The sequence below is a fragment of the Panthera pardus genome, unplaced genomic scaffold (assembly GCF_024362965.1).
Source record: "Panthera pardus isolate Hobbes unplaced genomic scaffold, ASM2436296v1 HiC_scaffold_3, whole genome shotgun sequence".
Lineage (NCBI taxonomy): Eukaryota > Metazoa > Chordata > Mammalia > Carnivora > Felidae > Panthera > Panthera pardus.
The window spans coordinates 51,571,564-51,713,328 of NW_026526876.1; the positions used below are offsets into that span (position 1 = coordinate 51,571,564).

At 53.6% G+C, this 141,765-nt stretch overlaps 1 protein-coding gene and 1 pseudogene across 1 annotated transcript; both read right to left on the reverse strand.

Moving 5' to 3' along the window:
• Positions 1–14,463: 14,463 nt before the first annotated feature.
• LOC128774352 (small nucleolar RNA SNORA70) lies at positions 14,464–14,572 on the reverse strand (annotated as a pseudogene).
• Positions 14,573–60,244: 45,672 nt separating this feature from the next.
• TMEM132E (transmembrane protein 132E) lies at positions 60,245–114,960 on the reverse strand. Its single transcript, XM_053892238.1, is given in 18 exon segments — positions 60,245–60,636; positions 60,638–60,667; positions 60,669–60,877; positions 60,880–60,964; positions 60,967–61,062; positions 61,064–61,093; positions 61,095–61,340; positions 62,327–62,492; positions 63,384–63,487; positions 63,490–63,705; positions 64,057–64,162; positions 65,185–65,354; positions 65,356–65,457; positions 67,771–67,914; positions 68,704–68,908; positions 69,185–69,331; positions 70,766–71,696; positions 113,343–114,960. Coding segments are annotated over 18 exon segments (3,414 nt in total). The 5' UTR covers positions 113,410–114,960; the 3' UTR covers positions 60,245–60,276.
• Between the last annotated feature and the right edge of the window lie 26,805 nt (positions 114,961–141,765).

Genomic DNA, 141,765 nt, shown 5'->3' on the forward strand with positions numbered 1-141,765 from the left:
AGGCAGTGCGGATCAACACCCGGGGCAGGATGCATAATGCGCCTCCAAGCAGGCATGGAAGACTGTGGATGTGGTCAGTGACGGGATTTTTTTTTTTTTTTTTTTTTTTAGCATTTATTTATTATTGAGAGACAGAGAGACACAGAGCACGAGCGGGGGAGGGGCAGAGAGAGGGGGAGACACAGAATCCGAAGCAGGTTCCAAGCTATGAGCTGTTAGCGCAGAGCCCGATGCGGGGCTCGAATTCACAAACCATGAGATTGTGACCTGAGTCGAAGTCAGATGCTTAACTGACCGAGTCACCCAGGCGTCCCCTCAGGGACGGGATCTTAAAAAGTCTCCCTCTGCATTCCTCAGGGGACTCCTCTCTGCTCTTCCAGATCCAGTCCTCTTCTGGCTCTGCAAATGGGCATCATTTCACCCCGGCCTGTGCTGGCCACGGCACAGGCACAGAGCTGGGTGTCCCCTCCACGGCCTGGTGGCGTTCGAGGAGAGTGGCAGATGCAGAAATGTAGCACATCCTACTTCTCTCTGTCCACGTCTAAAGTTCTCACTCTCAGGGCTGGGACGTGGTTCAGCAGAAGCTGAATCTCTCATCTTGTTGTGGGAACCTGGGCCTGAGGGACCCTGTAGGCCACTCTGGGAACGTCTTGTCTGTTTCTGGTCGTCAGTTCCCTCTAGAAGACATTCAGCACTGGCTCTGAGTCTCACCCTGGATATTCTTGGATATTCTTGCTCCCCCGGCCATGTTTGGGGAGGAAATGGAGAAAAGAAAAGTGGCCAGGCTTCGTGAATGGGTGAGGGAGGGAAATCATGCATATTAAGCACCTACTGTATTCTGGCCACTGTGTGCAGCACTTTGCCTATGCTGACCCATTTAATTCTTTAACCGCCCCAGGGATGCCATCGGTATCACCTTTTTGCAGATGGGAACCCTGAGGTTACGTCATTTTCCTAAGGTCACCTAGCTAGTGAGCTGTCATTCGAATCTAGGTCCCTCTAGTTTTAGTCTTTCCTTTGTAGATAAGCACGTAGGCTAGTGGCAGAGCCCTGGGAGTGTCAGACTGTCCCACAGGCTCTGTGTGACGGGGCGCCGGTGGCTCTGAGGTGGTAGGGCTCTGAGCGGCTGTGTGCCTTCAGATGAGGCCCTTCCCCTCTCTGGGCCTCCATCACCCTCTGGCAGCTTCTCCTGAGACCAGGTCTGGAGGACCCCCATGGAGGAGAGAAATAACGCAGAGTGTTGAGGGGCTGGTGAGGGGAGGCTGGTATGGCTGAACTGAAGTGTCACTTTCCCTGGCTCATGGGCCCTAAGTTCATCTTTGGGGCACGAGGTATAAGTGGAGGGCAGAGCCATTGCTGGACCATTACTCACCAAGGCAACACCTCGCTGCTGCTGGCTCGCCGGACCCAGCTTCCTGCAGAAAAGAATGGCAATTGTGCTCATTTTCCAGGAACAAAGAGGCCAGCTCACTGACCCTGCCTGCTTCCTCCCACCTTTGCTCTGTTCCCTGCCTCTGTGCTCGGAGCAGAGAGCTCACGAGGGCCTCCAAGTCCTCTCATCAATCCCTCCTTCCCCAGCTCACTCTGGTGGGGAGGGGGTCAGGAGCACTTAGATGATGGCAGGAAAAGTAAGGGGGGAGGCCCTATAGGGAGAGCAAATTTGCTGATGGGGTTGAGAAGGTGCTGGGGGTGGACTGCAGGTGAAGGGGAAATCCACACTAGGGAGAGAGAATTCACTTTTTGGGTCATCTGTTGTGTATGAAGCTCTTCCATGCATGCTGCCTCATTAAATCCCCACAATACCCGTCACCAGCCCATTCTAAACACTGAAACAGACTCAGAGAGGTTAAGCGATTTGCCCAAGAACACAGATCATCTCAGAGGACAGTGTAAAGATTCAAATTCCAGGCTGGTCTGAATCTGGTCCAGATTCAAACTCAGACACCAGAGCCATTTCCACTCTCCCATGATGCCTCTCTCTTGCTTGAGAGGTGGGAGTTTTGAGTTTTAGAGATGGAATGAATGTTCTATCACTATGAAAGTCTCTCTGGGACTATATTTACCCATCTGTAAAATGAAAGATTAGACCAAATGATTTCTAAAGTCTCTGAGTGCTGTCTTTGTGTGCTTAAGAGGTGAGAGTTTTCGAGTTCCCCCAAATCAGAGTTGAGAACCATAAATGGCTTGGAGTGACATCAGGCCATCAGGGCTGACCTTTGTCATCAGTGAACTAGAATGGGGTCTTTCTGCCTCTCAGGACTTGGTCATTACCACCACAGACACATAGTACTTTGGCTACAGCTTCTAGCTTTATAGACATATGGCTGCCCACAGGAAGGGGGGGGGGCGTCAAGAAACAGCCCCATTTCAGGGCTCCAGTGGGCAAGGACACATGAACACTTTCTCTGTGGCACAAGAACCCACCTCTCCAAGCCACAAATCCCAATTTGCAGCTTAGCACCAAAGTTCCCAAGATGCTTTCCTGCCTTTGTATACACTGAATAATCGAGATGTTTCTGGGGCTGGGATGGGGAAGATGGGAGTAGGATGTGAACCCATAAAAATGTAGCAAGAGAGATTGCAGACTCCTGGGTGTTACACTTCCTTCACACTTTTAAGAAGGTGTCTGGTTTCTAGAAGGACTCCTGGCCCAAGTATAATTTTCTTGTAATTACTCCATTCCTCTGAGCTCACACTATCATCGTAAGTTTTGAGGAGTGAGAGAAAGAGAGAGGGCTCTACCTCCTCCTGGGAAAGACCAGTCCTTGTCCCTTGGGAATATGAATCCAGTGAGGGAGGCATAGCTCCCAATGAGGAGGGGTGTCCAACTAACCAGGTATGGTGGCTGCCTCCCTTAGGGCATGTTTGGGTTGGTGGGGAAGACAGTGTCTTTGCCTAGCGGGGGGCGGGTCTGAAGGAGCTAAGGGGACTGAAAGGGGAAAATATAAATTTCAAATGCAAAGAGAGGAAATGATGGAAAAAGCATTCAGCTTGATGCTGGAGGGAAGAGGGAGAGAGGTAAATCAACCTCAGGAAGCCCAGTGATAAAGTTGAGGTGTGTGTGTGCATGTGCACGCATGTGTGTCCACTTGTGCGCATGCACACATGCAATCACATGTCCAGGACAGGCACACCTTCTTTCTAATTTTGTTTGACAGAAACTGTGACAAGGAAACCTCAAGAAAAAGATTCTCTTGTCCTGTCCTCCTCATCCGGAGCAGAAAAGCTCAAATTGGAAACACGCATGTAAGTATCATGCCTCCTTCTACCAAGTTGAAGTTGTTGCACTGTGTCCTCTTTGTTGAGTTGTGAGAAAAAGGTCTGGAAGTCATAGGAGCACACCTGGTTACCGAATGACTTCAGAAGACTCCTTCCCCCACTCTAGGTCTCACTCTGGTGGACTGAATTTAGAAAATCTCTCAGCAGAAGAGAACCTGCCATTCCTTGGGTCTTCCTCAAGCTTTGAGTGTTTTACATTTGTTATTTCATCCAGTCCTCAGGAGCATCCTGTGAGGAGGGATTGTTATTATCATACTAGTTTTACAGATGCAGAAGCAGAAGTCCAGAGAGATGAAACATTTCATCCAAACTGACCAGCTAGCAAGAGGTAGGTCTTAGTCTCCAGTACAGAACCCATACTTCTTCTACTCCAAAATGAATGGCAGGCCAAGGGTAGGAACAGAATGGGCCTATAAGAATCTCTTAATGAGTCCTTTCAAATTGCTCATCTCTTTCCATCTGCACCCCTGCCTTGGTTGTGGCAGGTAAGATACCAGATTTCTTCTCAGAGTGAGTCCTCCTTCTCCCTTCTCTGGAGAGTGAAGCTGCGTGGGGTTTCTCCCTCTTTGTCCTTGCCCTCCGGGTCTCAAATATACCCATTGGGAGAGTTTTTGTCACACTAAGTGGCTTTGCAAGATTGGAAATGTTCAAACAGCCCGCTCTCCTCCACAAGGGTCGTTTGGTGGCTCCCTAGAGTAATAAATCTGCAGGTGGGATGTGTCCTGCTGGGACCAACTTTACTCATCAAATACGTCCTGCTGATGCCATTCTCTCTCCACTTCTCACCTCTACATTGTGTGTGGGGAATACGTGAGTAGCAACAGTGCATTAAGGGAGAGGAGCCCCCCAAATACCCAAAGGAAAACACTTGTAAATATTGGAAATGTGATAGAATTGTCAACATTACGCGAAACCAATTGCATCAGTTGTGGAATGCAAGTCCTGATTCTGTTTGTTTTGCATCAGTGTAAAACAATTGGTAATGTCATCAAGAAGGGAAGTAAAAGCAAAGGAATCTGGACCAAAGTCACCAGAATCCTGGGTTTTGGAGAAAACATTCAGGATCAAGTTTACAAGCATGAGTCAGAACCACGGACAGAGACAGAGTTTGTTACCCACACTCCTCTCTTCTCTCTGCTTAATGATGCTGTGCCTACGGCTAGGGTCAGGTCCTCCAACTGGCAGGCCTCCTTCTCCTGACCCCTGCCTTCCCTTTGCCCTAGCTGGGGCATCTCCAGAGGGCTCTGAACAGCTGGCACTGTCCTGGCACATTTACAGGATGAACTTGCTACTTTTCAAAGCTCAGGCCTCCGACACGGAGGGCATCTGGGCTGCTCAGGCCTCCTCCCCACAGGGTAGGTGACCTTCTTCTTTGATGAAGGAGCAGGTGGGTTGGTTTGGCTCTAGTGAGGATTTTTGCTGTGACAGGTGGCCTAGAGCGATTGGACAGGAACTCTCTCCCTTCCCCCACATCCAGGAGACTCTGGCTGCAGGGTAGAAGGAGAAAAATTAAAACTACGGTTGATTATGAAATTAGGGCCATAAAACCACAGGCTACAGCAATGCAACAGCTACAACCATAAATATAGAGCCCATTCGTTCCTACACATTAAGTAGGAACACTTATGTACAGGTAATAGAGAACAACTCCTGTGCTTCTGTTTGTGGCAATGACTGGCCCATTACGGAGTTCTTGTGGCTGCTTACTGGTGAATGGACAATGAAGTCTGGGATGGGCTAGGTCAGTGTATATAAAAGTGTGGCCAGTATTGACTTTCATGACCAAAGAAGCCCCCAAGAAGCACGAGCCCAGTGTTCAGGTCAGATTGGTAATGCTCACTCTGGGATATAGGAAGCAGGATGTTGTTTGGTGTTTTTTTCCTAATCATCACTTGTATTAAGTTTTGCTCTGTGGTATGCAATGCAACCATCTCTTCCATCTTTTGATTAAATCTTCAGTAAAATTGGCTTCATTTGCTAATGTTTTATGATATACTTGGATCATTTGTTGGGGTCTTGGCTAAAGTGTTAGGCCCTCCTTAAGGGTGGATGCAAATTGCCAACAGAGGATATTCCTGGGACTCTCAAACTGGTTTCCATTTCTAGGTAATTTAAAAATTGTTCAGTGTAAAGCAGAAAAAGAAAGATCTTTTGTCTTGAAACACAATGAATAATGAAAGTCCTGTTGTGTTTTGTGAACTCTCATCAAATGTGATACTGCTTTTCCGTAGGACTGGAGGCAGGTTATTTTTCCTCCTAGTCCTTCTGTTTTTCCTGGCTCCAGCCTCATCACTAGAGTACCTCTCTCTGCTAGCTCCAAAGACAATGCCAGCCTGGGCTCTTCCAATTGCCCAGGCTCAGCTTGCCACATGGAAGCAGAATGTTTTGAAGTATTCCTTGGATTTTCTTCCCCCAGCCACCCAATTTTTCTTCAGTGAGTCACAGCCACTGTCAACACTCAGAACTCAGCTCTGGGTCTGGTCTTTGAGCTTAGACTCCTCTCTTTCCATCTACTAAGGGTTTCTATGGCCTCCCCTTATCTGTCAGGGTCACAAGGCAAAAGGTGGATTTGTAGAGTAAAGATCTTTTTGTTCCCAAAGGTCTAGAAGAGGCAAAGAGGTGCAGCTGACAGCTATCCAGAAATGTCTCTAACGACAAGTGACACGTTCTAATCTCTAAATTTAACAAACAGTTGTTGGACAAAATTTTGTTGAGCATCTGGTATGCCAGGCTCTGGACACAAGGGGTGTAAAGTGAATTAGACACAATCTTTTCCTTCAAAGAGTTCCCAGGATGGTAGGGGAGTTGTGAAGGTAACAAATAAATGATAATATAGTAAGGGAAGTGAAAAATAAAATTATTGTCATGTCATTATCTGGGGGCTAATTAATGCATTGCCTGTGGATAAAATACTTTAGAAACTGGGATGTGATTCATTCCCCCAAGGGGACACATAAGAGGTGATTAGTGTATATTGAGATCTCTTTTGAGAAGGGAGAATGTCTGTGATTCCATGTTAGAGGATCATATGTGAGCCTCTACCTGTGCCCCAACTGGAACAGCCCACCTCAACTTCTTCATCCCTACTCCAAGCTTTCTGATCCTAAGGTTAACTCCTTTCTGCATATACATGCATTACCCCCTGCTCAAATTCCAAGTCCCTTTGGAGAAGTGAGTACCTCTGGGTCCAGTGCCCTTTACCCACAGTGATCTGATAACATGTGATGGACAGTTGATGACACTTTTGTTTTATTTGTGACTCAGGTATGTCTGTGGCTTCTTTCCATGCCCCTGGGTCCCATTACTCTATTTAACTGAAATTTAGCTATTTATGCAAGCAGCAAAAGAATCCTGAGGAAGTAGTGAGCATCTTTTGCTGGAAGACTTCAGGCAGTCTTTCTGAAGGAAGGGAGATGTCTGATATGGGACTTTGAAAGATGTAGAGATATATAATTATCTTGGTTTCACCTGTATGAGTGTTGAGGGTGTAGAGGCTAGTGTGGAGTAGGTAGCTGACTTACTCTGTTCCATTTCCCTATGTCTACTCTGGGGAGGCCCTTGGCCAAGCTTATGCCATAAAGGACCCTGAACATCCTTCAACTGTCAGAAAGGACTGCAACCCAAAATTCTGTAAGTTGGCTCTTGTTTGCATTTTTTCAGAATCAGGAAATGTCATACCCTTCCCAGTTCTGCTCTTTCCTGCAAAAGTCATTTCAGTGATCTATACTTCCAGGAATAATCTTAATACATTCACAGAACTTTATAGTTTATGAGGCTTTCCACTTGGGTGTAATCAAAGCCTTGTAGTACGGACAAGTTGGGAAAGATTGTCAGTTTCATTTTATAGACAAAGAGCTTGGGCCTCAGAGAGATTGAATTAGGTGGCAGAGCTGGGTCCAGAACGCAGGTTTCCTGACTCCTAGGCAGGACCTTTTAGTTCTACCAGACTTGGAGCTCTACCTCAGCCTAACCTGAATTCCTATTGCTGAACATGACTCTCATTTCTTCATTCTTGGTCTTTGAAAGGTTCCACAAGGGGGATCCCCACCTGATTTGAAATCTCCTGGGCTTAGTCCATATTTCCTGAATAATAGTGATAGCTAGCATTTATTAAATGCCATTTGCAGGCATTGTTCTAAATTCTTGGATATGTTATAGTCACACAACTCTATGAGGTATGTACTATTATTATCCCCAGTTGACAGATGGGGGAAATTGAAGCACAGAGACATTAACTAACTTACCCAAAGTCTCACAGGTGGCAAATGGCAGACCAGGCAGCCTGCTCCAAAGTCTGTACTGTTAACCACTGCACTATGCTGTCTTTGTGGTGTGGTGTGGTGACTTTGGATGAGTCACTTGACCCCTGTGGGACTCAGTTTCCTTCATTGACAAATAACAATAATAACTCACACTCATATGGTAATTTTCAGTTTACAAAGTGCTTTGTCAGGTGCCATCTCATTTGATCCTCACAAATGACAGTGAAGATGATCATCTTGACTTTGCGGAGGAGAAAACCCATGGCTCCAGGGTCTGGCCAAGGTTACATAGCTAGTATGCACTGAAGTAAGACCTGGAACCCAAGACTTGGTGGTTTTGTTATGCGTGTCTTGGACTAAATGTTATACAAGAGTCCTGCCAGCCCATATCTTTTCTGTGCTGGGAAATTAAGAATCTGGGGTGGTCTAGTCAATTTGGGTTGCTACAGTAAATTTCCAAAGATCAGGATGACTTATAAACAACAGAAATTTATTTCTCACAGTTTTGGAGGCTGGATGTCTGAGCTCAGAATGCCAGCTTGGTTGGGTTCTGGTGAGACCCCCCCTTGGGGTTGTAGACACAACCCCTATGTGTTGTGTCCTCACATAGTGGAAAGAGGGTGAGGGAGATCTCTTGCACCTCCTTTATAAGAGCAGTAATCTCATTCATGAGGGTTCGACCCTCATGGCTTAATCACATCCCAAAGACCCCACCTCCTAATACCATTAGGCTGGAGTTTAGGATTTCAACATAGGAATTTATTTATCTATTTATTTATTTACTTACTTAATTTTTAAAAAATGTTAACTTATTTTTGAGAGTGGAGGAGGGGCAGAGAGAGGGGGAGACACAGAATCCGAAGCAGGCTCCAGGCTCTGAGCTGTCAGCACAGAGCCTGACACGGGGCTTAAACTCAAGAACCGAGAGATCATGACCTGAGCCGAAGTCAGATGCTTAACTGACTGAGCCACCCAGGTGCCCCTCAACATATGAATTTAGGGGGGGGACACAAATACTCAGTCCATAACAGGGGTAATAGTGAGCTCTTTGCTTGGGGCCAGCCCAAGCTGGTGGTACAGATAACAGCTCCTTTGTACACAGCACTCAGACATCTGAAGCTACCCTTTGCAATCCCTCACCAATCACAAGGTTTAATAGGGGCCTCCCACAGACCATCCTCCCAGTAGAAGCTAGCTTTAGAAAACTGCCATGAAACCACCTCTCGACCTTCTCTTCCTCAGCCTGAGAAGCCTCCTTTTCCTTGCCCTTTCATTTTTTTTTCAGACATCAACCCTGGGGATGGCCAGGAATCATCTCTGAGCTGAGGCTTTGTCCCCAGAGAGGCAAAGGGAAAAAGGGCAAAAATATAAAATAAAGATTATACAGAAGAATTACCCTGCATGTTTCTCCCATCTCCCTCATCTCCCCGTGTAAATTACCCTATTATTCTGCTCCCTTAGGACTCCTGATCGTCCTTATTTCTTCTTTTGAGCTAAAGTCATTCATGCAGTAAATTAGTTCTTTGCTTCGAAACAGCTCTGATTGTAGTAGTTGCCACCACCAGTAGCAGCACCACGTCCCCCGGACAGTTTCCAAAAAAAAAAAAAAAAAAAAAGGGAGAAAAAAGAAATAAAGAAAAAACCCTCAACAACCCTCCCTTCCTCCCACTCTATTCATATGTAGGGAAAGATACGGAGTGCCCATTTCCTGGGAAATGTTTTCTTCGAAAGGCAAGTAGGTGTTGAGAAGGAATCCAGATGGAGTCCTGAGAAATAACTCAGATTGGACATGGCCTGAAAACTTCCACTCTGCTGTCTCCTCTTGAAAACCAAACCTTGGTTTACCTTGGGTTACTGGGGAAGCAGTATAATAATATAAAGGTTAAAGACCCAGGTGTTGACGTCAGATACTCTTGGATTGAGTCCTGGATCCTGCCACTTTCTAGCTGTGTGACTTTGGGTAAGTGTCCTAAAAGACCTTCAAATATGCAAGTTTTCTCTAAACATTTTCTACGTATTCATTTTATTTTTTATATCTGACTATCCATCAGGTATTTATTTAGTGCCCACTATGTGCCAGTTTCTAGTGTAGAAGCTGGGGATTCAGCAGTAAACAAAACACATAAAAATACCTGCTTTCATGCAGCTGAGACTCTAGTGGGTTAATTCCAATGTCTGAGGTCAAATGATTTGCAAGTAATTTCTCTCATTCTGTGGGTTGTCTTTTCAATTGTTTGATAATTCCTTTTGATGCCAGTACCACACTCTTGATTACTATGGCTTTGTAGTAAGTTTTGATATTGGGGAAAAGTGACTCTGACTTTGTTATTGTTTATCAAGATTGTTTGGGCTATTTAGGGTCCCCTTATAACTCCACATGAATTTGATGTTTGGCTTCTCCATTTCAGAAATAAAAGGCTATTGGAATTTTGATAAGGATTGCATTGAATCTGTGGATCACTTTGGGTAGTATAGGCATCTTAACAATATGGACTTCCTACCTATGAATGTGAGCTGTGCTTTGTTGGGGAGAAAAATTTTTCTCTACCCTTTGAGGTTCTTTTGACTGGTCTAAGACTTATATTGACATAGATTACAGGGGGAAATCAAGTTTAATCATGCACCTATGGGAGCCTCATAAAAATATGAGACCTCTAGGCAGTCAGACAGTTGAGGCTTATATACCATCTAGAGCTAAGGAGAAGGGGGTAGGGGTCTGGGACTTCAAAGGGAAGGAAGACAATTCACAGGAGGTTGAAAAAGAGTAAAGGTTTGGTAAACAAATATTTGCTGGGCCATGCAGAAACAATGGGACACAGAGGAATTTTAACATTACTCTGTTGGGTTCCTTTCTGTCTATGACACCTAGTTCATATTATACTGTAGTCATCTATGGTGATCGTTCCCTTCCAGGAACAGGTCCTCTGTCTAAATTCTTTTAGATAGGCAGTTAGTAGGGAGACCATAAAGAAAAACTTCTGAGTCTTCTATTTCTTAAAAATAATCAGCCTAAAATAATCCACATGCCAAAGAGATGCATTTTGGGGTGGTAAATTTTGCTCCCCGAAGTTTCCGTTTCATTAGGTTTTCTTTGATTTCTTTTGGCAATTTTGTGGTCTTCAGTATATGAGTCTTTCGTGCCCCTGGTTAAGTTTATTCCTAAATATTTTAACCTTTTAGATGCTATAATGAATGATTTTGTTCCCTTAACTTCCCTTTCTGTATTGCAGGTGTATAGAAACACAACTGATCTTATACCCTACAACTCTGCTGAACTGAATGCTCTAGCAGTTTCTTGTGAATTATTTGGGGTTTTGTACATATGGGATCATGTCATCTATGAGCAAAGGTAGTTTTACCTCATGCTTTCCAACGTAGAAGCCTTTTATTTCTTTTTCTTTTCTAATTGTTCTAGTAACACAATGTTAAATAGCAGTGGTGAATGTAAGTATCTTTATCTGCTCCAACATTTGTCTTTTGCGTTTCCTTGCTGCTTATTACTTGTTGCCCTAGTTTCAGTAAATTTGGGGGATGGATGGGATTATACATATTTCTCTTACTTATGTTGACCCCAGAAATGCACTTAAGTCTGTTTTTGCAGGAGCTAGTTATTTTGTAGCGAAAGACCTTTCAGGTTATTTTGTTTACTATCACTGGAAGAAGCACAGGGTGACACTTTGAAAACCTTTGGCATAGAAAATGGGAGATTAGTTCTCATGGCCTGGCTCAATGTCTCTCTCTCCATGTCACCCAGAATAATAAAAACAAACTGTATTATCATGTTAGAAGCCGAGTCCCAAAGAAAATCTGGAAAGTAATCAAACTTATAGGGGTCAGAGGTTGGGGGAAGCTCTAGGGAAACTGGCATGAAGGATGGGAGATGAGTAGATCTTGTATCCCATAGAATAACCAAGTTTGTTCCATTTCTCAGCCAGGTGTCTAGCGTCCTATCATGCAACCCCTTGAAAAAGTGTCATGAGTTGCTAGGGAACCTACCCTTGAGAACATGAATCATACTTTAAGCTGTGCATCTGTGTACTCATGAGGGCGGGAGAGAGAGAGGGAGGGAGAGAGAGAGAGAGGGAGAGAATGAGATAAGGGGGAGATATACTACTTGTCTCATAGGGTTCTCTAAAGAAGAGAAGCAGAGAAAACACTTCTGCTCTTCCCCCTCTCTCTTTTCCTGTCTGTTCTTCCTGGAGCCTCAGCACCCTCCCCCTTTCTCTGGATATCTGGGTACACCCCACCCTTAGTTCCTGTGAGCCCAGGTGTGTGAAGGCGGATGTGCTTCCACCTGCCCAATGAGCTGTTGAGCATTGTGACCTGCTGCCAATGCCTGGGGGTGACGTTGCCCAGCTACAGTTGCTGAGGGAACCTCAAGTTAGAATTTCTTCACTTTAGGGCGTGTAAAGTCTCAATCACTACAGTGAATTCATGTTGCTTTTCCCTAGCTAAATGTAAAAGAGTGTCAGCTTCTGGGATGATTGAAGTTGGAGCATTCCTGCTTGGAAACTGTCAGTAACTCCTCTCTCACTCTCTGCTGAGTGCACTCAACCTGCACAGCTCAAGTGGGAATCATGGGAGAAACACAGGAAACAATTGACAGCTCTCTGAAAGGCCCCTGTCAAATGGCAGATACATCCAGGGCAGCCTTCTGATGGTGGAGTTAGTCTCCATCCTAACAGAGTTCCCAAACTGATGGAAGAGCTAACTTCTAGCCTGAGGAAGCTCACGGTGTGATGGGGAAGACCCAGGTCTTATTTAAAGTAAGTACTTAGGGGGGGGCGCCTGGGTGGCTCAGTCGGTTGAGCGTCTGACTTCAGCTCAGGTCATGATCTCGTGGTCCGTGAGTTCGAGCCCCATGGCGGGCTCTGTGCTGACAGCTCAGAGCCTGGAGCTTGCTTAGGATTCTCTCTCTCCCTCTCTCTCTCTGCCCCTCCCCCACTCATGCTCTGTCTCTCTCTCTCTCTCTGTCAAAAATAAATAAACATTTAAAAAATTAAAGTAAGTGCTTAGGGGCACCTGTGTGGCTCAGTTGGTTAAGCGTCTGACTCTTGGTTTCGGCTCAGGTCATGATTTGGTGGTTGTGAGATCAAGCCCCGCGTCATGCTCTGTACTAACGATGCAGAGCCTGCTTGGGATTTTCTCTCTCCCTCTTTCTCTGCCACTCTCTCTGTCTCTCTCTCAAAATAAACTTAAAAAAATAAAGTAAGCATTTAGTCTGTTGGGGGATACCTAGTTCCTGTCCTGGGATAATCTCCGGTCTCCTGTGGGGAGGACACTCTCTCATGGGGAGATGGAAAATGTAATGTCACCATGCTGTCTCTCAGATGTCCTATTGGATAGGTGTGATCAGGCAGACTGGGTGTGACTGTTGAAAAAGAACGGCTGGGACACAGGCTGACTGACTTTCTGACACACAAGGGCTATAGAAACCTAGCTGAACCCTTCTTTCACCCAGGAAATTCTGACCACTCCTTCCTGGTTCACCTCAAGGCTATTGTGAGATTTTTCCATTCTTGACCAGCTTTGCATCCCATCTTTTGACTCCCCTTTCCCCAAAGGTTTATTGCGAAATTTTAAACATGAAAAGAATTGTGAGTACTCACAATTGGCTACTCAGCAGGTAGACTCTTCAAATGTGAACATTTTGCTCTATCTCCCTTCTTCAAACATCTATCCATATATCTATCCTTCAATACATCTTATTTTTGGTATATTTTTAAATAAGATGTAGATCATCAGCATACCTCACTTCAAATACTTCAGCATGCATATCATTAAGCAGAATTCAATATTTGCTTGTGGTTTGCGTGTGTGTGTGTGTGTTGGGGTGTTAAATTTATATCAGTGAAATGGTAAAATGCACAGAGTATAAGTATATTCTTCCAGGAGATTTGACAAATGCTTACACATGTGTAACCCAAATCCCTATCAAGATATGGAACATTTCTATCATGTAGGAAGTCTGTTCATGCCCATTTCCAGTCAATCACTGTTCTCATCTTGCAGAAGCAATCAGTTTTCATTTTTAGACAGACCTTTTTAGAATTTCATGTGAATGGAACCGACTAGTATCATCATGTTTTGGGGATCCATCCATTTTGTTGCATGTGTTAGTGCTGTGTTCCTTTTGTATCACCCATTAACGGTTAGAATTTGTTTATCCATTTTTCCCATTACATGGAGTTGTTTCTAGTTAGGGGCTACCGTGAATAAAACTGCTAGGGATGTTCTTGTACAAGTATTTTTGTGGATGTATGTTTTCTTCTCTTTTAGGTGAATACCTAGAAGTGGAGTTACTGGGCCATAGGGTAGGCATACATTTAGTTCATCCACCTTATTTTGAAATGTCTGCTCAATTCTCTTGCCCTTCTCTTTATCGGGTTGTTTGTGCTTTTATTCTTGTGTTTTAGTTCCTTGTATATATTTGATACAATTCCTTTAATGGAAATGTTTTACAAATATTTCCTCGTTGTCTGTGACTTGTCATCATTTTCTTTCTTGGGTAGCAATTAGGATTTATTGGTGGGCCTAAGGAGGGGCAGTGCAGAAGCTCTCAGGAGTACAGAGCTCATCATTTGCCCTGGGGAGCCTCAGTTAGGGATGTATCTGACCCCACAGCCATCCAGGATAAACTGTTTTTCAGCCATCGTGTCTTCAAATTCATCTGTATTAAACTTGGTAAAGCCCCACTTCTTGGAGATGTGGACCACCTGGCCACCAGGGAACTTGAACTTGGCACTATGGAGGGGTTCAATCACATGCTTCTTGTTCTGCAACTTGGCGTGGAAGGACATGACAACTTGGCCAATGTGGACCATGACCACTGTGCCCTGGGACTTTCCAAAGACACTCTGAATACTGTCTGGAGCCTAGACTGGGGACAGCATGAGTTCAGACATGCATGTTCACTGGCAAGTGTGGTCTCTAAGGTCCCTTAGGACAACCCACACAAGCAACAGACTGCATATATTACTGAGGAAGCCACTGTTTGCAGCCATTGCACACCATTATTTTCTTAACTGTAGTTTTGATGGGCAGAAGTTTTTAATTTTTATAAAATCTGGATGACAATTATTTTTTCTTCTATTGTTTGCCTCCTACCTAAGAAACCTTTGCCCATCTGCAGATCATGAAGATATTCTCTTAAGTTTTATTCTAGAAACTTGATAATTTTAGCTTTTAGATTTAGATCTATAATTCATCTCAAATTAAATTTTGTGTATTTGCTAGATAAGAATCAGTGTTCACGTTTCTCCATATTGAGAGCCAGTTTTGCCAACCATACCTGTTAAAAGATTGCTTTATTCATAAGATTGCTTGGTTCCTCATTGTTTCTGGGCTCTCTATTCTGTTCCATTGAACTATATGTGTCTCTTTATACTTCCATACTGTTTGGAAGATAGCATACCAGCTTTGTTGCAAGCCTTGAAATTAGGTAATGTTAAGTTCTCTAACTTTGTTTTCCTTTGTCAAGATTGCTTTGGATATTCTAGGTCCTTTGCATTTCCACATGAATTTTAGAATAAGCCCATCATTTTCTACAAATAAAGTCTGCTGGGGGTGTCTGGGTGGCTCAGTCACTTGAACATTGACTCTTGATCTCAGGGGTTGTGAATTCAAGCCCTACATTGGGCCCTGGGCTGAGTGTGAAGCTTACTTAGAAACAAACAAATAAACAAAAACAAACAAACAAAAACAAAGCCTGCTGGAAACTGGGATTGGGATTGTGTTGTATCTGTAGATCAAATTGGAAAGAATTGACATTTGAACAATATTGAGTCTTTGCCTACAAAAACAAAAATGTCTTCCTTAACTTATCTCAGTGTCTTTTAAGCCATCTCCAGGGTATAGTTCTTGTACATCTTTTGTTAAATCCATTCTTAAGTATTTTTTATGTTTTTTGGCCTTATTGTAAATGAGGTTTTTTTAAATTTCTTTTTCCAATGGTTTGCTGCTAGTATATGGGAATGTGGTTGATCTGTGAGTGTTATTCTTTTATCTTGTGACTTTGCGACGTTCATTTACTTGTTCTAGTTGCTATTTTGTAGGTTACTTAGGATTTTTTACATAAAAAGTCATGTCATCTGTGCATAAAGTTTTAGTTCTTTCTTTCTGATCTCTGTGCCTTTTATTCCTTTATTTTGCCTAATTAAGCAATTTGGCCTCTGGCCAAAACCTCCAACAAAATATTAAATAAATGTAGTGAGACTGGACATCCTTGTTTTGTTCCAAATCTTAGGGAGAATGTGTATTAAAAATCATACTAAATATGACGTTAGCTGTAGGTTTTTCATAGATGTACTTTATCAGGTTAAAGAAATTCCTTCTTTTCCTAATTTGCTCAGATTAAAAAAAATGATGAACAGGTGTTGGAATTGATAAAAACAGTCATGTTTTTTCTTCTTTATTCTGTTAATGTAGTGAATTACATTAATGAGTTGGAGTGTTCAAATAATCTTGCATTCCTAGGATAAACCTCTTTGGTCATGATGTATATTTTTGTGTCTTGCTGGTTTTATTTGCTAACAATTTGTTAAGGATCTATGTTCATGAGGGATATTTGTTGTCTTTTCTTCTTTTTTGTAATGTTTTTGTCAGGATTTAGTATCAGGGTTAATCTGGCATTGTAAAACAAGTTGGGAATGTTCATCTTCCTCTATTTTCTGAGTTTATAGAGGGTTGATACTATTTCTTTCTTAAATGTTTGATCAAATTCATAGTGAAACCATCATTATGGAGTTTTCCTTGTGGGCAAGTTTTTGATAACAAATTAGCTTTATTTAATAGATATAAGGCTATTTAGATTTTTCTATTTTATCTCCTGTCATTATAGTAACTTTCATTTTTCAAGGAACGTGTTTGAACTAATGCTCTTGCCTCTGACTTTTCTGGAAGGTCAAGGGTGGACCTCCTAGGCCAGTCAGTTCCCCCTCCCTATTTCAACATGCCTCTACCTTCTCTTTCTTCCTTCCCTCCTACCTTAAAGGAAGAATTGTCCTTGATTCTTCCCATTTGAACTCTCCTCTGACATCAAACCCATGGGTCCTGAACTCCCATTAGGGTTCTAACACCCCCCAACACAACATTCGTCTTGATCCTTCCCTCTTTCTGTATTATGGCCCACACTACTGTCCATGCCATGGTATCTTTAGGCATCTCTAGCCTCAGCTCTGGATCTGATAGTCCCAAGTATCAGACCAACTTATAAGTCTAGAATATGTCATGTTTCACTCACTGGTATTTTTCTCATGCTGTCTCTCCATATGGAGTATGTTTTCCCTCAAAGTCTTCCTGGAGAACATTTACACAGTTCTTGAGTAACTTCCTCCTTGAAATCTAGTGAAATCAATCACCTCCTTGTTCTGCGGTCTAATTGGACTGACATTGTGGATAAAAGCATCTGTTATACTTCACTGCATGCATTGGTTGATGTCTTTGCTTCCCCTACTGATACCATAAAGTCCCTGGGGGCAGGAACCATGTCTGTTCATATTTATATTCTTAGTGCCTGACACCATTTAGGCTCAACATATGTTTGTTGACTGAATATAGAACCATTTTGTGAAGATCAGGGTTTCCATGTGGAACCACTCACCCTTTTCTCCATCAATCCCTTCTTCTCCTGTTCTCTCGGTTCTCCTCCCTTTCCTAAAAGTGTGAAGTCACCAGTGAGTCCTTGCTATTCTCCATTATTTACCAACATCTGCTCTGCTGGGTCCTTTTCTTTTTCTTCCTTTCAGTCTCTGTTGTCTCCACTAAATTTTGAAGCAGAATTTACATTACTCCTGAATGACACATCTCTAAATCTATCTCTTGGCCTTTCCCCTTGCCCCACTCCAATCCATCTTTCCTACCATGCAATGATTAATTTCATTAAAACATAGCAGGAAAAATGGGACTACATCAAAATAAAAAGCTTCTGCATAGCAAAGGAAACCATCAACAAAACAAAAAGACAACCTACTGAATGGGAGAAGATATTTGCAAATGACATATCTGATAAAGTGTTAGTATTCAGAATATTTACAGAACTTCCTACTCTCAACACTGAAAAAAAAACCAAATAAGTCAATAAAAATGGACAGAAGACATGGACAGACGTTTCTCCAAAGAAGAAATTAGAGGTGGCCAATAGACACATGAAAAGATGCTCAACATCACTTGTCATCAGGGAAATACAAATCAAAACCACAGTGGGATACCACCTCACACCTGTCAGAATGGCTAAACTAAAAAACACAAGAAACAACAAGTGTTGGTGAGGATGTGGAGAAAAAGGAACCCTCGTGCACGGCTGGTGGGAATGCAAACTGGTGCAGCCGCTGTGGAAAACAGTATGGAGGTTCCTCAAAAAATTAAAAATAGAATTACCATATGACCCAGTAATTCCACTACTGGGTATTTAACTGAAGGATATGAAAACACCAGTTTGAAAGGATATATGCACCCTTGTTTATTGAAGCATTATTTACAATAGTCAAATTATGGAAGCAGCCCAAATGCCCACTGGTAGATGAATGGACACACACACACACACACACACACAATGGAATATTTCTCAGCTGTAAAAAAAAGAATGAAATCTTGCCATTTGCAACAACATAGACAGATCTAGAAGGTATAACACTAAAACAAGTCAGTCACAGAAAGACAAGTACCAGATGATTTCACTCATATGTGGAATTTAAGAAACAAAACAAATGAACAAAGAAAAAAGGAGACAAACCAAGAAACAGCCTCTCAACTACAGAGAAAAAATTGATGGTTACCAGAGTGGGGGCGGGGGGGGGGGCAATGGGTAAAACGGGTGGACGGGATTAAGAGCACACTTATTGTGATGAGCGCTGAGCAATGTATGAAATTGTTGAATCACTCTATTGTACACCTGAAACTGATATAACACTGTGTGTTGACTGTACTGGAATTTAAAAGAATATATCTATCTATCAGGAAAGATGATAGATACATGATAGATAGATGATAGATAGATAGATAGATAGATGATAGATAGATAGATAGATGATAGATAGATGATAGATAGATAGATAAATAGATAGATAGATAGATGATAGATAGATATCAGGAAAAAGCTTCCCTTGTTCTTTACCACTCCCAGGACAAACCATAGCTACTATTGATTGAGTACCACTGCTTTCCAGGTGCTTCATAAATGTTAGCTTAGCGTTACTTTTTAGGGGCGCGTATTAGTGTCCTGGTAAGGATAGGAAAACTGAGGCTTTAGAACCGTAACTTGCTCAAGGTCACTCAAGTACTAGGAGGAAACGGACCTGGGTCTCTGCCTTCCCCGGGGAAGCTGGAATCTTGTTTCCTAATTCTCTTCTCCCTCATCTTCAGGCAAAGATGCCTAGAGCGTAAGCCCCGACAGTTTTTCTTTTTTTGTGACGCAAGGGCTGGCTTACGCTTTGCCAAGAGATCTACTCCAAAGACTGTGATCTCACTATCTGGAATAAGCACTTAGTCGGCCACAGACTGGGTAAAGACCCAGGCCACTTCCTCTAGCTGAGGCTCCTTTGTTTTAGAGATCCTAGCTCATTTTGATAACTCACCATTTGGGCCACTTGTCTTTTCTCTTTCTTGTGCTTTTTTTTTCTTAATTTTTAATGTTTACTTATTTTTGAGAGAAAGACAGAGCATGAGTGGGGGAGGGGCAGAGAGAGAGAGAGAGAGGGAGACACAGAATCCGAAGCAGGCTCCAGGCTCTGAGCTGTCAGCACAGAGCCCGACGAGGGGCTTGAATGCACAAACCAGAGATCATGACCTGAGCCAAAGTTGGACACTTAATTGAGCCACCCAGGCACCCCCCTTCCCTGTGCTTTACATTCCTATCTGTATATTTTATTGATTTAGTTTTAAAATTTTTTTAATGTTTTATTTAATTTTGAGAGAGTGAGAGAGTGCGAGTGGGGAGGGGCAGGGTGAGAGAGAGGGAGACAGAATCTGAAGCAGGCTCCAGGCTCTGGGCTGTCAGCACAGAGCCTGACGCAGGGCTTGAACTCACAAACCATTAGATCATGACCTGAGTCAAAGTTGGACATCTAACTGACTGAGCCACCCAGGTGCCCCATGTTTATTTATTTTATTATTATTTTTTTTAATGTTAATTTACTTTTGAGAGAGTGCAAGCATGGATGGGGGCAGAGAGGGGGACAGAAGATCCGAAGCAACCTCTGTGCTGACAGGTAGACAGCAGCAAGCCTGATATGGGGCTCCAACTTACTAACGGCGAGATCATGACCTGAGCTGAAGTTAGACGCTTAACCGACGGTGCCACCCAGGTGCCCCCACCTTTATATTTTAAATTTACCAATAAAGAGTGAGCCTGAGACACCCGTGGCCTCCAACCTTGACCCCAATAAAAACAGGAGCCCCATCCAGATGGGCTCTGTCTCCACCGGTGACCTCGCTGTGTGGCCCCAGGTGTGCTGTGTAATTTCCAGGTCTTGTAAGTAATAAAACCTTTATTTTTAAAAAGGTTCCTGACAATTCTTGCTGAAGGGTGGTTGTTGAAATCGTAACAAGAACCACAAGGGCCAATCCAGTCATAACGTTGGTTTGGAAAGGGGAGATATCTGTGGGAAGTTCACCAGGGCCCAGGTGAGTTGCTCCTGGGCATTTCTAGCCCATTCCATTGCCACTTCTAGGTTGAGACCTCACACACACACACAAACTAAATTAAATAAAAAGGCCCTGTAGAGAATGTAGAGAAACTCTGGGGCCTATCCTTGTTTATCCTTCACTGTCTTCCAGAAAGGCCATGTGCTGCCACCCTGGGTCTTTGCCTTCACTGGCCCCCTTTCCAGAATGCTTCCATCCCAGCCCCCACCCCCATGTCTGGATACTTGCCAGATTCCTGCCCCTCCTTCCAGCCTCATGCAACTCTCACTTCTTCCAGGAAGCATGACTGGTTTTACCATCTGGGATATCATGACCCTTTGATCGTTTCTTCCTGAAGGTGCTGGTTGTCTAAACTCAGTGTAAGCTCTGCAAGGGCAGGTCCTCTGCATCCTTCCAGCTAGCCTAGGGCAGCAAATACTGCAAGTTCTCACAAATGCTTCTTGTTGATGTGGGTTTCCCATTCACCTCATGTCTGGCTCATTCACTCCTTTGATCTTTGTCCCCCCCCCCCCCCCCCCCCCCCCCGTCAGCTTTACTGAGATTTAAACAACATAGAATATTGTGCACGTTTAAGGTGTATAATGTGAAGATTTGATACATGTATATATTCCGAAGAGGTCACCACAGTAGAGTTAGTAAACACCTGGATAACCTCACATAGTTACCATTTCCTTTTCATGGTGAGAGCATTTAAGATCCACTCTTGGGGCACCTGAGTGGCTCAGTTAGTAAAGTGTCCAACTCTTGGTTTTGGCTCAGTTCATAATCTCATGGTTCGTGGGATCGAGCCCTGAGTCGGGCTCTGTGCTGACAGCACAGAGTCTGCTTAGATTCTCTCTCTCTCTCTCTCTCTCTCTCTCTGCCCCTCTCCCACTTATGCTCCTGCTCTCTCTCTTAAAACTAAATAAATAAACATCAAAAAAAAAGATCTACCCTTTTTGCAACTTTCAAGTATATAGTACAGTATCATTAATTATAGTCACCATGTTGTACATTATGACCCCAGAACTTAGTCTCCTTGTAATGGGAAGTTTGTGCCCTTGACTGGCATGTCCCCATTTCCCCACCTCCCAGCCCCTGGCAATCATCATTCCACAATCTGTTTCTACAAATTTGGGCTTTTAAAAATTCCACACGTAAGTGATATCATAGTCTGTCTTTCTCTGACTCATTTAACTTAGGATAATGTCCTCAAATGCCATCCGTGTTTCCACAAGATTTCCTTCTTTTTTATGGCTGAGTAATATTCCATTGTGTACATATACTACATCTCCTTTATCCATTCACCCATTGGTGGACACTTACGTCATTTCCACGTCTTGGCTTACTGTGAATAATGCTTCAGTGACCATGGGAGTACAAATATCTCTTCAAGATTCTGACTTCATTTTCTTTGGCTATATACCCAGAAGTGGGATTGCTGGATCGTAGGGTGGTCTTACTCTTAATTTTGTGAGAAACCTCCCTACTGTTTTCCATAATGGCCGCACCGATTCATATTCCCACCAACAGTGTACAAATGTTCCCTTTTCTACACATCCTTGCCAGCATTTGTTTTGTCTTGTCTTTCCCCACCACCCCAGCTTTATTGATGTGTAAATGACAAAATTATAAGATATTTAAAGTGTACGCGTGATGACTTGATATACATATTCATTGTGAAGGGATTTCCCCCATCAAGTTAAGTAACACATCCATCACCTCACCTAGACACTATGCTAAGTGAAGTAAGTCCAAATACTGTATGCTCTCATTCATGTGTGGAATCTAAAATAAAAAGTCAGACTCCTAGAAATAAAGAGTAAAAAGGTGGTTGGCAGAGACTGACGGGGGGGGGGGGGTGCAGAAATAGAAAGAGGCTGGTAGAAGTTATAAGATCCATAAGGTCTGAGGATCTAATGTATAACATGGTGACTACAGTTGATAATACTGTGTTGTGTAATTGAAACTTGCTAACAGTAGAATTTAAATGTTTTCTCCCTCCCAACAACAAAAAAATAAAATCTCCAACAACAACAAAAAAATCCCACTTTGATCTTGGATAAGTCCTAACAAGAACCAGTCACTGGGGAGGTAAACTAGAGCTGAGGCTGAGGCTGGTGATGGTCATGACAGTGACAGTGACGTTAGCACACGGCTACTGGACCCTTGCTTTGTGCTACGTTCTGTTCCAAACACTTTACATGGATTATAGAATTCAACCCTCACAATATGCCCATGAGGTAAGAGCTATTATTAGCCTCATTTTACAAGACGAAGAAACTGAGGCGCAGAGATTATTTATTTATTTATTTATTTTTTAATGTGTATTTTTGAGAGGGCACAAGTGGGGGAGGGGTAGATAGAGGGGGAGACAGAGGATCCTTGCAAGGCAGGCTCTGTGCTGACAGCAGTGAGCCCGATGTGGGGAGCTCACAACTCACGAACCTCGAGATGGTGACCTGAGCCGAAGTCAGGCACTCAACTTACTGAGCCACCCCAGGGGCCCCCAGAGATTTTTTTTTTTGTAAGGAAATTCTCTCCATGTAGCTACATGTGTAGTGAACACCACTTAATGTATAGTGACCTTGAATCACAATGTCCTACAGAGATGTTGAATCACTATGTCATACATTTGAAACTAATGTAACATTGTGTGTCAACTATACAAAAAAAAAAAAAAAAAAAAAGGAATCTGCCTACGCTCACACAGTGAATGGCAGATGAGGAGCCAGGCGTCCAATCCAAACAGCTGGGGAACTTTCCATTCCTGTGTAGGTTTACTCATTATAAACTAATAATGATACCTGCCACTTACTGGGTACTTAACATGTGCAAGATATTATACTAAGCACTTCAGATGCTGTGTTTCGCTTTAATCCTTTCCCAAAAAATCCTGTAAGGCTGGTATTATGACTCACTTTTCACAGGTGAGGAAATAGATGTTCAGAGAAAATTAACTTGCTCAAGGTCACACAGCAAGTTGGATGCAGAGCTGGGACCTGAGCCCAGGTCTGTCTGACTCCAAAGTGCATGTTCAGAACCATCACATCTCACTGCCTCTGCTATCACAAGATCTCAGAATTGGAAGAGCTGCCTTTAGAATCTCCTTACTTGATGGGGGAAGTTGTTCTGATAATCTCGGACCGAGGATCTTCCCAGCCCAGTCTGAATGCTCCCAGGGGTGGGGAGCTCACTGCCTCCTGGGGCAGCCCATCCGTGGTTGCACAGTGCTGATTGCCAGAGAACTCCTTTTTCCAACAAGCCCAGGAAGTCAGTCTTCCTGAGTCCGCAGAATGTCCCTTCCAGAACTGCCTGTATCTCCCCTCTTCACAACAGACTGTGTGTTCCTCTAGATTCGGGGTCAAATCTCCTGTGCCAGAGAGGGGCTGAATGGCCTAAGATTATACAGTGGGGGTGGGGAGCCAGGAAGTAGCTGGCACCCTGGGAAGAGATGCTCTGGGTCTTTCATCTTGAGTGGTTTCTGATCTGTCTGGCTGAGTGATTGCCTAGAGCCACTCCTTTTTAACATTCATGTAGATTCCAGGCTGGGCTATTGCAGGAGTAAATCACCCGTGCCTGACTTAGCCCCCCACCCAGTCCCAGCCCCGCAAGACAAGTAGCCCCCTGGTCTCCATGGCAACAGGGCCATCTGTTTCACACAGCATCCCGGGCCAGTAGAAGTTCATTTTGTCCCGACTTTGCTAAGTTATGGGTAATGCAGGAAAAAGTGGGAGAAAGAGGAGTCTTAGGGGATGGGGAGGGGGGCGCAGGTGGGCTATTGCACTTCCTTGTGATTCCATTTAGAACAAGGCAGCCTATCAGAGCTGGCTCTAGACCTTAGAGTTCCACTGGCCCAACACCCTCACTTTATGTATGGGAAACGGACTCTAGAGAGGAAACTGGTAGTCACACAGCACACGAGCCACAGAGCTGGGTCTAGCGGGTAGCCAATAAACATTTGCTAAATGAATGAGTCATAGAATCATAAAGAGTTGGAGGCAGCCAGCAGATTATGCCAAAATTCTCATCCAGTGCATCAAAGTGTCCAGAAATTATACTCTACAACAGACGGTCATCCAAACTGCTTGGATGCTTGAATTGTGCTCAATCACTATCTTAACCGTTTCCATTACTGGACACTTTGAATATAGAAAGGTTCTTCTACACACCAAGGGAAAGCCTGACCGCCTGTAAATTTACCCATCGGATGCGATTCTGTCCGTTTGGAGCCACGGAGATTCCAGCCCTTCATGGGTGTTGTCTTGTTCTACCAGCTTTGGGAGAAGTCTGAGAAGAGGTGATTCCCCATCTTATAAGGGCCTCCGGGGTGAAGTAATTGACCAGAGGTCCAGAACTAGTTAAGAGCCCAGGTGTCCTGGCCCTTGAGTGGGGGCAGTCGTCTTTTATCCCTTCTGGGTGCTGCCCATTCTCTTCCCAGCTAGAGAGACTCTGTTCTACAATTTGCGGGGAGCTTGCTCCTCCAAATAGTTCCCTTGTCCTTTCTCAACGCCCCGTAGTTACCTTGTAACTAGGGTTACTTGGGGAAGGGTTTGGGGGAGGGGTGGGCTGCCAGGTACAGTTCCAAAAAGGTGGTCACCTTGGCAGACAAGGACAGAGGAATGAGTGTGTGGGACAGGAGGCTGAGTCAGAGCTGGAAAGGGGACAGCGGAAGGTGATTTGGGGACACCATCTTATTTTCTTCCTTCCCACCCATCTTAAATTCTGCCCTTACCACAATCAGGCTAAGAAGCTCAGATGGGTAAGGGACCATCTTTCCTGGGTCTCAGAGTGAGCTGAATGCCTGGGGGGAGTGGCGGGGCGGGGGGATTGACTCCTGGATTCCCTCTGCCTGGACTGGGAACTTGCTTTCCACCACTGGGGGCAGTGGTTCAGCCAATCAGCACAGGCATGCAAATGAGCGAATCCTGAGTAGCCTTTTCCCTGGCCATTCATCAGCCGAGTCACACCCCCAGCTCTGTGATTGGTCCATCAGAAGACTGAGCTTGGGTGGTCAGGCTCAGTTATTTCCTTTAATACCTGGGCCAGTGGGTAGGGGAGGGAACCCAAGAGTAGATCATTAGAACACGCAAGTACACACACACACACACACACACAATTTCGTTTTACTTTGGAATGCATTATATCAAAATTTTATATCACGTTTGACTTCAAATAATGTAATATTAGTTGACTTTTGTTAGATGGTGTGGGGGATTGGGAGAGGGTTCAGAAGAGCAGACAGGAACAAACATGGGATGGCTATGGTAGCTCTCTCTCGCCCTCCCCACCTCCCCCTCCCCCCCGCCCCCCCAGTTACACTTCCCCTCATTATACGCTGACTCCTGTTTGATCGGTGTCAGACCCCTCTCCGTTGCCCCCTCCCTCAGATGTGTTCACGGAGACCGTTCCAACATTTAGCACCAAGGCCTCGGGTGTGCCCTGAGTGGGGCTCTGTGTGCACAGACCAGACATGAAGATGGATTGTTCCCCGCAATAAATATCGACTGATTCATAAATCTGGTTGCCAGATTCAATCAAAATCTCTGCCTGCATAATCCAGGAGCCGTAAGACGCCAGCTAATTTTGTGCTGGGCCGGGCCGATTCCCAGTGGAAGATGTTGTATAAAAGGCAGTGTCTCTTAGCTCCATGCAACCTGGCGGGGGTTGGGGAGAACAAATTTTCTGGTGAGGACAGAGTGAGCCAAGGGGCAGAAGGTTCCACAGGGCAGAACTGCCACCTCTCCTCCCTCACGATCCCCTGGCCTCCTCAATTTGAATCTGTCTCTACAGCAACCACCGTCAGGCTGAACCTAGGGAACGCTGAACATCTGGACAAAAAGCAGAACCAGCCAGCCCATCACCCAGATGTTTCTAAATACCTAGAGCTTTGTACAGGGAAAAAAAAAAAAAGAAAAGAAAAAAGAAAAGAAAGAAAGACAGAAACCTTGACAATGATGATTTTTCACGTTTCATCCAGATGTTGGGTGTCAGATAAAGACAGTCGTGGGGGCCCTTAATCGCACTTTCTTAGAACCCCCTCTTGTTGACTTGGGGTCCCACAACCCCGTGAGGAATTTAATAGGAGAATGCAGCTGCTCTTGCTGGCACATTCCTTTTGGGGGCTTTGGGGAGGTTTCTTCTAATACCATGGCCAGCCATGTGGCTGTCATGGCTGGGGTTGTTTGAGGGGGAGTTAGAGGGGACCCGCCCCATCTGCCGTCCCTAATCCTTCCAGCTCTTACAGCCAGTCGCCACTGACCTCCGCTCACACTCATCTCCTCATCCCCTCTGCTCTCCTTCTCTTCTGGGCTCAGGGTCAATAATCCACACTGCTCTCCCCTCCACTGCCTATTACAGGAGGGACTCCAAGAAACCAGCCCTGCCTTGCCCAACCCCAGACAAGGCCGGGTTTCCTATGCTCCTGACAGAGGAGGGGCAGGGCTGCGAGGGCACAGGAGCTGGGCTCCATCGGGCCAGGGGCTTGGGGGAGGGCCTGAGGTAGGGACAGCTGCTAAGAATGTGGGCTAGGCTGCCTGCCGGACCATCTGGGCTCTAATCTCAGCTTGCCACCAGCTCTGCGGCCTCGGGCTCAGTTCCCTGAGCCTCAGCGGCCTCACCTGTAAGACAGGGCTAGTAACAGTACCTGCCTCACAGGACTGTTGTGGGGTGAAATCAGTCCATGCACGTAGGAGCTGGAGCGGTGGCTGGAACAGAACGTGCGCTCCAGTGCTGGTGGAGATTTCCACCCTGGGCTGGATCCCTGGCATCCCACCACCAAGTATATGGAGCACCCAGAGTGTGCAAGCCACCGGTTGGTGCACAAAGGCTGCAAAGATCAGTCAGAGATAGTCCCTGTCATGCTCCTCCATGATGTCCACAACAAATACAGACAAGGCACAGTGGGCAAATGTTCCAACTGTTTGGAGAATCAGGAAAGGTCTAATGGACAGAGAGAGAGGATGGCCTTTGGCTGGGTCACCAGAGGATGAGTAGTTATCACTGGGATGGGAGGGCACTCTGGGAGGGGACACTAGGGTGAGCAAAGGTGCAGAGGTGGGAAAGCACAGTATTTAGAGAACAGAGGACGAGAAAGGGACGGGAAAGGGAGTCGAAGCTGGGAAAGGGAAGGTGGTGCTAAATCATGGAGGGCCTTGATTATTCCGTGAGGGATTGTGCCTGATCCCGTAGGCAGTGGGGAGCCATTGAAGGATCGGTAGGAGGGGTAATCCAAGCTGTGTTGTGATGTGGTCTCCCTGGTGGAGGTGTGACAGTGGGAGGGGAGGGGGTGACGCTGCAGAGGTGGTGGGGTCTCCTCGGCCTGCGCGAGGCCACATGGAATAGAGTGGACAGTGATGCCACGTAAAGCCAAGTGCGGGTTCCAGAGAGCTGGCACACATCATCAGGAGGAGGGTCTGGGCAATGGGGCGGGACGCACCCTGTCTCTCTTGGCACTTACTCATTTTCCCTCTTAGGAAGGGGAGCAGCGGCCTCCCTCAGGAAGTAGATGGCGGAATTTGCAACAAAATCCTCACGAATCCACAGAATGCTAGAGCTGGAGACCGTTGGAGAGATCACCTGGTCTCTTTATGTCTTTATGACCTCCTGCCTTTATGTCACAGGTGCCAGAATGAGGTCTGCAGGGGGTGGAGAGCCATCCCATTGCCACCTTGCTGGTCAGGGGCAAAGAGGGAGGAGACCCCCGCCCCCCACTGCTCCCGCCCCAGCCCAGCCACTTCAATCCACTTAAAACTGAGTCAGTCCCTCACAGGTGTGTGGGCCCCCCAGGCACCAGTTAGGCACACGGGAGGGCAAGGTGAGAGGCACGCGGGCTCCCCTCAAAGAGCCCGCGCTGCAGCGGGAGAAAGAGAGCTCAGTGCATCCAAGTCCACACATGTGATCCGTGTGGCAAGAATCCCAACAGCATGAGGTGTCGCGTTCCAGCAACTGCGAGATATTCTAAGCGACTCTAGCTCTCCGGCTCACCCCCTCTGGTTTCCCGTCAGTCTGTGGCTGCCTGTTGACTCTGAATATCTTTTTCTAAATTTTCCCCTCTCATTCCCTCCCTCTTCCCCGCCCCTTCGGTGCCGGTCTGGACCCTCCTGATTGAACAGAAGCACGGAAGCCTATGCTGTCATGGGGAGAAAAGTGTGGCTATAATTACCGTGATAATTGGGACCACCCAGTGGAAATTTCCTGCCTGGCCTGGCCTGGCTCCCACTGCCCTCGCTCATGCACACTTGTTTTCACAGTTGGGTGGTTCTTCCAGGTGCCTGGATGTGACATCTTGTCACTTCCAAACACCAACCCAGACTGTGGCCCAGGTGGTGCTGGTTCCCACCTTCAGAAGGTTAAAGACCTCATTCAGGGATGGTGCTCATGTGTGCCAGGAGGCATTAGACACTCTGGAGATAAAGCAAGATGGACCAAAGTCCCTGTGCTCACAGAGCTGCTGTGGGACAGAGGGACAAACATGCATACATTAGGATGAAACACATTACACTAGATGGCCGGAGGTATTAAGGAGAAAGGGCAAGAAAGTGGGTTTGGGCCACAGTGGGGTTGACTTGCAACTTTAGATGGTGTTGCCGGGGGCGGGGCTCTCTGAGACGATGATATTCCAGTCAAGACCAGAAGAAAGTGAGCCAACCATGTGATGTCTGAAGGTCGTGCGGGCAGAGGGACCCACAATTGCAAAGCGTCAGAGGCAGGAATGAGCCTGTGGTGTTTGAGGAACGGAGAGGGGGCCCATGCGGCTGGGGAGGGGTAAGCAGCAGGGACAGAAGTAGGACGTGAGGTCAGCAAGGTTACAGGGTCTGGGTCATCCAGGTCCCTGGTGGCCAGGGCAGGACTGCAGGCTTTTACTCTGGCTGAGCTCCAGTCCCATGGGGAGTGCTCCTAAGACCCAAGCTCTGAAGGAGAGCAGCGTTATTGCTCTACCATCAAGAGTCTTCTCCTCCTCCTCCTCCCCCTCCTCCTCTACTCATCCAGGACTTTATGGGATGGGGGTGGGTCCTTCCACGGTCCTGGCACAGAGCGTTTCCATCCAGTCTACACGGGTGCCACTTAACCCCATGGCCCAGGGCTCTGGGGGTGTCCAGGTGCCTCAGTCTCGGAACGGCCAGGCTGTCCACACAGGCAGGGCAGGCCTCTGCAAGGAAAGAAGAAAGACCAGATCCCAGGCGAGCGCATGATCTGCCTGTGCTACTGGCTGGGGTCCCCCCCGCCCCCCCCCCCCCTCCCGGGCTGGTCCAAGTCTGCTGACTTGCTGTGACCTAGCACTTGTGACCGACAGCGTTGTTTTTTTAGTGGATGAAATGATCCCCCAGCCCTACCTCGACCCTCTCCACCTGGCTCCCTCCCAGCTTGTGGGATTTTCAAACACTGAATCTGAGGGTAGTATTAGGAAGAGCGTGGGCTCTGGGGCCAGACGGCTTGCAATCCTAGATCCACCATATGCCTGGCTGCATGATCTAGAGCAAGTTGCTGAGTTCCTCTGAGCCTCAGCTTCCTCATCTGTAGAGTGGGCATAGTGGAATGGAGCCCGTCTCCCGGGGTTGTGGGAGGGCTGGATGTGATGATGCGTGCAAAGGGCCTGGCACATAGCAAGCCCTCAGTAAACCGTGGCTTCTGTTACGGCAGCAGCCAGAACAAGGGCAGATGCTGGGATCCTGACTTCACTGGGGGTGCCAGGGAGACAGAGGCACCTGAGCCACTATTTGTCAGTGCCCATGGCCCTGCTTGGGGCCCAAGGGGCTCTGGAGGTGGCTGTGGTTCTAGCACTATGGGTCACTTAGGGACACACCCTGTGTGTGGCTTCTGCCTTCTCTCATGTGACACTAGCTGGTCCAGTTACCCCCTGTTTTTCTCTTCAAGTGCATAGTTTCTGCAAGTTATAAAAAAATGGCCATCTGCAGCAGAGAGAGGAGAGAGAAATCCAGACGAGGGGCCTCTGGAAACCTGGGTTCTCACCCTACCTGTGCTATGTGGCCTTGGACGGGTCACCTCTCTTCCCTGGGTCTGAGCAATCATTTCTGTAAAAGCTCCAGGTTAGCCCAGAGGATCAGGGGTCCCTCTAGCTGGGAAAAATCTATTCTGAGGATCAAACAAACAAAAAAAAATCAAACCCAAGTTCTGGTGCCAAAGTTGAAAGCCTCTCATCTGTGAAACGAGGGTTTAAATTACCCTGTGTTTAAAAAAGAAGAAAGAAGGAAAAAATTAACGGGGCTTAGAATGGAAAGTCCAAGTGCAAAACCTGCTCTGCAGGCAAAGAGGGTGGGTGGGGGCGGGGCAGGATTATTATCTTCAGCATCTGAGCTTTTGGAGCAGGGGCTCCTGGGTGGCTCAGTCTGTTAAGTGTCTGACTTCGGCTCCAGTCATGATCTTGTGGTTTGTGGGTTCGAGCCCTGCATCGGGCTCTGTGCCGACAGCACGGAGCCTGCTTTGGATTCTGTGTCTCCCTCTCTCTCTGCCCCTCCCCTGCTCATGCTCTGTCTTTCTCTCTCAAAAATAAATACATATTTAAAAAAAGTTTTTCAGGGGTGGGGAGGGGTGGAGAAGTTCCAGATGAGGCCTTAGAAGGGCAGACGGTGTGCCCCAGAATGGGAAACTGGGGAAGGTGTGGGGGACAGCTGGGGGAATCTGACCACAGAGGTCTGGTCAGAGGGCAGAGGTGACCTGGAGGCTGGGCTGGTGAGAAATGTGTTCAGTGTAGAGAATGGGTGAGTTTTGCTGAAGAAAACCCTGGCAAATGGCCTCTCCCAGTGAGCTAGTCTCACAGGCCTGATGGGGTCTTCAGAACTTGCATTTGCTTCCCCCTATTCAGTTTGCTTGAACATCAGCGCTGGGTCCTGGGGTCCGGGTGAGGGCTGGCATGAAGGATGTTGTGCCCCGTGCAAACTGGGGCCAGGCAGGACCCATTCAGTGTGTGGGGGGAGGGCCTGGGCAGGCCACGGTGCAAGGATGGTGTATGGGGCCATCTCAAGGTGTTTGGGGGCCAAGGGCTGTTAACAGATTGGAACACTGGAGAATTCACAGAAGTTGGTGTGGACCACGAAGGACGAGATTTGTGGGCAGTGCTCCAGGTGGAGGTGTGGCATGAGTGAAGGCTCAGAGGCGGGCGAGTATAGTCTGTTTGAGGAACAGGAAGCGGCCCAATGTCAACCACTGCTTCCAGGCCCGTTGCTCAGTCTAGAGACCGGGGACCCCCAGACAGGACAGTCTTATGTGCAAGGAACTCCCGCACTTGCCAGCACAGCTGATTGGATCAGGTGGACTCCTGGCCTATGCTGAGCCAATCAGAGCTCTGCTCCTGGGAACTGGGAACTTGGACTCTGAGAACTAGTCAGATGGATGGCGGGAAAGCTCATCATGGGAGCGGGAATTGGAGGCAAAGTAAAGCCACCTGCCAGCATGGGGTTATAGGGCCGTGAGTAAGCAGAGAAAGCAGGCCCACAACGGAGGGCAGGAGAAGGGGGCAGAGAGCAGAGAGAAGCCGGATAGATACCCTGGAGACCCCGTAGGAGGTATCCTGTTGCGTTTCCATGGAACTCCCTGAGGTAGTACCAGTGGGTTTATGTTCCTGGCCACCAGCGACCCCTGGGCCAGGACCCCTGGCTTGTTACAGGATGGAACAGGTGTGCTGGGGAGGGACCGGTGCCTGAGGCATTTGGAGCCAGTTTGGGCAGGCTTCCAGATCCCTTGTAACTTTGTAGGTAGTATGTGGAGGGGTGGGGGGTGGGGGTGGGCTCACTGATGTTTTCAAGTGCCCTGGAAGCCCAAATGTAGTAGAAGGGAAGGGGATGGATCCCGAAGTTAAGGCCCTGAGTGTCCCCAGACAGGGAGCCTCAAGGGCAGGAGGCAGCTCAGAGAGCCTTGCTGGGTGCTCCTTGCAAGGCCTGGGCCCAGATCCCCAGTGGATGAAGGAGGCACCTTCTGCCAGATTCCCTGGCATGCTCCCCCTCCCCAGTAATGGCAGTCTTGAGTAACCTGCCCCCAAACCCACACACCCAGCATCTACCGGCCATCCATAGGTTCACCCCTGCCCGGCCCAGCCCACATAAACAAGACCTTTTTAAATACATGGCTTACAATCCTTCTGTAGCATTCCATTAACATCAAATCCACACTCCACATCACAGCTCACAAAACCTTTTCCGATCTGGCCTCTGCTTTCCTTTCTGGCCTCCCCCTCCCGCCCCCCCCCCCACCCCAACCACTCACACACCAGGCTTTTGTCTGGCTTTCAAACACAGTAAGCTCATTCCTGCCTCAGGGCCTTTGCACAGGCTGTACTTTCTGCCTGGAACAATCTTGCCCTTAGTGTCACATGACCAGCTCCTCATAAAGTTGCCACAAAACACTACCTTCTTGGAAAAGTCTTCCCTAGTGATGCTCTCTCTCCTCTCTCTCTTTTCTTTTTTTTACAGTGTGTATTATTATTTAAAATTACCAATTGCTGATTTAGTCACTTATGAACCACCTCTCCCTCTGGAACGTAGGTTCCTCGAGGGAGGGGCCTTACTTTGTTTGCCAGCCTGCATTCCCTAGTAGCTACATGAGAAACAGCACACAAGGCCTTAGTGAACATCTGTCGAAGGAATGAATCTTTCCACGTATATGTGTATACATAGGTGTTCATTTAACTAAAGTGGGAACATACTGGAGGGATTTTTTTTTTTTTCACCCAGCCCCATGATAGGGCCATTTTCTACCTTCAGTGCTCACTGTTGGTTTACTTGTCTGTCACCCGCCAGGGGGAGGGGTCTGCCTTTTGTGTCTCACCGATGGCTCTCCTCCTGCCACAGGCTGGCTCTGTGGCCCCAGGCAAGTTCTCTAGGAGCTTCTGTTGTCTCAGCTGGGATTTGAATGGCTCCTGCTTTCAGGCCGAGGAGAGTGAGTGATGTGTGTGTTCCAGGCCCAGCCCAGCTGGCTCAGGATACGCTCCACAAACGAGGGGTTTAGCTGGATCCCTGGCACCAGATTCTGGCTATAAACACAGAGGGTGGCCTTGCCCCTCTGCCCCCTTGCAGCCTTGGTCTGAGGCTTCAAGATGTGGTGGCCTCTGGCCTCCCACCTCGGTCCCCTGTAGGGTGACAGGAAGGGAAACTGAGGCCCCAGGTGGAAGAGAAAGGCTGCTCCAGAGGAGACCACACAGCCCTCAGCAGTCAGCCTGGCCCACTCTCCAGCATCTGCCCCTCCTCTGGGAAAGCAAAGAACAAAAACAAACCTTGCTGTCATCAAGCAATTAAGTGGAAATCAAATAATCCCAAGAACAGAAAAGCCAATTAATAAAGGAGCAGTGAAAACTAACAGAACCGCGGGGGCTGTGGAGGAAACACTACGCAAACACCCACGGAGCGGAAGCCGGAGACTGTCAGGAGAGGGCTGGGTGCTGGGCTGTTGGCCCTGTGGAGGGGGGTGGGAGGGTCTGGTCTGAACCTGATCCATGAGGGATCCCCTTGGGCCCAGCCCAGCTCAAGGGAGCTGCCAGACTCACTTGAGGAGACACGGTTCCTTGCACTGGAGGTTAGAGATTTAAGTTTATTAAACCTCTGTTATATGTCAGACCCTGTGCAAGGTGTTTTTACACATTAATTCCCAAAAAGTTACTACCCTCCACTTGGCCATCGCCCATGGCTCACCAGGCCCTACCTACTGTGGCCCCCATGGCCTCTCCAAAGTCCCCACCTACAATTTGCTTCCTTTTACTATCCTAGCCTCTCTGATGCTCCTCAAGCACTATAGGCACACTCCTGCCTCAGGGCCTTTGTACTTACTGTTTCTGCCCGCCTGGAACACGCTTCCCCTAGACATTCACAGGCCTTGATCAACTCACTCCATTTTGCTCAAATGTCACCTCATCCAAGAGGGCTTTCTTGACCACTTTTCCTAATGGAGCACCCGACCCCACCCTTCAGTCCTCATTCCCTTTCCCTGCTAATTTTCCTCCATAACAATTATTCCCACCACCTGACATCTTGTATGCTGATTTGGTTCTTTTCCATCTCCGTCCTACTAGAACATATGTCCATGAGAGGATGAGCCCTTGCTTTATCCCAAGCACTTAGACCAGCATATAGTCAGGCATTCCATGCATAGTTGTTGAATGAATGACACAGGGAAGCACAGAGAGGTTAAGTTACTTGCCTGGGGTCACCCCAGCATTAAGCGGCAGACCTCTTCACCCCCTAACCCAGAACCTTTTACCCTCATTACACTGCTTCCCAGGCTTCTGTGGCTCCTGGCCTAATGCAGGCAGACAGTGGCCTCCCAAAGATGTCCAGGGTTCACATCCTAACCTCCGGAGCTTTGAGTGTGTTGGGTTCAAAGCAAAGGGGAATTAAGGTTGCAGATGGAATTGTTTGTGAATCAGCTGACCTTAAGATAGGGGGAGCCTCCCCTGTTAGCCAGGTGGGCCCAAAGTAATCACGAGGGTCTTTAAATACAGAAGGGGAGGAGCCAGGAGGCAGGCAGGATGTGGTGGCAGTGAAACAATGTGGAGGCTCCACCAGCCCTTGGAAATCTCTGGAGGCCTCTAGAAGCTGGGACAGGCAAGGAGACGGATTCTTTCTAAGCACCTCCGGAAGGAACATGGCCCTGCTGACATCTTGATTTCAACCCAGTGAGACCCTTTGCAGATTTCTGACCTCCAGAACTGTAGAACGTTAATCTATATTGGTTAGGTCACCGGATTTGTGATAATTTGTTACAGCAGTCGGGAACCTAACTATATGCCTGGAAGCTGCCTGGTCTCAGGGTGGGAGGCTGAGCAGAAGCGGTACCTGAGCCTGGGGACAGCACAGTACACAGGCCCTCAGTAAACCGGAGACCCTCAGGGCTTGGGAGCAGCCCCTGGGGAAGGGGCTGTCCTGTGGGCTGGGGTGGGGGGGGAGGGAAGGGGAGAGGCAGGCAGGAGGGAGTCTCAAGTCTGCGCCTTTGGCCTGGTGGCTGCGGTGGGGGCTAGGATGGAGAGGATTTCCAGAGCACCATGAAGCCATGCCCCTGACCCACAGTCCCTCCGTCATTGCATTCTGTCCTATTCCCTCCCCCTCCATACTTGCCTTTGGCTCACAATTAAGCACACACCTACACCAGTGGGTAGCCAGTGGGGAAGACCTCTGACCCCGCCCTGAAACCTGGGGGATGGACACTCTCCAAGGAAAGAGAGGCCAGCTAAGAAGGGAAGTGGAGAGCAGCAAGGACAAAAGCCCTGTGCCCCTGCAACAGCCACTCTGGGGCATTGATGTCTCCTTCTCGGGTCTGAGACCCTCCCAGTCTGCCCGGCAGAGGTTACCAGGATGGAAGGAGAAACCTGACCCAGAATGGCCAGGTAGGAGACGCAAGGCAAAAGCCTGCAGCGACCCCTCCAAATGTGGGGGCCGGGTAAGGGCTCAGGCCCAGGACACGGATCTCAGCCTCACGTCCGGCCCTGCTCACGCTCTCCGGGTGTCCTCGGCCACGTCCGTGGCCTGAGCCCTCTTGGCTTCTGGTTTCAGTTGCTGCATCCGTAAAATAGGGACCGTAACTCGGGCCCACATTCCGTACCTGGAATTCAGGAAACCACCAATCCCTGAAAACGACACTGTTGTTCAAAACTCATTTGGTGGCAGACTTGACTTGAATTGACATGAGGCTGTAAACCTAGAGTTTACTTACTTTGCTTGATGCGGAAAGTCACGTGTATCACTGCAGATACGTTAATGTACTTGATTATGGGGTGCACCCCTGGAGGCTTTATAAAATAAACATTTTATGCACTGAATTACTTTTAAAACATCTGGTTCCAAGGGTTTTTTTTTTAAGTTTATTTATTTTGAGAGCGCGCGAGAGAGAACAGCACAAGTGGGGGAGAGGCAGAGAGAGAGAAAGCTAGAGAACCCCAAGTGGGGCTTGATCCCACAAACCGTGAGATAATGACCCGAACCAAAAACCAAGAGTCAGAGGCTTAACTGACTGAGCCACCCAGATGCCCCCAAGGGTTTTTGAAAATGGATTTGGACCCACAGCATCCATCTATGGGGCTGAGGTGAAGAGGTCCTTCTGCAGCTCCTTGGATGCTGTGGGCACTCAACAGATGCTCAGATGACCCCTGTAAGGAGGCGGTGGTGTTCTCATTGTACGCATCAGAAAACAGAGGCTCAGAATGGGTAAGTAACTTTCCCAGGGTCACCTAGCAGCTAAGAAACAGAGCTGCATTCAAGCACAAAATTCACGGCCTTAGGCACTGAATTAGAATGTTCATTGTCAGGCGGTTCATTCTTCCAAGAGTCCATCCAGGAGGAATTCTATCCAGTGACTTCTGCCCTACACACCCCACCCCCCTTTGTTCCTGCTGGACACAGGTTCACAGAAAGCCTGGGTGGAGTTCTGGGCTCCTCCGTTTCCATCCAGTTTGAAGCAGGTAGAGTTTGGGAAACCACACCTACCACATCCCTGGATGACCTGTGGCCATGTGCAGAGAGCTCTTAAATGCCAGCACTGGGAAACTGATCTGTCATCCGTCACCCTCCCCTCCCTGGCCATTTTTACCAAGGTCTCTGGGCATTGGAGGGGCAGGCTCCCCATAATCAGAGCTGCGGCTGGGAGGGGGGTGGTGGTATTCAGGCCCCTCTGTGCTCTTTAAAGTCTGTGTGGGTTCTAAGTTCATAGAGTCAGGGAACTGTGGGTGCTCCGGGGTCAGAGAGGGCTGGCTGGAGGTGCCTTGGCACCACTGGACCACCTTGGGCCACATGGGGACATGTCCTGTGAAGCCAGGGTCCCCAGTGAGGCTCTCTGGCATGTCTAGGCAACCATGGGTGGCATGAATGGAGGGTGTGATGGCAGTGGGCAGTCCAGGGAGCCAGAGCAGCCAACACATGGATCATCCCTGAGGAGTAAGTGGAGATATGGGTGCCTTGTGCCCAATAACACCTAGCACGTCCCCAGCAGAGCTCAGGAGCCCAGCCCCCAGGGGTGGAATAGAGGCCAGAAAGGACTGGGGAATAAACTGGATGATAGAATCAGGGTCCAAGAGGATCTTGGATGATTGGAGCAAACACCAGAATCGGACAAGACGAAATTTAACAGGGACAAAGGGGACATCTGCTTTGGGTGTCCCAAGAGCCAAGGCGGGCCCCAGCAGGGGTGACGATGACCTAGGGGCTTTAGCAAATACTCAGAGGGCCTGCTGCAGGCAGCAATGATTCCTTTGGGGGGAGGTACAGATACTCAGCACAGGATATTGACAAAGTGGGATATCAGTATCCAGGGTTGCCCCCTCACCCCCCAACACCTAGGGTCTTGGGCCTGACACTACACATTGAGGTTTAGAGTTAGGGATAAGAAATATCCTATGTGACCGCACCCCCTGTCTGTTTTTAGACCCCTGTGACCAAGAAAACCTCAAGGGTAAAGGCTGTAAGGCATGGAAACGCAGGAGGGACTCAGGCTAGAGACAGAGGCATTTCTAAACCGTTTGGAATACCAGGCTCAGGCTTCTGTGACGACTAAGATGCCCTCCGTATGTGGGCGGCCCACGTGCCGCGGGGGTGTCCTTTCCAGCCCCGGTCCCCCGGGCGCGGCCGGCCACTGCGCCAGGGACCCGGAGGGGACAGGGGTGAAGAGCGGGGGGGGGGGGGGGGGGGGGGGGGCGGTGGGGGGGGGTGGGGACCCGCTGTCTGAGACGGACTGGCAGCCTCAGCTGGCTCCGAGGCCCCCGGGAGGGAAGGAGGCGGGCAGGGGCCTAGCGGAGCGCACTCTCCCTTTTAATTACCCCCTCGGCCTAATTGGTCTCCCAGCCTCCCCTCCCGCTGGTAGGAAGAGGCCTTTGTTCGCCGCCCGCCTGTTTACCAAGCAAATGGTTTTTAAAAGCTTTCACAGACACACAGAACCCATTTAGGACGCTCGGCGGATAAAATTATTTATAGAGATGAATGGTTATCGTTCCCGTGCCTTTAGGAAACCGGGAGCCATATGCCCAGGCGCGCGGCGGGCGGGGCGCCTCCGCTCGGCTCCCTGCGGGCTGCGCCCCTGCGCCCCCGCCCTCCTCCCACCGCCCCTGCGCCTCTCTTCCGACGGTCCCGGCCTCGGCCCTTCTCTTCCGCGTCTCCTGTCAGGTTTCCTTGCCGAGTTTCCCCTTAGCTTTCTCCGCCTCGCCCTCCGCCTTCCACCTTCCCCTCTCTTCCTGAGCTGGCTGCTCCCCGCTTCCCGCTGCCGCCGGGCCTTCTTGGGCTCTGTATTTGCTTTTCTGGGTGTTTCTCTCTGTGTTCTCTGTCATGCTGAATGGCTGGCTCTCCTCATCTCTGCTCCCGTCTTGGTAAGCCTGCGTCTCTGGCTGCCTCACTGTCTCTCCCCCATCTCTCTGTCTCTCTGCCTTTCCTCCCACTGTGTCACTCTATCTCTCCTTTATCTCCGCCTCTCTGTCTCTGTCTCTCTGTCCTTCCTCTCTCCCCCATGTCTCTATCTCTACCCCTCTCTCCCTTTCCCCTTCTCCCTCCCATTCTCCTGCTGTATGTACCCTGTGTGTTTTGTCTGGCTGCATGTGGTGGTGGTGAGCCCCTCTCTACAAGGGCCCCTTTCCATGAGCCTCCTAGGACAGTGTGAGACCATGTGAGTGGCCGCTGGGGTGCTTTCCTGAATGTCCTGGGCTGGCTGCTTCTGCTGGCCGGAGTATGTTATGCCTCCATGCGTGTGGCGCCTTGAGGGCAGGGCCCTCTGCTTCCCCTGCAGAGACAAGGCCCATCGTGGAAGAGGCTTCCCCCACTGCCCCTGGCCAAGGTCACTCAGTGGAGAAGTACGCAAGCAGAGAGAGGCGAGGCTGGGAGCCAGTGCACCCCTCAAGCTCTTGTCCTCAGGCTCAGACTCACGGGAACAGAAGATAGGTCCTAAGGGGGCACGAGAGGCTCCCCAGGGTCAAGGATAACAGGGGAAGCTCTTAGGAACTGGGCAGAACTTTGTGAAATTTCTCTGAGATCGGGTCCACTGAAGCTCACACCAAACAGGCTCCTATCCAAAACTAAGCCCACCAAGTGCACCCCAGTCATTCCCTCAGGTCTGATGTGGACCTTCAGGGATGGGAAGCCCTACTGTGAACCCACAAGTCTCTTTTTCAGGCAGCTGTGCCTGAGGAAGCATCATCTCTATCTACACTGAGCCACCCCCAGTCCGTGGTATCCCAGAAAACAGCGGTCTTTGGAATGTGGAGACAGGCTGGGCTCCAGTGCTGATTGGTACATTACTAGCCGTGTCACTTGGTCCTTGAAAGCCTGCTTTCTTCCTCTAGAAAATGGGTTTGGTGATAATACACCTACATCTCTGGATTGATAGCAATCACATGGTGATAAAAGCCCAAACTTGGGGTGGGGGATCACTAAAAAGCCTGTGTCCTAGGCCATATTCCCCTACTTCTTAGCTGTGTGGTGTTGTGCAAGTTACATTGTTTCTTTCTCCGTTTTTTTTTTTAGGCAGTTTCTTGCTCTATACAATAGTGATCAAAACAGTCCCTTTCCCTACTGACTGGTGAGAACAGTTCAGTGAGATTTTTACATGCACCGTGCTTAGCTAGGACAAGTCACTGGACCTCTTTGAGCCTCAGTTTCCTAGCCTGTAAAATGGGGATCGTGATAGCACTCACCTCCCACGGTGGTTGCGGGGACGAAACGAAGGAGCACCTGTAAAGCGTCTGGACCGCTGCCTGGTAAGGCATGTGCCTCACATGAGGCTCACCTGTTATTAGCACAATGCCTGGCCTGCAGGAGGATGTGGTCCCATGTATGCCCCGCCCCCCCGTGGACACTGATCTGCTTCCTCCCATACCACTCTGGGAGTTCCCCTTTATCCCTGTCATATTTGCTATGACTGGAAGGAGGGGGAATGGTGGGTGGGGTGGGGTGGGCTGTGGTCTCCTGGGAAGACCTGTCTCCACGTTCCTGCTCATCCGTCTGTCCATATGCAGGCTCGCGCAGCTGGAGCCTCCCAAAAGCTCTTTAATGAGCCTCCATGGGGGCCAGGAGGCCCCCCGTGCTGCTCTGTGGGCTGGTAACAGCCCAGAGGGGGTGTGGGGGGGACTGGGGTAGAGCATCCTGATGGGAAGCCCCAGGTGGAGGAGACATTCCCGCGCACCATGCACCCTGGCCAGGGTGTCTGGAGCTCCAAGCCAGCTCCTTCACCACGCCAAGCTGGACACGGCACACTGGGCACAGGGCTCCTGGGTCTTTGTGGCATCCTTATTATTCTGCCTGATCCGCTCATTAAATAGTCCTGCCCTTTTTCCTTCCTGGGGAATTGATGAGGGGAATTCAAATCAGGGGTGTGTGTGTGTGGGGGGTCCCTGAATCTCGTTTTCTGACTTTGTACTTGAACTTACATTTAGAGACATTTTGAATCTCCTTATCATCTGGACCTCAATTTGCCAGTTTATAGGATGGAATTAACAACCCTGACCCCACTTAGCCTTTTATGGGGGGTGGATGAATAATTAATAACCGCAGTAACACCAGCCAGCGTTTATTCGGAGTTTAGCTTTGTTGCATGGTCCTATTTACTGCTCACAGCCTTATGAGTAGGGGCTAATATGGTCCCCATCCTCCATGTGGGAAAACAGGTGAAGCCCCTGGCACAAGGTCACACAGCGAGTAATTAGTGGAGGAGCTGAGGCCCCAACACTATCTGACGTGCTGCCCTGTACACTTTTCACTGAACCACACTGGGGGCTCTAGAGACCCAGGAGCTTTGGTGGAGAGAGGTGCTAATTTCCTCTTCTGGGGAAGGAGGCCCCCCTGTAAGTGGAAGCCGTGGCCACTGAGGCAGGCCAGCTGCCCTGGAGTCTGGAGAGCCCTGCTTCCCACAAGAGGATTTTGGCCAGGCTTTCTTGGAGGGGTGGGGGACTGGAACATAGGGTCTCTCTGGTTCCTTAAGGGCCTACCTGATGCCAGGGCCATTTGGAACATGAATGACAGCAGGGCTGAGGCCTAGGGAAGTTGAAAGAGACCTGAAGGGAGAGCCCTCCTGGTTGGCTCTGCTCTCAGAGCACTTGGCAATAGCAGGTGCTCAGTTAACGCGGCTAGAATGACGGACCGAGGAGCCCAGCAAAAGATCCCGAGCTCCCTGCTTTCCAGAGTCCCCTTCTGTGAAGCTCACAGACTGGGCACAACCGGAAAGAGGGAGGCCCCTTTCTGCTCAGAATGTGGGGCTGGGGCCTCCCATCAGGAGGGAACACTGATATCTTTTCCATGTTTCTGTTAGCAAGAAACGTAGTGGAACAGATGTTGGGAGAGATCACTAGAAGCCCCCCACCCCCTTGGCCAGGCCCCATGGCAGGGGAACAAGTAGCGGGGAGCAGTACTGGGACTGTTGGGGTGCACCCTGCCCCTAACCCCCACGATTCCAGTTTCCGGATGAGAAATTGCCAGCCATCTTGGGAGTATTAATAAAGGATCATTTATTTTGAAAAAGGACCATCATGACTCCCGTATAGAAATAAAATGAACATGTGTCAAGATTGTATTTAACTCAATAATTAGCGAGGGACCCCGTGAGATGTTACAACCTGTTTAAAGGAGAATTCAAAGTACCTCACATCTATAGTCCGGGAAGGTATTGCTAGAGTGAATTTACAAATAGATGCAAACACGGGCAAATCTAGTCGGTGTCCGCAGAACAACAATCGCATGCCTCCGAAAGTAATTTGCATTTGTATGGGCAAGCAGTATTTGCATTATTATCACTTGGGACGTGAATGACAGCAGGGCGGGGGTCCAGGGAAGGAGATGGGAAGGGCCCCGCCTTTTCCTTTGCAAAGGGTAGTCTCCCCGCGCTCCGCAGGCCCGTTCCCAGTGGGCGGGGCTCCCCGGCACGTGCTGTGCGCAGCGCACCTGTGCGCACCCTGGAAGCGGGCTGAGCCAAGGGGCCCATCGGAGACCTGCGTTCTACCTGCTGGTGAGCAGCGTGTGGCCTGAGCACTCCACACGGAACGGTGGAATGATTCCTGCGACCTCACGCCTTGGGGAGGGAGGTGCCCTTTCTGAGCCTCAGTGATCCTGTGCCTAAAAATGGGGCCATTGCATTCCAGTAATGGCGCCCACCTCACAGGGCGGCGATAATGCCTGTAAGTCCTTCAGCCCTTCAGGCCCTGGGACCTGGGCTGCACCCAATCAATGTGAACTGTTCTTATTCTACACCTGTGAGAAGGCGCATCGTCCTCTGGTCGCTGGGGCCAGCGGTATCCGTCTGCCCTACTGAGCGGGGCTGTGTCTCATTTTCTTGTGTGCCTCCAAGCCTGGTCCGGTGCCTGGACCTTAGCAGGCTCGCAGTGAATCCCAGTTGGATGCAGTGATTTTGGAAGTAAATGGCAGAAGTGGAGCGGCGGGGAAGGACCGATAGGAGGAGAGGCCTGGCTGGGCGAGGTGTGGGGGTCTGAGCTGCCAAGAGGAGCTGGCAGGGACAGTGATAATTAGCTCGGGAGGGAGGGGTGGGGCCCAACTATGGCTGGCTGCTGGTAGGAGAGCTGGCATCTGGTTGGGGACGTATCTCGCAGGGCAGGAGCCCTCTGGACTTTCTCCAGGACACAGGAGCTTCCCTGGACGTGTCCAAGGATGGACGGAGACGGGTGTGTGTGTGGGAATCAAGCCTTGGCTTTCTCGAAGGTGGGGGGTGGGGAGGGGGAAAGAAACCTGCGGCTCATCCCAGGCGGCTCCAGCTAGGAGCTGTTCTCTCCTCTCTCCCTGAGGCGGGGGTGTGGGCAGGGAGGGGGAATACACTTACCAGCCTCTTGCCTAGCGCTGCCTCATAGGAACTGAGGCACAGAGAAAGTCAGCGACCGGGTGAAGGTCACACAGTAGGTTGAGCCATGTGTAAAATGCATCGTCTTGCGCGATCTCCCTTTACAACCACAGAGTGGCGGAGGTTAGGGAGGACGGAGCCGATGAGAAAACGGACGCTTGGAAGAGGCGTGCACAAGCCGGGATTCAAGAAATGAGTCAGCAGCGGAGCCGTGAGCTCCAGCTCGGGACCCCAGTCTTCTGTGTGGCGTCGGGGGGCTGTCCTCGGGCCTGGGCGGGGCCGCTTGTAATCAAGGTTTGGATCCCAGAGCTTAGTGACGGGGCCCATAGGGGCTGTAACCACGGGGCCCAGGCAGGGGCGCCTCACCCCACCGGCGACTAGCTTGGCAGAGTCCCAGCCTCCCAGGCTGCTCTGGAAACGGAGGAGCCAGGCGCTGCCAGGTTTGTTGGCAGTGTGGCAGCCACACCCTGGGAGTGGGGAGAAGATGGGGTTGGGGAAGCAGCCCTGGGCAGTCCGCCAGCATCCTGAGCCTGCCTCCTGCCCACCTGGATCCCAGCTGCTCTGGGCCTGTCCTGCCACCACACAGGGCCCGTCCTGGCAGCTGACTCCAAGCTCGGATGCTGCCTGGAGAAGCAGCTTCTTCCCTACCCTCAGCTACATTAAAGATGGGAACCAATGTCCCCCAGGGGAACTCAGGGCCCCCGAAGCTCCAGCCTGCCTCTGCCCCCCTCGCGTCCCGTTCTAGCTGCCTGTCCGCGCTGCCAGGCTATGCGGGGGTTCTATGGCTGGGTGAGGGGGTCAGCTCCTCTTCCACAGGGAAGAGGGGAGGGACGGGGGAGGGTAGGTGAACACCAACATTTACTCAGGGTCTGTATGTGCCTATAGACATCATTAATCCTCACAAAGACCCTAGGAAGTAACAGTCATTGTTCCCATTGTATAGACCAGGAAACAGACTCAGAGACAGCAATTCACCTGGACAAAGGCAGCCCTCAAGCTCATCACACCGCCCCCTTCCTGCCCCCCACCAGAGAACCCTCAGTGGTGGGAGGTACAGATGCGGTGACCAACGACCCCCACCTAGTATGATGCAGGGAGGGAGAAGAAGGTGCCCTGGGAACTCAGGGGGCGGGGCCGAGCTTCAGATGGGGACAGCAGGGAAGGCTGCTTACAGGGGAGGCATTTGGAGCCGGGCCTCCTGAATGGGTAGGGACTTCTGCAGGCAGAAGAAAGAACCAGAAGGGGGCTTCTCCGGCAGGGGGGAGGCAGCAATAAAGGCTTGAATGTCTGTCTGGAAAGTTTGGGCTGGATCCGGTCAGTTTTATCCCTTGTGCTTGTGACTATTTGATTAAGATCTCTCTTACCAATTTGTAAGCTCCAGGAGGGTAGAGGGCACATCTTTTGTTCATATCTCCTCCCCAAACTTGGCACACTGTGGGCATAACGAGATGCTCGATACTGATCAGTTGAATAAGTAGTGCCTGTTTTAGCCTAGCACCATGATCTGTTCCCTCCCACCCACCCTGAACTTTCCACCCCGGCCTCCTTGGTAAGGATTTCTCTACTGGCTCTCAGATAGCTGGAGGGTCCTTCCCTACACAGCCACTCAGGGCTGAGTCTCCTCACCCAGCCAGGCTCCTGCACTGCAGGGTGGAGGAGGCTCCCCTGCCGCTTTGGCCTCTCTTCTCTCCCTCCTTGACCCACCCATGCCTACCATCTGTGGGGCCCCGGGCAGCCTTGCAAAGGGGGGCCCACACACCACACATCGAAGCGCCTCAATGTCACGGAGACAGCTAGCAGACCGGCAAACATACCTTCGTAATGACAAAATTGCAAAGAATGTATAAGGCTTTGGTGGTAAACATCAAACAATTTAATTACTACCGTGGCTGTCCCGGAGTCCTGTTGGTGGGTTGATGTCTGAATGAGGAATAAAATAAAAATGTGTAAAAGAAGCTGGACACACAGGAGTAGATAATACGGGATTCTGCTCACAGGAGGTTCAAGAACAGGTCAAATCAATCTGTGGTGATAGGAATCAGAAAATCCGTTGTTTCTAGGGGGTGGGTTTCAAGGAAAAGGAATACGAGGGACCAGTCTGGGGTGTGGGGTTGTCTCATATCTAGATGGGAGTATACACCCATCCAGACTCATCCAACTCTCTACTAAAAACGAGGGCGTTGCACTATATGTAAATTATGCCTCGAATATAATAACAGAAAACTGAACATCAGAATCGTGAGAAATTTAGAACAACTCAGTGTTAAAATATCACACAAAAATAGCTGTGCACAATGCTTCAACTATCACGTATCCACTCCCCAAAGTTTTTCTTGCCATCATGTCAGCAAAATCGCCAATCTTGTCGTTACAATCAGGATTTTTATATAATTCGTGTTCTACTTACAGGACTGAGCTAAGGCAACCCTGTCCCATAGAAATAGCATGAGTCACAGATAGGAGTCGCGTGTATAATTTTCTAGCAGTCACATTTTTAAAAGTCAAAATAAATGGGTGAAATTAATTTTAGGAATACATGTTATTCAGCCCAAGGTATCCAAAATGTGATTTCAATAGGCAATCAATATAAAAAGTTATTAACGACATATTTCGTGTTCCTTTTTTCATACTAGAGCTCTGGGATTTAGTGTGCATTTTACACTTGGAGTACCTCTCAGTTCAAACTGGTCACATTTCAAGTGTTCGATCATCACATATAGAGTGGCTACTCTGTGGGACAGCTCAGCTAAGGGATGAAATCTTAACCCAAGGTGTATGAAATTTGGATATATTTTCATTAAATACCTCAGTTCAACCGATAGTCAGAAATTAAATTCTTTCATGCTTTTTTGAAAAGCATTCAAAATGGTCTATCCAAATTAAACAGTGTAATTCCTATTGTAACTAAAGAAGATCAAAACTCTAAATCAAAATTATTTACACAAAGCTGAAATTTTATTCTAATTTTTTGGAAAAGATATTTAAATATTATTAAATATTTGTCTAAAAACTTTTATGAGAAAACAGCATTAACTGTTCAATTTTTTGGTTAATGAAATGAATCAGTATCACGCTTTTTACATCTAGCCCTACACATATAACATGTGATTAATACGAATTGCTCAATGTAGCAAAATGTTCCTTAGCTGCTGTGCCGACTGTAGCAAATGCTACAAGTAATAACTTGGTAATTGTGGGTACTTCCAGAACCATTAATTGGAGCAGTCAGATAGCTAGGGCACTTGGCATTACTTGGAAGCGATGTTTGTTTTTCAAGAATCTATTGCATTCTTGCTATCTAAGAGCAAGGCTTTGAAAAGCTAATTAATTCTTCTTCTTGGTTACCTAAGGGCTTCTGCTGCTTTCCATGTTCCCCATTCCATCAAGTGGAGAGTGATGTCAGCTGCAGCGGCTCCCAGAAAACTTCTCAGCAATCTGCTGGTTTTTATTTTGCAAACCTGGACCAAACCACGTGGAGGTGCACATCCCTGGGGCCTGAACAGTGTTAATCGTGAGGGTTTTTAGGATTAGGGCGTTTACCATGGTGGCACTGAGCATAGTATAGTATTCCTGAGGATAAGAGGTGGCCTTGAGTTGTTTAAAGGGTCTGTGTGGCTGTGTGTGTGTGTGTGTGTGTGTGTGTGCGTGTGTGTGTGTTCCTGCATGTGTGTGATATTTGAGTTCCAGCAGACAACTACCTGGGTTCATAAATAAACTTGTACTGCACAGAATTACCCCATTTGCTCAGGTATAGTCTGTAGCTGCTTTTGTACTATGAGAGAGCCCACACGGTGTGGCTGGCAAGCCTGAAATATTTGTTATCTGGTGCTTTAAGATAATGTGTCGATCCAGGGCAGGAACTTGCCTGGGTCTGAGTGGTTCTTCTCCTTGGTGGCCCTCGAACTGTGATCTCCTGTGTAGTCCAGATCCAGTCTAGACTTCTGCTGTGGTTGCGAGCCCCTTAAAGGAGGAGATCTGGGGGGCTAGGAAGGTCCCCCAAGGCAGGTCCTCCAAATTAAATTCTGAGGGCCTCAGGTGTTCTCTGCAGTGAATTTGCTGTACCCATGGCCAAGTGGTTGGGGCTGATCAAGAGAAAGGTTCTCTTCCTTCCCTGCTTCCGTCAGCCACTCCCCATCCCTTATAAGAAGAGCCATGATGGAATTTCTCACAATTCTCCACTCCCTTCTCAAGGAGCAAAGCTGATACTAAGCTCAGTCTTCTGGCCCCAGTGTCCTGGATGGTGGTGGTAATGACCAAGCTATGCTGGTGAGCCGGGTGCCTTGCGTGCCTGGGGAAGCCTGATTCAGCTGTGGAGACGATGTGGCCAGAGGTAGAGTGCAAAATGTTGGGGCGGGGGGCTGCTCACCCCTATCGCAGCACTGGTCACGGAAGCATTTTGTTTGATTCTGCATCTGTCTCCTCTACTGGATGCATCGTCCTTGGTCAGCCCCCGTGGGCCTACTCAGGGCCGGCACATGGGAGCTCCACAGTCAGTACATGTGGTCAGCCATCTTGGCACGTGCCCTATGCCAGGCATAGGTACAAAAATGAATCCAAAGGGTCCATGCCCCCAAGTAGCTCACTGTCCTATGGGAGAGACAGAGAGGCCAGCAGCTTGGGCCCTGACTTTGAGGGCAGAAACCTCAAGGAAGCACTCACTCTAAGAGCTCCAAGTAGGACACCCTAATTCAGCTTGCAGGGATGGGAACGCTTGGGCAAAGGGTGACAAATTGGGCTACTTGCTGAACGAACGCATGAACAAATGAGAGATGAGGGCCTGATGCTGGAGCTGTGAGCTTTAAAAATGTGGGAAGGGATTCCTCCTGAAGTTTTAAATTGGATCTTTTTAAGAGGTTCCTGGGCTGAAACTAGGATGAGAGGAGAGGCCTGGAGGGAGGGGGCTGAACTGGGAGGGGCTTCGGGGAGCAGGGGGGACCAAGGCCAAGGAGATGGGCTCTCAGGCCTCCTGCCCAGGCTCACCCGGCAATCTGCGCAGAGCTGCGGGCCCAGGAAAGTTGTCGCTGCTGTGGTGAGAGAGATGAGCTGTCTCGGCTCGAGGACAAATCTCTTTTAATTTTGTTCTCTGGAGGAGGGGGTGGGGTTGGGCCTGTGTCGGAGTGAGAGATTGGCTCAGTGAGTAATGGCCATCTCCGCTAACACCCCTGGTGAGGGATGAGGTGAGAAAGGCCCCCCCGCCCCCAGGCTTTCCTGGGGCTTGCCGCCAGGGACCAGGGAGAGACTGCTGTCCGCCTGGCCTCCTCCTGGTCATGCGGAAGCAGACCATGTCAGAGAGCTGAAGCTGGAAAGGTTCTTAGGAACTGTTTTACAAGAGCTTCCGAAGTGACCTCTGTGAACGTGTATTTTTTTTTTAGTTTATTTATTTATTTTGGAGAGAGAGAAAGAGCATGAGTCAGAGAGAGAGAGAGAAGGAGGGAGAGAATCCCAAGCAGGCTCCATGCTGTCAGCACAGAGCCCGACGAGGGGCCCAAACTCATGACCTGAGCTGAAATCGAGTCACATGCTCAACCCACCGAGCCACCCAGGTGCCCCTAGCTTCCATGGAGTTTTAAGGAGGATCCTCAGGGGTCTGTCCACCACCCCCACGGAGTGGCAGGTGAAATTTTGTATGAGGAGGAATTTATTTTAGGAAAGTGTGTGTGGTTGGGGAAGGTTCATGGTTTCTCTAAAGGGTTCATACTCCCCACCCCAAGATCTCTCAGATTCTGCCCTCTTGCTTAACAGATGGGGAGGGAGAAGGGCTTGTCCCATGTCCTATGGCATGTGTGTGGATGGATCCGGAGGCTGGGCTGGGTTGTGTTCATTTTCACGTCCGCATGATCTCTGCTAAAGAGGGGTGCCGAGTGAGAGAATCCTGGTTTCTTGAGCCTCCCTGCATGCCTTTCTCCTTGTGAACCACAGGGTGAAGGGGCTGGTGGGGGTGGGGAGGAGGCGGAGTGAGACCAGGGGCCTCCAGCAAAGCCTCTGATGTGTGGTGTGTGCTTGGGCTGCCCTGACTGCTTCCACCGAGGTTCCTAGGGCTGGCAACCTGTGAGGACCCTTCGCCTGGGTCAGCCGATCTTGGCTCCCCCAAAAGACACCTGTGTGGGGCAGGGGGAGGGGACATAGCGCAGCTTCACTGAGGGGTGTGGAGGTCACAGGCTGCGGTGGAAGCCAGGTAGGAGGGTGTTCTAGTGGTGCTGGTGAGCCCTAGCAGGTGGGAAGGCAGAGAGAAAGAGCATTGGAGCCAGCCCTGCCCCTGCGGTGACAAAGGGGGGAGGGGCGGATCTCATGCTGGGGCTGGGAACTTGAAAACTGTGGAAAGGAATTGCTTCTGAAGGTTCAGATTAAATCTAGTCCTCGTGTGTGCTTTGGTTTCTTGTCACTCCAGGCAAGATTTCTCTATGTGTTGGCCTCAGTTTTCTCATCTGTTAAATGGGAATCATAGTAGCAACTCTTCTTTGCAAGCAAGGCCCGAAGACAGGAGGGTGGGCATGAAAGCACTTTGATGCTTATGGAGAACAGATGTGGGACTGTTGTATAAGAAGAAGTGATGGGGGCGGGGAGTGCGGAAGGGAGAGGGAGGGCCCGAGAAGCAAGCATCAAACTCCACTCAGCGTGTCTACTTGCCTTCCCGGAAGCACAATAGAATTGACAAGGGCATCTGACAGAGCCTGCCAGGAAGGAGGCAGCCTTTGACCTGGGAAGGAAATAGTGAACTTTGATTTTACGCATGTTCTAGCCTAGTCCTGGGCTGCCCTGGAATACAGATAATTCACTACAGGGGAAGTGCGGGAGGACCAAGCTCAGAAATGATACAGTTGCGGGGAGCCGAAGTGGGATAAAAATTATTCAACCATTTAAAGCCAAATTTGCTCATAGGATATATGCCAAGAGCAGTGGGAAATAAAGCTGCTAGGATCTGGGAAGGCTCCTCGGAGGAGGTGACTTGTGGGCTGGCCCCAGGTATTCCCAGGAGGGACGCAGAGAGAACACCCCATGCGGGGGACAGCACAGGCAAAGGCAGGGCTTCAGGGACAGGGGGCACCCAGCCATTTTTCTCCTGGATCCATCTCGGTGGCCAGATGGTCCATCTGACTTCCTAACTTCTGCTTCCTGAGGGTGTGTGTGGCTCCCCCGAGGGTCCCACCCCGTGGGTCTACACTTGGGAGTCCTTCCAGTCGTGGGCGCCCCGGGGAAATGAGTCCCAGTGCTTTCTCCTAGCATCCCAGCCCCTGTGGGAGGCCTGCTGAGCTGGGCTCCGCTCCAGGCTGTTCTCCGAGAGGCTTGCCTGTTTACCACTTCGCTGCAGAGCAGATAAATGGCGCGGAGGCCACATTTTTCTCCCCTAGCAGCGGGGAAAATGAATCTCACCAAGTGTTGCCGACACCATCCTACCAGGTTCCACATCCATCTTGGACCGGGGCTGCTGACAGAGCACTGGCCTATCCCTCAGCCCCGCTCTAGGGCCCAGGGGAGAGCGAGAGACAAGAGGAACATTCCTTCTTCTCTCCCGCTCTGCTGGAGGCCCGCCCTGGGCCTCGGAAGACAGAGAGAGGATGAGGTTGTGGTCAGGGGAGAGGAGATATGAGGCCCTGCATTCGGGCCTGGTAGCCTTACCCAATCTTAAAACTTAACACAGGGCAGTCATTTCACGGAAACGCCGAAGGTCAGGTCCGCCTGGGGATGGGGCAGCTGGGAAGAAGGAACAGTGGTCTGGAGACCCAGATCTGAATCCGGCTCCTTCCGGATTCGAATCAGTGAAATTCTAGGACTTGGGGCAAATCGTTCTACCGCTCTGGGTCTTGTTTTCTTCCACAACTGGAATGGATTCCTCCCAGGGCTGGTGACAGATGATGCACTGGTGATTGAAACATCCGATATGAATGTCCCACCACTTATTGAGCACTTACTGTGTGCCTTAGACAGTATGGAAAAGATGGCTGGTCTTCACAAGAGCACTTTAGCCCTGATTTACACTTTGGATCACTGAGATGCTGATTTGAAGGGACTTTCGAGAAGTGAATGGCAGACCCAAGACTCAAACCCAGCCCTGTCGGCTCCACAGTCTTTATTCAATGATGTGCTCATCCCAGGGTGCGGAGACACCTGGGGGCCTGGAACTTAGGGAATTTCACGGAGAAGTAAATAATGGAAAAGTGGGTGGGGGGGGTGGGGTGCCTGGGTGGCTCAGTCGGTTGAGCGTCCGACTTCGGCTCAGGTCATGATCTCACCGCTTGTGAGTTCGAGCCCCGCATCCGGCTCTGTGCTGACAGTTCAGAGCCTGGAGCCTGCTTCTGATTCTGTGTCTCCCTTTCTCTCTGCCCCTCCCCCACTCATGCTCTGTCTGTCTCTCTCTCTCTCTCAAGAATAAATAAAAAACATTAAAAAATTTTTTTAAATAATGGAAAGGAGGTATTTGGGAGCCTTGAGAGAGCTCTGGGGGACAGCATTCCCTTTCCCAGACTCAGGTAACACCTAGTGCAACTTCAGGCCTCAGTGGGCCCCAGGATATAGCCCACACTCCTAGCCTCACCTGCCTCTTTGCTTGCTGAGCTCTGGTGGGTGGGGGTGAGGTAGGGGAGAAGGCTTCTGTGTTTCCAAATCCCTGGGTTCTCTCTTACTTCTGATCTCTTTGGAGTCTGGGTTTCCTCCCTTGCCAGCAAGAGTTTTTCTAATGTGGTTTCCAGGAGGAAATTTTGAGCTTCTCAGTGCCTTTTCTATTTGGCCATTGGACTCTGTTTCACTCCCCTCCGCACCCCTCAGGAAACCCTCCGGAAGGTAGACCTGAGGCACCCCAAGGTAGAGCCTGTTTTTATAAGAGACTGAAGCACAGGTAGGGAGGGCTGAGCCTGAGGACTTGAAGGGAGGGATTCTTCCAGTCTGGTCTTTGAGCATTGCTCCTGCCATGCCTTCCTATGGGCTGTCGGTCCCGGGTGGGCCAGGAAAGGCAGGAGCCGCCCACCATGTCCCTGGGGACCAGCCGGGGGTTGTCTCCCAACCCATGGGCCCCAGTGGCCGAGAAACAAAGTCGCTATACATTCATTCCCTCCCAGCCTGGAGTACAGAGTGGCCCAAACAGAACCACACACCCTCTCCGGTGCAGGGTCTCATTGGGGGGCTCACCGAGATGCAAGCCTCAGGAGGGGATTGGAACTGGGAATTGGGGATGGGGGGGAACCATGGTAGCAGGCCAACCAGCCAGTGAGCACCATGAGAGACAGGCCAGCGGGAGATAAGCCCCCTGCTGTTGGGCTGGGCCTTATCTCCACCCTGCAGATATACATCTCTGCCTGGCTGCCTGCTTATGGCCCACAGTGGTCCTCTGAGCTCCATGCCAGCTTGAGGAGCGGGAGCAGGATCTGTGTGGCCTGGCAAGTTGCCCCCTGGCCCGCCTTAGCTGAGATCCTGCTTCTCTGAGTCGACTGTCCCTGGCCTCAGCTCCAGGGGCCTGCTCTCCTGAAGCATTCCTACTCCTGATGAGGTCACCTGGACCAAGAGAATCGAGTTACTCCACCCCTCTGCTCCCAGCACACGCAAAAGATTCAGTTCATACCTCCTAGTGTTAGAATGGCTCCAAGGAATATCAGTAGAGAGCCCGTCCTGAAAAATATTTCAAATGTAGGTATTCTGACGCCAGCCTGGATTCAGATCTCTTTTGGGCTCTCAGATGAATTGACTGAACTCCCCCTGCCCCAAATTAGCAAAACATCGATATCTTCTTTTTAGGGACTGCAAGCCTCCCCTCCAAATTGTGCAGGTACCCCAGAGAGGTGGTTTAACCTAAGAGGGAAGTCCCACATCTAAACACCAAGCTGGGAAAAAAAAAATTGGGAGTATCATAGGGAGGATCAGATCAGGTGTCACATCACTTTAGAAAATTCATCTTTCCCTGGAAGATGATAAAATAATAGCTGGCATTTACTCAGGTGAGCTGTAGGCCGGACATTTTCTGTTATTCACATGCAAGAACTTATTTTATCCTTACGAGCACCCAGTGAGGTTAAGTGCTATTTTACCCCCATTTCATAGACAAGGAACTGAGCTCAGGGAGGAATCAATTCGGTTGCCTTCTGCGGCAAAGGCAGACTGGCCAGCATGGCCCCCAAGTCTCCTTGGGTGCCCTTCCCCTCCAGCCAGCCTCAGAGGGGATCCCTCCATCCACAGGAGAGGTGTTAATCTCTGCGGATCCCTGTCCCCTTTCCCACAGAGGTTTTCCGGGACCAAGAACGTCAGCGCAGAGAACCAGGGCACACCCTCCCCACCCTATGAGGGCTTCTGGTCCCAGGTTCTACCTCACTAGGCACGAGTCCAAAATAAATCATTTCATTAGAGTTAATAACATGGTCCCTTTAACTGCAAAGTGTTTCCAAATAGAGGGCCCTCCAGTCTGCTTTAATGAACAGATAAGAATCTTTGTAATTAACTCAGTTATGGCTTGCATGTAAATGGAAATTCCTCTGAGTGCCTGAGACTATTTATTTATTGTTTTAAGTGTGGGGTAAAGATGTTCCTGACCGCCCCTCCCTCAGACAAGCTGCTCTACAGTCGACCACACTCCCCCCTCCGCCCCAGGGTACTTCCACAGAGGGGCAACAGCAAGCACCCCTTCGCAGAGACCCCTTGGGGACAACTGGAGCCCAGAGTGTGCCACCTGTCTTCATTCCAGCCCCTCTTCATGAGGCCCCTGCAGACCTTCTCTCAAACTCTGGGCCTTCCTGCCTGGGGGCGGGGAGGGCCTGGAGGGTTCTGCCCCCTCAAATGCTCAAACATTGTCTCAGTTGGTTAAGCTTCCGACTTCGGCTCAGGCCATGATCTCCTGGTCTGTGAGTTCAAGCCCTGCGTCGGGCTCTGTGCTGACAGCTCAGAGCCTGGAGCCTGCTTCTGATTCTGGGTCTCCCTCTCTCTCTGCCCCTCCCCTGTTTGCGCTCTGTCTCTGTCTCTCAAAAATGAACAAACATTAAAAAAATAGTGAAAAAAACATTGGCTGCCTCTGCTTATTACTGCGCTGGGGCTATAGTGTGCACGCGCCCTGTGTGTGCACGTGTGCATGTGTTTATTGTGTGTGCATGCGTGTTGGGGGGCAGCGAGTTCGGCAGGTGTGTGGATGCGCAGCGGTGCTCAGAGAGCGTGCGTTTATGTGTGCTCTGCACGCGTGTGGGGAGCGTGTGTACGTGTGATCTGCTTGCCCCACACCACTCACCAGAGCCTGGCTCCTCATCTTTTGACAAAGGCAGTTCTCTAATCACTGGATGCTTCTGGTGCTTTGTTGTGTCTGTTCCTGGAGCCTGGTTTGCTGGGGTGGAGGGGTCGCCTCATGATTCTGGCATCTCTGGAGGTTTCCTTGGCTGAGCTGCAGCGGCTGGAGTGGTCTGCGCTCTCCCTCCTCCCCTCTTCCCTCCCTGGAGGAAGTGGTCCCCGACCCGAGGGCCAACCACAGTCTAGCTCCCCTCCTCTGGGCCCACCCCTTCCCTGGGTAGAGAGTCTTCCCACCAAGGGACTGGGACCAGAGCACCCGGGAGGAGAGGGGCAGAGGCAGGACCCCGTGGGCAAAAGTGTGAGAGGGAGGAGGGCCTGGAACAGCGTTCTAGCTCAGTCAGCGCTGATGAAGTGCATCCCTGGGGTGGGCTCCACTCTGTCTTGTGCAGGTGGTTGTGGGGAGTAAATAATAAGGAGGGCAGAGAGGGGGTGCCTAGGTGACCCTTCGCTTGCCTCCTTCCATTGGCTGTGGCTTTCTCCCACCCCCCTCCCGGATAGGTCTGTAGGTGGAGGCCACTTTCAGGGCAAGTGCTGGGTGGCAGGGCGCAGAGATCCGTGCCTAGCCCTGCTCTGCTCGCCATCAGTTCTCTTGGCTGACGGGGCCGCTCCAGGAGGGAGTGGGAGAGCTATGGGGAGCAGCCACAGTACCCCTCCCTGAGGTCCCCTCCTACTGCCCCAGGGAGGGGCTGCCTGGCACAGTGATCCCTGTGCTCGAATTGATGTATATGTGTCTGCAAACGGGGCACCACGGGGCTCCTGATGGGAGGGTCAGTCCGGGAGGGCCCTCTGATGCCATCCAGTCCAGATCCCTTGGGCCAGAGGAGGGGGCCAGAGGAGGGCCAGAGATTCATGCCAGGGCCCGTTGCGAATGGGGATGCCCAGGGGGCTGGAATCCAAACCTGTTGGCCCCCATCCAGGCCTCCCCACTATGCGCCAGTCTCCTTTTCCTCCCCTAAGGGTGTAAAGGGTTGGGGCCCTCTCCCCTGCCTCTCCCAGGCCTGGACAGCGGCTCTCTCCCCAGCAGCCCAGGGCTTCTCCAGGGTCACCGAGGGAGGGTCACATCCTGCCTCCCCATACCCACTCTTCTTGGTCAGGACCCCGCAGGACTCCATCCCTTTCCTCCAGGAGAAATCCATCCCATCTCCCAAACCTCTGAGTGCTGGGTCCCGATTTCCCAGTCCCAGCCATCTGGTAGACCCTTCCTCACAACTCCCCTCAGCGCCCCTGACACTCCCCTCTGCCTTCCTGGATGAGCTGTCTGCTTTCCATGTCCACTTCATCCCCTCTGCTCTGTGGGCTCAGTGCTTATATCTCTCTGAATGCATGATGTCCTTTCTTCAGGGTGCGACCTGCTGCCCTGATCAGATTGGTCGTTTATCACAGACAGGTGGCTTCCCGCCCCCTCCCCCAAGACCGGGAGCTCCCGTGGAACAGATTCTGGTCTCTGCCATCAGATTGGGAGCTCCCTGTGGGCAGGGGACCCTTCATGCTCTGTCTCAGCCCCGAGACCCACTGCCTGTTTGGCTCACACAGGGATAGCTACCGTTCCCACCCGCCTTTGCTCCTTCACCATGCTCTTCCCACCCCAAACACGGTCAATCCAAACCCATGCTGGCGTCGGATAGAGGCTGGCAGAGCTTTGAGGACCGCTGAGGCCCATTACTCTCCCTTCTACCCCCACAGCAACTATCTCTATAAGGTGGGGGAGGTGTGGCCTGGCAGGGCTGGGTGGTGCCCAGGGATTCCCACCTGAAGATACACAAAGCATCAAGACTGAAGGGACTGGAGGGACCATCTGACCCCTGGATTCTAGCTGAGGGTCCTGGCTTGTTCCACACATGGCCATCGCCAGACTCGTGGCTGAGAACTTGCACAAGCCCTTGGATTCCCAGCCTGGCTGTTCTTTCGGCCTCATCAGAACGATCCTCTGGAGTCCAGATGCCCGCTGAGGAGGGCGGTGCGGGGCAGCGGAAAGACCTGGAACTTGGAACCACGTAATCTGGGTTTGCATCCGGACTCTGCCGTTTATCCGTTATGTGCCACGAGGCAAGTCATAGAATTCTCTCAGCAGGTGAGTACTGTCCCTCTGACGATGGCAGAGAGGTCATAGTGTTCATAATGTTCCATCTGTCCCCAGACACTTTCCGTGATCTATCCATGCCTTGAATGGTGGCCCCACAGGCTGCCCCCATCACAGCCCATCAAATCTTTAGAGACCCCCCTTCTTAACCTCCCCCAAATCTCTGCAACCTCTTTCCTCTTCAGTTGCCAATGGTGCTTAAGGAGGTAGCAAAAGGAGGATAGATTTGTAGCTGCCCGCCTGGTCACTTCTGAGCTGGAGACCACTGGCAAGTTACCTGCCCTCTCTGTGTTATGGTCTCTTGGAAATGGGAGTAGTAATTCCTACCTCTCTAGACGCTTTGTAGTGATACAGGTGTTGAAAACAGTTGGGGCCTTGTGAGGGAGGTCAGTGGACATGGCCTAGCAGTAGTGATTTCCATGTTTGTACAAAAGGGGAAACGAGGGCTCAGAGCTGGTGATACACTGGCTGAAGGCCACACAGCAAATGCACTGTCAGACCCAGGCGTCCCTTGCCAACCTGTCTTGGAAGAATCATCCTTTCAGTTGAGAGTTTCCTTTCTTCCGACCCATGCATTCTATTTTCAGCCTTCTCAACAGGCTCCATGGCTTCTCCCTCTTCTCCTGAAGACTTCTCTCAGGGGGAATGTAGTGCCTGGCACATAGTAGGTGCCCGTCGATATTTGTTGAAGGCGGGCACGGAGACACATGCAGGGCTGGTGGGGGTGGGGAGCTAGCGGTGTGGGGTGGGGCAAGGAGCTGAGCACCAGGGTGGGGACAGGCTCGAGGTGGCTTCTCTGTACCTCTGGCTCTGCCTTTGCCAGGCCTGGCTGTCTGGGAAATCTCATTTCCCTCGCAAGCTGATTCATGGGCCCGGTGTCTCAGTGCTCCCCGAGCAGCTCTCCGTCAATAACTATTCTTTACAAGGTCCCTCGATTCATTTTTGGGGTTGAAGACAAATTTTTAAAGAGAAGTTCGGTGCCAGGGCCATTCCAGAGGGGCTGTTAACTTAATGTCCTGTCTCGTTCCCTCCAAGCCTGCTCCCTCTTGAACTGCACGAGGGTCAGGGCTCGCTGTTTCTAGCAATTGCTTCTGAGTTCTTGCATCCGGACAGGGGGTGAGGGATGAACAGAAAGGGACACAAATTATAGGACAGAGCAGGAGGCAGGCCGCTGGCTCCGTTATTGTTTGCTGTGTGACTTTTGGCCAATGGCTCCCCTTCTCTGGGTCCTGGTTTCCCTGTCTGTGAAAGCCTGGATGCTGACAGACACCTCTGTGGAAGCTTCCACCTTGTTTTCTGGGGCAGCCTGGTCTCTGAGGTTCATTAGGGAAGGAGGTCTCTGTGGCAAGCAGTGGCTCGTGTCTCCTCCCCCTCATCCCCAGGTAGGACGACGCAGTTGACAATTCCGCAGCTGGGTGCCCCTGTAGGCACCCAGTCAGAGACCGTCTGAACCTCTAGTCTGAGCCTGACTCCCCAGTCCATGCTGACCCACCGCACTGCCTCTGGCCTCCACAACTTTGCGTATGTTTGTTGTGTTCCCCCCTACCACCTGGGACTCATATTCCAGAAGCATGCGCATAGAGAGACAAAGAAAACATGCGCAAAGACCACGGCAGCAAAAGAAAGTACAGGGTATTGAGTAGGGCGGGCGTCTGGGCCTTTATACCCGCTCCCTTCCCTTCCTGGAATGCCTTTGGCCCCATCCTCAGCAAACTCAGTTTGAGAATGTCTCCTGCCCCCTCCCCTGCGTCCCACCAACCCAGGGGTAAAGCTATCATAGCATCAATCATTCCAGATAACCATGGTCAGTTGACGCGTCCATCTTCCCAGCGGGGCTGGGGCTCCTTGGGGGACAGGCCCATGATCTTGCCTCCACGCTCCCCAGGAGGGCCCAGTGCACGGCAGGAGCTTAATGTGTTGCATAAACAAATGGATCCTGAACATTGAGGCCTGAGAAACTCCATTTGTTGGGAACCTCTAGGAGCAGGTGTGCACTAGGAGCTTAATCTCCTGCCGGGCATATGTGGTGTCATTTGGTCCTCACAACAACCCCAGGGCCACCATGATCTGTTGAGCAGAGGACTGAGGAAAGCAGGCTTCCTTTCGTGGTGGGCAACAGCATGTTGGGCACGGATGCCAATGCAACCCTGGTTCTGAGCCAGGAGGGAGGTCCGGGCCTCCTCCCTGGTCCCTTCTGGAACAGATGTTGGTGGCTGTAGTCACCCGTCCAGGGCGCTGCAGGCTGGCCAGGCAGCCCTCGGCTGGGCTCTTGCTCTGGCCAGGTCCCCTGTGCCCCTCTGGGGAGCAGTGCCCCAGGGCCGTCGGAGGCCATGTGCTCACCCAACAGCCCTCGCTCTCATCTTGCCTACAGCTTGGACATGGAGACCCCGCCCCCAGGCTTTCCTCATCAATCCATGCAGAAGAGAGGCCTCCCTGGGAGGTGGTGACAGTGACAGTGACGGGGAGGGACCGTCTCTGGAAGGTGGACTACAGGTGGAGAGGGAATCCAGAAGCAGCTCAGGTGTGCACACCAACCTGCTCTCACCCCCTCTCCTTACTCTTCTGTGCCCCCTCACTCCCCAAGCATTTTCTCCTGAGGCGAGGCCCTGAGGCTTGCCCCACCCTCCCGAGGCAACCTTGGCATTTCCTAGGGGAGCTACCTCTCTGTAAGGGCACATTTCTGGGCCAGCAAATCCTTCACAACCGGACGTGGGCACCCGCTTCGGCAAGACAGGGCCCGAAGGGATGTGGATGTTGGGAGGAAGGGGCAACCGGGTTCAGCTGGGCGTCGATCTCTGTCATTTAGTGTGTCCACAGTGTGCATGTGTGTGTGTGTGTGTGTGTGTGTGTGTGTGTGTATGTGCACACACGCACAAGGACCAGACGCAGAGCCAGCCACCACACGCCTTCTGTTCTCCGGGAGCTGCTGCCCCGCTCCAGTCTGGTCACCCCCATTTATTTAAGAAAATCCGACAACAGTGGTGGGTAGAACCCAAGAGAGAAGTGGCTGTGGGCTGGGAGGGGTAAGGGAGACGCCCGGCTCCCCGCTGCCTTTGCCCATCCCGAGGTCCTCCACAGCATCCCCTGGTGCCTCCTCCCCCTCCCACCGATTCCGTTCCCTGGGGGGATGGGTGGCTGCCCCTGCAGAGAGGGAGGAGTGGTCAGCAGAGCGAGAGGAGCGGCTAAGGGCTAAGGCGTAGTGTTGACCTTGCTGTGGGCTTAGCAGGGGGACCGGGCCTCCCCGGGACTGCTCAGACCACAGTGCTGGGGTGTGGCTTGCTCAGGGCCTGCCCAGGGCTCCTCCCCCTCTAGGCTCCGCCCACAGCCGGTTGGGATAGAGGAGGGAGTCCTGAGATCTCAGGAAGGTGCCTGGCTTGGTCCCACACCCCTCTGTAGGGTCAACTCCCAGGTCCTGGGAAGGGACTGGAGGGGGAGGGGGCACCCGGAAGCCAGCAGATGCTACAAGTGTCTCCCCCCATTCCCCACATGTTTTGTCCACAGCAAGATCCTCCGCAGGGCGGGCAGCCCGCCGTCTCCCCACCCTGCAGGACAGAAATCCCTGAATATTGGTTTGAGAAAAGTCTTTGTGCAGCTTGTGACACAAGACCCCCCCCAAAGCTCCCCCACACAGGGGGAAGACAGGGGACGTGGGGGGGCAGGGGCGGGGCACAGTGTGGGCCCACCTCACCCCAAGCTTGGCCTCCATGCCTCACTTTTGGGGCAGGGGGTTGTCTAAGATGGGAGGAGGTTTGGAAAGAGTCGAACAAGGATTGCTTTCCTCCTAGCAAGCTCCTGAGGAAGGAGCCCTCCGCCTTCGGTGGCACAATTGGGTATGGTGCGAGGTGGCCGCAGGGGAAGGCCCAGCTGGGGCAGGCGGCCGCCCAGCACAGAGCAAAGCTGCAGGGGCAGGGAGTACGACATCCGCTTCGGCCCGCCCTGCGTCAGTGTGAGCAGGGGTCCCCGGTCGCAGTCCCACACAGAGCCCACCCCCCCGGGGGGAGGGGGCGGGGACGGCGCCTCCTACGCCATATCTTTGATTCTGCGCATGTAATTGTGCAGGTCTGGGGGCGCGGTGGGCCGCGTGGTGCCCGCCACATCCGGGCAGCCCCAACCCAGGTCCTCTTCGTCCTCCTCGTCCTCTTCGCCGGCGGGCACCGAGTCATAGGCCAGCTCCTCCGTGGGCAGCGTGGCGAAGGTGGTGAACTTGACCCGCTTGCGCTTGGAGGTGGGCGAGCTGGCGGGGTCCTCGGCCTGGTCCCGGGCCGAGCCGCCCGACGAGCCGTCGCCCCGCCCATGCACCTGGCTCTGCACGCTGGTCTGTGAGCTGCCGCTGCTGTGGTGGTCGCCGTGGCAGCAGGCGGGCACGGTCTCCAGCGGGTTTGCCCGCGGGCGGCGACAGCTCCGCCTGCCCCCCGCAGCGGCTGCCCGTTGCCCAAGAACACCCAGTGGTGAGAGTGGTCCATGCTGGTCTGGCCCTCGGGCGGGATGCGCTTGTGCCGGTAGCGCAGCACGAAGACGATGCAGTTGATGAGGAAGACGAGGATGGCGAGGCAGAAGACGCCCAGCAGCGCATACATGCCGATCTCCAGGTCCGTGAGCCCGCGCGGCATCTGCAGGAAGCGGTGGGCAGCGGCAGGAAGTCTTCTGTGGGCGGCACCGCGGGGCTGGCGGTGCCCGGGCCCGGGGGCCTCGGCTGGGGGCAGCGCGGTGCCCCGGTGGGCCGGCTCCCCGGGCCTCGTCCCTCGCCCCCCCGCCGGGGCCCGGCTGGCTGGGCCCGGGGTAGTCGTACGTGGGGTCCTCCTCGTCCCCGCCCAAAGTGCACCCTCAGGCCCACGGGGGGTCGTGGCCAGCACACTCTTGCGCTTGGTTTTCTGGCAGCTCTCAGCGATGGTGAGCTCTGCACGAAGCAGTTCCCCCGCCCCCTCGGCCTGGGCCACCACCAGCGGGAAGGCCCGGTCCTGGGTCACCGTGGCCACCCGCTCATCCAAGCTGTTCACCAGCAGCCCGTAGTCCCGGGGGCTGTACAGGGAGAGTGGGGCTGTGGTGCCATCGCTGTAGGAGAGCCAGAGGCTCAGGAGGGCTTCCTGGAAGAGGAGGAGGAGGAGAAGGGGACAGGAGTCAGAGAGCTAGTCCTGGCTGGCTTCACTGGGAGATGCCGAGCAGATGCTGAGCTCTATGAGGACAGGGACTGGGGTACTCTGCCTCCCTGCTGTCACTCCCAGCCCTGGAACTGTGCCTGACGGGGTGGCAGGTGCTTAGGAGGAATTGTTGGAGCAGGAAGTCTTCCTCTGGAGGTTGTGGGGAGCGTCAGGGGGCTCAATATGGCCTCATACGGCCCTGAGAATTTCCTCGCCCACTTTATCCTTCGCCCCTCGATGGGCTGAACGTATGCTCTGCCTTGGGTCTACCTCAAGTCCCTTTTGCTGCAAGAGCAAACCCCATATCTCCATGCCTGACCTTGGGATCATCCCCATGAGACACGTGGACATTGAGAACATGCACCCCCACCCCACCCTTGTCCTCCGTTAAAACATTCTGAGCACTGCCCCTCCTGCAGATGAGGAAGCAGGGCTCAGGGAGAAGGGATTGGCCTGGGGTCATGGAGCAGGTTAGGGGCAGGGGACCCTTGGCCCGGTGCTCAACAGCAGCCTTCTGGCTCCCTGTGCTCCTGCCTGTCACCTTTGTACCTCTGTCCTGTAGCCTACGCCCTGGTGGATCTGTCGGTGGGGGGGGGGGGGGGGGGGCGGCTGTAACTGGGGGCTCCAGAGACGACTGAGGGTAATTCCTGGGGGTGGAGGCACAGCTGACGGGGGGTTCTCTGAGAATCTGGGAGGGGGAAACCCTCAGCAGGAGCATCTCTGGTGGCAGATGCAAGAAGCGGGACCTTGGCCAGACTCCCGGTGCAGATGGCAGGGGAATGGGGTGGGTTGGGTGTGTAGGGCACAAAGGGGCAGGACAGATCTTCCATTCGAGCCCTAACCTGGGGACTCATGGCCCCAGGGAAAACTGGAGTTTCCTTCTTCCTTCCACACCGCAAGCCCCCAGATTGGCCGGCTGGGCATCCAGTTACCTGCTTGAGGAAGCTGAGGGTCTGCTGGGCGGCCGTGGTGGCCAGGATGGTGTGGCTGCTCCCCGGGCTGGGCCGCAGGGAGAGGGCAAGGCTGGCCACCACCTGGGCCTGCAGCTGTGTGATGCTGACCTTCTCCTCCGTCACCTCCGTCAGCGGGGACACCCACCTGAGGCAGAGTGGGGCAGGGATGGGCGAAGGCCAGGAGAGCACCCCCCCAACTCCCAGCCTGGGAAGAAAAGCCAGTGCTGCAAGAGAGGCCCACCCCTGGAGGCAGGCTGGGGGGAGCAAGACTCTTGGGCTCTGCCTTAGGGCTGCAACAGGAAACCAGGGTCCAGAGGCCAGGTGAGGGTCAGGGGCTTGCCAGAGCCAGGCAGGAACACGGATGAGACAGGTGGGCAGATTTTAAGGTCAACAACAGCCCCCCACAGCGATAAATAGCCATTGATGTTTGGCCTCGATGTCAGAGAGACAAAGGGGGAAGGTAGGGACCTTGGCAGATAGAACTCATCGCTCATGTCAAGGAGGCACCAGTATCGACCAGCTGATGATTGCCAGGTGGGATTGTGGGCCTGGTATTTTGTAAAACCAGAAATCTAGATTTTGAAAAATGAGAAACCTCCCAAGATTTCAACACTGGATCCACTGCTTTACAGATAAATCACGTCGGCGGGCAGATCCTAGCCCAGGGGCCATTATTCACAACCTCTTAGATGGATGGTTTCTGCCCAGGCACCCCCGCTGTAGAGGGTCAGAGTTGAATTCCTAAGGTCCCTGAATTCCCCTTCCTGGGCCCTCTCCTCTGCCGCCTCTCCGCATCCACACCTGCTCTCAGGGAACACACCGAGCCATCTACACGGATGGGTAAATGTTGATAGGGCTTGCAGGGAGAGCCTTCACCAAGGGGGCAGTGAAGGAGCTCACCTCTGGTGGTGGGGGGGGGGGGGGCAGGGGCAGGGTGAGGGGAAGAGAGTGTGTTTTGGGGGCCGGCTGGGGTGGACCCCAGAGGCCCTAGAGATCCCGTCCCGGGAACGTCTGTGTTCTCTGCCCACAGATCCACAGAGCTGCTGGCCTTGGCCGTGTGCCTACCTTGAAGGGCGTGGTGCCTGGCTCCAGGCCCGCCAGCGTGCTGCTGTCCACCATGCGTGCCACTCGGGGGTCGCCCCCACCCGCATAAAGTCGCTGACCAGGTCAGTGACCTCCACCAGCCAGTCCGGGCCCAGCATGGTGACCACCTGGTCGGTGCCCTCGGACGATGTCGTGTGGAACTGGGTGAACACCTGCAGAGTGGCGTGCTGGTACTGCAGGGTGCAGCCGCGGCTGGCGCTCTGCCTACGCTCCTCTTCCTCCTCGTCCTCGTCCTCGCTCTCACCCGGGCCGACCTGGGGGGGGGGCGGGGCACAGGGGGGGTCACTCCCTCACCCTTGCGCTGTGGGGTGGGAGCCGTGCAAAGGGGCCAAGCCCCCTCCCTGCCCCGTTCCCTTCTGTCTCTGACAAGCTTGGAGCCCGGAGTCCCCAGCCTTTCCTCTCCTAGAAAGGCACCTCCTTGACCCTCCCCTTGTGCTCCCGGCCTCTGCTGGGCACGCCCGGGAGAAGCTGATGTCAAATCCTGACAAGTGCCGTCTCTCTCTCTCGGCGCCAGGCATGTGCCTGGCCCTGTTCTCAGCTCTAAACTGGAGCGAAGGCAGCCTTGTTACAGACTGCCAGAACGCTCGGCCAGATTGTATCCTTACAGCCGTGCGGCAAGCAGATGAACTCGGAGGTTTAGCTGGTGCGATTTCGATTTCCAAGCAGCGTGTGGAATGTGTGGCCTGGTTCCCCTTGCTGCTCATTGTGAAACTTGAGAGCAGAGAGGTGAGCCGAGGGAGGCACTAGTAAGCAAAAGGGCGCCAGGACTTGAGGATTTGGGAAATTCAGCCTATCCAGATTGCCTAAGAGGCTAAAACCAGGAGATTTCACTGTCAGGGAAGCGTGCTCTGGAGAGAGAGCAGAGGGCGTGGCTCGTGCTTTGCTACTGCTCTGGACGCATCCAGCAACCAGAATATCCCTTCACACAGGTCTCTTGTGCCCCGTGTTAATGAATCCTCACAACCATTCTATGAGGTGTTAACGTGCCCGTTTTGTGGACGAAGAAACGGGGGCACAGAGAGGTTATGTAAGTAGTCCAAGGTGGCCCAGCTAGTAAACAGCAGTCAGGATTTAAAACCCAGCCTGTCTGGCTGCAGAGTTCAACTCCCCTGTCATGACTCAAAGCAGCACCTGGTGGGGGGGGGGCAGGGCAGGGGCTGGTTCCCCTGCAGAAGGCCCCCTCCCAGACCTACTGGGTCAGAATCTGCATTTGAACAGGCCCTCAGGGGATTCATGTGCACATTCAAATTTGAGAGGCTCCGATCCCGATCCACCCCACCTTGCTTTTCCCAATCTCTACAGAACTGAGCTGAGCCAGCTCTCCCTTGGCTGCCTGCTTCTCCCCCAGCCCCTCCCCTCCCCTCTTAGCTGCCTGCCACTCTTTCTCTCTCTGCCCTGCTGGCTTTCCTCTCCAGCAGCAATGAGGGGTGAGTGGAGGACGTGCCCCAGAGAGGCATACTCAGAGTCACCTCTTCTAGGAAGCCTGCTTGGACTTCTCCTGGAGGAAGAGGTGGCTGTCTCCTTTAGTGCCACTCGATTCCCTGCGCACAGGGCTTCCCGTGTCTACCATGTTCGTGGCGTGGCCGGGTCAGGCACTGGCCACACCCACCCCATGTCTCAAGCACCCATCAGTGCCTGGCACACAGGAAGCTGCTCAATATAAGTTTGCTGACTGCTATCACCGACCTGCAGACTGTGTACACTGGGGTCTTACACACATGCGTGGATCAGACTATGTGCCAGGGCTGTGTCCACCTGTGAGTATCCCGAGTGTCCACTGTGTGTGGGAGGGGCTGTACCTCCGGTCGGGGAGGATAGGTACCCTCCAGCCCTTCACTTGGCTGAGGCGTGCGTCCGAGAGTTCGATGTGCAGGGGCAGCTTGGGGACCCAGACTGTCATTTCCCAGGGGGGCGTTGAGGATGTCATAGCGGAAGGTGACCCTGGCGTTCATGGACCCGCGAGACTCCTTTCCACTCACAAACACGTAGTCACAGCTGCTGGATACCTGGGGGAGGGGGAGGGAGGTTGGTTGGCCTGTCTTGCCCTACAGGGGGCATCCTGTGGGCTGGAGGGGAGGTGACGAATTTATTTCCTCCGGGAGACACCAGCCTCTGGTGTCCCTGTTCCCACTGTTTCTCCACCAAGCATCATCTCTCAGTGGCTACTATGGGAGGTTTTTCTCCCTGGCAAGGAGCCAGCGTGCCCGTGATTTACACAGACCACCCCTCAGAGGAGACTTCCGGTGGACGACCCCCCCCCCCCCCCTGCCTGGCTCCCCTGCCCCGCATGACTGCCTGCGCTCTGGTGCAGGTGTCACTTGGTAGGACCCTCCACAGTGCAGAGGGGGCAGAGAGCCTGTCCTGAGCCCACGACTCCTCAACGGCCCATCTGGCCCTGTGGCCCCAGGAAAATGAGCCGCTAGTTAATTTCAGGCGCGGGGACTGCTCTAGCCCTGGGGTGGAGGTGGGGGACGGGGAGAGGAAAAATCAGGACAGACAGGTGGATGGTTGCCACCAAGTGGGTGCAGCTTTTACGGATGCATGCCCACCGGGACACCGGCTTATACTCCTAGAGGTTCGCTGGGTGGGCACATGCCTGCTGAACACATCCTGGTGGACACCTGTGCCGGTACTCTCAGGGCAGATGTAGGTGGGTGTGCACGTCAAGTGTGCCCAGTATGTACCCGGCACACGCAGCAGTGAATCTTGTGTGCAACGCATTTAAGTGTTCCTGCCGCTACAGGCCACTGGGTGCCCACCCTCGCGTGCACGTGCGAGGAGGGTCCTAATCATGCGGCTTGCGGGGGTAGGACACTCTGGAGGCTCTGGTGGGGTGTGGGGAGGGGGCCGGGGTTGTGGTTCATCTGTGATGAGCCCCTGGCTCGTCCCAAACTCTTGCCAGCTCCCTTAGGCATCTCAGATGGGGGTGGTGGGACGTGGGACAGCAGCCCTGCCAGAAATGTTCATTTCCCACTTCAGAAGGCTGGCAAAGTCCATTCAGAGTGTTGGCCAACTCCATAAAGAACCTGAGTGTATTTCATTGAGAAACGGAAACAGATTCCACTTAGCATCTTTGCGAATCCCCCTTTGGTATCTAAGCCGTCAAGACTTTGTTCTGGTCCATTCTGCGGCCGGGGTCGGGGAGCGTGGAGGTGGGGGGGCAGGGGCAGGTGACTGGGGTGACAGCCTTTGAGAGCAGGTCTATTTCTTCTTGACGCAGCCTGCCAGCACTGGGAAGCCCCAAGGGCCTGGGCAAGGCTTTTTGCTCTGCAGGGGATGGGGCTGTGGGTACCCAGCCATCTGCTCTGACTGACTTTGAAGGGGGCATTCTTCTGGGTGGGGAATGGGTGAAGTGAGGCTCCAGCTCCCTAGACCTGGAGGGATCTGGGACAGAATGTGGGGAGAGAGAGCGAGCACACTCCAGGCTAGCCCCAGTTAGCCAGAGGGAGAAGGACACCCACGGCCCATTCCTCCCGTTCTCCTTCACGCTGAGCTATTTACAGACACAGGGAACAGATTCTGTTGTCTGATCATCTGATTTTGGCACCTGCTGGAGGCTGGCCCAACAAACAGCTCACCCACCACACAGATACTGGGGCTGCACCCTTGTGCATCATGGCCTGTGACCACCGTCCAAAACCAGGGGCAGGGGGGCAAATCTGGAGGCCCTCTTGGAGAGGTGGCAAATTGGGACATGTGAGTCAGACCGATGTCCTGTTTGCTGGGTTGTGAGGACCGGGGGCCCAGAGTGGATCTCTGGGGAGGAGCTCTAGCGGGTGGGGGGTGGGGGGCCTTCAGGAGTTGGAGGACTTGGGGGAGTGTGCCCTGAGAGAGTCCTTCCTTACACGACCTTCACCCCTGGGACTAACTCGCATGTTTCTGGGGCTTCCTCCCAGAGCTGAAGCTTCTCTGTGAGGTCACCAGCATCTGGGTTCAGGGCGTGTCCCTGAGGGGTAGGCTCCCTCCCTACCCCCACTGCCTTCCCTGATGGCTGTCATGGGCAAGGGCTCAATAATCACTTGCTGGATTGGATTGAGCTCAGGCTGTCAACACTGCCTTCTCCCCTCTGCCTGCCAAATGGCCTCTTTCAAATTCCTGCAGGAAGCCCTCTAGGATAGCAGTACCAAGGCTTTTTCCTCACCCCCCTCAGGCTAGACGTGGGATGTGAAGGCTATTCTCCCCAACCCCCATTTCTCCTCCACTTGCCTACCAAGGGAGCTGCCTGGGATGTGAATCCCCACTGGCTTGGGGCTCCACTCCCCCTGAAGGTCTGAGGCCTCTTTCCCTGTGTGTGGGGGGCCCATCTCCAGGACGCCCACCTTGATGATGTCCTCATTGTCAGACTCGCATTCCACCAGGGCAGAGACATCTAGGACAAGTCCAGTCACCTCGATGGCGATGACCTTGACAGGGATGGCCACCGTCCTGCCCGTCAAGATAGCCGTGTTGATGATCTCTGTGTCCTGCAGGGAGGGTGGGACCCTGATGAACTGGGGTGCTTATGGTGGTCATCTGCTCTCCCACGACAGGCCAGCCAAGGCCCAGGCTCCTGGAGCCCCCCACTCCTCAGATGCGCGTCCTTCCCCTGGGGACACCAGCACGCATGTGCAGAGAGGGGGCCTCCGCCCAGTCTCACTTGCCTCTCTCAGGTGCTCTGCTCACCTGGCCTCCTGCCACAGCCTTCAGGAAGCCACTGTGCCACCAGGAGACAACCCTTCGCCAGTCCCCCACCATCTTCTCTCAACATCTGACATGCTTCTCAGCATCACATCCAACACATTTGCTGACCATTCCAGGTGCCCTCAGGCTGGCCCAGTGACTCCAGCCATGGCACCCCCCAAGTCCATTGCTCCTTAGAACAAACTACTCACGTTCCCATCACCGCAACCTTTGCCCACATGATCCTCAGCCTCGAGCACCCTCCTCATCTCTGGTTATATAAGCCCCTTCCTTCCAGGTTCAACTGCATGGCCGCCTCCTCCAGGAAGGCCTCTCCTGAGTGCCCTCTCCATGGGTGACTTCTCCCACCTCTGTCCCCGTGAGCCTCTGCTGTCCTACTCGAGCACCAGGCACAGAGCACCCGCCTGCCTCCAGTGAGCGTGTGCGCACACACACACACACCTTTACTCACAGGCACACACTTGGCCGCAGGCTCACACAGACATGCGTTGATCTATACACACGCTCAGCTGTGCACGTGCCTGTCACACACACGCGCCCGTGACAGATTATGCATCCACTGGCCCAGTCACCTGCCCCGCTCACCATGGCTAGGGCAGGATGGCTTGTACATCCCGCTGGATGACCGTCAACTCGGTGACCGCCCGTTCCAGGTCAGGCAGGGGGCTGCGGCCGCGGTAGTCAATGTGCCACATGATCCTCCTCTTGACCGACTGGCTGGTAAAGTTCTCCATCTCAAAGTCCAGCTGCAGGATCTCCAGGGGCCCCTGGCCTTCCCTGCAGGGGGAGGAAGGAAGCAGAGCCCGGGAGGAAGAGCTGGGAGCAGCTCGGGATGAGGACCCCCGATGAGGACCCCTGCCCTCCTTGGCATCCTGCCTCCTGGAGCTTTCTGAGCCTTTTCCAGCCACCTGAGGTGCCCGGACCTGGACCCCAGAGCCCCCACAATCTGAGCCCCAGCCCTTCTGTTGGTCTGGCTTCCTCCATCAAGAACTCCCCCACCCCTCCCAGGTGCTATCCTGCAAAGAGGTGGGCAGAGGCACCACCTCAGCTTACCAGGGGGGCAGGGGTGTGCCCTGCGCCCAGGCCACATCCACAGGGGCTGTTGAGTGCTTTGCCCCAGTCAGCAGCTCCGAGGTCACATGCCACTGACCACTCCGTGACTTGGTGCCCAGAAGGGTCACACCCTTCTTGGCCTTCACCCTGGGACAAAGTGGGAGGGAGAAAGAGGAGAGGGTCAGCCTAGGCCCGATGGCTGCCCACCTGGCCACCCCCACCCCCCAGGCTGGGGCTGGGAGTAGGGGAGCAGGTGAGTACATTACCCTGAGTCCTAGACTTCATGCTTGAGATGAACTTGGGGAATCTGGTATCATGTGACTGAAAATGCTGACCTTCAGTGGAGGCTACAATCGCTTCTACCCCATCTCTCTGCCAAGTTCTACCAAACCTCTACTTGCATACCTTAGTGACAGGGAAACTCACTACTGTGCACATCCCATTCCATTCTCAGAAAGCCCTTAAGGATTGGAAACCCCATTCCTATACTTAGTCATGGGTTCTGCTGGGGCAGGAAAGAACAATCCTCCTTCGTCTCAATTGTAACAGTTCTCAGACAGCCGGAGGGGAGCGGGTGTTCCCCGAGTCTCTCTTTTCTCCAGGCCTAAAATCTCTAGCTCTTCCAATTGTTACTTTTTGCCACAGGTTCAGGTCACCGTCCTCTGGGACACTGCACACATAAGTACCCTGTAGCGCCCTGTACCAAATTACAACACTTCAGCTATGCTCCGATTCATACTGGCTAAAGCAGAATGGTGATCACCTCCCTAATTCTACATGTTTACTCCTATTAATGTAGCCCAGATCTGTGATGACTGATTTAACTCCATATTCACATTCACGTATCAATCATTGAATCAGGTCTCATCCCTTCCAGGAAGATCTGAACTTTAAGGTGGTACACTCAGGAACTCAAAGAAGTCGGAGGCTAAAGGCAATGTTGTGGGTCCTATGCATAGTGCCTGGGGTGGGGGGAATATTTTGGTGGGGCCTTTGCTACATTCTCAGAATCATTCAACATGGTTTAAATTCCATTCTGTTTTGTGGGGATGTGATATGGCTTAAGGTATTTCTGAATTTGTGGACTGTATCCTGTTCAGGGTACAGAAAAGGCTGGGAGTCCTGAAAATTTTTCTCTTAATTCCAAGATTGGGCAAATGTCCTGACACATGGGCACACTACTGCTCATTTCTGACTCCCAGCCAACGGGCTGCTGTCTGATCTCCATTTCTTCTCTTTGCCTTTGGTCTCCTCATCTGCAAAATGGGTACACCATTTTAAGTTACACCAGCTAAGGCCCAAGGGCCCTTCCAACCCCATTCTATCATTCTTGATACCTATGCTTGTGAAAAGGAACATTTCTCCTTCCCCATGTCTGTGAGCTAGGGAGGTAGGGCAGAATTTTTTGTTGTCACCGGGCAGATGAGAACACTGAGGCTCAAATAAGTAAGGTGCCTTCCTGAAGTAGCTCAAGTGAGAAACGGAAGAAGTCGGATTAGGGTGCTGGCTCACCCCTGCAAGCGGCCAGGTATGCATTTGACCTTGGGATGCGGGCGGACCCTCCCCCCACATGCCCCCTACCTGAGAGTGAAATGCTCCACGCTGGGGCTGGAGGGAGAGGAGGAGTTGGGGGCCAGGTAGAGGAGGACGCTGAGCACCTCGCCAGGCTTGAGGGGCCGATCTGGCAGGCGGATCATCAGGTTGCTGTCCAGCCTGTGCTCCTGCAGGGTCCTTCTGGGGGGCGGGCGGAACAGGCTGATGCTCCCGATGCGCAGCAGCGGGTGCTGGGTGGGGCTCTCCGCGCGGGCGCCTGCCCCGGGCCCGGTCCCCCGACGGGCGCCCCCGCAGCCCCCAGACGCGTCCGGGGCGTGGAGGGTGTAGTAGAGCTCAGCCTGCTGACTCTCCCCGGCCGCCTCGGGTTCCAGGCCATCCGGGGACTTGCGGCGGGCGGCGGGCGGCGCGGCGGGGGCTGGGGGCCCGAACCAGGCCAGGGGCAGCTCCGCCCGCACCAGGCAGGTGGCCAGGCCCCCGCTGAGGCGGCAGGAGCTCTTGACCTCCCGGCGTCCCCTGAAGGCGTGCAGGCGGACGCACGGCAGCCGCTCTGTGACGCCGAAGTCGTCCCAGTCGCGGCCGGCCACGTAGAACAGCACCTGGGCCTCGGGCTGCGAGGCAGGCACGCGGGCGCGGACGATGAAGGCCCGCACCTTCCAGTTGACCGTCAGGCGCTCGGGGATGTCCAGGGTGCTGGACGGCTGCAGCAGCTCCCGGGCCACCACCTGGCTGGTGCTGAAGGGCCCCAGGGAGACGTTGAGGACGGGCAGCTCCTTGGTCTGGAACACCACGAAGGGCTCGGAGCGCTGCAGGGAGCCGTTGGCCACCGCAGGCGGCGGGGGCCGCGCGTCCCGCAGGAAGAAGGCCAGCCGCGTCCGCGACAGGCGGTAGCTGACCGGCAGCACCGGGCCGGCCTGCGGGCCGGGTGGGCTGGGGCTGGCCGGGTGCGAGCGGCCGGAGGCTGGGGACAGACAGGGGAAAGAGCCCAGAGGGGTGAGCAGAGGCTGTGCTGGCACGGCAGGGCACCCCAGCCTCCCACCCCGCAGCGGGCGTCCGCGCCAAGCGCGCCCCCCCCCCCCCCCCCCCCCCCCCCCCCCCGTGCTGCTGTGTTAACCTTCCGCTCACCGTTGCCTGGTTTCTTTTGCTGCAGCGTGCGCGTAAACCGGACACTAGCGCAAAGCCCTGTGAGGCTTTAAAGAGGGTTTATCCCCCCACATCCTCATCTGTAAAATGAGGATGAAATTGCTTTCTGCCTCCAGGTGCGGTTGCTTAAGACTTCCCGAGTAGTGTGTGCGGGTAAAGGGCCGAGAGCGGAGAGGGGGCCCCCAGAAAGCGCTCTTACCATTCCAACCTGCTCCACGCTGACGCCACCGGCATTAGCTTATTTGATCCTCAGATGGATCCTCTGAGCTACACAGTCTACCATTTCCACGGATTCAATCGTGTTCTGTCAACAGCTTCTCTTTTTTGAGAGCTTATTCTCACATGTTACAGGTAAAGGTGCAGAATGCTTAAGCAACTTGCCCGAGCCACATGAGCCAAAGGGGCCAGCAGTAGGCTTCGAACCCAGGGCCACCTGACTCTCAAACCCAAGCCCTTTCCTGCTCCCACTGCCTCAGACGGTGCAGGGCCCCCAGAGATCCCTTGTCTCCCCCCACCCCCACGCCCTCTCTCCATGCACTGTATACACAGGGAATGGGACCCCACTCTCCCAAACCCAACTCAAGCCTTGGGTCTGCCATCTCTGGTCCCCTCCCCACATCTGAGCAGGACCCTGCCCAAAGCAATTCTACCTCTTGACTCTGTGAGGTGTCCTGAGCTGCCCCCTGTCCTCCATCCCCAGAACCCTGCCTTGATCCCGCTGCTATGACAACATAACACGGCCTGACTGGGTCTCCCCTCTCCCTCTAACCACCTCCCTGGCATCCACTCCCCCCCACAGCAGCAGAGAGATTTGTTTCTCCTGGGCACAAATGAGACCTTGCTGGCCCCTCACCGCCAGCTCAATTCCCTTTGGACACTGTTCTGGAATAGGAAGGACCAAGCTGTGGGGGTTTGCGGTTTGAGAAGCAGTTCTCTTCCCATCTTCCCATCGGTGCTGAGTCACTTTCCTCACCTTTAAAATCAAGTTAATAATAATAATAATTGATAATAATAATAATAATAATACTGGTCTTAAAGGATGTTGTGCTGTCACTTGCTCTGTTTTCGAGAATCAAATAAGAAAGAACTCTATAAATTGTGCATCGCAATGCCAATGTCTGTAAGCATTTTTATAGACTCTCTCCCTTCTGCTTACAAGACAAAATCCAGACTCACTTTGGGCCTGAGTGTGGCATTCAGGGTCCTCTACTGTGGGGTTCCAGGCTCCCCTTTGCCCCAGGACTCCCCCTCCCAAACCCGCGCTGCCAGCATGACTGGACCATCTCTGCCTGTACCACTTGCTGATTCTGCCCCATCTGCCGTCTTTGCTCATGCTGTGCCTTCTGCACAAATTCTCCCCTTTCCTAACTGCACGCATCCACATCGGAATCCTCCTCTGAGGCCCAGCTCCAATGCCACCTCCTCCAGGAAGCCTTCCAAGGTATGACCTCAAATCCCTGGGACTCTCCTTCTCAGAGGGGACTTCGCATCCTGTCTTGTATGGAAGTTAGTTATCTAGGAGGCCGTGCACTGAGCAAGCCTCTGACAAATCATGCCTGATTTACGCGGAGTGATTTGGATTTGCAGAGACCTATGTCCCAAGGAAGAGCCTTCTAAGCAACGCTATAGTGGTTCCTTGCAGTTTATGCCCATTTATTATTTTGCCATCATCAATGAAACCTTGATAATTCTACAGACCTTCACATCCAATTCCTCATAAAGGCAATGAACTAAAAATTCCCCGCTCTTGAGGCTCTGGCACCTATGGCCTATTTTTTTTTTTTTTTAATCTGTGGTTTAATTTCCTCATTCAAAAAAAAGAGGCATTTGGCTTGGGGCAGGGCATAGGCCCGTGCGGCGGGCAGCCCATGCTTTAATCACCAGACTGCTCCTCCCATTCCCCGGAGAACTCTGCTCCCAGGCCACCTTCCCCACTAGATGCTCCGAACCCTGCAAGGTATGCTGGCTGCAGTGGCGGGGCGGACAGCTAGGTCCAAGACGAGGACAGGAAGATGTCTGGAGAGATGGGAAGAGCCTTCCTGGCCGCAGTCCCTGCCCCACAGTTACCCCTGGAGTCTCTGAGATGCTGTCCTTGCCATCAGGGGGAGGCTGGTCCAAGTGACACATGTTGGAGTCCAGGGGAACAGCCCGAGCCAGAGCTCAGAAACCACCCAAACTGCTTTGGAAGCGGCAGGAAGCAGGCAAACAAAGAATCCAGGACTCAGGTGCAAGGTTCTCCCCGTGACACTCATGGGCAAGATACTTCCTTTGGTTCCCATATCTAAAATTGAGATGGTGACATCAGCCCCTCCACGAGGATGTGGAGAGTGGCTAAAAGGCCAAGGGAGAGGAGGAGGGGGGCACTGCTCTGTGTGGTGGGATGTCCAGGGCTTGTGGGCACTGGGCCAAGGCGGGGAGGGGCCACCGTGCTTGTCCCGCTGGTGTTGGGGAAGGGCAGCTGCCATAGCAGTAAGTGCTCAGCATCCGGGGTGGACAGGCTGGGGGCACGGAACTCATAACCACTGACCCTGCCTTGCTTACTGTCCTCAGGAGATCCAAAGGCTGCTAAGTAAGCACTTAGTCCCCTTTGACGACACTCTCATTGTCCCCACCCCACAGTTGGCCATCTGGACCCCTTGGAGGCACAGTGGGGGCAGGAGCCACCAGATGGGCAGAAGACTCAGAGGGGCACGGGGGAGGGGCCTGGAGGCCATGTCCGCATGCACCCCTCTGCCCTCCATAGATTTTTGTGGAATGAGTGGGATTCTCAGAACCCGATGACTGGGATGCTCTGTGGGGTACAAGGGCCTCCTCCACGAGGCATCCAAGAGAAGACCGGATGGCCGCTGAGGGGGACGGTTCTCAGTGGCAGGCAGCAACCTTGCAGATAAAGAGTCTGGGTTTCTGAAAGGGGAAGCGACTTGTGCTAAGAAAACAGCTCACTTTCAGAAAGGAGAGCCAGAAAAGACAGTATTAGGGTGGTGCAATTTTCGTGTTTGTGTCATCGTGACACACGACACCCCCTCCAGTCACCACTGTGAGTCATTCTATCCTCTGTGAGGCCCTGAGGCCTCTTCTGTGGTGGAGGTGAGTGTTTCTGAGGCCCCAGCACTATAACCTCTGCTCTCCTGCCCACTTACTCTAGAGCATAAAGGAAGCTGCTTGATCTCTCTGGACCTCAGTTTCCCCAGGGAGGTGGGAGAGGCCCTGGAGGTGGTCTGGGGTGGGTGGGGGGGCTGGAGGGGAGGAAGTTGAGGCCCGTGGAGCTGTCGGCAGACAGGTCAGGTTTTCTGGAAGGCTATCTGGGAAGGTGTGTGTGTGCTAATGTGTGCACTGGCCTGTTATCTCAGCATAAAGCAGGGCCTGGCCTTGGGAGGAAAGAGCTGCAGTTTCCCTGAATGACAACAGTCGGGGGAGGGGAAGATCTACACAGAACTGAGGTTGGTTGGGCCCAGAGGTGGGGGAGAGGTGCTGAAGGGGTGTGGCTGGGATGGACATGACAGCCTGGACACCCCCCCCCCCAACACAGGGGGGCTGATCTCACGGGCTGGCGCACATCCGCCCCTCGGGCCCCACATCAGGCACCCCACAGGGTTCTTCAGGCTTGGCTTTGAACCTGGCCACTCTTTGCCCCTCACCCTCTCACTTGCTCCCCAGAGCATTGGCCTCCAGGCTCCCAACTCCTGCTCTTGTGTTTGGGCCCAGCTCACCCTGTGGACCACCCTTTGCACTGTGTTCCTGTCAGTGGCCTTGACTCTCCCCCGGAGCAGCAGCTAGGTTTCCCTCTGTGTAAACAGCTTTGGGCCTCCGGAGGCATTTGGGTGCAGCCCTGGGAGTCAGAGTACAAGCAGGGTAGGGGCAGAAAGAGAGGGAGACACAGAGTATAAAGCAGGCTCCAGGCTCTGAGCTCAGCACACAGCCCGACATGGGGCTCGAACTCACGAGCTGTGGGATCATGACCTGAGCAGAAGTTGGACGCTCAACCGACTGAGCCGCCTTCTGATAGAGAGGGCTTCTCCACATCTTCTCGGGCGCATGATGGGTGTTAGGAGTTGAATTGTGACCCCCCACCCCAATTCATACGTGGAAGACCTGACCTCCAGGACCTCAGAATGTGGCCGTGTTTGGAGACAGGGTCTGCAAAGAGGTGATCCGGGTAAGATGAGGTCATCAGGGTAAAACGAGGTCATCGATCCAATACGCCTGGTGTCCCAACAAGTAGGGAGATGAGGACACGGACACACAGAGTGAAGAGCACGTGAACACACAGGGAGAAGACGGCCCTTTGCAAGCCAAGGAGAGAGGCCGCAGGAGAAACCCACCCTGCTGCCACTCTGACCTTGCACTTCTGGCCTCCAGAACCGAGAAGCCAAAATCTGTTGTTTTAGTCATGCAGTCCGTGGTGCTTTGTTAGGGCTGCCCAAGCAGATGAACACATGGGGATTGGCTGTTTCTGCCCCCCAACAGCCTCAGTTTCCCCAGTCAGGAGCGGAGACACCATCCAGGGGAAGAAGCTGGGCGGGGATCATGCTGGTTTTGTGCTCAGGGATAATGATGGCGGCTGAGGCAGACCCAGCCTTTCCCTGAGACTAGACCCAGAGTGTGACCCTTCCCAACTCAGCTGAGCCAGCTCTTTCTTCCCACAGCCCCAGAAGGCACATACAGCTCTTTACAGCTTGGTAACGAAGAATGGGGTGTCTGTGGATGCAACAGGCCTGAACTCCCATCCTCCTCGAATCTTCTCCCCCCACCCAGCTTCCCTGGGCACTGAATCTGCCCAGTCCCTTGGGGAGCACCGACCCGGGGCCACTTTGGGGTTATGCTCAGCTGGGATGGGGTGTGGGGGTCCCATCTTCTTTCCACGCCCGCCCCGGCTCTGCCTCCTCCTGAAGCACTCCCCCACGCCTCTCACTAGGACCCGTGGGTGCTGCTTTGCTCTGTCCAGCTCTGGGTCCGACTGATCTGGAGCTTGGCCTTGGTCTGGGTGTAACATGCAAATTACCATCGAACTGCTTCGTTAGTCACTTCAGTGAATGCTCTCCGCAGGCAGGACGCTGGCCTACGCGCCCCTTCACCTGTGCAGAAGTCTCCCAAGCCACCCCCGACACCAGAAGGCACCTACTTATTTATGCTTTTGCTTTTCCAGCTCAATGGCGATACAGGCAGACACGGGGCCTGGACCAGCTTTGCGCAGCGCAAAGGGTGGCACTTGGGGTGCTTAACAAATCTCAGTTCTACCCTCTTATGAGACACCTGCGCAGGGCCAGTGGCTGGACAGAGGCCGTCCCCCCTCCTTGTTTTTAAGATTATAGGTTTATTTATTTTGAGAGATAGAGAGGGTATGAATGGGGGAGGGGCAGGAAGTTGGGGAGAATCTCAAGCAGGCACCAAGCTGCCAGCGCAGAGCCCGATGCAGGGCTCGAACCCACAAAACTGTGAGATCATGACCTGAACTGAAATCAAGAGTCTGACGCTCAAATGACTGAGCCACCCAGGTGCCCCACAGAGGCCCTCCCTCTTCAACTCAGTCTGGCTTTTGTGGTCTGGGAGCACAGCAGGGGCCTCTGGCCACCCCCACAAAACCTTCCCACTTTCTCCCCAGACACACAGGCCAGCCTGCCACCCCCACAAACCTACTGAAAATATAAATTAATCTACACAGAGGCTACAGCCAGGCAGGCTGGGGATGGGGGTGCCTCTGGCCATTTCCCGGCTTCTAATCAAGATCAGATGCCTCCTGCTTCTACCTCTAATTGTCCCCAAATTAAAACTAATCGCTTGCAAATCAGAAAAAGAAGATCGTCATTAGCTCTGGTGAGTTTGAGGCTGAGGGACACAGCAGGGTGTCCTAGCAGGGCCTGAGGGTGCTGGGCTGTGCTGGGAGCCGCTTGGTTACTCACCTGTGTGTGCACACACACACGCACACACACACACACACACAGGTGCCACACCAGATGTCAATGTTTGGGGAGCCTTTGGCACTTGCTCCTGAACTTGCCTGAATGTAAGAATCAGCGGAAGCAAACAAAACAAAAGCAAACAGATTCTAGGGCTGGACCCAGGCTTAACACAATCGGAGTTTCCAGGGGAGAGACCTGATGATGTGTGTTTATCAAACACCCCAGGCGCTGTTATCACAGAAGTTTGGAAAACATGGCACCCAGCGGGAAAGGTTGGGAGACACTGAAGTGACTTGTATGACATAATTTGGTGATGCTGACAGTGGGTGATGAAGTACCCAGAGCCTAGAACGGTGCCTGGCACATACAGGTGCCAAATCTGTGAAGAGATGAATGAATGAATGAATGAATGAATGGGAGCAAGAGATATGGTTGCTGTAGGTGGTGAGGATCCTGGGGTCTATGTGTCCACTATCAAGAGGCCAGGGATGGGTTTGCACAGTGGCACCCTCCCCCTCCCCCCACACACAAGCTCAAACCTCCAGGCCCACAGCAGAGGTGTGAAACACCCCTGGCCCAGGAGAGCTGCAGGGGAGGAAGCTCCCCTCTGAGGGTGCCTGGAAGAGGGCTCTGGCCGGGAGGAGGGGTGCCCCGGTTCCAGTCCTGCTCTTCCTTGGCTAACGAGTAGCTCCCACCCGGGGCAAGCATGCCATTTCTGAGGACCCATTTCCCCATATCAGTAACACGGAGAATCAATCATCAACCCATATGCCAGGAACCACGGAGTGAGGTGCTGAAGTGGGAAAAACCTGTCTTGAAGAAGGTTTTTGGTTTTCATTTGTGGTTGTTTTCATTAGTGAGATCCAGTATTAGCAAGGGTTTTAAGAAACGGGGCATCTGCACGCCCTACTGTCGGAGGGTACTGTAGACAATTTTCTAGAACGCACTTTCAAGATACGTTTTAAAGGTTTTGGCGATGCTCATGCTCTTTGCCCCAGGAACTCCCCTTGGGGAATCTCGTCCATAGATATCGGCTCAGAGATTTATGTAAAAAGATATTCACTGCGATGTTACGTTTATAAGTAAAAAATATGAAACACCTAAGTGTCCAAAAGCAAGACATGGTTAAATAAAAGCATATGCTTAAGAATGGATGTGTGCAAGCATTACAGATCAAGTTTTCAAAAAAATATTTACTCAGATGGGAAAATGCTCACAAAATAGTTTGAACTAAACAAAGAAGGGTGTAAAATTGGCTCTATGGCATGATACCAATTTTACATAAAAAGATGTAGACACCGGGAGGAAATACATCAAAATGCTAATAGTGGTTATCTCTGGGGGGTGAGGATTACGGGTGATTGTTATTTTTTACTTTATGCTTTTATGTATTTTCCAGTTGTCTGCGATGAACATGTACTGCTTGTAAAATTAGAAAGAAAACAATAAATGTCATTAAAAATGAAGGAAATTGTTTGAAGCTATTCCGAGATTTTTTTAAAAAAGGAAAATAAAAAAAAAGAAAGAAAGGAAAGGAAGAAAGAACCCGTGTGGTTTGGGAGCCACACAAACTCACGTTCAAATCCCAGTTTTGACACTTCCTTAGCTGTGTGACCTTAGGCAAGTTACTTAACCTCTCTGAGCCTCGATTGCCACACCTGGGAAATGAGGATAATAGAACCTATTTCATAGGGTTGCCATGACTAAATAAACAAATTGCCTGGTGTAATTCCTGGCACAGAGTCAGTGTTCAGCGTTCAGTGTTTATTCATTTATTCACTCAACACGTATTGGTTATTTCATTGTGAGAAGGGAGAAGTGCTGATCTGCTTTTCTCCAGCACTGGATGCATTGTTTAGCTCACAGCAGGCCCTCTGTCAATGTCTGTTGAGTTAAAAAGGACAAGTACAGTAATGACAGGCACATGAAGCACAGTGTCCCAAGGAGCTCGAAAGTGTCACCGAGGCTGAAAGGATTACTAGTTTTGGGGGCCCCTGGAATCCAGCTCAGGAAGATCTGCCGGTGGCCTGCTGAGTGAGCTGGGGCAGTTTCCTCCCCTGTCTGGACCTCATCAGGAAGAAGCGGACAGTCCCTGAGCTGCCTGCCACATGGGGGATGTAGGGGTGGGCAGGGGCCATGTGTGCAGGGAGTCTGGTGGGTTCTGGGCCAGGCAGGGGTCAGCTGGATAAAGGAGAGGTGACAGCTGGGCCCGTGGGCCCCAAACAATGCCCTCCCGTATCCCCTAAGGCAGGGCCTCTATATACTGTTAAACAGATTGGGTCTTGTACAAAGATGCTGGGTCCAGGGAGCCAGTAGGAAATTAAACCCAGCCCTGGGCTCTGCTCACCAAGCCCAGAGCCTGATGCAGAAATGCTTCTGCCTTTTCCCTATGTGATGCCATCTGGGCTGGTCGATATAGGTATGTCCCCACCCAAGGCTGGGGCTGTGGTGAACCACCTCTTTGAGGAGGAGCCCGGCGGAGAAATGGGTGCCTCCCTGAGGTCTGGGTCCTGAGATGTCTGTCCCCGCCCTGAGCCCCACTATCCCTGCCTCCCCAGCTTCGCTCTGCCTCTTCCCAAAGCGGTTCCCTCAAGGTGAGGCTCTCTCACCATGAACCTGACTCCTGTGCCCCCAGCACTGAGGACCCCCGTGGGCCTGTAGCCCTGGCTGGGCTGAGTGGAGCAGGAGCTCCAGGGAGAGGACCCATGGCAAGCCAAGCCTCCAGTATCCCACAGCCCCCAGGAGGCTGCAAATCCTGGGGAGGCAGCCTCCCCATGCTGTCACACCCCCCTGCCACACGGGATGGAACAAGCTGAGGGAAGGGGCCAGTAGAAGGTGCTCCTGTCCACTCCGCCCAAATTGCCTGCTGCCTGCGGCACTGATGATTGGCCAGGTCTCTTCCTGCATCTACCGGAGAACTCCTGGTCCCTTAGCTGTAGCGATGGCAGGATCCCTACCCTGCATTTACAGATGAGGAAACTGAGGGTCAGGAAGGCTCCCCTCAGATTGGCTGTACCATCAATTAGCTGTGTGATCTTGGGCAAACGGCTTAGCATCCCTCTACCTCAGTTTCCTAAAGTGTCCAAGGGGGCGATAGTCTCTCTTTCACTGGGCTGCTCTGAGAAGGAAATGCACATGTTATAAGATGACCTATAAAGTACTTCACCCATGCCTGGTGCACAGTCAGCCTCTTTATTTAAAAAAATTTTTTTTTAATGTTTATTTTTTCTGAGAGAGGGAGAGACAGGGGAAGTGGGGGAAGGCAGAGAGAGAGGGAGACACAGAATCCAAAGCAGGCTCCAGGCTCTGAGCTGTCAGCACAGAGCCCGACACGGGGCTCGAACCCACAAGCCATGAGATCACGACCCGAGCCAAAGTCGGAGGCTCAACCGACTGAGCCACCCAGGCGCCCCAACAGTCAGCCTCTTTTAATGTCAGCTATGGTTTGGCAGTCATTGTCCCCATCACCGAAGGGAACCCACACAGCCTCCTGAGTCAGGGCCCAGAGAGCCTCTGAAACCCAGTGACTGTTCCCCCTCCTCACTATGTCTGAGCCTTCTGGTGCTTTGCACAGAGCCATGAACAAATGAACGACCGGGGTGGGGGTGGGGGGGGCCCTGGGAGGTTGTGTGTGCTGATTCACAGTCACGCACGCCCGCATGTGCGCGCACACACGCAGTCTGGGCCAGTCTCCCGCTTCCAGGCCCCCTGCTCCAGCCCTATCCTGGGCCGGCATTCTGACCTGGCCACTCTTGCTCCATGAGACCAGCGGCTGCCTGCCGCTCAGCTGTGACCGGTCATCTTTGAGAACAAGGGGAGAAATCCGATGCAGGCAGAAACAGAGGGGAGGAGGAGAGTATTGGTGAATGAGAGACAGTATCAAGCTCCGCTAACTTGGGGGCTTGGGAGTGCTTCTCAGGGGCCCAAAGGAGGGCCAGGGCACCGGAAGTTTGGGTAGCCGTGCCCCCCAGGGAGCTGCTGTGGCCCCTGCGTGCTGGCGCTGACCATCTATACAGTCCTGCTCCTGGGCACCTGGCAGGGGACCTGAGGCCCAGGCAGGGAGGACATCCTGGGTGCACAGCAAGGCAGATGGGAGACCCGCTGGAGCCAGGGCTCTTGTTCCCCGGCTCCCTGCTGGTCCCAGGGGCACTATCTTGCTGGCCCCAGAGCCTTGCAGCCAGAGGGAAGCAGTCCCAGGGCAAGACCAAGCCTGGTCCTGAGGGACTGGTTGAGCCAGGCTCACTCCCTTCCCTTCCAGCTTCTGCTCTCTCTGTGGGATGCTGTATGGCCTGGGGGTCCAGAGCCTTGGGGCCCATGAAGAGAGGGAGGGTGAGAAGCGTTAGCCCTAGAGAGGGTGATACAGACCTCTTGGGGGCAAGGACTTGAAGATGTGGTACGGTGACCTTGGGCTGGAGGAGCCTGAGCCCAGAGACAGGGTTCTTGGGCTGGGGGAGCCCAGAAGAGGAGGGACAGAAGCCCGGCCCCTTCCAGATGCCCAGTGTCCCAGGCCCCCCTCCCAGTGCCTGCTCTGTGAGCCTGCCCTTATGAGTCGTGAGTGTGTGTCTGTCTGTTAGTCTGTCTGCATCTGTGATCCCAGGATGGGGACCAGAGGCTCAGACAGGCTTGTGAGGACAAGGAGGCCTTGTATTTCCAGGCAAGCATCTCTCACCCCTGGGGAACAGCTCTTTTATTGACTTCTGAAAAGCTGGAAGGGACCCCGTCCTCACCTCTGCCCCCTGCAACAACTATCAGGGCGAGTGAAACCCTCAGTCTGCCCAGCTGTAATGGGTCTGATGTGAGGTCTCTTTTGTGGTGGAAAGGGCTGAGCGGGGGTGGGGGGTGGGGTCCAGGGTGGAGGAAGAGGGGTTGGGGTTCATATGTGGCCAGGTCTGGTTTCCACTGGTGGCTGTGGGGCTCAGAACAAAAGGAAGCTGCTGGAAGAGCCCCTGGTTGCTGGTGAACTAATGGATACTCTTCAGCAGCCCACTGCCCCTCCCCACCTCGGGCCACGTGAGGCGGACGGCTCCCTGCTTGGCCATTCCTGTGGGGGTCCCCACCTTCACACCCAGAACCCTAAGCCCCTAACCCCCCAAACACCCCTGTTTCTGGGATTTCAGGAAGACCCTAAGGGCATGGGGGATAGGGCAATAGAGTCATACTGCTGTGCTCCTGGGAGGGGGCTTTTGGAGATCAAGCCCTGCTCTACCGGTCCAGTCCTCCAGCCTCGGGCAGGGAAGAGGGGAGGGCAGCTGCAAGGAGGGCCCCTCCAAGGGAGCAGGCCTGAGGGAGGCGGGTCCCCCAGGAGGTCACAGCCTCCACTAGAACTGCCCCCGCCTGGGGCCTGGAAACCCAGGCTTGACCTACTCTGCTGACCCTCCCAACCCAGCTTCTGGTTCAGGCCCCCAGGAGGGCAAGGGGAGGGGGAGAGCAGATATGAGGCGAGGATGAGGGAACTGGGTGGGGGGGGGTGGGGGTTGGTGTTGAGAAAAGGAGAGAGGAAGCTAGAGTCAGGAGAGCAGGGGGGAGGTAGAGGAAGAGGACAGAGAGAAAGAAACCAGGAGAGGGAGGGAGGAAAACCTCAGCCTGGCGGGTGCCCAGGGGGATGGAGGGGTAAGGAGGTGGGCCGAGGGCAGGGGTGGGGCGGCCTGGCACTGGAGCACGCGCCGGGCAGCCGGGCCTGGGAGCTGCAGCAGGAGCCGCGGGGGAGGGGCTGCTCTCTGAGTTTCACTAAATGACTAGTGGGCATTATCCTAATTATAGCGGAGCAAGCTGAGCCTTCCCACTGGCGCAGCCGCCCCGCATCTCCTAATAAACAATTAGCCGCAAACAACAGAAAGAGAGAGAATGTGTGTGTGTGTGTGTGTGTGTGTGTGTGTCTGCCCGTGGGGGTGGGGGTGGGGTTTGGAGCTGGGCCTTGGGAAGGGAGGCTCTGGGGACAGCTGGGGAACCACCTCACCCCTGCAGCCCAGCCCAGCCCAGTCTGGGGGTCAGGGCTGCAGCGAACAGAGTGGCCCCAAAGGGCCGAGCAAGCCCGTGGGGGGGCCCAGCTCATATTTAGAGGCTGCTACGGACCGCAGGCACTAGGCTAGACTCCTGTCCCCACGATAACTCCAGGAAATAAATAACATCCCTATTTCCGCCTATGAGGGAACCAAAGCTCAGAGACGCTAAGAGGCTTGCCCAAGGCCACACAGCTGGGGTTAGGCTCCTTCAGGCCTCCTGATTTCCCTAGCCCTGGGCTCATTTCCTGGGAGCAATGGAAGCAGGAGACCTGGCATGCTGGACCAACTGAGCTGTGTTTCCAGAACAGCTCCGGCGGCTGGCGCTATTACGAACACAGGGCTTTTCGGCCCGTCCACAGCCCAGGTCTGACGTTCTGACAACGGTCCGAGAGGTGGGCCTTCCTCTGAGCCCGTTTTAACTGAGGCCTAGAGACAGGAGGGTATCTGTCCAAGATCTCAGGGGTTCTGTGGCAGAGCAGGGTTTGGAACTCAGACTCCTGGCCCCTGGGACAGGTCAGCAGGGTGGCGGTAGGGGGGGTGGTCTGCTGGGGCTGCACAGCCAAAGCCCCATCTGGGGAGTTTCCAGCTGGGGAAGAGAGAGCCACCCAGGAAGGAAGAGAGCGCACTCCAAGCTGGTCTGGGCATCCGGACCTGGAGGAGGAACCCATGATTGTCCTTCGGCATTGAGCCTTGCCTTGGTCTTCCTGACTCACTTACAAGTTGTCTAGTGTCTTCACTAGAGAGTCTTCTGTGGCCCCCAGCTTGGGGCCTTGGGAACTGGGTAGCTGGGGAGGGAGGCCCCTTCTTGAGCTGGCCCCTGGGCTGGAACATGTGTGTGTGAGGGCGAGTTTGGGGACCAGGGCATTGCCCCCTGCCAGGAGTGACCTGGGTCTGCAGAATGAGTAGTACAACCAATCTGATACTGACAGTCCCCCTCCCCCTCCGACCCCCTGTCCTGGGCAAAACACAGTTGGTCACTTTAAGAAGGAGACTAACCATCCTTTCTCTGTCTGCCCCACAGGGTTGTCAAAGGGCGTTAAAAAGAACTAGGAAGTGTCCCGCAGGGTGACTGTAGGACCTGGGCTGGTTTCCTGGGGGTGGAGGCGGGGAGCCCTGGATGATGAGATTCGCCTGCCAGCTGGGAAGAGAGCAGAGGGTCAGTGTCACAACCTTGGATTCAAGCCACTTACTTACTCTTTGAGCCTCAGCTCCCTCACCCACGAAATGGGGCCAAGGAAACCCACCTCTATACGGGTGTTATAAAGAACAGGTGTGGGAATCCCTACTGAGTGCTCTCACAGACTCTGGCTCACGGGTGTCCCCCTTCGGCCCCATGGAGCCTTCCGGATCTGCTCTGCCCTACCCTAACTGCCCCTCGAAGCCTAGGCCCTCTTGTGCCTTGTTTCTCTTGGCACCACAATGATTGACGGTCAGTCATCTACCTGATGCGCCATGGGCGTTTCTGACCCAGGGCTGGGGTCTTCAAGACTCTGATTGTAACCACCCACTTTACGGATGAGAAGACTGAGGTTTGGAGAACACAGACACCCTGCTCCTCCTCCTCTGCTCTGCCTCAGTGCAACCCATTCCTCTTCCTTATGGGATGCTTTCTTTCCTCCTCCCGGTCCCACATCCCCACGAGTGTTTCATTCCCACAGTGCCCCAGTCGTGGGTCCTTACTTGCTCTCGAGTCACCTCCTTCCACTCCCTAGCCCACACACCTGGGTCTGGGCCACTCCAGCCATGCCCTCTGCCTCTGTGCCTTTGCACATGCTGTTCCCTATGCCTGTGGTGCTGTTGCCCACATGCTCCGCCTGGTGGGTGCTCCTTGACCTTTGACTCCTCCCAAGGGTCACCTCCTCGATGATGCCCTCCTTGACCGCCCCCAAGACCTGGTTAGGCACTTCTGAGCCACTCGCATTCACCATTCCGCATTTTTCTCTGTACAGGTTTTGCTTCCTCTTAGAGCGAAGCCTTGCTGAGGGCAGGGGCTGGGCCTTTCACCTTGCAACCTGACCACCCAGTACAACAGTCCTCAATAAAGATATTCAACACATAAATATTTACTCAGCCCCTTCTCTGCTCAAGACCCTGCTGGGAGCTGCCAGGGAGCCAGAGATAAAGAAGATAGTTTCTGCCCGGAAGGAATTTGCAGGCTAACAGGGAGACCAGAAAGGTACATAAATAACCACGCTAAAAGGTAGAATGCTGCAAGGCTCAGGAGGAGTGCAGGGTACCCTGGGTGTTCTAGGAGGAGCCAGATGCCCACACAAGAAACGCCGGGAGGGGGAGGAGGGACTGAGTGGCGGGCCTTGGAGGAGGGTAGAAGAAATACCTAAACCGAGGAGTGTGACGAGACCCGGGAGGTGGGGGGCTTTCAGGCGGAGCGAGTGGGGGTGGGCAACGGGGCCAGGGGTGAAGGCAGCTCTGGGCTGGGTGGCATAGGGAGCTGAGGTGGACAGCAGGTGGCAGCGAGGGCGTGGGAAAGGCTTTGGTGCTGGACGGATGAGTCTGGGGATTTTATCCCAATGGTTTTCAGACTGTATTCCCAGGGGCCCTGGGGCCCTGCAGAAGGGTCCCGGACCCTACAAGGCCTGGGGGTGATGCAAGGGGGGTGCCACAGAGGTCCTCGGCAGGTTTTGTAGATAGGGATTTTCACAAAGGCTTTCACGTGAATAATTGCCTTTAAAAGTTCGGGCCATCATGCTGCGGGCGATGGGGAGCCCCTAGGGATTTGGAGCAAGGCAGGGAGGCCAGAGGTGGGGCCCTGCCTTATCTCCCAGCGCCTCCCAGGCACTCCACCCCCAACATACACTCAAGACAGCAGGCAAAAGCAGGAGACACGGATAAAACTGCTGTTCAGAGGGGCTGATACAGGGCATGGGAAGCAAGTGCCATAATTACAAAGAATTTCCTGAGCTTATGTTATTGCAACAACCCGTCAGGTCAGCCTGGGCTCCAGGCATCCTGAGGTGAAGGGGCCAGACCCCGTGGCGGGCACCTGCCCTAGCCCCTCACCTCACCCCATGGCCCCCTCCGCTCACAACTGCCTTCTTCTCCCTCCTCTCCCATCCTGTCCCTGTCCCTGCCCCACTCCACGCCAGCGCCTCCCAGAGGCTCTCTGAGAGAGATCTCACAGGCACCTGCCGGGAAGGCAGGAGAACTGAGCACAGGGCCCTCCCCAGACGTCCCCCCAACTCCACATCTGGAACGTGCTCACCCCATGTCTGCTCATTTCAATCCCCAAATCCCGCCTCCTCTAGGAAGCCTGTGTGGGCTGCTGTAAAGCAAGACTGGTCAAGAAATTCTTATCCCTCCTGCAGAGGAGCCGGAGTTGAGAGTGGCTTGAATCTGAGCCCACATTCAAGGGAAGAAGAGAGCCACACGTGATGAACAATGTCTTCTGTGAGGGCCGGATGGGGGAACAGTGGCTTCTGTGTCCGTCTGTAGTGTGCCTACCCCTCCTGACTCCAAGCACCCAGATGGATATTCAACTAGACATTTTTGAGGTTCCCTGCAGCCCTCAGATTCTGGGAGGGGCCATATAAGAGCAGATGACATTCTCTTCCATGCTAAGGCCACCTGCTCCCCGATCTCTGCTAAAGAGATCTGCTCAAACTCCTCTGTGGGCCTAATGCCCCCTGGTCGTTCTCAGGGCCCCACGACGCTGCTCATTTCCAAGAGGAAGCAACCAGAAGGGAGATAACAGAGTCACATTCTCAACAGTCTTTGCTCACACCAGAGCATCTCAAGATGCCCTGGGGAAGAGGACAAGATGTCCTGACGCTCCAAGAAGGTGAGGACGTCTCGCAAGGACAACCATGATTCCTCCCACCCAAATGCCTGTCACCCTGTACCCTTGTCTGCCTCCCATGTGGACTGCAGCCCCTTGGACATGTGGGCAGACTCTCATCTCTGTATCCCCAGATCCCGGCTGGCATGTATGTTTCCCTACATATTGAACTAAGATCAGTGAATGGAATTTGGGGTGGGGGGGCGAGGAAGACTTGGAACTAAAAATGAGTTGGGAATTTCTTGGGGTCGGAGCTGCCCAACAACAGAAAGGACTGCCTTCTGGGGGTAGTGAGCTCCCCATTCCCAGAAGGATCCCAACCACCTGAGGCTGACGATCTCCATCGGTGATACCGCACAGGCAGAGGGTTGGCCTGGATGACCTTCCAACCATGGGATTCTGGGAGGCTACCGTTCTTAGGAACTGCTGTCTGCTGTGGAAGGGCGGAGGAAAGGAAAGGAGGAGGGGGGGAAGGGGTGAGTGCGAGATGCAGAGAGGGGATAAGAGGCCCAGCGCTGTCTTTCCGGCAGTCCAGGCGTGGGCAGGGAGGGCAGATAGGACTGCAGCTGGAGAAACTGAAGAAGTCATGTCTCTGCTTGGTAGGAGAGGTCATGGGATTGGGGTGCACACTGCTCCCCACTCCAGGTGGTCCGGTCCGTCCAACACAAGCACAAACTAAGGGCATGAGACTGGGTCCTGCACCTCCCTGGGCACATCCTATCCCCTCCCTGGGCCTCAGTTTCTATGCCTGTGATCTCTTGGTCCCTTTCCGGCTCTGACTTGCCTCACTTTCTCCCTGGGTGGCAGATGGAATTATTGGTCTCAGTTCTTCAACGTCCTGCAGCCGTACGGTGCAGCTGTGCCCTGGCCGTGGCCTTGTGGTAGGTGGGGTATATGTCCCCAGCTCCTGATCTGGAGCTTGGCCACGGGACTTGCTTTAGCTAGTGAGATTTGAGTGAAGGAAATGCACGTAGACGCTTGAGATGTGCTTGCATGACTGGGACTTTCCATCACAAGAAGAGTAAGCCCTCAAGTAGCACCTGGTCCAAAGAGGGTGTTGGGAGACATGGAGAGACTGGGGTCCAAACAGCGGCTTGGAGTCCAGCCAGCCAAACCCGGTCTAGAATAGCCAAACCCCAGACGCCAGGCAGACTCACGAGAAATAGACACACCTTAAGACAGATGGGGAAGTCTGTTACGTGGCATCGTCATGGCAATAGCTGACTGATAGCCTTTCCTGGATGTGTGGAATCCTGGTGCTGATGACGGACTTTGAAAGATCGTCTCAGCCCTTCTTCTGCCAGTGGACGAGACCACGGCTTATTGGAGGCACAGTGCAGTTCCCTGTCTGCAGCCCAGGTGGGAGAGCGGGACGGGGTCAAGCCGTTCTGATGCTGGGGGTGTATTCGGGGGCTACTGGCACCTCCTCCAGGCTGGCTCTAGATGACCAAGGAAGGGTCTCCGTAGGAACTCGCCTAAAAGGGGCAGCCCCTCCTGTCCCACGTAGCTATGGAGATGGGGGTGCCAAGCACAGCTGACCCGACCCCTTATTCTAAAAAGAGATACCTTCGCTGGGCTCCGCTGTGAAGAACCACGTGGTTCTGGAGCTGGGCTGAGCCCTCAGTCATCATATGGTTCATGCTCTGAGGGCCCCAATTGCCCGTGTGACAGTCAGGGACAAGGGACCTGAGTCTGCTCACTTAGGACTTCATGGCTGATTACATACGGAAATGCAAGCCACTCTTCAGGCAGCAGAGGACAGGCACGTCCCACTCAGTGCTGCCCATGTAGGCACGGCCCCTCCAGGTTTGCCCCATTATTCTGGGCTGTTCTGGGCAGCGGGAGTGCAAGCAGTGGCGGGGGTGGGAGGGTCTGCAGCTCAAGTTCGGACTCGGAGAAACCTGGCTTTGAATCCCAGCCCTGCCTCTTTCCAGCTGTGTGACCTTGAGCGAGCGACTCAACCTCGCTGAGCCTCAGCCACCTCTCCGTTAAAGTGGATGCTTCAAGGGGGTGCCGTGAGGATACGAAGCAAACTCCGCGTGTGGTGCCTGGTACAGATACGTGCTCAGTAATAAAGGCTCGCAACAGTTATTAATAATAAACCACTCTCAGTCTCAGGACTTGATCTTCCTGAAAATGCATCCATTCCTTTATTTGGTCCTTCAAAGGCTTTCCATGTGCAGGTGAGGCCCAGAGAGGTCATAACTGGATTCCAAGAGGGACAGACTCACAGGCAGCTAACTAAGCTGCCAAGGGTGCACAGAGCAGGGAATGATGGAGTCCGATGGGGACTCAGCAGGGCCCTCAGCTGGGGCCTGTGAGCGGGATTTTGCCAGGAAGAGTCAGGGATGGGTGGGTCAGCGAGGCGCTGTGGGACCTGTGGGGCTTGGGGAGTTCAGGCACCAGTGGCCATCTGGGTGGGGGGGGCAGCCTGAGGGCATGTGTTCAGGGGGAGAGGGCAGAGAGGTGGGTGATGGCACAGGAGAAAGAGCAAGGCCAGATCAGGGCCTCGGGTGCCACCCTATATTCCCTCCACCCCATACATAGGCAACTAGGAAAGGTGGGAGGGTGGTGGTGACACAGTCAGACTTTCATTTTGAAAGTCCGCCCCGGACACCGGATGCAGGTGCAGTGGTCCAGCAGAGAGACGTGGAGCCCCGAGTGGGGTGGTGACAGCGAGGAAGCAGAGGCCCTTTCCAGAGAAGCCACTGTGAAGCGCAGACTCGAGGGCATATGTGCGCCTGGTCCTGGCTTCACGTTCACCTCTCCTCTTCCTTCTCTTCTCTTCTCTTCTCTTCTCTTCTCTTCTCTTCTCTTCTCTTCTCTTCTCTTCTTTTCTTATTGTTTAAAAAATTTTGTTTAAATCCAAGCTGGTTAACATATAGTGTTTGTTGCTGTCACTTTAAAGCAACTCCGTCAACCAGACCCAAGGCCAGGAGGGGGAGGGAGGAGGAGGAGGAGGGGGAGAGGTCTAGATGGTGGGCAGTTTGCCCACTTGGGCTTCTGGGTGGAAGGAGGGCAGTTGCAGTGAATGACGGAGGGCTCAGGGGTGACCAGGCTCAGTGGGTGACCAGAGTGAGGAAGCCGTGTGAGGAGACACGGATGATGGCTGGGTCCAGTGCCCAGAGATCTGAGCGTGGCCGGGACGGCCGAGGGGGAGGGCTGCCCACCAGGGCACATGGCTGAGAGTGGCGGGCACGGACAGAAGCTGCAAGGAGGCTGAGAAAGCAGGGTCGGGGGACATGGGGACACCCGGGGAAAAGAGCTGGCTGGAGGAGGACAGTGCCACCGATCACACCCAGGGAAGGAACGGCCCCTGAGGGCTCCCTCCAAGGTCCAGGCCAAAGCCTGCTCAGCTCCACCACCCATCTTGTCCCGTGTGTCCCCTGTCAAATGGATGCCTGTGCAGGAGCGGGCACGGCATACATCCCTTCTTCCCACCTACCATGGCATGGAGGTTTATTTAACAGGACCCCGAAGGCAACACTTGGCCAAGGCTGGGAGTCGTCGGCTGGCTTTCACAGAGCACGTCTACACGGCGTGCCAGCCCTGTGACCGCTCTGGGCCTCAGTCTCCCCACCAGTAACAACAGGGAGAGGCTAAGCTGGCCCCTCCCTGGGTCCCTTCCTGCCCTGAATCCTCTGCCCTGAGGCTCCAGGTGGTCTGTGAGTCTGTTGCCCTAGCCTCCTGTCCTGGGGGCCCCAATACCATAGACTCTGAGGTCACGCACATCTGAGACGCAACACTGGCTTTCCCTCAAAGGGAATGACCCGGGAGAGGATGCCGAGGAGGTGAGGCTCTCCTGCATTTGCCACGGTCCTGCACCTGACCCTCACCCATCTCGTCTCCTGTCTGCCAAGACACAGCCCCAAGATGACTTCATGTAAGAACTTAGCACCAACAAACTACCTCTGGGCCCCGCCCTGGCCATCTGGCCCTCCTCCTCTCCTGGGAGCCCGGCCTAGGCTGGGACGCATCTTACAGGACGAACTCCCAAGGAGGCCGAGCCACTGTGTGGCCCTGTGCAGCTGGAGGTCTCCCGAGAGGGGACTCTCATCTCTCTGCAGACGGTGCACTTACCCCATCCCACTTGGACGTGCTCCCCCACCCTCTGCCCTTGGTGGAAGTGACTCTGGTCATGAGATGGGTTGAGGAAGCCACCTGGTAGGGGCTTAACGGGGAGCTCGACTCATTGCGTGCCGGACGCTGACCCTGCCTGTGGCGCCTTCCAGATTCTCTTCTCCTGCCCGCCTCCCCCGGAAACCACTGCTCCGGCCGATGCCCTCCCTCTGCCCTGAGTGTTAGGCCCAGATTGGGTCCCTGGGGATGAAAGCTGAGCAGCCGCTGCCCTCAGGGGACACTGTGAAGTTCTGGATCCCCCTCCTCCCTGCCAGTCCTCCAGGACTGCTCTCACCTCTTGCGCCTGCTCTCACCTCGACAGAACGGAGGCAGAGAGGGAGCACTCCATTTCCTTCCCCTCGACCTCCACTCCCTCTAGGAGGACTTGTCAAATGTGAGAGCCGTAGGGTCCTAGCCCAATTTCCTCTTCGGGTCCGGCAATGCTACAGATGGGTAAACTAAGGCCCAGAGGAGCGAAGGGGCCTCACGAGACTCCAGGTAGCTGGAGCTGCATGTCGGGCTGGGGATCTGGCCTCTGACCCCGTGCTTGCCTAAAGTGCTGCTGCTCCCACCCCTGTTGTGGGTGAGGCCAGGTCCAGACGCTCCCAGGGCCCAGCTTCCAGGCAGCACTATCGCCCTTTCCAGAAGATGGCCGTTCTCTCCTTGGCCGGGAGGCCAAGCAGAGGCAGCTGGCTTTGCTTTGGAGACACTGATTTTTGTCCCTGCCTCCCTTTTCTTGTGGAAGGTGGAACCTGAGAGAGTGGGGAAGTGGTTTCCAAACTGTGTTCCTTGGAGTCTCTCAGGGACCATGGCAGCGGGGCTCCCCTGGGCCTCAGGAGCACAGACTGAGCGCCTTCAGGAAATTGTAAGTCCAAATGGCCTGGGGAGAGGAGCGCTGGACTGGGCTTTGAATGCCTGGCTCAGATCTTTCTATTCCGCTAACCTGGAGTCATCTCCTCCCTGGAGGACCTCTAATTGCTCATCTGTGGGACAGGGATTAACCCTGCCTGACCTACCTTATGGGGCCCCTGCAGGGGTGACAGCCGCAGAGGCCCTTGGGCAGTGCAATGGGAGGGGTCACAAGGTTCAGGAATATCCCTGAGCCTGGGGCTTTGGGATGGGGATGGGAGAATGGCCACGGAGGCCAGGGCACTGCCTCCTCCTTCCCTTCCCGCTCCCTCCTCCTTTGGAAGCCCCAGAGGGACCGCAGCCATTACAGAGAAGGGACTTCAAGTCGACAAAGACAAATTGGCTTAATTGACCCAAATTAGCAGCAGGGAGGGCCCGGATGGCCCAGCTGCTGGTACATTTAATCACTGTCACCCTGTGTGGTCAGGGATAGCCCCCTCCCCCAAGGCCATCAGGGTCACCTCTCCTGTGAATGGCTGCCTCTCTGGAGTCCTCTGTCAGCAGGAAGTAGGGCTGGGACTATGGGGACAAAGACAGCCTTGGGCCAGAGGTCGGAGCACCCTGCCGGGCTGAGCCTGGCTGTAGGAAAGACAGCCTGGTCCCAGATATAAGGCAGCCTAGAGAGCTGGGGGGCTCTCCCAAGCCCCTCATTCTGAGTTTAATGGCTGCCCCTTGGAGTGACAGCGATGCCCTGGGGACCAATGGCCAGTAGGCTGACTGTCATTCCTCCTTGGAGATGCTACCTGATTCTTGCACTTTAGAAGCTCCGGGAAGGGACACTGTTGGCCAGGCCTCTGGACCAGGCTCTGCTTCTCTCTTCTTTCCACCATATTCCTTAACGACGCTGGGGTGATGGTCAAGTTGGGGTCTCCTGCAAACCCCTAGAAGGTTATGAGCCAGAGCCCTCCTTGGTCTTTGGTGACACTCTTCCCAGGACTCTGGTCAGCTGTCATTGACCAAATCCTGTGTCATGAGAAGGCAGTAAGGAGACTCCTCCCCACTCCAACCTTTCCTGGGTTCTGCCTGCTCCCTGGTGGGGACTGTCCCTTCTCTCTTCCCACAGCAAACACTGTTAGAGACCCACAGTGAGCTGGACCTGGGCTAAAGCTCCAGGTCAGGGGGTCCTGTGACCTCATGGCCTCCCCTTCACAGCTCCCCATCTCCAGCCATTTTTTCTACTTGGAATCTTTGATCTGTCCTTGTACCCCGGCCCCCCCCCCCCCCCGCCCCGGTGGAGGAGGCCGTGTGCAGAGGACCCTGACATCTGTGTCCTTCACAGCCACATCCCGGGCCCCAGCTCAGCGCTGGCCACTCTAACCCCTGCCCGTCTGCCTGTCCTGGATGCCTCAGCCCTTCTCTGACCTTCTCCTCAACCACCACTCAGGCCTTCCTCCGTCTGACCACACTTCTCTCTGCCATCTCCATAAATGCCCACTGAGTTCAATCAGGGTACCCATATCACATCTCACTGTGGGCCCCAAGGTGGGTGAGGTCCATGCTGGGCTCACTGGGAGCAGAATATTCTCTCTCCCTCACACACACACACACACACACACACACACATACACACACACCAGCTTCTACATGGCTGCTCATCAAAAGTTTGCTGGAAATTGGGTATTAGAAACACATTTCAATGCCTTCCTCCACAGAGCCAGTATCATTGACAGCAGTTACATTCCCAGGCTAGCCCACCCAACAGATTTTGCCTATAAAGTGTTTATTAAATATTTTTAAAATTTTATTTGAGAGAGAGACAGAGAGCGAGCGAGCATGAGCAAGCATGGGGGACAGGCAGAGACAGAGAGGGAGAGAGAAAGAATCTCAAGCAGGCTCCATGCTGTTGGCACAGAGCCCGATGGGGGCTCAAACTCACGAACTGTGAGATCATGACCCGAGCCGAAATCAAGAGTCGGACGCTTAGCCGACTGAGCCACTCAGGCGCCTCTCAATAAATATTTATTGGGTACCTACTATGTGTGTAATGAAACTGAACAGCAGTTCTAAGAGTGTCACCTTGAGTTCTGGGTCCTGAAACAAGATCACGCGAGAGAGAGAAAGAGAAGAGAGAAAACCAGAGAAAGTTTCTCTTCAAATCACTTAAAAATAGACAGGCCCATCCTTAACACCTTTTCTAGCCTCCTCCTCTTCCCCAGGGACCCCAGCGCCTCTGGCCCCCAGGCCCTCCAAGTGTCCCCTCCCCAGAGGACCCCAGCATGGGGACATCCCCACCGGGATCATCTAGGTTCTAGGAAGCTTTTTAAGATGCAGGTTCCCAGACCCCTCCCCAGCCACGCCAGGCGGGCAGGTCTGGGTGGGTCCTGGAAGGGGACAGTTGTCTCACTCCTCCCCGACCCCTTTTGCCCCAGTAGCGAGTCTGAAGAATCACCTGGGAGCCCATGCCGCACCCCAAGCTGGTGGCCTCAGAATCACTAGGGTTGGGACTCTAGACACCAGGAGTTATCTACAAACTCCTGAATGTGCAGCCAAGATTCAGAACTGCTACCTGAGTTGTTCTATTTCTTTCCCTGCCCCTGAATCCACAGACACTGTCATCACACCTGTTCCTCACCCCTTCTCACCCCCATTCTTCTGGGGACCTTCGTCCCTGCCTCGACGGTGACACTTCCACGCACCTGCATTCGGACCAAGCAAGTGTCTGTGAGACCTGGGGCGAGGAGTCCACATCCTGGGTCAATCAAGTTTGGCAGCCAAATGTGACACCAGAGGGTGGAGGCCAGAGGCTGTGCTCGGGCAGCAGGGGCTGGACGGGATCCCCCGCATCTCTCCCAGCTTTGGGGGGCGCGGTCAGGAGTTCTGTGAGTCACCACTTCCCCAGCCCCTGGAAAGCCTGCACTGCTGGGCCGGGGCTGGGTCCCTGCCTGGGTCCCACAGGGTCAGGCTGAGCATAGGCTCATGTCCCCAAGTTGGTGGAAGGTGATTTCACATTTGTAACAATTACTCACTTAATTGGGTTCCAATTAAATCGGAAAAGAAGCGGAGGGCTATGTCTGTTTATTCTCCCCCTTTCAACTTCTGCGCATCACTGGGAGTGCAGGGAGGGTGACAAATGGGATTCATCCCATCTAGAATAATCTACCTCCTGTCAGGGGTGGACAGGGCTGTCCTGGGGCCGGTCCCACCTGCCACCTTCTGAGTAGCTCTCATGCCAGCACTTCTAACCGGAAGCTGGACCCATTCAGGGACCCTAGGGGGTGCTGGGGGCCCAGGCAAAAGCCAAAGTCTTCTCATGGGCTTCACCCCACAGGGGAACTGAGTGTGGCCCCAGGTAACTGGGGCCAGAGAGATGGAAGGACTGCCCCTAATCAGGCAGCTCTAGCCAGACCCCCCCAAAGGCAGAGTGGATGGGGCCTCAGGGGTGGATTAAGTAGACCCAGAGCTTGCCAGCTGGGCTCCCTCGGGTGTCTCCAGGGCTGCCCTGGGGTGGCAGGGGAGGGTGGGGCAGATGAGCCCTCAGTGGGGGACACCTCTCTTCTCCATTTAACGAGTAGCTCTGCTTTGACTGCATCCTATAGTAATTGTATCATATGTAATATATAGTATATGATACATTATAGACTATGTATATCCCTGGCAATATATATTACATATTATAATATATTATGGATTATGTATTTCCCTGGTCAGAAAAAAAAAAATTACTGATGGAGTCCAATTCTGTCACCTCTTAGAAAGGGAAACTGATGCCCGGAAGGGAGAAGAGACTTGTTTAAGTCCATGCCACCATTTTAGGACTTAGGTTGCTAGGATCAAGGTCTCCTGGCCCTGATCTCAGTCCCTTGTGGCCAGGAGATGGTGGGGGTGGGGGGCTTGGGGAGAGTTTATGGAGGGAAGCGGGGGGCAGGCCAGGGTCTCCTTGGAAGCACCTCCCTCCCACCCCTGGCCTCTGCTCCCCAAGAGGGGCCCCTCTCTGGTCCACCTTGGCCAAGAGGTCATCACGGTGGCTAAGGGGTGAGGCTGGGCTCATGTCCATGAGGGATGCCGCCCCGGCTGGCCCTCTGGCTGGATACCCTATCCCCAGGAGAACTAGGCCTATGTCTGAGGGCCCTGCTTATAGGAGCACCATAAAGGAGTCAACTCTGCAGAAGGACACCTGCCCAGTCAGTGTCTGGCACAAAGGAGGTATTTAGGAAAGCTTTGTAGAATGAATGAATGAATGTGTGCATGCTTGACTGAGTCATAGAAATGGAGCTCAGTCTAGGAATCAGGGCCCAAGCTTCTAACATGGGTGAAGGAAATGAGGCTGTACAGGGCAGCTGGTTGCAGAACAAGGAGAGTTAGTCCTGCCCAGAGAGAACCCCCTGCCTGACCGGGCAGGTGCAGTCTCTCCTGGGAAAGCCTCATGTCTAATGGGGGAGGAGCCCCAGACTGAGAAGGGAGACACAGCTCTACCTTTGGCGGGTCCACAGGCTGGAGGGGTGGGGGAAGGGGAAGGGAGAATGTCAGTGTCCCAGGGATCTTCCTGTCTGATGGGGGATGCTCCTGCCTGACGGAGGAGGCAAGGTGGGGTCTCAGAGGCAGTGCCGCCCCTTCCTGGGTTAAGGAGCAGAGGACCCTGTGCGTGGGTGCTGGGCCTGAAGGAGCTGGGAGCTGCGGCCAGACAGGAGAGCCATCCACATTCTGGTCAGGCAGCCACTCGCTGAGTTATTATTATTTCTTTTTTTTTTTTTTTTTTTTTTTGAGCTACTTAGAGCAATTTACAGAAATCATTTAGGGGCCGTTTAGGGAGAAGAGAAAAGATGAAGACTTTTAAAGGCAGGGCCCGGGGATGGTTTTATGCAGATCAGCTTTGCAGGGTTGCCAAGAAGGAGAATCTGGATTCTGAGGGGTGTGGGGAGGGGGAGGGGGCCTGCAGGGTCCTGCTCTGACAAATCTCTCAAGGCTGGGGTAGCAGCAGCCAGGGACCCAGGAAATGGATGGATGGGGAGTATATGGTGGGCGAAGAGATGTGACACATGAGGAGGGTAGCCGGCACCAGTGGATGTATGCCTTGGTTTCCCCTTTTGTAACTGGGGCACCTGCATGGGTGAGTTGATGGCTCTGGGACCAAGCTGAACGGGTGTGACTCTTCCTCTGATATTGGGGCAAGAGGAGAAGCCTTGGGCCTGGACCAACAGACTCAGGAGATAGGGCCCAGGGGGAGCAGACGACAGTTCTCAACAGGCAAATGCAGCCTTCCCCTTCTATGACCTGGACCAGTCACTTCCCTTCTCTGAGCCTCAGTTTCCTCGTCCATACAATGGGGATCAGGATTGCCAATTTCACAAGCTGGGCTTACCTGTGATGAGGTGATAAAGTGTGTGGTAGCCACTTTTGAACTGCCCAGGGTACCACACTCTTGGTCTTGGTCTTGAGGGATGAGAACCTGATCTTCAAATACCCCCTCCTCCTGCCCAGCCCCCCAGACAGGGGAAACTGCTCTCCCGAACAAGGACCTAAGTGACCTTGGCTGGGCTGGGATCAGAGGCCTGAATTGGATGTCTGGAGAATGCAGGTCACGTATGTGTGCATCCATGTGCGGGCGTGCGATTCGGCGGCGAGAGAAGTGGGGGCGGGGAGCGAGCGGAGGGAAAATCAGAAAACCGGTTGCACATTTAGCAAAGCCTTCCCCACAGTTCGCATTTCATGCTGTTTGTGATGTGATTATTGGAGATGGAATCTGGTTACTCGGTTGTAAACACCATGCCCGCTGAGACCTACCCCCCAGATACAGCCGTGGGGGAAGCCGGAGATGGCAGGGTTACCCTGATCTGCGATTGACCAACCGGCTTCCTCCAGTGATTGCTGGCCACGCCCTCGCCTCTAATGCCCTCATGCAAAACCTCTGAAGACACCCTGGCAAGCCCACTGGGCTGGGCATCAGGGACCTGGGTCTTAGGTGTGGCTTTGCCATCACAGACCGCTGTGTGAGCTGGGCCAAGATCTGTCCCTTTCTGGACCTTAGTGTCCCTATCTTTCAAATATGGATGGGAGGCATGAGAGGGGCACGTAGCTCCCATCTAGTTTCCCTGACCCAAGCTTCTCTGACCTTAAGTATCTCACCCCACTGAGCGGCCCTTCTGTGCCACGGTGCAGGTAGGACATCAGAGGACACCTGCTTTCCGTGTATTCAACACGCACTGACAGAGTGCCAGCTGCAGGCAGGGCGCCGTGTGCAGGGAGATTCACACTGTCTGCCTTCCCTCTGGCCAGTACATCAATAGCCAGGGTAATAATAGGTCTGGTCTCTCTGGTCTACACTCTGCATCCAGGCAGTGCTGGCTCCTTTACGTACATGAGCCCATCGGACCCCATGATCTAAGAGGTGGGTGTTGTTCATAACGGGGTTCTCGAACCGCTCTGCTGTACTCTCTCGAGCATGCCACAGTCACTGGGCGGGCAAGACTCTGCACAGAATGCCTGCCCCAGTTGTAGTTACCGGAGCTCAAGTCACCAGTTTGCAGAGCCTTCGAGAGCGGTTGTTGCAAAATGACGGGAAGCCACACCCTGCGCGTCTCCAAAGTCACCGGCACCTCTACCGCCCTGGCACCGATTCTGCTGCACTGGAGGTTTCCGCCCTTGTCCCACATCAGCTGGCGAACACGTCTTCCCTGCGCATGACCACTGCTTGTCACAGTAGGCGTGGAGTAGGTGCTCAAAAATGTGTGCAGAGTAAAACTGGAGCTACCATTTACTGAGCACTTACTACGAGCCAGGCACTGCTCTGAGCACATTACTGGCATTAAGGTGTTTATTCACCCCAACAACCCTATGGGACCAGTGCCCTTATTCTCCCATTTTATAGATGTGGAAACTGAGCCACAGTGCAGTGAAGTAATTTTTGTAAGACCACCAAGTTAGGATGTGGCAGATGAGTGTGGGAAGGAAGGAAGGAAGGAAGGAAGGAAGGAAGGAAGGAAGGAAAAAGGGGGAAGGAAGGAAGGAGGAAGGAAGGAAAGAGGAAGGAAGGAAGGAAGGAGGAAGGAAGGAAGGAGGAAGGAAGGAGGAAGGAAGGAAGGAGGAAGGAAGGAAGGGAGGAAGGAAGGAAGGGAGGAAGGAAGGAAGGAAGAAAGGAGGAAGGAAGGAAGGAGGAAGGAAGGAAGGAGGAAGGAAGGAGGAAGGAGGGTAGAGAGGAAGGAAGGAAGGAAAGAAAGAAGGAAGGGAGGGAGGAGGGAGGGAGAAAGGAGGGAGGAAGGAAGGAAAGCAGGCAGGAAGGGAGGGAGGGAGGCAGGGAGGAAGAAATTACTTCCCTCTGGTCTCTGTCACCCATTTAACTCCTAGATCTCTCTTCCCAGTGGGTCCCTGGGGAGAAAGGTGAGAGGAGAGAAAGAAGCAAGCTTTTAATTCTTTCCTTCCACAAATTTGTACTGAGCGGCCCCGAGCCAGGTGCTGGGAATATAGCAGGGAACAAAAGAGATGTGGCTCCTGTTCTCAGGAGCTTCCATTCCAAGGGTGTGTCAGTCTATGAACAAGCAGACACGTAACTACATGACCTGTCGGTGAAGGGAAACAGTGGGGGGCAGACGGAGGTGTGGGCAGGGCCAGTTTGGATAGGGGATGGCCAGGGAGGGGCACTCCCGCAGCATGCACTTGAGTGGAGGCCTGAAGGGCGTGGGGGCATGAGTCATCCTTATCTGGGGGGAAAAGGCCAGATGGGGGACAGCAAGGGCCAAGTCCCTGAGGCTCTGTGCCTGGCGTGTATGAGGACAGCAGAGGACAGTGTGGTGGGGGCCAAGTGGCTGAGAAGGAAGATCCGGTCAGAGAGGTATTGTCGGGAAAAGTGACAGATCGTGCCAGCCTTGTCAGCCACAGTAAGGACTTTGGCCTTCACTCTCAGTGAGGTGGAGGGCTCTGAGCCGGAGAGGGACTTGGTGTGATGTGTGGTTTACAGGATCTCCCGGTAGAGCGGGAAGGGGAAGCTGCCGGGAGCTGCCGGGCCCTGCATGGATGGGTCTCCAGGTCCCCCACGAATCACCCCAGGGCTGGGGCGGAACTGAGTCGACTCCACATGGGCAGGGAATCTCCAAGGACTGCAGAAAGGACAGTGGCCCAGCTCATCAGTCCCAGGGGGCTGACTCCAGGGCTCCCCAAGGAACCTCCCAGGGGAGAACTTGGTAAGGTCCTTGGGGAGCATCTATCCCTGCACCGTCCAGAGTGGTGGCTACTCTTTAGGCTTTGCTACTGAGCCACTGAAACGTGGCTGGCTGGGATCGCGATGTGTAAGAGTTAGACACAGGGGCTTTCGAAGATTTAACACAAAATTTAAAAAAAAAAAAAAAAAAAAACAACACCCAACAATGTAAAATAATTCCTCACTAACTTTCGTGCTGATTACATGTTGAAATGACAACCTTTTGAATATATCGGTTAGAGTATGTTCAAATTCATTTCTCCTGTTTCTTTTCACTGTTTTCTCGCGTGATTACTAGGAAAACGTACCTTCCACATGTGGTATATTTCCATTGGGCAGCAATGATCCAATATAGCAGCCCTGATTTCAGGGACCCAGTATAGCAGCCCCGATTTCAGAGACAAGGAGAATGAACTCCAGTGGGAAGAAGGCTGTGTCTAAGGCCGGTGGTTGGCGGAGACAGCCCAGAGGCAGAGGAAGATTTGGTGGGAGGCTGGCAAGACCGGGGCCCTGAGGGGACTCCTAGGGGCTCAAGATGAATAAGAAATGGTTACCGCGACCTGTACTGAGTTCTGACTGTGCCGTCAGGGTGCATAACCTCGGTTACCCTGCCCTCAACGCCCCTACAGGACGGGTTTGCTTTTCTTTGTTTGCAGACGGGCAATCTGAGCCGGAGGACTGGGAGGAGGCAGCTCTGGGACCAGGTTCTCCACGTGCTTTGGGCTGCAGGACGCACCAGAGCACGTGTTTCGGGAACCTCCCTGGCTCCGCGGCTATAACCCCAGACCCCATTTCTGGCCACCTGCTGAGAATGCAATCAAATGTCAGGAAGCCACGGCCTCACCGGCCCAGTGAGACCCAGGCAGTGCCACGGGGCCGGCTGCGGGACCCAGGAACGCCTCCCCTGGCCCCAGGCTGGAGAGGCACTGGGAATGGGGGCTTTCCTGGGAAGGGAAAGGAAGAGGAATGGAGGGAGGACGAGGGGCCGGCTGCTGACCACTCCTGTGTTTCAAACAGGCAGCATGTTGCTAGGAGGCATAAGGGTAAGAAAAATAAGACCCCAAACAAAACGAAATGAAAAAACTCAACCACCAGAAAACAGATCTCCGGGAAGTCTTTGGCACTGTCTTAACCATGCTTCCCAGCAGCGAGGCCTGGCTCCAGGCAAGAGAGGGAAGAAACAAACAGAACCTACCACATTTACTGGGCTGAGCCCTCCGGCAGGCTCACGGCTCCTGTTCCGGGCATGTCCATCCTTATACCCTTGCAGCAGCCCAGCTCAAGAGAGACGATGCCATTACTCCCATTCTGCAGAGGGGGAAGCCGAGGCTTCTGGGTCACCCGGCTGCACTGCGGCAAGGGCTGAGATGTCAACCTACATTTGCATGACTTGAAAACCCACCCCGATTCTCTGACCTGACAGGGCTTCGTCTGAGAGTTCCCTGGAGCCCAAAGCTGGCAGGGATCCCTGGGATCTGTCCCCTTGGCCCTGGCTGCTAGTGGAGGTGGGGAACAGGAGGGAGGCTGGGCTTTTGCTGAAAATACTGAGGGCTATCTTGCCTCTCTCCTCCTACCCAGCCACTTTCTCCAGGACTCCTGTCTACCCACCCCCCACTCCCCCCTACCTCCCAGGGGTCATAAATGGCTGTGAGCCAAAGTGCCCTTTCCTCCCTGGGCCTTAGCTGCTAAAATAATCAAGATAGTTCCAAACACTGAGCCTTACGCTGCAGGCTCTGTACCTCACATTTGCCATCAGGCCTCACAGGTGGAAACCAAGGAGTAGAAAGAAGTCAGGCCACGGAAGAATGGCAGAGCCAGCACTCAGATCTGTTCTAAGGCTGGGCTCCTTGCCATATGGTGGTACCTCTTAGGACAGCTAGGGTCACTTACCATCCTTCCCAAGAGCCCTCACCCAACAGCATTCTTCAGCACTGCTCCAATCTGCAGACTGCCCCAACCAACTCATTGCTGAGAACCCCGCTTTGATCATGTCACTCCCTCACTCCAGAGCACTCAGTAGCTCCCCAGCACTCAATGGAACATAGAGTCAAAGCTCTGAGAGATCTCTAAAGATCATCCAGGTAAAGAATTACCAACCATATACCCTGCATTTAGTCTGCCTATCCTGCTACTCCTTCCCAGGCAGCTTGGTTCTCCCTCGCTGGACTGAATTGTAGGCCAGCAACCGTTTTTGCCCTGCGTTTCTGTCTTCCCTAGGGTATCAGACACACAGTAGATGCTGACTGATTGGTCTTCAGGGGCGGCACTTCCTCCGTGAAGCCTCCCCTGACCTCTTGAATAGTTATGAGAGTTCTCCCTCCACAACCTACGACTTTATCCCTCCCGACAACCTACGACTGCATTTTATCACAGTCTGTGCAGACATGGTTCATTTGCTCAGGGCACCCCTTTAGAAGCCCCCCTTGGGACAGGCACCATATTTTCTTCATTTTTACATTTAACAAGGTGCCGGGCATGTGCTAGTATGGTAACAACAATGACATTGACAACCTTCAGTTTTGGCACTTGGTATATGGGTGGGCACTATTTTTTTTTTAAATGTTTAATTATTTATTTTGAGAGAGAGAGCATTTGTGTGCGAGCAGGTGAGGGGAGAGGGAGAGAGGGAGGGAGAGAACCCCAAACAGGCTTCGTGCTGTCAGCGCAGAGCCCAACGCAGGCCTCAATCTCACGAACCATGAGATCATGACCTGAGCCAAAATCAAGAGTCAGATGCTTAATTGACTGAGCCACCCAGGTGCCCCAAAGGCACTATTTTTTTTATGTTTATTTATTTTTGAGAGAGAGAGAGAGAGAGAGAGAGAGAGACAGAGTGTGAGTGGGGGAGGGGCAGAAAGAGAGACAGAGAGGGAGATACAGAATCTGAAGCAGGCCCCAGGCTCTGAGCTGTCAGCACAGAACCCGACTCGGGGCTCGAACTCACGAACCGTGAGATCATGACCTGAGCTGAAGTCAGACGCTGAACCCACTGAGCCACCCAGGAGCCCCCAAGTCACTATTCTTAACATCTGACATGAAACAATGACTCATTTATCGAGCCATAACAACCCTACAAGTTGGGTACTTTTATAATCATTTGCAGACGAGGAAACCGAGGCACGAAGTGGTTCAGTGGCTTTGCCTGAAGTCACACAGGAAGTGACGATGCCGGGCAGGTTGGTTTTAGAGTCAAGCACAGGGAAAAAGTGAGGGTAGGGGAGGAGAGCTGTGGGCATCAGGGCTGAAACAAAACGGACCAAAGTCTACTCCTGGCTCCCCGGGGACAATTCCTGGTGCCCAGCACAGGGAGTGGCACAAGGTAGGTACTCAGTTAACAGAAGTGATGAGCAAGGCAGTTAGATAATTCAACAGCTCCTCTGACACAGGCTTGTGGTCAGTGGGGGCCGCGCTGGAGGAGGGCTGCAGGCCTCTGCCCTATGCCAGTCCCCCCTCCCCCGCATCTCACTCCACTACCTCCCCCGGCTCCTGCCTCCTCCCTCCAGCATTTCAGACCTCTCATGCATGGGGCAGGCGGCTGGCAGTGTTCCTCCTGCCGAGAACAGCCACAGAAAATTGAGATCATTTCTCTGCTGTGTTGGCAGCTGAGAAAATGGTAATTTTTCCTATTTTCAATCCAAGAGTTCTTTCCTATTGGACAAAGGCCTCCTACCACTTCTCTCTCCCCAGGAGGGGCAGGGCCCAGGAGAGTGCGGTCCCCCAACACCCACCCTGGGGTGGGTCGCCTCCCTGCCTAAGGGGCGTGGGCTGCAGAGGTCATGCGGGTGGCAGGGGGCTGGTGGTGGAAGGAGGGGCCACCAACCCAGCTCTTGCGGACATAAAACAGGGACAGAGAGGGAGAGGTCAAAGCAACAGGTAATCTGGAGTCACTGCAGGGTGTTCAGGGATCCAGGGAAATTGGGTTTTGCTTTCCTGGAACACAGAGCCGGCACACATCCTGGCTGTCTTCCTTCCCAAATCAGAGTGGTCTAGAAGATCGCTGTCCAAGCAAGTGCCTATAATCCGCCTGACCCCTGGAGTGGGTTTTTTTTTTTTTTTTTTTTTTTGGTAAGGGATGATAATTAGTTAAAAAAAAAATCAGAATCTGTGACATAAACTGCAGCTAACTTAGCATCCCAAATGCCCCAGCTGAGATGAAGATACTGGCATCTGGCATCCATCACGGAGGCGATGGTGGGGGCCTGGCAAGAAGAGGCCGCGGAAGCATCCAGGGCTGCAGTTCCAGAGGTCCAAGCCCATCAGAGGAGGGCCAGACAGCCACACGGCTCCTCGGCCGGGCGGGTCTGGAAATCAGCTTTGCCAATGCTTGGATCGTCTCTGCTGCAGCCTGCCCCCTCCGCACCCTGGGCCTGCCCCCGATGGGGTGGCTGTGGGGCAGCCAGAAAGGCAGGCACAGCCGGGATTGTGACGGTCAATGGGCCAAAGGGAGCAGACAGAGGTCCCTCCCTGCGGCACTGACCCCACAGGTTCTGGGGCTCTGCAAGCCTGCAGCTCAGGTCACCCCTGCTCCAAACCCTGCTATGGCTCCCCATTTCCCTGAGCCTACAAGTCAATGTTCCTACAAGAGCCACCCGTCTGCCGCAGCTGTCCTCATCCTGCATTGTTGTCCAGCCCAGTCTCGCCTCCTTGCTGAATCTGAATGGTCAAGCCCACTCCTGCCCTAGGGCCTGCCCTCTGTAATATTCCCCTACTCGCTTTGTTCGCTTCCTACCTCCTTCAAGTGTGCTTAATGACACTTTATCAAGTGAGCATTCATTTTATACTGCACAACCCCTCCCAAAACACACACACACACACACACACACACACACACTCCCAATTCCCCATACCCTACCTTTTTTATTTTCCTTATAGCCCCTTTTGCCTTCTAACATACAATTCACTTATTTAATACAGTATATTTATTACTTGCTGTCTGCGTGCCTCACCACCTTCCACAAGAACACAGCCTCCATGAGTGCAGGGATTTTTGTTAAATTCACGGATTAAGACAACGCCTGGCCCACAGTAAGCACCGACTGAATACTCATGGAGTGACGGTGCCTGGCCCACAGTAAGCACCGACTGAATACTCACGGAGTGACGGGGAAGGTGTCTATGTACACAAGTATGCGCACTAGGGTATGTTCACTGACTCACCTGACAAATCACCAAACGCCTATTTTGTCCCAGACCTCCCAGCAGACCACGGGAATACAGCGGCCGGGAAGAGGCCACCCACTTTCCAGGTCCACTCATGCTTATGGCCAGCCGGGAGGCCACACAGCACAGTTATGCGCACGGCAAATCGGCAAGGAGCTGCAGAAGGCAGTGGGTCTTTGCCCACCTGAGAATCAGGGTGGGCTTCCAAGAGGAAGTGTGGTTAGACTCTGGCCTGAAGGCTGAGCAAGGAGATGGCTATGGAAGGGTGTTCTGGTCAGAGGGAACAGCATGTCCAGAGGCTCTGGCATGGAAAAGAACATTCATTCAAGGGACTGAAAGAGGTCTAGAGAGTAAGGGGAGAGGAGCTCGAGATGAGGGAGCCCACGTGTCTGTCTGTCCATGTCCGTGCTTATTCCCTGTGAGAGACAGACAGGTACAGCAAAGAAGACTTCCCTGTTCAGGGTTAGAAAGTAGAGCTGGTGTGGTGAGGATTCTGTGGAGGCTCAGTTTTGCCATCTGTAAAATGGGGATTGCAAGCACTGCCTTCGCCCCGCCCCTGCCGTGGAACTCAGATGAGCTTGTGGATCTGAACCCCAAAGGACTGCCTGATCTCTCAAGCATGTCTGGGTGTGCCCATGACCATGTGGGTGCACATGTGAGCGTGAGCCTGTGCTGCGAGCTCCCCGTGACACCGTTCTCCTGCCGTGACAAGTCTGCTGCATCGTCTGTATCAATCCACCCAAAACACACTCGCTTCTGGCCCAGAGCCATGCTCTCCAACAGCCCTGGGGGCGGCGGGGAGAGGAGGAGGAGGTCTGCAAGGTGGGGCCCCGCGCTTCTGGGCGAAGGTGGTCATCTTGTCTCTCTCCGTCAGACCCTCACCGTGCAAGGGGACAAAGGCCATCTCTGAGGGCTTGGGCTGTGCCTCCTTCATCGGACTGGGGCTTCTCTGGCACGAGACCGTGATGCCCCTTGTCATACTGGGTACTCCCGGGAGGTAGAAACATTTTCCCTCTTCTCCTTTTGTCCCTCAGAAAAGCAGGGAGGTTGTCACTCAGTGCAACTGTGACTCATTCTGTTTAAGGATTGGCCACCTCTGGGACTGGGTGCCTGGGCAAGGGTTCAGGGTTAAGGGTGTCCCGGCCGCCAGGGGACTGCTCTCTAGGGTCTGATGCCATTCAGACCTGGCTTCTTGGAGAAAGATGCCTGTGAAAAGCTCAACTATTTTGAGTGTTGTCCTGTTTACCCAGCTGACCCTGGGCATATCACTCCCCAGCTCTGAGGGCCCTGAGGTAGGGGCCTAGGAAATGGAGACAGGCTGCTAAACTCCACCAGTAAGCATGTGCCCTGCCCCCTGTCTCCCGTGTGGGCAGAACAGGAAAAGTCACTCAAGAGAAGAGAGTAACGGGTTGCCTATCCTCACAGGCCAAGAAGGTGTGGGCGAGAATGTAGCAAGAGAGTGCAGGAAGGATTCAAGTTTGATACAAAGCAGAACTTTCCAGGGGGGCCTGGGGGCCTCAGTCGGTTTGGGCGTCCGACTTCAGCTCAGGTCATGATCTTGCCACTCGGAGTTCAAGCCCCACGTCGTCCAGCTCTGTGCTGACAGCCCGGAGCCTGGAGCCTGTGCCTCCCTCTCTCTCTGCCCCTCCCTGGCTTGCGCTCTCTCTCTCTCTCTCTCTCTCAAAAATAAATGCAACATTAAAAGAAAAAAAAGCAAAACTTTCCAAAGGCAGAAAATTTAGGCCAAAAGGGATTTCCTTCAATTACCTTTTCCACCTTTTTCCGGCACCGAATTATTCATTCTTGCATTCATTCTCTGCTGCAACAAGCGTTGAGTAATCCAGGCAATTGCTTCCAACGTCCCATACATCCTGCTGGGTTGTCTCCAGAGCCTGGGGTGGAGGTGTGTGCATGGGGGGGCTGGGGGAGGCGGGACTGAAAGGGGCAAACAGGACAGAAGAAAGGAGAAGGGGACTTCTGGCCTCTCTGCATGTGTCCCCAGAGAGGCTTGTGCCCTGTTATTGCACTGGCCTCCCAGAGACCAGTGTCCCATCCTTGGGGACAGCTGGAGGGCAGCAGAGCTGACTGAATTGATGGTAAGGAGGCCCCCTTTCCACGTAAAAAGAGTAGGAAAATAGAAAAAGAAATTCATTTTCTTAAAAAAAAACCCCCACCACACCTGGCTCATTAATCTCTTATTAAAATTCTGTGTTGAGTACTGCAAGGAAGAAGTAAGGAGAACTCTGGGGAGGGAATGGAGAGAGGGAAGCCGATCCCCTTGTTAGCATCTAATGTGGGCATCTGTGCAGCGAGGCACCGCACAGAGCAGAGACACGTTAAGGGACGAAACAGCAGGCTTGTCCATCACAACAAGAGACGTGGACGGGGGTGTGGGGGACACCGTCCCTTCATTGACAGAGAAGGAAAAAACTCAGAGAGGGAGATGGCTTCACTGTGGTTGCACAGCAAGCGGATGACAAATTCAGGATCCGAACCCCCGCCTCCCTTCTCCTAGGGAATTCTGATTTCAAACTACCTTGAATTTCAGAATTTGGGCCTTTTTCTCATCTCTTCAACTGGACGCATGAAAGAGAGCTGAAGATCATGTCCGGAACCCCTCCACGTTCCCTGTTGTGCCCGGCGAAGTCTGTGAATGCCACTGGTGATTGGCTGTCTCGACTGGCTGGGACTCGAGGCTGGCTTGAGGCCAGAAACGCGTCTTCGGACAAAGCCGGGAGATGGGGTTGGGGGGGCGGCAACAGAGATGGTGGGATCCCTGCCAAGTGGCCTGGAGCAGACGGCCACTCCAGGAACTCCCTTTGGGCTCTGGTGCTAGTTCTGATTCCAGAACAAACTGGCAGGGTGACCTTGGCCAATCCCCGTCCCTCTCTGAGAGTCCGTTTCCTCATCTGTGTGAGGGCTGCAGCGGTGGCTGTGTGGTCCTTTTCAGTCACAGGTTTGGGGATGGACATCACCATGTGTAGGGCAGCAAGGCGAGCCCTCCCCTCGCCCCCACCCACCCCCCTGCCCTAGGTGGGTGGCAGGGGTTGGAGTTAGTGCCTCTAAGGGTCTCAGTTTCTGCAGCCTCATTGAGCACTCACTGCCAATCTCAGGCCTGGGGTCCGTCAGTTCCAGCCAGGCTGCCCCAAGCCCTCCCCTCATGTTCCAACGTGGCCTTGCCTCCTACAGCCAAGCACTGAGTTATCCTCAGGATTCTAATAAAGCTCATTTTCTGCCGCCAAGTTTATAACACATCCCCACCTACTGGTCTTAAACATAACAAGGCTGTGTTGTGGTGTAGGGCTCCATGTGGCCAGGACCAAGATGGGGGTGTGCGTTGGGGGGTGGGGGGAACACCATTCCTCACTCCAGGGGTCAGTGCTGACCCTCTTCTATGGTGTCCCTCGTGCATCTCCAAAGGGTCATCGGTGGGGTGGGGAGAGCGTGGCCCCAACCTACCAGGGAGGCTCGAGGTTGCCAGGCTGGGGACCAAAAGGTGAGGACGCACGCATCTGAGGTTGTTCAGTCAGATTGCCGTGGGACGCTACGTTCGTATCCTATGGAGTGCTGTTATAACATGTCACTCCAGAGATGTGTACCCTATATGTGCCCCTCAAGAGGGTGTGGGCACGGCCCTGCCCCATTCCTTTGCTCTCTTCCTGGTGTCTCTGCCTACCTCCTCCTTGTCCTGGCTTCTGCATGCCCCCCCTCTGCCTTCCACCACCAAAGCTCCCTTTTCTTTTCTTTTTCTTTCTTTCTTTCTTTTTTTTTTTTTTAAAGCTTTATTTATTTATTTTGAGAGAGAGAGAAAGCAAAAGTTGGGGAGGAGCAGAGAGAGAGAGAGAGGGAGAGAGAGAGAATCCCAAGCAGGCTCTATACTGTCAGGGATGAGCCAGACGTGGGGCTCGAACTCACGAACCGTGAGATCACGGCCTGAACCGAAGTCGGACGCTTAACCGACTGAGCCACCCAGGCGCCCCCAGAGCTCCCTTTTCAATTGTGACTGGGAGGGCCCCTCAAGACGGGGCTGTCTTCCCACCCCATCCCTTTCTTCTGAGCACCTACCATGTGTCAAGCCCTGGAGAGTGGGGCAAAAATGAAGAACACATAGCCTCTGTGCTAAATGCAAGGACGTGGGGACCAGGAGGGGTGCACATGCACAAACAGGCTCACGCACACCCTTCACACACCCACACTCCGGCGCACGAGGAGTGCTGGAAAGGCCTCACAAAGAGCCAAGGCTGCACTAGAAAAAGCCATTGTTTCTGTCACAGGGTGGGGGCTGCTGGTGGGAAGCCAAGGGGTAACAGAGGCAGACTCCCTGGATGAGATGAGGTTTGACTTGGGTTCTGATGGCGAGGTAAGGATTTCTGGAGGCTGGTATTCCAGAGGGAGGGGCTGGTGGGCGCACAAGCGGAGAGGCAGGAAGTGCCACCGAGGAGAAGACGCAGACCTAGACAAGATCGTGTAGGGCCTCTGATCCCGGGAGGGAGGGGGGGCCAAAGAGTGTATCCTTGATCCTACAGGCAGCGGGGAGCCAGTGCAGGTTACTGAGTAGGAGGCTGACATTATCAGCTCTACAACACATTTAACCAGCACCCTGCCCCCCTAAACTCCCATTCAAACTAAAAATGGAGCAGAAAGCCTCCCCAAAGACCAGATGCAGGAAAGTGGCCTTCTCTGATAGTCTCTGGCAGAAGCCTTGAGGCTAAGGGCTGCTGCCCCACAGGCTGAGCTGGGCCCTAAAAACGTAGTGGGTTCTGTCCACATGTGGTATCTGCCCAGCGGTTCTGGCAGAATGTGAGGGGGGCAGGGCCGCGAGGGACTGCTTGTGCAAGATGGGGAGCATAAGGGAGACAGCCCAAGGTCACCCTGCCGGATGGCGCCAGAGTCAGACAGAAACCTAGGCTATCTGGCTCCCAGTCTGGCTGTGTGGTCAGAAGCCTGTGGCCTCAGTGGCCTGCCGGGCACCGAAGACTACAAGTCCCTCCCCTATCTCAGCATCTTTGGAGAGCCCAGAAATCCCAACCGTTAGCTTGAAGTGAGACTAAATCCATGACCGCTTTTCTTGACAGAGGGACGGTCCAGGTGGGTGGGTGTCACACAGCCCCGAAGGAGGAAAGTCCAGGGAAGACGGGTTGTTTCTGAAGAGGGGAGGAACTTCTGCGATTCTGGCCTTATCCAGCTCTGGAGTGGGGAGTTCCCCAAGCTTTGAGCATCTCCTGGCACCCTTCCCTGAGGATGGGGAGATTGAGGCATGGCATGGGAACTCCGGGAAGGGGCTCAGAAAGGGAGCCAGGTAACCAGGAAGGGAAACCACTTGGTCAGTGGGGGAATCCCACCCCACCTCTGCAAATAGCTTCTTTCTGATTGCTGGTCAGCCAGGGGTCCTGTGCATACTAGCACTGGCTGTGTGGAGGGACAGAGGAGAATAAGCCCACCGTTCTGCCTCGACCACTCCAGGACTAACGGGGTGCAAAAAAGACAGGAACATCTCAGGAGGAAACGAAGCAGACTGCTACCCCTCAGGAAAAGCAGGGCCAGGACGCCAAGGCCCCACTGGGGCTGGGTCTCTGGAAGCAGGCAGGATTCTAACAGGTGAGGGAGGAGAAAGGATCTTTAATACCAGGCTGAGGGGTCAGGAAGCTGGGCAGTGGGAACCTAATAAGAGCGGCTGAGCTGCCCCCAGGTGGGGCCATGGCTGGGTTCTAGAAAGGAGACCCGACAATAAGACACAAGACTGCAGGAGCGGGGCAGAACCACACCTAGACCCAGGCCCCAGCTCAGTTTCCTCCTGTTAGGCGCCCACACTTCCTGCTCAGCAGGGCCGGGTCACAGGCACAGCCCCTGCACCTCCAGTGCCCAGACGGGCACAGCCCACCTCCCCACCCCCTCCCCACCCTCAGTCTTGCACACAGAGCCGAGATTTCTGGTTCCCAGCTGCATTCACCCTGCCCCTACCCCCCTCCCGCTGCCCTGCCCATTTTTCTGATAAAGAACTGAGGTTGGCTGTGTCTGGTGAACTGAACTCAACCGGCTCCCACCCAGAGTCAACTCCCCCACCCCGGCAGAGAAGAGCCAATCTACCCTAGAGGAAGGTGGGCCTTATTCCCCACCCACTCCTAACCCCAGGCCCCCAGATTCCCGGAACCCATTCCTTTCCTTCTTCTTTCAACCTTGAGGACGCGCCTTGGTCAGGGTGAGAGAGGCAGCCGGTTAGAGGCCGGGGGCAAGCTCAAGAGGGGCTTGGGCCGGCCCCTCAGGACTGGGCAGATGTGGGCAAACGCTGAGCCCGACACATCGAGGGTCTTCCATCAACCCGGAGAGCCCCCTGCCCTCTCCATCCAAGCCGCCTCCAGCCTGTCCAGGCTCACCCCTCAGCGTGGGGCGACAAAGCCCTCCCCACCCCCACCCCCGGTGGGGGAAATGTGTCCCAGGTCTGCTGGTTTCGTGTTGGGAGGGGGCAGGGGGCCTCTCTTCTCCATTCTCCTCCTCTGCCCCGGCTCTCTCCCTCCCCGCTCGGTCAGCGCCCCTCGCCTCCTGGAGCGCCTCCAGCTTGCGGAAGGCCCGCTGCAGCCTTCTCCCGTCGGCTCGGAGTTCCCACTCTGGGGAGGGGGGGGGTGCTGTTCAGCGACCCTCTGTCCCCTACCCGTATCCCTGCTGTCCCACTGCCAAAGCGCGCCAACCCCGGCCCCTCCCTCTCCCACCCCCTTTACCGCGGAGCCCAGGGCGAGCCTAGGGAGCAGACGCAACAGATTGCAGAACGCGAGAGCGCGGAGCCTGTCCCCTCCGCGCGCCGCTCGCCGCCCCGGCCCGCGCCCGTGGCCCAGACCCCCGCCCTCCAGGCTCGGCTAAGCCGGCCATTTAGATGCAGCTCACAGGACGGCGGGCGGCGAGCGGCGAGCCGCCGCGGCTCCCGGGGCCCGGGTCAGTCCACTTCCCTTCCCGAGGACCGCCGCAGGAAGCCAGGCGGCCGGCGGCGCGGCCCCGCACCGGCCTGCGCGCCCGCGGCGGCGAAGACAGGATCCCCGCGGACCCAAACGGCCCCCAGCCCCGCAGGGTGCGGGGGTGAAAGTGGAAGGAGGGGCAGCCCGGATGCGATCTAGCGGATCCCTTGGATCCCCATAGATCTCCGTGGGCGGACACGCCTCCAGACTCTAGGGTTTGGACCCTTCTTTCTAACCAGGAAAGGATTGGAGTGCCTACCCCCCCCCCCCCCCACCGCCCTTTTCGGGAGCCGGTCTCGGTCCCCAGGGCGGGGCTCGCAGCCGCCGCTCCCGCCAAAGGGCTAGGGGACTGAAGGTAACTCGAGCAGCAGCCCGAGATGCCGGGCTGGGAACCGCGGCTGCGAGTCCGGAGGGTGGGGGCTCGCCTTTCTCCAGTCTCCCCTGTGCCCCCTCCAGCGGCGCCCGCCGCATCTTCACTTCCCAATCCGCGCCGCGACACTTACCGTGGGCGAGCAGAGCAGAGAGGCAGAGCAGGGCGGCGCCGCCGCGGCCCGACATCCTTGGGGCCATGGCCGAGGTGGGAGAGGGAAGGGGCCGAGGGGGCAACAGTCCTCGACGACTTGGCCCCAGTCTGGGCTTGGTCACATCCAACTCAGGGTGGCCGTGGCGCCCGAATGTCTCTGCCGAAAGCTCTGGGGGGCCAGGGAGTGCAATTCGGGGACACTTTGAGGGGAGGGGGGCGTCCCAGGCGCCGCCGGCTACACCCTCGGAGCTGGTAGGGGCGCAGCTCCGGGCGGGAGGAGCCTCCACCTCCCCCGGCTGGTGCCCCCTGCAGGATCTGTGCGGCGAGGGGGGAGCCGCACGTGCGGTCCCGGAGCCCAGTGGCCACCGGCGTCTCGGGGACTGCCTAAAGCCAAGTGCTGGATCCCCCAGCCCCGAGGCCCAGCTCGAACCCGAACTCGCTCGAGGGTGCAGATTTCCGACGCAAGCCCCAGTTTCTTCGGTTTCGGTAGTAACCCCACATAGATAGCGCGGCTTCCTTCCTCCAAGCGCCCTGCAGCAGCCCCAGCATAGAAATTCCAGGTTAGGTGCAAATGAATGATTTCTTTCGCAAAGAAAGAGCAAATCCAGGCAACTTTAATCCATCTGGAGCAGGAAAAGTTTCCGTGCGGTGCTGAGACCGGCGACGCGGGTCGCCACCACCTTGGGCGACGCCGGGACAAAATGCCCGAGACAGGCGGCCAGCAGCTCGTCCCCTCGCAGAGCTCGCTGCTCGGCTCCAGCGCGCTCTCTCCAGTCTCGACCAGGGCCCGGGCTCCACGCAGGCTGGCTCAGCGCCGCCTGCCCGGGCAGCGGCTCCGCGGCTGGGGCGAGGGTGGTGCGGCCGGAACGCGCTGCCCCATGGAGATGGGGCTCGGAGAAGCGGGGGAGCGGGACAGCCGGCTAATGCGCTGGACCCGCGCCCTCCCTGCCAGGGGTGCCGACTCCAGCCTCCCGGCCGGTAAGCCGTACTAGGATGGAGAAGGGCCCGGCCAGCCCGCCGCGGCCCCGAGCCTCTCCCCTCTCCTCCCAGGTCTCGCTGTCTCAGCAGAGGGGCACGCCGCTCCGCCTCGCTCGTCGCCTTCCCCGGGGGGACCTGCACAAACCTTGAACTTTTCGGGGGTTCAGAGTCTCCGATGTCTCCTTCTCCCCGCCGCCCCCACCCTGCCCCCGGATACCGGCTCGCGCGCTGTCTCGGTGCAGCCGGGCATCGGCTGCCTCTCTCGGAGTCAGTTTGGGCGAGCGGAGCGCCGCGCCAGCCCAGGCTGCGGGCGGCGAGACCCGGGCGCCACGCCAGGGGCCGAGGCACCGGGCGCCCGCGCAGCCCGCGGCCAGGGAGGCGGCAGCTGGAGCCTACGGGGCCGAGCCGAGAGGAGGTGCCGGCAGGGGGGCCGGCTCCCCATGGACGTGTGTGGGGGGAGAAGAATCAAGGAGCAAAAAGAGAGAGGAGGTGGGGGGAGCACAGTTGCACGAAGCCACCGCCGCCGCCGCCGCTGCCTCCTCGGCGCTCGCGCCGGCTGCTCCGCCGTAAATGACTCGAGAGAGACACACACACTCGCGCCCGCCCGCCCTCCTCCCCCGTCCGGGATTCAGCGCCCACCCCGGCAGTAGCGGGCGCGGAGCCTGGCGCGCTCGCTCCCTTCCCCTCCCCTCCCAGATTCCCCGTGGTCACGTGGGCCCGGAGCGCGCGGCCCACGACTCGCGCGCCTCGGAGACACCCCCCCCCCACACACACCCTGCTCCCCCCACCCCGGTCCACGTGTCCATTCCGCATTCCCAGCCTGGGGGCGCGCGCGGCTCCTTAATGAGACTCGGGCCGCGGCCGACCTCGCGATTCCGCTCGCCTCTCTTTTATGTTTTATTTTTTCCTCCCCATTGTAGGCTAGCGCTGGGGCCCGAGCGGGGCCGGCCGGCTGCGGTGGCTGCATTTCCCCCGGGTAGACGCCACCGCAACCACCGATGTCCCTTTTCAAAGGAAGCACGCCCCTCGCCGGGCGCCGGAGGTGCTTTCCAGCCGCTCTGCCAGAGGCGCGGGTAGGGGGCACTCTACCCCCACCCCCTGAGTCTCTGCGGGGCTCTCGGGGGGCACTGGGTGGGAATCTACCGAGCTGCCGCACCCTGCCCCTCCGTCGCGCGGGAACTCGTCGGCTCAGCTTCGTTTGGGATGGATCTGGGGCGCAGCTGGGGAAAAACCCGTCCGCTGCTGGGGGTGGGGGGGGGGAGAGGAGGGGGACGTGCCTTTCTACAGGTTGTTTTGCAAGCCTTTAAAGGGACGTGCGGGTAGTGGTGGGGATCTGCCCCTCTGGCACACTCACCAGAGCACCTGCTGACGAGGGGGAGGGGCGACAGGGGTGGCGTTCTTTCCCACCGTCAGGCCGGTTCCATTAGAGCGCAACCCAGATCAGACCCGACAAGTCAACCGTCAACCGTCAGCCAGGCGTTCGATCAATGGCAATGATTTTATAGCATCCTTGGGTGTCGGGCCCCAGCCCCCAGGGGCCGGATCTCAATGCCACTCAACTCGGGAGGGACGGGGTCTTCAAGCCTATGGACATACCTCTTATGGGGGGCGGGTGGTGGCTATGGGTCTTGAGGGCCACTCCGCCACACTTGTGCATGCGTCCAGAGAGTGTGGGGTGATGTAGGTCAGAACAAGGCTAGCTGGGGTGCTCAATCTATGTCCCCCATGTGCCTGACTCTGCCCTAGACTTCTTAACCCTGTTATCCAGGAAACTGGCATTTTCTTTTTGGAAAATGGGCTTGGACGGTTCCTGGAAGCCTCCCTCCTCCCTGGCAGCCTGCTGTTGCTGTCTCAGCTTAGAACCGGGGCCTGCCGAGAGCCGCTCTCGCCCCTCCCCCACGCCCACATCTGTCTGGAGCTCCGAGGCGCAGCTACCGAGGGCTGGCCAGGCACTTGGAGGCCCTGGGGATGGATGGAAGGTGCTGGAGTCATCAAGGAAGATGATTCTCATTAGGCCCCTAATGCCTCACGGCAATTAATGTCACCCAAAGGCTTATTAACCATCCTACTGAGAGGCTAGCGAGGAGCTCCGTGTATGGAAGAAAGGGGGAAAAGAAGCCACCTTCCTTTCTCCATCCCCAAATGGAAGGGGGCACAGGGCCTGTAAAGAGTAAGTCCAGAGGAGAGACACAAGTTTGCTTTTCTGAGCTGAGGACCCACTGCCCCCAGTGATGTGGGGCAAGCCATCCTCCCCAGATGTCTGCCGCTGACGTGGGCCAGCAGTGCCAGCCACTCTCCCAGCCTTCTCCGGAAACCGAGCCCAGGAGACTTCTGGTTCTTCTCTGCACCGCATCCACCCTCCCCTCCCCCCGCTCTTAGGTGAAGGGAAAGTAGCCTCCCCTCCCCCCTCCTTTCACAACACTTCAGTGAGTGACTCCAGCCCCACAGGCCCTGCTCACAACAGAGAGCTAAGGCAGACCTAGCCCATCCTCATGGAACTTCCACTCTAGAGGGGAAGACAGACTTTCAGCCAATCACTGATGGCCACTGTGATAAGTTATAAGGCAACATACATTTTGGCTCCTCTTACGGAGGAGACTGAGGCACAAGGTCAGGAAAGGGGGGCAGCCTGCTATGTAATTTCAGTCCCAGGTTCTTCTGGTCCCCCCCACCCCCCCAATCGAAGAGTCTTCTGCCTGGTCAGCATATCTGATTATCCTCTGTTGCTCCAAATGGCAGTTCGTTCTCCTCACCCTAGGGAGTGGAGGGCTGCTGGCAGCCCACCTGGGGAATAAAATGCCCAAGTTGTTCCAGCTGCAGTGCCCCGTGGGCCTGTTACTGTTCTAGAGCTCAGGGAGAGAGCAGTGGGCAAGAGATAGACACAGCCAGCTGCCGTAACAATCCCAATCCCGTATGTCATTTACTGGGAAAGGGGCTCACACCTTCCTGCAGTCCTTTCCTGCCACACCCACAGACTGCCCTTACCTCACCTGTGGGGCTTCCTCATGGATCCCACCTGGAACCTGGGTAGCAGCCCAGACTGGAGGAAGGACCACATGTATGTACTCTTCTTCCCCAAATGGACGCCTTATTCATTCAGGTGGTGGCGTCTCCTTTCTGCTGTTACCAGTTTGTTCAGGGTCAGGTGTCTTTCTAGCCAGAGGGCTGGCAATGGTTGGGAATGTCCTAGATCCCCAGCTCCTGGGCGCTGCCTGGAGCAGCCCCACCTTCCTGCCAGACAGCCAAAGAGTCAGTGGGGCTCTATGTCAGGTCCCTGTGCCCTGCGTGGATGTCCCCGAGGGAGCTAGGCTGATCCAGGCACCTGGCTTCACCTCTGCCACCATGGTGGACCTGATGACATCTGCTCTATCAGCATGTCCCCGTGTTTCAGGATGCCTGTGGAGAAGAGAAGATGGACAGGCCAACGTGGGACTTCACTAAGGGGAAGTCACCATTTGGGGGGAGTTCCTGGGATTCCCCTAGAATCCTAGTCTGGCTCAGCTGGCGAGGGGCTCAGAGATTTCCTACATTAGCCCTCTCCGTTTACAGCTGCAAAAACTGAGGTCATTTGATTCATTCATTTTATTAGTTAATTCATTTTATTAAATACTTCAACTTTTTTCTATTGAGCTCTAATTATATGTGAAGCATTGTGTTAGGTACTGGAATACATTGGTTGGATAAGACAGACAAGAGCCAGATGGGGAAGTTCAAGAGCTTAGTTCTACAAACCCATATTGAGTGCCTAGTCATATAATAGCCAACATTTATTGAGTGTTTTTGATATGCCAGGCATCGTTCTGGGCATTTTGCATGCATTATTATCTGGGTTCTCGTGACAACCCTGTTAAGTAGATACTATTATTGGGGCGCCTGGGTGGCTCAGTCTGTTGAAGCTTCCAACTCTTGATTTCGGTTCAGGTCATGGTCTCATGGTTTGTGGGTTTCAGCCCTGCCCTGGGCTCTGGGCTGACAGTGCAGAAGCTGCTTGGGAGTCTCCCTTTCTCTCTCTCTCCCTCCCTTTCTGCCCCTCTCTTTCTCTCAAAATAAATAAATAAACTTAAAAAAAGTATATACTATTATTGCTATTTTCCAGATGAGGAGACGGAGATTCAGAGAAGGTTAAGTCTCTTGCCTAAGTTCGCACAGCTAGAAAGTAGCTGAGCTCCAACTCAGGTATGTAACCCATTTAACCACTTTTACCGTGAGATGTAAGTTCCCAAGATGCCCTGTGACAAAGCTATTGCCTCTGACTGGAGAAACTCATAGTCAGTGGGGACATTCAATGCCGGGGGGGGGGGGGGGCGGCTGCGGAGGCAGTGCTGTGGAGGCCAGCACAGGAGTTCCCGGGGACAGGAGCCTCTGATGAGAGGGTAGTGTCCTTTGCACAGCACCGTGCTACAGCTAATTAATTCCCCAGTGTGAATCCTCTGCCCCAGCCAGGCTAGGCCAGCCGGCACCATCACCAGGCAGGGGTCCAAATCCTGCTTAGTTACCCTGCTCAGTTTCTTTCTGTGTCCTGAGCAACCAGTCATTACTACACGGTTAATCCCCACCCTCCCCCATCCCCCCTAGTAGGGGGGTCAGGTTCTCAATTAGGATTGTGATAAGAATCCACTATATTCTTATTGTATAGACAAGAAACCCGAAGCCCAGAGAGAGCTAGTGACTGGCCCAAGGTCACACAGCCAGTTATTGACAGACAGGAATATAACCCAGTGTAAGGATAAGCCTGGCACCCTGCCCCACAGTGTGGCCATCCCCAAAGTTTTACCACCCGTCTCAGTCCCGCTGTGGACTTGGGAACCAGTCTTCTCTTTGATGGAGGGATTGAGGCTCCCAGGTCGTTATTTTGGGGGTTCAGCCCTCATTTGGTTCAGCTCAGACCTTAGATTCGGTTTAGTAATTGCATTTACATCCTCATTCACTTATTCCGTCTCACTTTGGACACCTCTTGTTCTCTGAAGCCTTCCTGGACTCTCCCTACACCCATCCTTATTTTGTGCACTTGGGGGGTCTTGTTTCCTGAATCTAAGCATGCATGGCATTGTGTCCATGTGTCTTCTGTCCTCCTATAATGGGGAGACCCAGGAAAGCAGGCACCATGTCTCTGTTGTGCCCATTGTATACCTCTGGCCTGACACCTGTTGGATGCTCAGTTAATGGCTATTGAATAAATGAATTCTTGACCACCTACTATGTGTCTGGAGCTAAGCTAGCTGAATCAAATGGTCTCTGTCCTCAGAGAGCTCACCATTGTGTGGAAGATGTAGGGATTGTGAGGTAGGGGAGCTGGGAGCACTTTCACAGAAGGAAGCACAGGAGAGGTGAGGGCTGGAACAAAGAGCATCTAGTTCAGCCTCGGTCTTGGGTGGTGGGAGGGCTTCCTGGAGGAGGTGAGCTTTGAGCTGCACTGAAGGAACAGCAAGCGGGGCACATCAGGAAAGTAGGGGGGAGAGGCAGGAGAGGAGGCGGCTGTAGGAAGAGGGCGCAGCTTTCATGAGGGCTTGGAGCTGGGGAGGGGGACGGTACAGTATGATCAGGAAACAACACGGCCGGAGCACTGAGAGCCGGGGTGGCGCTGGGGACGGAGGCTGGAGAGGCAAGCAGGCACACAAAGGTATATGCCTGTGATGCCACGCACACCCACGTTATTATATTCACTTACACCCTCACACGTACACAGGCAAAGACACTGAGATGCTTCTAAAGCGTCTTAACAGAGCATGCGTGTGCATAGCCACACACACACACACACACACACACACACACACACACGCACACTCACCAACTCTGCAACATGAGTTGCCCTCTGAACCATCTGTTGGCGGTCTTTCTAGTTTCATTTTCCCAGAGCACTCCACCTTCGGTTCTTCCTGGCTGCACGCTCCCTCCAGCCCCTACTCTCTGCCAGCCCTGACTCTAGCTGTCCCCTTTCCCTTCCTCCCTCAGGCACACACTGACAGTAAGCTAGGACCACCCCTGGGCACCCAGCCAAGGGAGGATTTGGACTCCGGCCATGCGGGCCTGGGCTCTGCTCTCCTGTCTTTTCCTCCCCACCCCCCCACATGGCTTCACTTAATTCCAGGGCAAAGTTCTGATCAAATGTGAAGCAGAGAAATGGAGAGCCAGAACCGAGGAGAGAGAGAGAGAGAGAGATATACAGAGTGAGCGAGCACACTCTCTTTGCCACGGCCCAGCAGCTAAATGGCAGTAAACTCTTGGTTTTCCTACAACTTACTCAAGTTCTCTTTTGTTCGCCAACGTGACTGCCGGGTGCAGGAGGAGGAGGAAGAGCCCGGGGCCCAGCTTCTCCGCAGAGCCTCCCAAACCACCGTCTGTGATGCCACAGAGTTATGGAGCCAGCTCTGCCAGGCTCCTGGGCTTCGCAGCACCCGGGACTCCTGCTTGGGGTGGAGAATGCCAGGCTGGGCTGCTGGGGAGGCTGAGAGGGGGAGGCAGGTGTGCTGAGCGTTGGCGAGGAAGCCCTCATGCTGTAGGCTTGTACCCCTGTTCAAGGCCATCTGGGAAATCCATGAGTGCTACAGGTGGGGCCAGGAGACCCAGGACCCTGGGCGACTCGCCTGACTTCACACAGGGAGCTCCTTCAGAGCTGGGATCCAAACTGGGGTTCTCCTTTCTGTTCCTGTAAGACGGGAACCCGTGCTTTCCCTTCCCACCCCACCCCCAAATCTGATTCTCAGCTTCTTTATGTCTCATCCTTGCTATAAGGCCACCTCCGGTGCCCCGCTGGAGCAGGATTAATTCCAAATTGCCTGGATTGGCATTTAGCACTTGACACACACCTTCTCCTCACCTTTAGCCACTCTTCCCCCTGACATCGGCTGTGCACTTCTCTACCTTGGGGGCACCTAGCCTGCTGCTCTTCCTGCTTAGAAGCCTCGTTCCTCCTTCCCCACCTCCTCATGGAGCCTTATCTGCAAAGCCTTATTCATCACTCCAGATGGAATCAATCGTTGTCTGCCTTGTAGTTCGGATTCGCCTGATCTCTTAGCTTTTCCTATTCACTTATAAAATCCTTAAGGACAAAGATTATATCTTATTCATCTTCAGATCCTTCCACAACACTGAACACAGTCCCATACATGCAGCAAGTGTCCGACAAATGGTTCGTGAACAAATGAATGAATACAGGAAGGGCAGAGGGGCAATCGTGGTTTGGACACGTGTCCTGCAATGGCTCAGACACTTCCCATCCATCACCTATCTGAATCCTCACTATATAGCTGAGTGGTATGTAAATATCACCCCCCTTGGGTGATGAGAAAGCTGAGGCCCAGAGAGGCAAAGTAACGTGCCCAAAGCTACACAGCTTAGAAAGGGGTGGGGCTGGGGTTCTGTTCCAAGCCTGTCTGTCCCTAATGCTTGGTCTTGTCACCTGCTCAGAGCACAATTATAAATGTCCTCTGAGGCTGATCTCCCCATGACTTCTCATGATTACCTCAAAATCCAAAAGCAGGGGGTGAAGAGAGTCTGGGGGTGATGGCAGTGTCTTCTTCACTTGGAGACTCCCCTCCTCCCTTCTGAAGCTAAGTGAAGGCATCCTTGTCTCCACCTTGACACCTGTCTTTCAGATCCTCATAGGCAGCTACCCGGGGCTGTCTAGTGGGTGGTTCGAACCCTAATTCCTAGAGCCAGGCTGTCTGTGCTCAAAGCTTAGTTCTGTTGCCTACTAGCTGTGTGACCTTGGGCAACTGCCTTAACCTCTCTGTGCCCCAGTGCCTCATCTCTAAAATGTGGATATTGGTAGTTACCTACCTTGCAGTGTCACGAAGAACTTTGGAGCAGTGACTGGCTCATGGTAAGTCCTGTGTGTGTCTGCTGCCGTTATTATCCACATCTGTGCCACCTCTGAGAGGCAAGCCCCAAAGGGTTTGCCCTCTCCCTTGTCTTTTGAGAAGAGTGGCCTCCATTTCTTCCTGTGCGTTCTTGACAGGCGCTCGAAACTCTCTAGGCCTCCTCTGTAAGATTAGGAAGCAAAATTGGGCAGGGAGAACAGCTCCAAGGAAAAGCCAAATCAAAGTGACTTTTGTGGTGACAAATGCTTAATAATAACTTTACAAATCCAGTTGAATTACTATGAATAACACCCCTTTTTTTTTCTTGTATGGATACCGCTCCCGTCTCCCAGAGAGCACACAGCTACAACCCTGAAATCCACCCAAAAGAATCATTACCAGGAAAACAAGCTAAAAATAACCCCAAAGGAAGCAGTGCCAGCTGAAAAGCAGTTCTTTGGAGGTGGGGGGTGTCCAAGGAACTGTTCTGTTGCTTCTGGGGTATAATTCTTAAATCTGGAGTTGCTTGGAGAGGTGGGGCCTGTCTCCCTGCCCCCACAGTCTAGGCCCCTAGGTCAGCTTTAGTATGGTCTTTGGGCATCTGGCCTCCTGCCATCTTCTAGTGGCCCAAGGAAGGCTGTGGCATGTTGGGGCCCTGCTTCTAGTCCTTCCGCCGGCTTGGTTACTACCTTGTGGAACCCCGGCCTCCTTTTCCCTCGAGGGCCGGGATCACTTTAGCTGGCTGGGCTGCCTCTGCCCCATCCCACGGTGAGTTGGCCTGACCTGGAGGCTGCTGTCCTCCCCTGAGGGTTTCCCTGTGGCAGACAGCCTCACCACTTTCTCCTCAGAGCAGGCCCCATTTTCCAGGTAAAGAAAAGAGGCTCAGAGAGGCCGAGTCACTGGTTCAAAGACACACAGGAAGAAAAGCGCAGAGTTGGAATTTGAACTCAGGCACATCTGCCTAATGCCAAAGATGAGGAACGTTCCTTTAGGAAGTCCTGAAATGAGGGGCTCTTCTTCGCCAGGGCCCACACGGTGGGGGTGCAGGGGGATGCTCAGAATATGGCTGAGGCCATGTCTGCCGTTCAGATGGGGCTTCCCAAGGCAGGTGCTTTGTGTCTGCCATCAGAAAGGGGCTCTGTTCCCCTTTAAGCCCGGGTGGGGTGTGGGGCTCCCCTAGGCAGGGACCTGTGTCACTCACTCAGGGCTTTCCACAAGGCGGGGCTATGCTTCCTCCATCAGGAAAGGGGTTCCCAAGGACAGGGCTCTCCACTCAGTCTGTCACATCCCCAAAAGAAGACTGTCTCCCGTCAGCCTGAAGACCCCTTGGGGTAGGGGACCTCAGGATCCCACACCAGGGGCCCCGCCCTCCTCAAACTAAGTCTTTGTCATACCTTCTCCCTTTCCCCTTGCTTGCCACTTCCTTGGGATTCCAGAGGTCCCGGCTGGCTGGTGACAGCCCAACGAATGGGAAGGGCAGAGGCACAAACATGGGGCTCCCCTTGGCAGAGACCATGACTGTTTTTCTCCTCCCAGGGAGATGGATGTCTGTCCCTGGGAAGGCTGATGGCTTCTCTTCCTGAGAGTGCCGCAGTCCTCTTGATTGAACGTGTCCCTGTAGTGATGAGGCCAGCTCTGGGGATGGGGGCTTCTGGTTCCCCCTGCTTGGCCTGCAGGCTCCGTCCGTCTGGGGAAGATAGATGACGTTATTCCAAGCCGAGATGATGCAACCAAGGTCAGAGTGAAGTGTTTAATTGGAATGTCAGGGGCCGGGGCCTGGCTCTGCTTGGGTGATTGATTCCTGAGCGGTGCTTGTCAGAGGCGCAACCACGGCAGGGGGAGGAGGTGCGGGCGGTGTGTGAGTGACCCTGGGGAGGCTGCCAGCCCCTGTCCGTTCTGCAATGAGGGCAACCAGTGGGCCTCTGCATCTGTCCGTGGCTATGCCTCCTGCAAAAGGGAAACCGAGGCACAAGGAGATTGGGGTGACATAACCAGAAGCGTTAGTGGTTATAAGAATGCTGGAGCTTGGAACCTCAGCCTTCATTGCTGGCAGACAGCTTTGTCTTCCTTCTGCTCTCAATTCTCCCTGGTCTCCTGACGGGTCCTGACCCCTCCGTGTGCTGAGAGGAGGGCTACAGAATAGGATGTGGTTGTCCCCTGGCACAGATGGGACACGGCCCATCCTACAGCTTCCCCTCACCCAGCCTGCTGAGGAGAGTGGCAACAGAGTTTACAAGCCCCTGATCCTCATCCGTACTGGCAGGAAACTCATAGTCTCCAGAGACTAAGCAGTCACTCCCATGTGGCAGAAACTGAAGCAGGGGGCTGGGCTTGGGGCCACCCCACGAGCAGCCCTTATACATCCCATGGTGGTCCTGTCCCAGGAGTTGAGGAAGAGCCTTGGGTGGGCAGTAGACAGCCCTGTCCATCCTGCCTCCCATCTTAGAAAGCTTGACTGCAGGGCAGTGCTGGATGGAAGGAAGCCAAGGCAGGGGAAACGTGAGGTGTTCTGAGTATAAATAGCCATGGTGGGTGTGCTCACCCTCCTTGCTTGGGTGTTGCAGTGAGTCAAGGGAAAGAACAGGTTGGGGAGGTGGCCAGGGAAGGGAAGCCAAGGCTACAGAGAGAGAAGTGACACTTGGGCTCGGGATAGAGTGGCATCTGCAGAGGAGGGGCTGGAGGAGTTGAGAGAGCTGAAGGTTTAGAGCTTGGATCTGTGCTTTAGGGAAACTTAAAGGGGAAGTTGGGATTGGAGGTCTGGGCTGGCAGAGGGTGCACAGAAGTCCCTGGGTGTGAGCTGGAGGGGGCTTCTGTCTCCAAAGCATACCCACTGTTTTACATCTTCGCGTCAGAAGGCTGGATCCAGAGCGTTACATTTTGTTACTGTGAACATGATCACCGCTATAACCATCCCCACGGCCATGATCACAATGGTCCTCCACATCACAGCTCTCATCTCGTCACCACCATCACCGTCACCACCATCACCATCATACTCAGGGTTATTGTTATCACCAATCATCAATCACTGTCCTTGTCCTGCCTTCCATTACTGCCTGGTGGTTGACAGTTTATTCCAAAACACTTCCATATCCTTGCACTAATGAGAATTAACCAGAGGCTTGTGAAGCAGGCAGAGTTGCTCTGATTACCTCTATTTCGCAGCAGAAGAAACTGAGGCTCAGTGATGGTAAGTGACATGACCAAGGTCGAACAGCAGGCTCATTGACAAGCTGTTACTAGAACCGAGTTCTTATCCACTGGCCCAAAGCTCTTCCTACTCCACCTTGCTGCTGTGGGACCACCATTGCCTTCTCTTTCCTGCACATCCTGCTCCTACTTGGCATCAGCATGAAGTGGCAACGAAGGCTTTAGCTTTGATAAAACAAGAGAGGTTTTAGCCACAGTAGTCCAGGCTTAGGTGTATCTGGAGGCCTGTCCCTCCCCTTTATTCTAGTTTCCTCATTTCCACAAGTACATGTTGGGCCTGATGAGGTCTAAAGACTGTTTCTACCCTGTTCATCTGTGATGGTGCCATGAGAAACATCATAGAAAAAGAGAGAGAGATAGAAAAAAACAGTGACGTGGAGATATAGACACACATAGACCAAGATAGAGATGCAGAGAGACCTAGGAAGACCCAGCTGGAAGACTCATTAAGATGCAGAAAGATATAGAAATAGACACAGAGACAGGAAGCAGGAAAGGGACTGAGAACATGTCAGTGGAGACTCAGGAGGCCAGAGCCCAGGAGGAGAAGCAGGAGGAAGCAGCTACTGCTCTGTATGGTGGTCTCCACGCCGCGCCCCTGCCTATTTCAGAGTGAGAGCTGCCCAAAGCAAGGACCGCCAGGGAAGCCGAAGGTACTTCTGAGGGGCTGCGGTGGTGTCGGCAGCTCCTGCTGTTTGTGTGCCTGTGTGTGCACCTGTGAGTGTGTGCCTGAGTGTGCCGTGAGTGTGTCTGTGTGAGCATCTCAGTGTGTGTCTGTGCATCTCTGATGTGTCTGTGTGTGCACGTCTGAGTGTGTCTGTGTGTGCACGTCTGAGTGTGTGTCTATGTGTGCATCTCAGTGTGTGCCTGCCTGTGTGTGCATCTTAGTGTGTGTCTGTGTGCATGTCTGAGTGTGTGTGTGCATGTCTGAGTGTGTGTCTGTGTGTGCATCTCAGTGCCTGCCTGTGTGTGCATCTCAGTGTGTGCCTGCCTGTGTGTGCATCTCAGTGTGTGCCTGCCTGTGTGTACATCTCAGTGTGTGCCTGTGTGTGCACATCTGAGTGTGTGTCTGTGCATGTCTGAGTGCGTGTGTGCACGTCTGAGTGTGTGTCTGTGCATCTCTGAGTGTGCCTGTGTGTGCATCTATAAGTGTGTACCTGTATGTGCATCTCTGAGTGTGTCTGTGTATGCACGTCTGAGTGTGTCTGTGTATGCATGTCTGAGTGTGTGTGCATCCCAGTGTGTGTTTGTGTGTGCATCTGAGTGTGCCTGTGTATGTGTCTCTGAGTGTGTGTCTGTGTGTGCATCACTGAGTGGGGTTGCAGCTTCGGAATTCTTTCGCGTGCACACCGGGAAGGGTGTTGGGACCTCTCTCACAGCTTTCTAGCTCCTTATAGCCAGGCCCCCACAGCAGTATGCTTGCTGATTGAGCCACCTCTGGCCGTGTCACAGAAAGCTGGAAAAATGGGATGTGGTGGGGGTGGGGCTACAGGTGTAGGCTGCATATAAGGGGGCCGGTGGGGGGCTCCCCACTCTCTTACACAGAGTTGGGGATGGCTTCTTCCTTCGTTCAAGGCTCTCTTGTCAGCTCTCAGCTACAGAGCCTCTGCAACACTGGACTGGAGGTTGGGCTCAAGCTCAGCGTGGGCACCAACTCACACTGATCTTGAGCAAGACTCTTGCTGCTTATGTTCATGACAGGTGGGAAGGGGTGGGTTCTGCCTCCCGCCAGTGTGGGGAATGCACTGCTTTAGCAACTAGCTCCCTTCGGGGTGCTCCGTGCCCCAAAACCCTGCTTTAGGGAAAGATGGCCAGGGCTGCCTCACTGCTGGTGTTCCAGCAGGCCCTACATGGCCAAGCACTTGTGGGGGCGGGGGGAGCATCGCTCGCACCTTCCCATCATCTGTTTAATTCACAAATCCGACATTGTCACTTTCCCCCTTTAGGACCTCTTTATGGCTTCCCATTGCACCCAGAGTCCAGGTGTTTCCACTGAGACCCCTTGAAACTGCTGCAGCATTAGACCTACACGCGGCTGGGCCGCTCCCACCTCACCCCCACCATGTCAGTCTCCTCTCTGCACAGCCCTCACTGCGGCCACAGGTTCCCCTGGGTTTCGGCTGGCTGGACCTGGGGTGGACCTAACTCCAGGGCAGGCAACCCAAGGCTGCACGGAGCTAGAGTGCAAGACAGAGTCCAGGAAAAGGAGGCAGGGTCAGGGCCTTCAGGCATTGAGGCAGGTGAGCACAAGGGAAGAGGGGGCCTGAAGCTAGGAGGAAGCACAAACCACAGGTAGGAGTGTTGGTTGGACCTGGGCTCTGCTGGGGGATCACCAGCAATCTCCAGCTCCCAGGTGAGACAGCTCACTTGTTTCCTGACAGTAACACCCCCATCGGCAGAGGGAGGGACCCAGCAAAGTGACACCGAAACATGCATTCCCGGATTGCTTTGCACCCATGTCTTCCCCACTCAACTCTTTTCCTCTGGTTTCCCACCTTAGGTGTTAGCCACAGAGGACCGTGTTCTGTGAACGCGTCCTGCTGTTCAGCTGTTTTGTACACGCTGTGCCCTTTGCCTGGAGCGCCCCCTCCCAGCTGTGCCCAGGACACTCAGCCCTCAGGTTGCCTCCTCTGGGAAGTTTTCCTGACCACCCCCTGCCTCTCCTGCAAAGCTGATCACTCCCTCCCCTGCCCCATATGCCCTTTTGATTTCCCCTCCGTGCTTGGTCTCTGTCTTCCCTATTAGACTGAGAACTTGCCAAGGGCTGGGACCATGACTTTCATCTCAGCATCCCCAGCTGCTGGCACCGGGCCTGGCATGCAGGCAGCATTGAATTTGTGTTGGACAAATGAATGGCTTCAAAAGTTCCTTCACTGACAGCGGGAAGGTGGGAGGAAGACCAGGTTGGGGTGGGCTGGGGAGAGAAGGTGAGTGAGGTTTGGCAGGCTGGCTTTGGGCTCTCTGTGGATTTGGACATGGAGGCACCCGGGATGAGAGGGGCATTTGGGACTGGAGCTGGGGGAGCAGGTCTGGACTGGGGAGAGATCTGGGAGCTGCACGCTATGGGTGGTAGCTGGAGCGATGGGGTGCATGCCTGTGCTCAGGGAGAAAGAATAGAGAGAGAAAATAAGGCAGCTGAGCAAGGATGGGCTGGAGGAGGACAGACTCGCCCTTTCTCCAGCTACCTGAGCTGAGGGCTGCCCACCAGTCCTTTGGGGCCAGAGGCAGCCGGCTTCAATTTGGGAGGAAGGAGGTGCTCAGGATGAAGGTATCTACGCAGCTCCAGGTAGCTATTTCCCTCCCTCCAGTCCCTAGGTTTCAGTGGATGACAATTTTCCTTGTTAATGAGCATGCAGACGAGCCGCTGAGATTTTCTTCGGCTCACCCTCTTCCAGGTAGCCAGCACCCCCCTCTCTCCTTCCATGGGTAGGCACTACCAACGAGGGATGGGTCAGCCTCACTACAAGGCATGATGGGACTGCAAAAACCTGGTGAGGGCAGGGGGAGCCAGGGTGGAATAGACGGGGGAGGGCAAGGCCAGGCTTCGAGGCTGGGGCCACGGTGGAGGACAGGTCTTTTCAGTGCTTTAGCCCATGGGACACACAGCCACCATGTATGTAGTGCCCTCAACACGCCCAAGCACAGCAGCAGGCACGATATAGGTGCTATCTCCGTGGTGTCCTTTCTGGCAGGGAGCTTGCTGTTTTAAAGATGAAGAAACTGAGGCTCAGAGAGAATATGACTGTCCCATGGTCACGCAGCAGGAAGTTGCAGACCCAGTGTTCAAACTCAGGCCTCTGAGACTCCATAGTCCATATCCTTCTGGAAAGTCACAGTGGGAAGGGATGTTTCACAGAACTGGAAACGCTTGTCACAGAGGCTGGATGCATCCCAGGAACTGTGACCTCAGGACGGAGTGCACCTGATGTGGCTTTTGTCTTTGGGGTCATCATTAGCACTGCTATCTGGTTATTTCCAGCTGTCCCCACTTGTCCTTTCCTACATGGTAGGATTGCACTGCCTGGTCCCCTTGCGTGGGGCTCTGTGTTAGTTCTGACCCCTGACTTGTGAGCAGAATTGACCCCTGTCACTTCCAGGCCAAGCACAATTGTCAAAGTGAGACCTTCCGTGGTAGAGGACTAGCAACAGGAAAGATATTAACTGCTCCATCAGTCTGGGGTCCAGTGACGCCTGGGAGCAGAGCCCCCTCTTGACTGATGATGGAGATCAGCGTGAGCAAGAAATAATGTGGTTTTCAGCCACTGAGATTCAGGGGTTATTTGTTACTGAGGTGTAGTATAGCCGATTCTGACCGATACATGCCTTTTCTTCATAGCTGTCAAGAGGTAGGTAGGCTTCCAAGGCTCTGTCCCTGCTGGCCCAGGACCGTCACTCCCTGAGCCCTTCTTCAGAAGGATTGCCGAGATATGTGGACATTCCCACCAAAGCCAAATTGAGATCCTGATGCTGCCTTGAGCGCAGAATCTGAGAACAGGATTTCTGGGAGCTTCCCAGCTCTCCAATGCTGCCATCAATGTCTGTCGATAGTTCCAGAGCTTACAAAGACTGCTCATGTGGATTGCCTAATCTCTGTGAAGGAGCCACAGCTGTTCCCATTTCACAGATGGGCTGCCTGGGAGCCAGAGAGGTTAAGGAACTTAGCCAGGTCACAAATCCTGGGGTGGATCCAGTTATGTGGCAAGCATGCCCAGTCCCGTGAAACATTTCCTTTCTAGTGTGACTTTCTGGAAGGATATGGACTATTTGAATGACATACCAGGAAGCAGAATTTGGGTTCTTGGCTCTATTCCCCTTGGGTTTCCTTTACTGTGGACCAAGAATAAGGCCTAGGTTCCTAGGAAGGAATGCAAACCAGAGAGGAGGGTTTGGTAGTCAGTGAGAAGGTTCCTGAAGATGGGGAGAGGAGTCCAAGGGGGAAAACCCAGTACCACTAGAAGGTTCCAGACTTCCTGTTGGGGGTGGCTGGTCAGCAAGTGGACCATGCGGGCAGGGCGGGGCCTACTGGACTCTACAGTGACTCTGGAGCTGCCCCTGTTTTGTCCGCATCCTGTAACTCTTTGTGCCTCATTTCCTCAAGTGTAAACTGGAGATAATAACAGAGCTTCTCTCATATGCTTGTGATGAGGATGGAAAGAAATAATGTATATAATGAAAACACAGTAGTACCTGTCTCTCTCATAAGTGCAAAGTAAGCATCAGCTCCTGTGTCATCATCAGCGTCACCCTCCCCCACCCCAAACATCATCATTCTTAGGACTTTGGATAAGTCACTTCTACCCTCTGGGCCTCAGCTCCCTTACTTATGGAATGGGGGCAGGACATGTGTGGGAACCCTGTGATAATTAGGGTTTATTGAGTGTTCCTCATGGGCTTGGCATTTTTTCTTAAATGTTTATTTTTTTAAATTTTTTAACGTTTATTTTTTTAAGAGACAGAGACAGAGCATGAGCAGGGGAGGGGCAGAGAGAGAGAGAGGGAGTCACAGAATCTGAAGCAGGCTCCAGGCTCTGAGCTGTCAGCACAGAGCCTGACGTGGGGCTCGAACTCACGAGCCGTGAGATCATGACCTGAGCTGAAGTTGGACGCTTAACTGACTGAGCCACCCAGGCGCCCCATTAAATGTTTATTTATTTTTGAGAGAGAGAGAGAGAGAGAGAGAGAGAGAGAGAGAGAGAGAGAGAATGTGAGTCAGGGAGGGACAGAGAAAGGGAGATACAGAATCTGAAATAGGCTCTAGGCTCTGAGCTGTCAGCACTGAGCCCTACATGGGGCTCGAACTTGGAAATGGTGAGATCACAACCTAGGCCAAAGTCAGACGCTTATCCCACTGAGCCACCCAGGCGCCCCTGCTTGGTACCATTTCTAAGTCCACTTGCTCCCTCCAATATCAGTTGGCAAACAGAAGAGCTGGGTTCTACCCCAGACCACCTGACTCCAGGGGAGTCTTAACCACTGCCCTGCAAGCATTAAACTTACAGCATAAAGCCTCCCAGGTGGTGGTGGGTTGCTTGTGCAAGACAACGTGTGATGCTGCACAATCACAATGGGTCTAGGGCCTCTGATAAATGAACTGTATTTGCAACGATGTGTAAGCTATGTTGAGTCTGTGAGTATTAAATGCCTGTGTGTGTGCATGCACTCCTGTGTGTAACTGATGTGCTGTTCCGTGTGCGATTGGGTCCCTGTGAGAGATCACGTGTATGTTCTGTGTATGTGTTGGTTCACCTGTGATATTGTTTAATCTATGATGACTGGTCTCTGTGTGTTTCAGTCACATGTACATTTGTGGGGGTGATGCCTTGTGAACTGAGTGTGTGTAGGTGTTATTGTGTGGGCTGTATGGGCCACTGTGGACGTATTTGTAGTGATATGTGAGTTGTGTGGTCTGTTTGTATATGTGATACAGTGTGTGTGTGTGTGTGTGTGTGTGAGAGAGAGAGAGAGAGAGAGAGAGAGAGAGAGAGAGAGAAAGCGCAAGCTGGCACACATAGATGTGTGTGGTGTGTATTTGGGTGCCACGAGTGAGTGTTCACATGTGCGTCTGTGTGAGAACCAAAAAACTGTGTGTGAACCAAAAAACTGTGTGTGTGTGTGTGTGTGTGTGTGTGTGTGTACGTGTGTGTGGCTAATCATGTCCCCACATGCAGGGTGCTGGGGTATGCCAGCATGTGTCCCAGTGGGCTGAGTGCCCTGTGTGTGTCTCTGAGAGCCAGAAGGCCGGTGCAACGTGGGCTGGGGAAGCTGTTGAGTTAGAGGGGTTTAAACAGGCTTCCTGGCTGGCCTAGGTCCAGAGCTCCCCTCCCAGCCTCTGCAAACACTGCCTACCAGACGGGCTGAGTTTTTATACATGTGGAAACAGCCCTCTAAATATTTACCCGCCAGCCTGGTAGAATGGCCTGCTTCCCTTCTCTGCCTTCTCTCTGCAAGGGGAGCTCCAAACGTGAGCTCAGCTCTCCTGCCACTCTGCCCTCCCTGGGGCTCAGCCCGGTGGCCCCTGCTGCCCCCCAGGAGCAACGAGAAGGGAAGCTGGAAGCCCGAGAGTGGCCCAGTTCTAGTCCTGGGTTGCTCTCATTTGCACATCTCTCATCCTTGCCTCCACATCCACTCAAGTGGACAGACATAGTCTTATGCACTCGTGGCTATCCCTTATCTGCTAACCCTACTTTCATGCTCAGGTACACCTGAACTTGTAGCCTTAGTCTTCACATTCAGCCCACCTTCTCTTCTTCATGTGTCTGCCCTTCACCCTCACTCTGCTCTCAGCCCTGCCCACGCCCGTGGATTCAAGCTCCTCCTCTTCCACCCTCTCATTTCTAGGAGCTTCTTCCCAAACTGCTCAGCCTTTTCCCAGCCTGCTCACCCTGACTGGGACCCTGTGGGCGGCACCTACTTTCTCAAGGCCTGGAGGTCCTAGCGAGGCTGAGGCAAAACTCTGTCCATGGTTCTGAATCACATGCCTCCAAGGCACTTTACCCCTCCTCTATCTTGGGACATCTGTGGGAACGAACACTTATCTAAAAGTTTTCAGGAATTCTGAGTCTTCGTAGAAGAAAAAAAAAGATTGCATATGCATGCACATGCACACAAAGACTGAGAGATAAGAGAGAGACAAAGAGATATAAAGGGAGACAAAGAGGGAGACAGAAAAGGACACAGATACACACACACACACACACACACACACACACACACACACACAGGTGCAGACAGGAGAAGCCACTGGAAAGTCAGAAGTGCTGAGAGATTTCCAGAGAGAGAGAAAAAAATGGCTTTTGTTTTGACATCACTTTCAAATCATCCTACTTACTAAGAAGTCATGTTATTTTCCTCTGGGAAGTTGGGGGAATACGTGCCCCCTGATTCTATCTGCTGGAACAACAACTAATTAAGGGCAACCCTCAGATGTTTCAACTCCCTGCCGGGGCTGAGATTCATTTAAAAGGAGAGGCTGGTGTAATCTTGTACTCAGATTTAGGATTGGTAATAGCACCAAAATGCCCTCCTTAATCCAGGGCTGGCATCCTGGCAGGTCACTGTCTTCCCATGCCACCCAGGTCTGCTAATCCCTCACCTCCCCCACCTGTCCTGGCTGAACAGGAGTTTTAAGGTCAGACATCATCTGGAGGAAACAGCTCGAAAGAGGCAGACCCTCTGCCTAGCTGCTGCCTGACCGTGCCTGAGATCAAGGCGTGTCTCCTGGCTCATGCCCCTCCCCGCTTCCAGTCATGCTGGCTTCTCCCACCCTTGCAGGCAACTCCCACAGATCACATTCCTCCTGCCTCGACTGCCAGGCTTCTTTCTTGCGCTGGGCACTCTATTAGCCACAACGGACACATTAAAGCCTTAAAATTCCATTCGGAGGTGGTGGTTATTTCCAGTTTACAGATGAGGCAGCTGAAACACAGAGAGGTTAAGGAGCTTGCCCGAGGTCCCACAGCAAATAAGTGGCTGAGCTGGGAGTCTAGCATCTTCTTTGAATAGGGTTTTCTTGAGGGCTGGGTGTGTGACCTCTTTTGCTGGGGGTCTCTCCGAGGGTGACACTGCATGGATGTGAGCCAGCCTGGGTTTCAAAGGTAGGAGTCCTGGAGGTGATCTGGGGTTTCCATGTGTTCTGGTGGGATCCAGCTGGGGCCCCTCAGGAGTACCTGAGGAAGTCAGGGGAGGGAGACGGCAGCAGCAGCCCGGTCTGGGCAGGCCGGGTGCGTTCAGCCAACCTCGAAATGCCACGGCCTCCGGCTACAGGCGCGGGTGCCCCTGCCCACAGCCGCAGAGCCCGCATGGCAGGGCGGAAGCCCGGCTAATGGCCATGTTTATAGCTCAAAGCATTATTAGCTCTTAGGAGCGCTCAGCTCTCGCTTGTTGTCAACAGCTGAGCTCATTGATCGAGTGACTTGATGTTTTTGCTTATTAAGTGCCCGGGAGTGTCGGCAGATTTGGGCCAGGCTTGGCTGTGGGGAGGACCATGTGAGTAGAGGGGAGGCCGTCTGTCTGCTCACACATCCCGTCCTTGCTCGTTTGTTCAGGCGCATGTGTGGGGATGATGGTCCCATGTGGGTTCCCATGTGGTTTCTGAGTGCAGCTTTAGGAGAAGGAACCTGGTTTTCTGTACACAGCAATCAGAGCGGCCCTGGGGGGTTCTGGGATTTGGATTTGGAAGGTCTGGCTTTGAGTCTCGGCCTTATCTTTCCAAGCTGCAAGCTTGGACAAATCCCTTACTGTCTCTGAGCCTTGGCTTCCTTATCTGGAAAATGGGGATTAAAATAATACCAGCTTTGCCTACCTTTGAGATGGAGAGTTAATGAGGTACAGTGGTTTATAAACTGTAAAGTGCTGCCTATATGCCAGGGAGTATAACTATTATAACTATTGTGAGCTGAGCTGTGATGCTCTAATTAGGTTTGTGTTTAGACAACAGGTTGGCAGAGTGAAAAATGAATGGGGGGAGTCCTGGGGGATTGTTGGGAACCCCAGCTCCAAGGGGCCTGAACTAGGCTTTGTCACTCGTATTTTAGGAGACCACTGAAACTGGGCACCTGGAGAGACCTGGGTTCCGGTCCCGGCTTTGACATCAACATGCTGTGCAGCCTTGGGAAAGTTGTTTTCCTTCTCTGGGCTAGGAAGCCTTCTCTAGGGCTTCTCTTCCCTTTCTTTATCAAAAGAAGGGCTCTAAACTCAATGGTCCCCAGGGCCCTTTTCAGCGTTGCCTTTTTGTGCCTAAAGGAATCACTGGGTCTTTTCCATCCATATATGTGGGCATTGGTGGGATTCGCGATATTCTGTGTCCAAAATATCCTGTGTGAGTTTCACTGTGCACGTGCACAGGGTTCCAATGCCCCTGAGTGGGTGTGTATTGGCAAGCTGACTGCCCCCCGCACCCCCCAGTGCCTGGAACGCATACGTGCTGGTGCATTTGCTCCTTGTTAAGGCAGAGGGGCTGGGAAGCTAGCCGACTCCCTGGACTCCAGCAGCTAATGGGGAAAGCCCATTTTAATAGCTGATAACAAGATGGGTCCATTAAAAGAACAAATTAACTACAAACCCAAAGATTACTTCTGTCCTTCCCGTGAAGGGCTGTGGAATGAATGCCGGCTCCATTTGTTAAACGAGCGCCCCAACCCCTGGCTTCCCCCGAGCGTGGCCGCTGTCTGGCCCAGCCTGCCAGGCGGTCCCTACCCCCTTCTTTTCTTATGAAAGTGCTTTTTGCCCCCGTTCAAAGCCCTGCACAGCTGCCTCCTCAGTGAGCCCTCGTCCGTCTACCCTGGCTGGAGGGGGCCGCCTCCCTTCTTGCTCTGAGCACACCCCAGGGCTTGGCTGGATGAGGCAGAAGCTGGCCTTTCCTGATTTCCATTTAAGCTCTGCGTGTTTCCCACCTTCCATTCTACTTGGTCGTTCATCCATTCACACCTTTAGCCAATGTGTTTTGAAGACCTACTGTGTGCCAGATGGCATGCTAGGCCCAGTCTCTGCCCTGGAAGAAGGGCAAACGGAGAGGCGGACCCTCTCATGCAGTGTAGGGGACCCTGCAGGGTGGGAGGGAGGTGGAGGAGGGAGTGACAGGTCCTGCCTGGGGGTGGCACAGAAATGGCATCTGAGCGGCATCTTGAAGCCTCCGTGGAGCTTCCTAGGGGGTGAAGGAATCTGTGTCAAGGGACCAGCCTGAGCATGACATGTGTAGGGCTTATTCAAGAGTAGGGTCTCTTTAGGGGCATCTGGGTGGCTCAGTCGGTTAAGGATTTGACCTCAGCTCAGGTCATGATCTCATGGTTCATGAGTTCGAGCCCCGCATCAGGCTCTGTGCTGACAGCTCAGAGCCTGGAGCCTGCTTCGGGTTCTGTGTCTCCCTCTCTCTCTGCCCCTCCCCCACTTGTGCTCTCTCTCTCTCTCTCTCAAAAATAAATACACATTTAAAAAAAAGGAGCAGGGTCTTCTGGGAGCCTTGCACACAGTTGATGCTCAATTAATATTCATGGGAAGATGAAATGCTTATTAAGTGGGCCAGGCATTTGCAGGGGCTAGAATGGCAGCCTCAGTTTCCTCATCTGTGAAGTGGGAATAATAATGTTACTTACTTCACGAGGGGAGAAGATAATGAGTGTGATGAGCCTGGCACATGGTACCATTAGGAGGAAGCCTGGACCCCTACCTTCTTCCACCAGCAGAAGGCTAGCTCTTCCTTTCCAGAGCAGGAGGCAAATCAATCTGTCTGAGGCAAGAGGGCCTTCCTGGGTGGGCAGAGAACCGGCTTTTGCTGCCTTCCCCCAGGCTTCCTAGGAGGCCAGAGGGAGTACCACGTCTTAGTGGCTCAGCCTCTGAAGCAGGGCCTAGTAGCAAGTAACCTGGATAATTTTGAGAAAGGAGGAAAAAAAATCCACTTTGGCGACATTTGGATTTAGGACCCATCCTGTCCTGCTAAATCCGTAAGGATGCTTCTCCATGTGATTTGATATGGAAACAATGTGAGTTAGAAGAGTGAGTTCAGGGCGCCTGGGTGGCTCAGTCAGTTAACTGTCCGACTCCTGATTTCAACTCAGGTCACGATCTCATGGTTTGTGAGATTGAACCCCACGTCGGGCTCTGCGCTGACAGCACAGTGTCTGCTTGGGATTGTCTCTCTCCCTCTCTCTCTGCCCCTTGTCCACATGCACTCTCCCTCTCTCAAAATAAATCAACTTAAAAAAAAAAAAGCAGAGTGAGTTCAGACTTGTTCATGGCTCTCATCTGCCTCCAGAACAGAGTCCATACCCCTGGAGGAGCATTTGAGGTCCTTTCCTTTTTTTTTTTTTTAATGTTTATATTTTGTTTTTGAAAGAGACAGAAGATGAGCAGGGGAGGAGGAGAGAGACAGGGAGACAGAATCCGAAGCAGGCTCCAGGCTCTGAGCTGTCAGCATAGAGCCTTATGTGGGACTTGAACTCACGAACTGTGAGATCATGACCTGAGCTGAAGTCGGACGCTTAACCGACTGAGCCCCCCAGGTGCCCTGAGGCCCTTTCCAAATGGCCTCTGGTCTCATCTTTAGTCACTGACCCCAGCATCTTCCACCCTAGACACACCAAACTTTGGAGCTCTTCTAGCAATGGACAGATATTGTTCCAGACCTCGGGGCCTTTGCACTTGCTGTTTCCCCTGCCCGGAACGCCCTTTCTGTAATCTCATTGTGGAAAATGCCCACTCATTCCTCAAAGCTCTGCTAAATATTCTCTGCTTGGGGATGTTTCTACCAAGTCTCCTTGGGGAGGATGAATCCCTGCGTCTCTGGGTTCTTGTGCATTTCCTCAATTGTAAGATGCCATCAATTGTGAGATGCACCATCGATTTAATAATAGCTGTAGGGAGAAAAGAAACCCTGCTTTAATGTACATATCTGCATTTCAGTAATGTGCAAATGTTTTTGAGAAGTGCCTTTTAGAAACAGGGAAATGCAGTAGATGCTTCTCTTCTGGTGTAAGTGTTACGAGGACTGATAGTCATTCATTCATTCATTCATTCATTCAATCATTCATTATTTATGAGCTCTGTTCTAGGCACTGAGTTGGAGCAGTGAACAAAAACCAAGTCTCTAACCTCCTGTAGCTTATGTTCCATTGCGAGAAACAAATAATTAAACAAATAAAAATCTGATGTAAATAATTTAACAGGAAGGTCATGGTTAATGCTTTGAGAAACATAAGGCCAGGAAGGAGGATGGGGAGGGATCAGGGATTGTTCTTTTAACCAGGGTGACCAGGAAAACCCTCTCTGAAGAAGGGACGTTTGTGCAGAGAGGTGAAAGAAGGGAGGGAGAGGACCACGTGGGTATTTGGGGAGGGGCATTCCAGGCAGAGGGTCTGAAAGGACAAAAACCTGGTGGGAGTGGGGGGAACCATTCTTGGCCAGTTTGAAGGACAAGCCGGGGTGTGAGTGGCTGGAGAGGCACGAGGGAGGGGCAGTGCTAGCACATGAGGTCAGTGTGGCCAAAAGGGCCCAGAGACAAGGGCAGGTTTGGGCTTTTTATCCTAAGTGTGAGGGGACACCTAATCTGTTTGCAGATGGGACCCCCATGCACCTCAGGCCTATCAGACAGTAAATTCTCTGAGTGCAGAGAGCCCGGCCCTTAGCTCAGTGCCCGGCATAGAATAAAGGATTGTCGAATGAATATTGGATGGCCCTCCACAAGTCCCTTCCCCGGGATGATAGGCTGGGTGGGATCTCAGGTTCCTGGAGGGAGTGTGGTAAGGCTTGGGGCAGCAAAGGACCCCCACCTACTGAAATGCACCACCCCCAATGCCAAGAGCCAGTGGAGAGGGGGGCCATTCCCACGGCGGCCCCTGTGTCAGTCATCTGTGCAGACCCCATGGCGTACAGAGGCATATCTGGGACGGAGCAGGCACAGGCCAAACATCCAGTAAAGGAGCGATGATGAGAGTACGAAGCCGAAGATGTCACCATGGGTGATACTTTCCGGTTCAACAAGCCTTTCACATGGGTGGGCTTACTCCACCCACATCTCCAGCCCATCCGGTTTTCCTTTTACAGCCGGGGAAACTGAGGCTCAGAGAGGGTCAGGAAGTGGCACAGGAACAACAGCGATCACCCTACAAAGTCTCTGCTCTGAGTCAGGACACCTGGACTGTGTCCCCAGCACTGGGTGACGTTGAGCAAGTGGCCACCCTTCCAGGGCCTCAGTTTCCGAGACCGTCAGATGAGAGAGTTGATCTAGATGTTTCTCAAAGGCCCACTGTAGCTTGGGCATTCACAGTGTTACCTTCCAGGGGCGGCACAGGGGGCCGGTCACTGCAGCAGGCTGGACTTAAGGCAGACATGTGGACACAGCAACAGCCACCTCCTACCCATCCCGCCCCCACCTGGCCCCAGGCTCCCTCACCTCCAATCCATTCTCCACACCGAAGCCTGGGCCATCTTTCCAAACTGCGATTCTGGTCATGTCCTACCCCAGCTTAAAACCCTTCAGTCACTTCCCTTTGCCCTCAGGACAAAGTCCAAACTCTTTAACATGCTCACAGAGCTGCTTGGAGTTCTGGCCGCTGCCAGCATCCACCCTCCCCCTCCGTCCCTCTCTCCCTCCCTCCTCATTTTCCAGCCCTAATTATGTTCTCTGGTCTCACGGAGCTCTCCTCAGTGCTCTGAACCTGCCATGTCCGTCCTCTCTCCCCTCCCTGCCTTTGCCCACACTGTCCCTTCTCTTTGGAACACGGTTCTCAGGTCTGTATTGCCCCAACCCCGACCCCCGCTCCTGCCCTTCTTCGGGACTCAGCTTCAGGAAACCTCCTCCTGGAAGCCCTTGTCAGTCCCTCCCTTCATCCCCAGCCTGGCCAAGCCCCCTTTGGGTGCGTGCATCGCACAGACTGCAGTCCTCTGTCCCCGGGGCTGTGAGCTCGTAGGTAGGGATCTTGTTCGTCTCTGTCTTCCCAGGTACTCTAGGTACTCAATAGATATTTGAGGGGTGGGGGGACCCAAATGAATGAATGAGTAAATGGATGCAGAAGTGTCCGTTTATATTCATTCATTCAGTTCGTGTATTCAGCAACTAGTTGCTGATTATCTATTAGATGTGGGGGCTGAGGATACAAAACTGAGTGTGACAGGCACGGCCTCTGCCTTACGGAGCTGTGTGTCTGCAGGCAGGGGAGTGAATATTGTCTCTCTTACGTCTCTGAGGTTTGGGAACTTCGACGTTTTTGCTGCCTGGACCACTGAAGAACTCCTTTTGAATTAAGAAAGCAAGGCATGTTCCCACGCTGGGTTGAGGCTGGGGCCAGGCCAGGACCTGCCTGCTTCCTTGCGGGCCCCTCTCCGCCCCTCCGGAGGACATCCCAGCCTTGGAGGAAGACTGCTCCCCTTCTCCCTGGTCCCACCCTTCCCCTTCCTCCCCCTCCTCTCCCTCAGCTGTTCCGTTTCCAACCAGGCAGCTTAACTTAGGCCTCCCGGTTGGGCTTTTAATTTGGATTTATTGCCGGCCGTGATTGTATGTTAAACAAACTCCAGGCGATTATTAAAAACATGATTATCACGGTTTATTGTCTTGCTAGGCCCTCGGTGGGTGTTCTCGTGCTGAGAGCTTGGCCAGGCCTCCCTGAGACTGAGGGGTGAAGACCCCCACAAAAGATCAGCCCTCATTTCTGGCCTTGTCACACCTCGCAGGGGAGGAGGCGACGCTGAGGGCCGAAGGACATTTCTGAAGGAGGACAGAGGCCTTGGGGAGGAGCAGCAATGCTGTACAAGGAGCACTAACCGGGCACCTGGGAGGCCTGGGACCAATCCGACCCCTGACTTCTTTGGGCTTCAATCTCCTCTTCTGAAAAGCGGACAGCTGAGTCACGCGACCCAGTGCTCTGAGGGCTGAAGTCCCAGTGTCCACTGGGGCCAGAGGGACTTTTTTCTGCAGTAAGGCTCAAGCCAGGGGCACTTACAAAGCGTACGTGATCCAGAGCGTTTCATCACGGGTGTCGGATGAGCTCTGCTCAACCTAGTTACGCCGACCCTGGGAACATCCTCCTGGGGTCTGGCAAGCTGTCTGCTCTTGGCAAGTCCACCTCTGGTCCCGGGGGACCAAGGGACATGCCCAGACAATGGCACTGGCAAGGCAAAGCCAACAGAGAAGAAAGAAGGCTCTTGGACAGAGAGCCATGACTCTGGGTTCTGGTCCCAGCTCTCCCACTGCCCGAATGGCAAGTTGTATACCCACTTAGGCCCTCAGTTTCCTCCGCTGTAAATCAAAGGCGTAGACTGGTCAGTGATATGCAAACTTCAAAAAATTAATGATGGTTTTTTTTTTCCTCTCTCCAAACAGAATCTCCTGTAGAAGCCAAAGATACAAGGCAGAGGTGGGAAAGAACTGCTTGGAAGCCCAGAGCCGAGAGCCTTGGCCCACTGGCCGATCTCTCCTTTGCCCCCTGCATCTGCCAGTCTGGAATGTCGGTCTATCCCATCAGGTCTCAATGCCTCACTGTAAAGTCAGTGGGGGTGTCACTCAGTCTGCTGCCCAGCGAGAACGGGTCTTGTCCATCGTCCCCTTGACCCTCCTCACCTCCCGTGAGATGGGGAGGGCAGACAGGCTGTGGGGGAAGGCGAGGCCCAGACTGCTGAAGGGGGTCTCCGAGAGCTGGACTCAAACCTCCTGCCTCCTTTGTTTCCAGTCCCTCCACCGAGCACACAGGGCAGAGGCGGGCAGAGAGCCCCCACGTCGCTCTGGGTGCCCACACGCCTGCACAGCCCGCCGGCCTCCTGGCTTACCCCGCCTCCCCCCTGCCCCGCCGCCCCACTCCACCTCCACTTGGCTCCTCAGGCAAACGCTTGGGCCAATCCCAAGCCTGATGAATCTTTGATGAATTCTGAGTAAAGGCACTTTAAAAAATTCAGAAAGGTAGGGAGGTGTTGGGACTGAGGGAGGCGAGC